Source organism: Anabrus simplex, chromosome 6 (genome assembly GCF_040414725.1).
Source record: "Anabrus simplex isolate iqAnaSimp1 chromosome 6, ASM4041472v1, whole genome shotgun sequence".
Classification (NCBI taxonomy): Eukaryota; Metazoa; Arthropoda; class Insecta; order Orthoptera; family Tettigoniidae; genus Anabrus; species Anabrus simplex.
Genome location: NC_090270.1, coordinates 143,162,882 through 143,291,813, shown reverse-complemented (window position 1 = coordinate 143,291,813; position 128,932 = coordinate 143,162,882). Strand labels below are relative to the sequence as shown.

The window sequence follows — 128,932 nt, the reverse complement described above, 5'->3', positions numbered from 1 at the left end:
CTTAAATCAATAATCCTGGTAAGGGTCCCATACACTGGAACCATACTCTAGGTGGGGTCTTACTACAGACTTATATGCCCTCTCCTTTACATCCTTACTGCAACCCCTAAATACACTCACAACCATGTGTAGAGATCTGTACCCTTTATTAACAATCATATTTCTGGGATTACCCCAATGAAGGTCTTTTCTTTTATTAACACCTAGGTACTTACAATGATCCCCAAAAGGAACTTTCACCCCATCAACGCAGTAATTAAAACTGAGAGGACTTTTTCTATTTGTGAAACTCACAACCCGACCCTTAACCCTGTTTATCATCATACCATTGATCCCAGGTATCACTGGTGAATTGACCAGCGATACACAGGAGATACATTGGGGAGCTTCAAAATTAACCGAAGCACTCTCAGAGCGCGCAGTTACAATTTGTCGTGTGTGGTAAGTTTTGCAGGGATTTTAATTTCTCGATTTTGCGATTCTGATGTATATAACCGCAATGAACCAGAATATTTTGGTAACTATGATTTGTATAACCTATGTCTATGTAATTAGTGAAACTCTTAAATAGTAATACCTGTTTTTATGAAAAGTAAACAGGGGCCGATGACCTTAGATATTAGGCTCCTTTAAACAACAAGCATCATCTTCATCATCATAATAATGAAAAGTAAACAGGCAGACAAGAGGAATATCGACGCTATTGAGCTCTGGTATTGGTGAAGACTCTTACGTATACCGTGGACTGAAAAAGTCACCAATAAGGCAGCTTTAGAGCGCATCAAGCCCCATATTCATTGGTCGGTATGATTATGAAGCTGAGACTAGCATACCTTGGCTACGTTATGGAATCACATGCAGTGTAAAAATCAATCATGCTAGGAATGATCAGCTGTACTACAAGACCAGGTAGCCAGAGGACTCGTTGGTTAGACACTATTAAAACTGACGTCACCCTCAACCTTGCAATAACTAAAGAAGGGAGTGTGTGGAACAGGACAATTTGGAGAACGCTAATTCATAGAATCGCCGATTGTTGGACTCGGCTGAACGGATGACATCAACATCAAACAGCAAAATACGCCATGACATGAATAACAGTAGTCTGCCTAACACGTTATTGTAGCAACTTTTCCTCCGCAAGCAACGTCTTCAAACTCAGAGGAAACTGGATCACCTTAAAGTAATTGCACCTCATATTTAGCAATGTCATTATTTTACCTGTATGTAAACATCAACTAACAATAAATATGAAGACGTTATTTTCCAAAGCAGTGAACCCCCAGACTTCATTCCTGCGGTATCACTGCTTATAACACTATCAAATACCTGTAAAATAAACTACTTATTAAACAAAGAATGGCATGTTTCGTACTTGAAAAAACATCATTAGATTCTATCAAATATCACTTCTTTGTTTTAATGGGTGAAAATTAATTTAAAATATATAAACATTTATGTTTAATTTGTCCGCCTGTGTGGTTTAGTGGTTAGTGTGATTAGCTGCCACACCCGGAGATCCGCGTTCGATTCCCGGCAGTGCCATGACATTTGAAAACTGGTTCGAGGGGTGGAATGGGGTCCACTCAGCCTTGGGAGGTCAACTGAGTAGAGAATTTTTCTGTTCCCTCCTCAGCCATCCTCGAAGTGGTTTTTCGTGGTTTCCCACGCCTCCTCCAGGCAAATGCCGTGTTGGTACCTTACTTGAGGCAACGGCCGCTTCCTTCCCCTTCCTTGCCCATTCCTTCCGATCTTTCCCTCCCCCACAAGGCTCCTGTTCAGCATAGAAGATGAGGCCTCCTGGGCGATGTACTGGTCCTCCTCCACAGTTGTATCCCACCGACCAAATGTCTCTCGCTCCAGGACACTGCCATTGAGGCGATAGAGGTGGCATCCCTCGCTGAATTCGAGGTAAAACCAACCCTGGAGGGTAAATGGATTAAATGAATAAATAAATTCGTTTAAATTGTGTGTATAGGCCTTTAATACGTACTTGGAAGTTAGTACTCCAGTAGTACGTCCTCTCTCCTTGTTAGTCCAACAAAGAGTGCAAATGTGAGTTAAATATATTCCGAACACAACAGATACTCACCAGTCTTGAATAGGCTAACGGTAGGACATATTACAGTGGAACCTCGGATTGCGAATAACTTGGTCTACGAGTGTTTTGCAAGACGAGCAAATATTTTAAATAAATTGTGACTTGATAAGCGAGTGAGGTTTCGCAATACGAGCGTCACGTGTACGTACGTTTTCACTTCCCCTGTGCCTTTGTTTTCCCCTCGCCTGCCACTCTCTTTCCTGGGAAAGTGTGTGTAAACATTTCCCGCGCTGGACTTCAGTTGGCGTGTCTCGCTTGCATAGTCAACACCGTACGAGTGTACATGTTTTGTTTCAGTCATCTGTGATATAACTGTTCTGCAACGATGGGCCCTGTGAACGAAAAGAAGGCTAAAAAGGAATTTGGTCGGAAGAAGGAGATGATTACAGTGGATGAATCTGTTCAATGACAATGCAATGTCACATTTTCGTGAAATCCTTAAAAAGAGGCAAAAGCAACAGTCATTGGACAGGTTCCTCGTTAAAGTTGCACGAAAAGAAAACACTTCCAATGAGCCAACCGATAGCATGATTCCGTTAGTGAAATTCGTGCTACACAGTAACTCTTCTCATGTCATCTCTCGTCTCCCTCACATCAACAATGATTCTATTGTAAGGTAAAGTGCAGTTTAATTGTTTTACGTTATATTTTGTTTTAGAAATGTTATGCGAATAAATGTTTTTGTGTTGTGGACGAATCATACGAGTTTCAATAGTTTCTTATGGGAAAATTTGCTTTGATATACGAGCGATTTGGATTACGAGCATGTTACCGGAACGAATTATGCTCGCAAGCCAAGGTTCCACTGTATAGAATATAGAAAATACAGCGGTTGAAAGAACGGAAGCCGGACTGAGTGGCTCAGACGGTTGACACCAACTTGGCATGTTGGACCCTGGCTCAGTCCGGTGGTATTTGAAGATGCTCAAATACGTCAGCCTCATGTCGGTAGATTTACTGGCACGGAAATTAGCTCCTGGGGGACTAAACTCCGGCACTTCGGCGTCTCCAAAAACCGTAAAAGTGGTTAGTGGGAAAGAATTGGTGCTGACGTTTTGTAAAGATTCAAAAACATATAAGCAGCAAACGTGGACAGTAAAGATGATGCCACTGATTTAGAAGTGTTCTCAGATGCTATGGGTTCTAATTTTGACAAAATTTTGAACTCTTTGCTGGAATAGCAAGGAGAGAGGACGTACTACTGGAAGAATGAGGTTCTAACTTTCAAGTTCTGAAGAGTATAAACAGAATTAAAACAAATATGTCTACATTTCTAAACAATATCATCAATTTAAAAGAAAAATATGTGTTTTAATGGAATATGATGATTGTTATTCAAGAACGAAGCATGTCATCCTTTGTTTAATACTTTGTTTCTTAGAAAATAATGTATTTCAACAAGAATTTGCACTAATTAAAAGAGCAATTACATCTCACTGCAAATTTAATCGTAAATAGGAACTGTCGCCCCATTCCAGCTAAAGCAGGCGTAGCTCGTAAGCGAGCGACCGTTGGGCATACGTTCATAAGGACTTTTTGTGCTGATTGAGGTTTACTAAAGTAATCGGAGGGTGGATATGGGATTATCAATATATCCGCCTTCCGATTATTTCTCACGTGTTTGTGAATATCCTGTACAAGAGAGAGAGAGGGGGGAGGAGTGAATAAGCTGCATATGTAAAGAGATGCCAGATGAAAAATTGTATAACCATATTATTGACATACAGCGTGAAGTATAGTGTGACAACTCGTTCATAATGCCTAGGACTTTTTTAATCATAAAAGCCATTGTGGACGTATAGCTGTTGTTGAGGTTTACGAAACTAAATATGTTGAAATTCCGCAGTTCTTCAAGTCATACATATGGCAAATATTCAGCGTAAAATAAAAATTAATTGAAGATAAGTGGTAATATAGGACATCGTTCTATGAGAGAGACTTAACTGATTTGGTGAATTACTGTATATGAATATTGTTTGGAATAATATCACTTACTAGTGTCCGATTCGTTGGCTGAACGGTCAGCGTACTGGCCTTCGGTTCAGAGGGTCCCGGGTTCGATTCCCGGCCGGGTCGGGGATTTTAACCTTAATTGGTTAATTCCAGTGGCACGGGGCTGGGTGTATGTGTTGTCTTCATCGTCATTTCATCCTCATCACGACGCGCAGGTCGCCTACGGGAGTCAAATAGAAAGACCTGCACCTGGCGAGCCGAACCCGTCCTGGGATATCCCGGCACTAAAAGCCGTACGACTTTTCACTTACTAGTTTCCTGTGTTCATTATTTTCAGTAATACAGTATCATCAATGAATCGATCAACCAATCGATCACCACTGATCAACATTTAGGCGACAGATTCGTTTTGTTTTTTGTTTTGTTTTTCTTTTCAACCGACATACTTTCCATTAATGTGTTCTACCTTTACCGTATTCACGATTAGTTATTGTCTGTTGCATGTTTAATTCATCTTTGTCCATTTTGTGCGTTAGGCCGTTTTTCGTGAGCATATCCTCAATATAGCCCTTACAGATCGACAGGACTCAGCGCAGCACTATTACCTAATTGCTTGTTATTTTGAGGTGAAAGTTAACAAATGTAATTGTTTTACAAAGTTACTGATACAGTGCGTAATCCGGAATTCGCCGGAAATGTACATTTCATATGTATGTATTTATGTATGTATAAGGCGAGTCCCTCAAGTGTTGCCGTCCTTCCTGCATGCCGCATGTCGGTAAACGAGAGCGCGGTCACCGTCAAACTGCTCCCATACGTCCGCAGAAAACCCATCAACTTCAATGAATGGATAATGATCTTGAAAAATAGATAGGAAAACAATAAAACGATACAACTTACCCCATTATAGTAAGTGCTGAAAATGCTCGCTCTTTGCCCGTACGCAAACATTGTAACGTGTAATGATATTCCGGTTCTCTCTGCTATTCGGTCTGATGAATCTTCAAAATTTCAATGCATATTGCATCTTTTAGTTCTTCTTATGTGCGAGGATTATTTCTGTACACACTATCTTTCAAAATACCCCATAAATATAAGTCGTAAGGAGTTAAATCGGGAGAATGAGTTGGTCATATACGTGCAGTATATGATTCTGTCCCCGAAAATATCACGCACTGCATTCGTTGAACGACAAATGGTATGAGCTATAGCCCCGTCTTGCTCGAAATATCTGACAACGAAACCCTTTCATCTCAAACTCTCCGATGTAATTGAGATTTGGTACAACGACTTCGGTAGCAATATTTTGTTCAATCATATCAAAATTAGATGCCCAATCGTATATTTTACTACCGGTTTCTGAGTACCGGAGTTTGCTCTTGTAAGCACTGCATAGACAGGAGTGATGGGAGGGAAGCAGGTAGAGGTGGGGCGTTCGGTCAGTTCATGTGTCACCCTCTAACTTTTTCTCTCTCGCACACACATTACTTCCCTAGTCTCGGCTACCGGCGCTCACTCCTGCCAGTGGATTACTCGACACCCCAAAACAGATGCTAAATATATGATTATGCATCTAATTTTTATATGGCTCAATAAAACATTCCTATTGAAGTCGTTGTACCAGATCCCAATCAGACCGGAGATTTATAGATGAAAGGGTTTCCTTACAGTCCCCTTTTCTGTTCAGCCAGTCAGATCGTTGAGTATTAATTCTTTGTATCGGTCATAATAAATGGTATCTTTAGAATGTTCGTCGTGCAATTCATTTAGAACTACTGGTGCACCAAACGTGGCTATCAAGTGGGGTTTCATTAATTATTCTTGGATTTTCATAAGAATATTACTGGTTGTTTTGCGAATTGACGGTATTCAAATAAAACGACGCCTCATCAGAAAACAGCAGTAATTCAGCATTTAATTAACCACTGTTGACAGACTGAATAAACCAATTGCAATAATAGGTGTTTGTGGCTGTAACTCCTGGGCGTAAAGTTTGTACATCTGTGACTTTTTAAGGCTTAAATATCTAGTGTTCTTGACGCCTGGTGTGCAGAAGAACATTAAATTTCGCTTTGCTGAGCCAGTTTCCTCAAAGATTTTCGGCGTGATCGCTCAAGTTTTTACAAATATCCTAAGAGTTTTCGTCAGCTAAGGCAGTCGGTTGTTTTAATTCGGGATCTTTTGTTTAACACCGAACCTACAACTTTGAATTTATTTGCGAAAATTTTGGTACTTGAGCTCCAGGAAATAGTTTCCGAAATTCTCGTTTCACTCTCCCAACGATTCGTGATTTAAAAATCTACATGGCACGATAATACACTGTTCGATACTTAATACTCAATTAAACGCTCTAAATTGATCAATTACTGCTCTATAAGAAACAATCTCTCTTTACGCTGTACGGAAGCTTAGCGCAGACTAGCTGAGACCATGACATCACTGGAATAGTTATATGGATCCTGCAACTATTGCATTATTCACTCGTCCAGCAAGGTACAGAGAATAATCAGCAACTCGACTGAGGCTCGCACTGTATGTATGTATGTATGTATGTATGTATGTATGTATGTATGTATGTATGTATGTATGTATGTAGAGTCCCCAGACCACAGGCCACTTGGATCCATAACAGATTCACTATGAGATAAATAGATAGATAAATAAACATATTTGATTCTGGTCAAGTTGGATGCAGTTTCAGGGCCTTTAAATGCGGTAACAACTAGTTTTGCAACATGGACAATCCAACACCTCTCAAAATCCACAACAATATTGAAGGAATGTTAAACATGTAACATTATTGTTATTTAAAAGGGAAAGTAAATAAATGAACAGATAATGAGAAATATTTATTATTTCCAACTTTCCTACACCTCCGCACACTTCTTTCTTTTTTTTTTTTACTTACCTTTCTTTTCGTCTTCATCTCTATTCTATTCCTGTGTCTTTATCTTTCTTCTGTCGCACTTGATTTTCTTTTTTATATTATATTTCTCCTCTCGCACTCCTCACCATCTTGAATTAATCTTATGACTCTATTGTGTATTCCGCAACTCACAGACGTGTGAACATCAAACACCTTCCACATCACCTCCTACTCGAGAAACAAAAGCGCCTAGAGAGCCATCTGGTGACGATCAAGAGTATCATTTAACCAATACAGCAACGGTCAAGTAATTTCCGAGCTCCAGCAGTCATTGTTCGAACTGTCGTAGTCGTGGTTGGGCGAGTTTCTTTTCCAAGGACGCGGAGCGTCTTTTTTACGCTCCAAAATCCTAAAAGAAAGTATCAGTCTAAATGAAAAATAAACAAGCAAAAGAAACGTGCAAACACTCACTGTAGGTGCCACCTTTTCCAACAACAGAAGTTTTTTTTTTTTTTTTTTTCATTTTCTTCGTACACAGCCTGGCATATGCTCACATCTGTAAGCAAATATCCTGTGTTCCAGGAAATTTACCGGTAAATGTGAACAACCATGGCATTTCTCTGGTGTACTGGGCTAAAAGTTGCTTCTTGTAGACATAATATTCGAAGACCTGAATAATGAGAGGGGTCTTTCTTCATAATATCCGAGAATTACCTGAACTCATGGTCATTTGTATGAAGGACTAGAAGATCAAACTTGGAGATTTGAACTTCTGATCCTCCCTTTAATTTCTGGAATACCGTTTACTAAAACATGTGGAGTAAAAATAATGACTGAACACTAACAAATCCGATCATGTAATATCGTAATATTTTATTTGAGAACATACACATAAACTTTTCAAAATGAACTGTAATACAATAATTTAGCACTTTATACAAAACCATAGCCGATTTACGAGGTGATATATCATTGATAGTCTCTCGTGTGCATTTTGGAACTTGAGTGTCCAGTAGACAGCAGACTCTCTATGCTAAACGGATTTGTTCTTCTGGCGAGAACCGGCGATAGCCTTCTACTGGTGGTCACGTCTTCATCGGGCCTCGTGACACAGTCTGTCGGGGTCGTGGGCTTGAAGAAATCCTCGTCATCGGAGGTTATATTGATATCGTCTTCACTTTCGTGTTGGGCAGAGGATGATGGTGCTGTAGGAGACGGGGATCGATGTGAAGGGGCAGATGGAGAGGGTGATCGGTGGGATAGTGAGCCAGCAGAGGTCTGAGGTTCGTGTTTAGCCTCCCACTCACGACGTAGGGTTGCCAAGTCGACGACAATACCCTTGGCGGCAAGTTTCCTTTGTTGACGCTCAAGAGATTTCAGCAACTTCTTTTCGCGACGTTGCTGCTCCTTGCGCCTCAACTCCTCCTCCGGGATTGGTTCCCCACTGCACGTCTGGGGATGAGCGTTGTGTGCAGGTCGTCCAGGTCCCTTCTTCGTGTGCTCCTTCTTACGCCACTTTGCTCGTCGATTTTGGAACCACACCTACAATGAAAACAAATACAACCATCACGTTTATGTTGCGTCACGTATATTCCATAAAAGAAGCATTCTTACATATTACTATTTTAAGAAAAGGCACTCATTCTATGGAGTGGGAAACTCTTGTTCAACATTGGCTCCCCACTGCATGTCAGAAGGTAATGCATTCTAAGGGAGTTCGCGGGCTAATCTACAAGAACATGAACGCAATTTATAGCAGTATGTGAAAAGTACTAAACTATTACGCTTTTTAAACACTTGTAGCCCTTACAAAAGAACCAAAGCATTTGGACAGCGCGCATCTTCAAATTGGGGCCATACTTGCCTTGGTTACTGTCCAGGAACAGTAATGAGCAGGCTACTATCACAAAGTAAAATGAGCACTAAAAATGAGTAAGAAGATTGCAGCAATCTATTTTGTTGCTAGCGGTTTAAAGACGCACTACCACATTGAAGGTTTTCGATGACACAAAGATGGAAAAGGACTAGGATTGGGAAGGAAGGTCTTGCAAAATCCTAAATATACTCTGAATGGTACCTCTATTTTTTTCCGTGTGTGATCAGCTATTCTTGCATTAGAGTCTTCTCACACCTCATTACCACGACGTTGAATGAGGGAGGTACGTACTTGATATTTTACATTATCACATTTTGCACCTTTATTGTACTTAATGGTATCCCGTGTAAAGATACCTATGCTGCATTAGCGACAATCTATGATCGAAAATACATAAATACGTCCGTCCATCCATTTTATTCCTTCTGAAGTCTTAATAATAAATTAAATGTAAAAACTGAAAAACGACATGAGTGTGGCTTGTTCCCTTATGAAATAGGTCATTCATTTATTATTTAGGCTACTGAGGATCACTAAATTTAGTACTTGAACCTAGGTAGTCCACAGTATATATATATATAGCACAATAGTTTGGAACTGTGAATGGGAACCGTCGCTTCGTTCGAGTTAACTTTGTCCTTATTTATCGTGTGACTCTTCTTGACCTGAATCGATTTGATCACAATCTCAAATTCTAATTTAATTCCAACCTAAGTATCAAGATCAAAGCTATTCCTCATTTAGTCAGTACCGACCTCGATAGCTGCAGTCGCTTAAGTGCGGCCAATATCCAGTATTCGGCAGATAGTGGGTTCGTACCCCACTGTCAGCAGCCCTGAAGATGGTTTTCCGTGGTTTCCCATTTTCACGCCAGGCAAATGCTGGGGCTGTACCTTAAGTAAGACCACGGACGCTTCATTCTCCCTCCTAGCTCTTTCCTATCCCATCGTCGCCATAAGACCTATCCATGTCGGTACGACGTAAAGCAGCTTACAAAAGAAATATATATATATAGTCAGTGTTGTCCGATAATTCTCTCTTCGACTAAATTTTCATATGTGAAGAATTTTGAATTACATTTTAAACTGATATTTTTGAAAAATGTTCTTACGAAGCGGAACTTTTCAGAATCGTAGTGACATTTCAACTGTTTAATTCGGAACCCATTGAACATAACTCTTGGCAGTATATTGAACGTACACCAAAGTGTTTTACTACAGTTCCGGGTGAATGGTCAGTGTACTGGCTTTCGGCTCAGGGAGCGCCGTGCTCGAATCCCGGCCGGGCCCTGCATTTGAATTTAAAAACTCACACCATGGCACTAAATCCCTGAAGGGCCTTGGCCTACCAAGCGAACGCTGCTCAGCCCGAAGGCCTGCAGATTACAAGGTGTGATTTGGTCAGCACTACGAATACCCTCGGCCGTTATTCTTGGCTTTCTATACCGGGGCCGCTACCTCACCGTCAGATAGCTCCTCAATTGTAATCACGTAGGTTGAGTGGACCTCGAATCAGCCCTCAGATCCAGGTAAAAATCCCTGACCTGGCCGGGAACTGGGTGTTTATATTCCTTTTTAATATACTTCCCCTCATCAACACACTTCACTGCCAGCTAGCACAGAAATACGCCGTGCTGAAAACATCCTTCACATAGGATTGGCGAAAGAAACAGTAACGGGCCGTAAAACTGGGCCAAAACCAGGTCAAGTGCTCCCACAATAAATTAGGAAAAGAGCCAGGAAGAAGGGTGTTTTCCTGCATCCATACAAAATGTTATTTGAAAATTCTAACTGAATAAATTGAAATAGAATAAATGGAAGCAGTGTAACATTTTCAGAATCATTACACAAATAATAGATGGTGTTCTGCATTACTTTACCAAGCACCAACATTGGCTTTTTAGATTATTGCTGTATCTAGTAACTAAATGTATAAACTTTATATAGTTTATTGTTCCGACTTTTGTTTCGCAAGAAATGAATTTCGACTAAACGCCAACCCCTCGATCTTTTTTTTTTTTTTTTTTTTTTTTGCATCAAGAGACTAACCAACATCTCTGAGTCTACGTCATGTTGTATGCTATTATTATGTAGAATTTTATTTTGGAACATTCTATGTGAGCAATTTATTGTGTAATTGTAAGGTTTAAAAGCTTCTGTTCTATTTTAGTCGTAACATTGCAGGCGCTTGAAAGAAAGGCCTGTAGACGAGTGCGGCCAATGTAACACACGACGAGGTTTTTGACACTATGTAATCCTGTACTTAAATGAGCAATATCATTTGTTGAAAATTACCATATTCTACACTACTGATTTTTTACAGGCGAATCGAATAATTCAATTACAATTTCGTTGGTTAATGAGGTGATACAAAACAAAATATCAAAAGGAACCGGAATAAAGCATCAAATGAACAAGAGCCATATACGACAATGTATTTAAAATATCACCAGTGTTGACAAATTAACTAGAAAATTGATGTCTGTATCTTGATTTTGGTATATAATGCTTTGTATTTCACAGAGTCCGCCTCTGAGGTGTAGTGGTTAGTGTGATTAGCAGCCACCCCCGAAGGATCGTGTTCGATTCCCGGCTCTGCCACGAAATGTGAAAAGTGGTACGAAGGCTGGAACGGGGTCCACTCAGGCTCGGGAGGTCAACTGAGTAGAGGTGGGTTCGATTCACACCTCAGCCATCCTCGAAGTGTTTTTCCGTGGTTTCTCACTTCTCCTCCAGGCAAATGCTGGGATGGTACCTAACTTAAGGCCACGGCCGCTTCCTTCCCTCTTCCTTGTCTATCCCTTCCAATCATACCATCCCCCTGCAAGGCCCCTGTTCAGCATAGCAAGTGACGCCGCCTGGGCGAGGTACTGGGCATCCTCCCCAGTTGTATCCCCAACCCAGACTCTGAAGCTCCAGGACACTGCCCTTGAGGCGGTAGAGGTGGGATCCTTCGCTGAGTCCGAGGGAAAAACCGACCCTGGAGGGTAAACAGATAAAGAAAAAAAAGTATTTCACAGGAAATTATTATTATATTCGTTTACGGTCATCTGAGACCATGTTAGGCAACAATCGCACATTACTGGAAGCCTTCATAGCAGCCCAAAATCTTTGCACTTTTTCTCTGGCAGCCTGTCTTCTTTCCTCTGTTCATCCCCTGTTCATTTACTGTTCGTCATGGAAGCCTCTGAAGCTGTCGATCACTGATATATACTTTGTTCGGTTTAGGAAGTCTGCCCGATTTAATCCACACTCCTCAAAATCCTTTCTTACATCCCTGAACCATTTGTCGGGAAATTTAGGTCTGCTGTCAAGTGTTTTAAAAATCTGTCTTATCTATCTTCTCATCCACTCTAAACAGATGTCCATAAAATTTCAGTCATCTTTTATTCATTGACTCAATCAGTTTTTCCAGTTCTTGGTATATTTCTCCCCTTACCCGTAACTTATACTGCCCATCCACGATGTTTGGGCCCATTATCTTGCGGAGGATCCTCCTCTCAAATTTCTCGGCTCCCCTTATTCCCGACATCCCTGTCATTCGGAGGCATTCAGTAGCATACAGATAATCTTTTTTATTACTGCATTGTAGTGTCTCAGTTTAGCTCGCCTTGAGATGGCTTTCCTCTCGTACAGAACACGTGTCCTAAGAAAATCAGCGGCCATCTTCTCTCGCCTTGTGTAGTTTGCTTCTTTCTCGCTAGTTTTCAGCTGTACGATTTCTGCGAGGTACTCGAAGCTGTCACCTCTTTCTACCTTACCATACTCTGTCTTCAAGTGACGAGGGGCTGTTATAATATTGGTCATATATTTGTTTTTTGTTTTTCAAAGGAAATTTGGAGTCCTGCTTAACCTGCTTCCTTCTTTAGTATATTTCTCTGCTCTGAAGCTGCATTAGCGTTTCTAGACAGGATCGCCAGACCACCTGCGAATGCAAGGCAGTTGATCTTGATGCCATTTCTTTATCCTTATATACTTGGTTGATCAGTCCTTTCGTGTCCATTTCCTTTTGCCATTCACGAATTAATTTCTACAAAATACAGTTGAAGAGAACTTGAGATAGCCCACCAACTTGTCTGATCCCTGGTTTGATTTCAAAGTCCTTCGAGTATTCCCCCATGGATTTTACTTTTGAACGGGTGTCCGTTAATATCTGCTTAAAAATTTCAATTTTTTTGGTGTCTGCTCGGAATTCTACCAGTATGCTGAACAACATTTTTCTGTGAACAGGATATATGAATAAATACGAAAGATTTTTCGTTTATATAAATCAATGCGGAAATGAAGGTTGAAATTCTACGGATACCTACTAAGAATGGATGACAAACAACTGACGAAAAATATCTTCAGATAGAGCATAGGATTAAATACCAACTTCAAGTGTGTAGAAGAGGTCCAGAGGGATGCGGAAAAAGTTGGAATTACCGTACACTAGAAATGATCCACAATAGATGAGTGTTCAGAAGAAAAGTCGACAGCCTAAAATTATTTTAAGAGAAACCACTACAAAGGAGACCCACAGAGGATAAAAAAGATCTGAAGCGAAATAATGAAGAGGTTCTGGGAAGAAAAGAGAACAAAGACCAAAAATCCTTAAGTAGTATGCAGTCCATAGTTGGCCAAATTCGGAAACAAAGAAAATAATCTCGAACTCTGTTTTTAGCGCACCATCCCTTTTCAACACACATAACAATACAAATAGGGACAACATGTTGTCTTCAAAATTCTATTCAGTACTTAAGCAGTATAGAGTCAAATGGCGGAAATAGTGTGACTGTTACTGTCAATTACAACGTAAGGACTGGAAATATAACACGAGATTGTTAGAATAAGTACACTTTTAAAAAATACAGAAGTTGGAAGAAATATCAAATGATTACGGACGTCACTGCAAACACAAAATTCCATGACGCAAAAAGGGGTAAGAAACCCTGCTCTAGACTAGTGTAGATAAACTCAGATACCTACCGCGACTCTAGACTCCTTAAGGTCAAGCCTCATCGCCAGCGCCTCCCTCATAAACACGTCCGGGTAGTGACTGGCCAAGAAAGCTCTCTCCAGCTCCTCGAGCTGCCAACTGTTGAAGTTAGTCCGGGAACGTCGCCGCTTGCTGCCGGTAGGATCATCAGGACCGTCTGCTGTCCCACCTCCTGTAAAGAATAATTATGACTTAAAATCACACGCGTCTCCATTGTTAACAAACTTCAATAGAGAAAGTAAGTTATCCTTTTCCTGATCCTATAGGAGAAATATGTGGAAATTAGTCACTCATCGACCCCAGCAATATATAGGATAGAAATGTATGTAGTTATCAATTCTATGTTAATATGTTATACAAATAGGCACATCCCCTAAACAAGTACTGTATTCTGAACTAGTAGACGGTATTCGCCGTATTGGAAGTCAGAGGAGCATGTGTAAGGAAGGCCTCAAAGCCACCATATGGCAGTGTGACATCCATATTTACAACCGGGATACATACGCTTGGACTTACACAACATGGATAAGTAGCATTCATCAAAGAATAACATTATCTGAATAACATAAACGTCATTATTCAACGAAACAGCGCACTAGGAAAAAGCAGAGGAAAATCCTGAATAAGAACGGCCAGTTACCAACTAAATCTATATTACGTGTTAACGACCAACCAGTCAGAAAGAGGCTCTGAAAGATCAATTTAATATCCCGACGACCTGCTCAAGTACCTGCACTGGACAGGCGACATCGTGGCAGGAGACTCCAGTTTGCTAAAGATTATCTGCTCTGGAAACTAAGACACTGTCATCGTGTTCTGTTCTGGGATGAATCTAGTTTCGCGTTATATCGTTCAGATGAACGTCTGCGAGTCTGGAGAAGACGTAGGGAGCGATTTCATCCCATAGCTGTACAATACACCGTTACTGATGGGATGTATCTGTTGCGTATGTTTGTCTTGACACGAAAACCAATCTCCTCATCATTCACTACGGATCCGTAACTCCTTGACGGCACGTTGATCACATCTTAGTGTCATACGTAAATCCTCACGTGAGTCAGCTCAGAGAAAACCCAGTAACTATGCATGATAATACAAGAGCGTATGATACCAACATCCTTCGTAGATACCTGCAAGAGCACCGCGTGTAATGAATGGAGTGGCCATCCAAAAGTCCAGACTTGAACCTGATCGAACAAATTTAGGACTAACTGGAGCAACACATACAAGTGAAAAATTCACCACCCCCAAGTGCTACACGCCCTTGAAGTCGCCCTTTTGTAAGAGTGAAGACGTCAGCCACAACTGAACGTGCGGTGCCCAGTCAGAAGCATGATAAGGCACTTTGAAGCTGTTACCCATGCGATGGGTGGCAATACTCCTTATTAAGATCTTTAATTGCCAAATAGCCACTTTCATGTAGGACCATGGACAACTTTATTTATTTATTTATTTATTTATTTATTTATTTATTTATTTATTTATTTATTTATTTATTTATTTATTTATTTATTTTATGTCATGTCATGTCATGTCATGTATTTATTTAGCTTCTTACAAGAGGCGAAGTTAGAGTGCCTGCGTCGTGATTGAGTGTCCAGAGAACACTTTTTATTTCAATTCTCAACTGTTGCAAAGAAGGTTTAATTTCAATGCATGTATGTTTTTGTTTCTGTACATATACGTATCATCGACATATGAACATATAAAATGCGACCAAATTTCATGTTAGAGCAGAATATACACACATGTTCATATAAATTAGAACCCTTGAAAGACTAGAGATAGGAATCATATTCACAGGGCATGTGCATTAGTATGTTCTGAAGAAATGATTAGCATTTCAACCATGTCGGCCCTCAGGTTCAAGGTCCACATCGATATCTCAGCGCACGCCCATTGACTGGTAAAATGTGCCTGCGGCTCCCGATGTCGCTATAAACCGAAAGAAATGGATCAGTGTGACTTGAGCATACGTGCAGAATGCCTCGCAGACGTATGCGAGAACCGCACCGTCAAATGAGTGAGTTTGAAAGACGGCACATTTTTGGCATGAGAGAACGTGATGCTTCCATCCGGGAAATTGCTGCTCGTGTGGGACGAAGTGTGTTGCCAGTGCAACGGGTGTGTACAGAATGGTTCACAGAAGGCCGTAGAACACGACGAGATGGGTCTGGTCGTACCACCCAGACCACCTCCCGGGAAGATAGACAACTCATTGGAATGGCATTGCAGGACAGATCTGCGTCCTCCTCGGGTCAGCCGCAACTCTGGAACAGTGTAACACATCGTACACTGTCAGGAGTAACAGTCCTTCGCCGTTTATTACGGTCTGGGTTACCGGCGCGTCGTTAACATCTCCACCTATCTTTGACTAAAGTGCACAAGTATGCTAGACTGCAATGGTGTATGGAGCGACGTCACTGGGGACAGCAATGGCAGCAGATCGTGTTTTCGGACGAATCTAGGTTCTGTTTTTTTTTTAAATTATGGCCACATTTTGGTTCGCAGCAGACAGGGGGTGAGGCATCACATTGACTGCATTCGCACAAGACATACAGCGCCAAGTCAAGGCCTTATGTTGTGGGATGCTATTGGGTACAACCACAAATCACAGTTGGTGCGTTTCCAAGGTACTGTGATCATTTTGACCTACGTGAATGACATCCTGAGACCGTGACCATACCCTTTCTGCACGACACCCCAGGCGCCATATTTCAACAGGACAATGCGCGACTACATGTCACAGGATGTCAGACTGTTGCCTTGGCCCGCCCGATCAGCGGACTTGTTGCCAATCGAAAATGCGTGACATATGGTGAAAGACGGGTGCGGCGCTGTGTCCCAATGCCAACCACCGAAGATGAATTGTGGAACCAGCATGGATGGCTATACCGCAGGACGCCCTTCGCGCCTTATACGCGTCGATGCCATCACGCATGGAACAAGTTATCAGTGCCCATGGAGGACCCGGTGCCTACTAGACAACAGGACACATACTGAACTTAGGTGACTGAAATTCTAATCGTTTCTGCAGAACATACTAATGAACATGTCCTGTGAGTATGAACTTCCTATCTCTAGTCTTTAAAGATATTCTGTTTTTTTTTAATGAAAATGCTTGTATTAAAGAAACTATCTCATTGTTAATTTTATGATAAAAATAAAATTAACAATTTTTTTTAGAGTAATGTACATATATATATGTACAAAAATGTAAGAAAAATAATCATGTGGAAATGTATTCATGAAAGTAATCAACTTGAAAGGAATAAGAATTAACCTAGAGAGTTCAGTGAATGTACTATGCAAATAAACAATCATATTAATCTGGTAAGCAATCGGTCGAATATCAAAGCAGAATTTTAATTGTGTAAAAAGTAACTCTACAATATTCAAACATTTAATCAAATAAATAAATAAATAAATAAATAAATAAATAAAATAAGTGGTTATATAAATAAGAAAATAAACGCTGCCATAACCTTGTAATGAACAGAGAGAGCAGAAACAAGGTAATGAGTGCAGTAGTATGCTTAATGACAATTCAAGTTCTAAAATGTTTTACAAATGAGCAAACAAATGTTTTTGACTCATTTAATTACTTCTTGTCCACTTTGTGTTGGGAGGCACGTGCTACTTGTAGAAGTATCTACTTTAATTGTTTCTCATATACCAAGCACCTTTTTGTGCCGTATACTTGTAGTTGCGGAAGTGTGAGCTCTAGCACACTAAGGCTCATCCATCCTGTATCATTAGTAGCAGGGTTACATCAAACCTTACAATTTACTTAGCCAGGTACCGTGGCAGACCTAATGACCGTCACCAACCCTTTGATTGTTTGGATAGACTAACTTCCCATACGGCAAATGCTCGTCCCTCTAATGAGGGTAAAAAAAGCTGCCAACAAATTGATACTTTCGTGTTCACACAGCTGACATTTCTACACCAACAAACGTCATGAAATAACCTTGCAGTAACTTTTTGTGACTTCTGTCAGTTTTAATATATTTCCCACAGAGCAGTGTTGAATCTATACTGAATACGTAATGCTTTTAATCAATTTTCATTGACTTGCTAGACAATTACGTATTGTCGCCCTATTTTTAAAATGTAGGCCTATCAACCTGTCATTGTTTTCTTCAAACAAAGTTTTGAGCTGTCATTCCTATACCATTACATAAGCGTATCCTAACGTTTCTAATTTCCCATATGCATTTTTCATACATTAAAGTTTTCGATCGAGCGACTTGCCTACGCGGTGTGCTTTGCATAGCTGTGAGCTTGCATTCGAGAGATAGTAGGTTCGAATCCCACCGTCGGTAGCCATGAAGATGGTTTATCAAACTAGGCTAATACTGGAGCTGTATTTTAAATTAAGGCCATGGCCACTAGGTACTTTCCCAAAACCTAATCCTTTCCTATACCTGAGTCGCCGAATATCTTATATGTTTCATTGCGACGTTAAACAGCTAACAAAATGTTTGTCTTTGAATTTTGAATGTGTTTATTAAATTGAAGGGCCGTGCCAAAATAGGTAAATGTTCTTCGAAATAACGCATACAGCAAGCCATCAACACACACAATACTGGCAACGATTATTGTCTAATAAATGTTCACGAAAATTTCAATTTGTAACAGTGTTTTATTTCCTTGTGTTCATTAATAACCTGTATTCATAGAAATGAGCCTTTGCTGGCGAGATGTAGTGTTGACAGTCGACTATGTCTTCTAGTATGGGCTAGAATAAATTTGGTACTTTCATTGACCTGTCTCAGTCTCATCCTTGGCTTTGACAACATGAAAGTGACTGAGATATGAGTGATCCTACTAATACCATTCCTTATGCAGCCAGTCCCTGTTTTGGCTGGTATGAAAATATCACTCATAGGGTCGGTTAGTGCGTGCATTTCAGTAAGCTTGGCAGACTGATATGTAACCAACTTCTGGCTCGGTGAGGAAAGCAACGGGAAACTACCTCACTCTTCATTTCCCTAGTACGCCTCTTCAGTGATGCTTAGGCCATCTATGACAGCTGTTGGCGTAGCTGTAGAAAATCAAACCAGCCTTCGGGATGAATGCCCAACATACAACAACATTCATAGGAATAATTTAATGAATTTTGCCATGAAAATGAAAATTTTGCCGACCAAAAGTCATTAAAGTATTCCTCAAAATGAATCAATGGTATCAAAAATGTGATAATTACTACACGAATTAAAAAAAAAGTTTGTTTGCAATCTTGTGTTAGGTAGAAATGATAAGAACATTCTTTATTTTTTCTTTCTTTCTTTCTTTCTTTCTTTCTTTCTTTCTTTCTTTCTTAATCTGTTTATCCTCCAAGGTTGTTTTTTCCCTCGTACTCAGCGAGGGATTCCACCTCTACGGCCTCAAGGGCAGTGTCCTGAAGCGTGAGACTTTGGATCGGGGAATACAACTAGGAAGGAGGACCCAGCCAGCCTCAACTGCTATGCCGAACAGGGGCCTTGTGTTGGAGATGGGAAGATTGGAAAGGATAGACGAGGGAAAGAGTCGTGGACTTAAGTTAGGTACAATCCCAGCATTTGCGTGGAGGAGCAGTGGAAAACCACGGAAATCCACTTCGAGGATGGGTGTGGTGGGAATCGAACCCTCTGCTCAATTTGCCTCCCGAGGCTGAGTGAACCCCGTTCCAGCCCTCGTACCACTTTTCAAATTTCGTGGCAGAGCCGGGAATCGAACCCGGGCCTCCGGAGTGGGCAGCTAATCGTGCTAACCACTTCACCACAGAGCTTGACAATGATGATAACTACCTTGTATTAATGAATTACTGTAACTTGGCAATTAATATAAAGCGATATCTTAGTCAAATCCTAATTATCATCTTGCTATTTTCTCTTTTATTTTAACATCGTTATTTGTTTAAGTCTTTTCAGACCGCTAACGGTCTTAGAAGCAATGGTGAGCCGAGATTTAATCCTTCAGGAGTTCTTTAACATGCAGAAAATAACGACAAACTAAAGTTACATTTTTCTGAGCTGTATTGTCAACAAAATAATTATATTGGTACAAAAAAAGGAAAAAAGTAATAAGTTGTTCTAACGTTATTTTGATCCAGAATGTTCAAAGATTTAACTTACATCAATATTTCTCATTCCTACAGGTTATTTTTTTCAGTGTAATCCTGACAATTCGAGACGGCGAAATACGGAATCGACTGCTTAGATTAAACACGACGGTAAGTACATTCCTATGCATATTGTAAATAATAATTTGACGTGCTTTTAATAATTATATAGACTATATATGTTTAAGTTTAGAATAATAATTACGCAGACTAATACAGCGTGCCGAAGATAATTACAAGAATTATAGGCCTAATAAACAATTAACTTAGTTCAATGTCACCAAGTGAACATCACTTTTCAAAGAATGAAAAGCACGTCGACAATACACCACATGCACATCAGAGAGAAAATAATCTTCAAATCATAATCAATAGTTACAGAGAAAAGTCCACAGTCCATCTACAGTGATACGTTGCTGCTTTCTCGTGACTTTCAAATAAACCTTTGTGCTGTAAACTGAATTACTGGTGTTTTTAACGATATGCACAAAAATCTGGGATTTTGAATCTTTTCCAGTAATCACGCCGGGAAAGTAATTTTGAACTCCAAAATCGGAACCGTGTCAACCATGTCTTTATATTACATGCCTTTTAGTCCAACGAAATTATAATTTCCATAATGCACATATAAAAAACTATATTTTATATAGAGGTACCTCACTTACTATTTGAAAATTTGATAGACACATAATATGTTAAAGTCATTATATTCGGTTAGGTAAGGGGCTTTATATTTTTCAAGTTAATAAAGTGGGCGAAATAATTTGAAGCGTTTACACGTACTGACCTATCTAAAATATCAAGTTATTATTTTAACTCGATCTAGATAAGACCAAAAAATTAAGACTACTAAAGAGGTACGGTAAGGGTTATTCTGCCCGAAGGCAGGTCCGAACCTCCGCAGAGGTGTTCCTGAGCCGGAGTTTACGTGCGGTAGGGTGGCCAGTTCCTTTCCGCTCCTCCATTCCCTTACCACCAACCAACAGCGCGTGGCAACCCATCCAACTCCTGACCACGCCCAATGTTGCTTAACTTCGGAGATCTCACAGGATCCGGTGTTTCAACACGGCTACGGCCGTTGGCAACTACTAAAGAAAACGTTATTAAAATAGTTCTGTTTGAATAAAATTAACCTTAATAAATTATTCTATGATAGAAAATATGGATAAATGCACATCGTGAGTGGGAACATCTTTTACATAGGTTTTCCTTCATTGAGACCCCCTGTGGGTGGGGGCGGTAGAATAACACCCACGGTATCCCCTGCCTGTCGTAAGAGGCGACTAAAAGGGGCCCCAATGGCTCTGAACGTTGGAGCGTGGGTTGGCGACCACGGGGCCCTTAGCTGAGTCCTGGCATTGCTTCCACTTACTTGTGCCAGGCTCCTCACTTTCATCTATCCTGTCCGACCTCCCTTGGTCAACTCTTGTTCTTTTTCGTCCCCGATGCTATTAGGTTTACGAGGGCTAGAGAGTCTTTCATCTTCACGCCCTTCGTGGCCCTTGTCTTCCTTTGGCCGATATCTTCATTTTTCGAAGTATCGGATCCCTTCCATTTTTCCTCTGATTAGTGTTATATAGAGGATGGTTGCCCAGTTGTACTTCCTCTTAAAACAATAATCACCACCACCACCCCCTTCCTTCATTGAGTCCCACATATGTGTCATACTTACTAAGCGGTTTCCACGCTGTATTTGTCAAGCTATGACATACAAAAACACAATCATTCCCTCCTTCATGATGATCTAATTTAAGAATAATTCATTCAACTAATGAGCTTTTTCAACCGAGTATGTGCGTGTGTGTCAATATTATAGTAGCATTTCTTCTTCTGTCGGCATTTGTAATCAATGTAGACGGTCGTTTGTTTTTCCAACAAAACCTGGCGTGTAATTTATTGCCCGAGGACAGATGGTGCATATGTGTTCATCGCAATCAGCTGGTGGTAGTGGGAGGAGGAGGGGGAGGGGGACGGGAGGAGTAAAAACATAACGAGCTACTAAGTATACATCTGGGCAACACTGTGAGAACTTGGTGCGAGACCCGGGATAGCCATAATTCCTGCGAACATTAAATCACGCACCATTATTATAATGGTATTTGGAAGATAAGTTTAAAGCAGTTAGAAGACTTCGAACGTGGCAGCTAAGGCAGCTCAACTCTTGTGTTCATGTCTGAGGAATCCAATACTGGTTGAATGAAAATATATTTGAATTACATATTCTGATAGTTCAGTTCACGTAGATTATACAATTCTGTTCTGTTCAAATGCCCTCTGTTTTTCCTGAAATGTCAACAAGATAAAAGGTTTATTCAAACAAACGGCTCCTGACATAAATTCGTTTTGATCTGTGGCTATTGGATCAATTATCCTTGGTATGATGTGATTCTTGAAGAGTGTAGAGATGATTTTAAAAATATTTGGGACTTACTTGCTACCTTCACCTTTGCAGAGTGTGAATATGGTTGATTCTTTTCATCTCTTGGGTATTTCTTTCCTCTTCATACATTCGTTGAGCAATAGGGTTAATGTCTGGTTCTAAAATGTTTATGCCGTTATTCACTTCTTCTGTTGTGAATGGTATAATAATAATAATAATAATAATAATAATAATAATAATAATAATAATAATAATAATAATAATAATAATAATAATGGCGTATGGGCTCCGGGGAGGCCTGGTGCAGGTCTTTTTCCGGTAGACGGCCTATTAGGCGACCTGCATGTCTGTGAAGATGAGGGCCCTACTTAGGATGATTTCTAATGTTGAATACGCCACACACACCCAGCCCCCGAGCCATTGGAATTAACCAATTAAGGTTAAAATCTGCGTCCTGGGCGGGAATAGAACCCGGGACCCTCTGAACCGAAGACCAGTACGCTGACCATTCAGCCAACGAGTCGGACATGTTGTGAATGGTTGGAACGTACTTAACGGTAGCTCCCTTAGATCAAATCTGTTTGGGACTTTTCTCCGAACAATTCCTTAAAGTGGTGTGCCATTTGTCTGGGTTAAAAAGCGACTCTTCTGGTTGTGTCTTGTTGGTTCACAGCGTCTTCTTCTTCCTTGAATTTTTCCAATTATGTGGGATCGGCACTTTGTATGGATTTAACATAGCTTTACGACCGGATGGCTTTCCTGTCGCCAACTCTATGTGGAGAGATCTACTCACTTTAGCGTGTTTCTGTGCTGAATTTTAGTGTGATGTGTTGCATGTTAATGAAGACTAACACAAACACTCAATTCCCGAGCTATAAGAATTAACCAGACGCGGTTAAAATCCCAGGGAATAGAACCAGGGTCCTTCTGAACCGAAGGCCAAGGAGTCAGAATTGTTAGTCCTTAGTGTCTTGTATGATTTCTCTTCCTCTTCCTGTCAACCTCTCTGTTTCTCTTAAGTCAAAATCTAGTTTCTTCACTCTAATCATCTATTCATGTCTCTTCCTTTTTTCTGCATAAGACTGAAGCATATTGCGGTTATCATTCTTTCTAGCCTCATGTGGATAGTAGAGTGTCTCTTGCCCAATCGCGCAGCATTCGCTGTCGAATCAGCTGTTCTTGTATTGGTAGGCTTCGTTGTTGATGCTAGCAGTAACTACTGCAGAATCTTCACAGCTTCATCCAAGTCACCTTCCTTAATTTGGAGTTACAGTTTTGGAATTGCTTTCTTTTTATAAACTCCATAAGTCGTCACTATTGTCTAGATTATAGTTCAGATACTATCTGTATTTGTGTAAGTATATTTCCCTTCACGGGCTGGAACAAAGTCAAGACAGGGAGATGTTGCCTGACTGAGGTCTTAGAAATTACTTTTTGTTTTATCAGTGTGATCCCCTGTTCGCTAAGACCAAGTCGATTGTGTTTTTCCCATTGGGTGCCATGTAAGTATATTAATTTTTATTGTTCAGCAGTTTCAGGTTTTTGTCAACAAGGAAGACTAACACACACTTTACCTTGATGTAAATTTCGTCGATGCGACTGTTAGAAGTCCCCAGCACGTCTGTATGTGTCTGGTGGGTGTTTCAGTTTCCTCCGGGGCTTCAGGGGTTGTGTATTCTGATACAGCATTTAATACCTACTTGTTTGGTGGAGATGTACACACCGCACAATCCATCCATACTTAATTCCTCGGTGGTGAAAGTCTCTGTGAGCAGTATAATATCATGATGTTCCCACCTTTCTATTTGTTCCATGGTGAGTACTGATTTTAGTCCCTCAACGTTCCACAACATTACCTGGTGTGCTGTGTATTGTATTGCACTGTTGAAGTCTAGATATCAAGTGTTGTCTATACAAGTGAAATTTGAATTTGAAGGGGTGAAAAGTTATTGGTTCCCGGCCAGAAGTCCGGAATGTCCAGAGTGTCTTTTTAGCTGAAAGAAATTGCAAATTTTGGATGCTTTATCCCAGCCTCTGGAAGTCAGTGGAGAAAAAATTCGAAAGTCTTCAATTCCTGTACAGTGGTAGTTCTGTCCATTCTAACCACATAGTGCTAGGCTATCGTTTCGGCTCCAATAAGGTTGCCAGTTTTTTCCTGTTGCTGTGTTGTGCTGCTTTAATCCCATTCCTGGGTAACTTGTAACTAGGTAACTGATTCTGTTGTAAGATATCTTGTTGGTGTTTCAGTGACGCTATGATGTGGTTGAGATTGTTCTTGGCTATCGTAATGTGTTTGATCATGTCCCTGAATGAAGTTTATGGATGTAGGAGTGTGGAGGGCTTCGTATATTATTTCATTCCTGTGTGCTTTCAGCGTTTATACCTAATATTGCACGCTGTAAAATCGTTGATCATTGCATTACAATTCTGCTGTGACTTGTAGCCCACCATGACAAGCGTGCACCAGCCTGTTTAACTAATGTGAGGACAGGAATATATTTGTACCGCTAGACCACTTGATAATGAGCACTTCCTTGTACAGACCACTTCTTGTCTCTGACTAGCCTCAGGCTACAGAGCCTGGAGCCGTCATTCGAGTAACATTCCCAGGTGGGAATGTGAACTTCACAGGCCGTAGCTAACGATCACTTGAGAGTGCCGAAATATAGTTCAGAAAAATGGATGATGATGATGATGATGATGATGATGCCGGACTGATTGATTCGGATGGAGAACGCTAACCTCCTGGTAGGCTCAATTCTCGCTTAGTAATTGTAAGGTACTCAACTACGTCACCCTCGTGCCTATAGATTTATTGGCACGTTAAGAAACTCCAGTGGGATAAAATACCTGCCTACTGCCTCTCCGAAAATTGTTAAAAAAGGAGGAAGAATAGTAAAAGTAAACAACAGAATAAATGACCTCAATTGCCTTTGGATAAATTTAAAAATTCTATTTTAGTCTGCTTGGTAGTAAAGAAACCGCACCTCAATTGGGTGAAATAGAGTGTGATAGCCGAGTTACATCGTCAGTGGTTTCTCACCATGGGAGTTTTGGTTCGAATCCAGGTCAATATATATAGGACTTATGAACTGTGAAGTTATGTTACTGTAGTTCAGATTCCACGTAAAACTCGAGATCAGCGACTATAATCACTATGTTAACAGTCACCAAGCTTGGATTCTTCCACTGGGCGACCTTTTGCTGAGTTTTCATTAATTTTGTCAGTTAAACAACCACTGTGTCTACAGAGATCATTCTTATGCCGATATCGCGCGACTAGAAGTGTTGATTTAAACTTCATTCCGCTCTTTAAAAATCCGACTACCTCTAGTGGGTTTACACCCGTGTACTTTGGATTTGGAAGCCGACACTCTACCACCAATCCACTGAGGGAGGCAAGAAGAATAATAATGAGAGGCAGCACACAAGTGTTCAAAGTTTCGTCTAAGTTCAATCGTCCTTAAAACTGTGCAAGGGACTTCGGTCTTTTTTCTCACAACGCATGTCACGATAACTATCAGATTGCTTTTCACATAACCCATACTGAAAGTCAGGTTGGTGAAAACTATTGTTCTTACACACTTGTGATGAAAACCGTGCACTCAGAATCGTGTCTTCACATGTAGCAAGTTGTGCGGTTTGCATCGATTCCCGGGAGATCATCGTGTCATTTCAGAAGAAGTTTGTATTGTACGGTCTCAGCTGCCAAAATGGAAGTCTTCTATGTTAACGCCACGTGATAACTTCACTATCAGTTCCGTTTTCAGTGAGAAGTAGCGTCACTGTAGTTTACTATCCGTGAAACTGAGATCTCACATAGGCGGCGAGAATTTAACTGAATAAACATCTAGTGTGTTCACCAGAGTTTTTATATGGTGACATGAACAGCATGACGTGATATAGGTGATTCGCGTTGAAAAATCCGACGACATCGGCCGGGATTGAACCAATGATGCTGAATACAAAAATCTAGCATGCTACTCAGTCTACTAATGGCACCAGACAATCCCCTCTATTCTAACAATGAAGATATTAAAAAATTGAAATTAATCTTAAAAGGTTTTTGTAAGACTGAAAACCAGATAGCCTCCCATCACGATATTCTTTCAATATGTTTCAGCACACAAAGACATTACATTTATATGTAAACTACCTTAATGCTTTAAGAAGACAAATTAAATTAAGAATTTTGAATTATTTATTTCGTAAACATTAATCATTTTACTCCATATTTGAATTTCATGTCAGCGATTACTGTAACTGCATTTACTGATTATCCATCGCGTTCTTGAGTAAATCACTATACAAATTATATCGTTATGAAACAACAGCGCAGATTTGTGTTTAATATAATAAAATTAGCCTCGTGTGTTTTAGCATACGTAAGATCCATTTGCATTGATAACATAAAACATATAAAATCAGGGAGTGGACATGGAAGGTAATTGACGCATAAGTTTCTGTCAGATGCGATCCATAACAATTATGATATCAAATGGAGTAAATAATGGTTATGCGAAACACACAGTATAACATACTATAAGTGGAGGTACTTTACACATTATAATTTACGCCAGATGCTCAGCGGATAGATTGGGGCCATAGAACTGACTATTAATGTGGGCCTGACACCGCTTCCTGGAACCTTCTTTGGTGTTCAATAACTCAACAGGATCAAGAAGGGAAGAGACAAATCACCAACCATTTCACAAATAATTTAGACGTCGCATTTCGGCCCACGGTATCCCTTGCCTTTCGTAAGAGGTGACTGAAAGAAATAACCTCAAGGAGCTCTTAACTTGAGCGTCGAACTTCCTTCTTTCTCCCGTTCTGAATTGAGTTAATATAGGCTGGTGGTCCAGTTGTACTTCTTCTTAAAACAATCACCTCCACCACTACTTAGACCAGGGATGGCGAACCTATGCCACGCGTGTCACTAGGTGACACGCGAACACGATTTCGGTGGCACGCCATATGAACATATTAAAGTTTATATATACGTATTGTACTACAGACTATACATATCCCGTGGATCGTATAGTCATAGTGTTTCACGTGTAAGAAATAAATATCGAAAACCTGGCCGTCATTCAGTCAGTGAGTGAAGTTTGATTTGTGTATGGTAGCCAGTAGCGCGTAATTATTCTTTGTGTGTTACGGTTTATTGGACGTCGTTTGTATACGGACCTCACGATCGTGTTTTCGGTAGAGAAAAAAAAAACAGAAAATTAACAAAGGTAAGTGACCGGGTTCTTCAAGAACAGTGGACAAGGGAATTCGGAGTGATAGAAGCAATAAAGCTTTGTGTTGCCTGTGCCTGAAAACCGTCGTGTCCCGCACGTTTAATGTAAAGCGCCATTTCGAGACAAATCATTTAAATGTTCGTTCCATGCCAAATGAAAAAAAAAGATTCGAAATCATTTAAATGTTCGTTCCATGCCAAATGAAAAAAAAGACAATACGTAAAACAAACTAGTTGTTTGTATCATCTTTCAGGGCAAGAAATAATATCAGTGCGTTTGTTTCGATCTGTCTCACTGAGTATTAGAGCATGGGAAACCGATTTCTGACTATGAGTTCTTGAAACAGGCTTTCTTATTGACGTCTGATACATTTATTGAAGACGTTCCTAACAAACAACAAATAATTAACAGGATTAAAGAAATGCTAGCCAGCCGAAATACCGTCAAGGGCAGAATAATAATAATAATAATGAGTGAAGACGTTTCGGAGCACTTGAAAGCTGATTCAGATAACTCCAAAATGTCTTCTGTATGTCTTGATGAAAGCACGGATATGACCTTACAAGAGAGGATTGCTGTTTTTGTCTCATTTCCTTGAGGAAATGTGATGAGGGAGGAATTAGTTAAATTGTTGAGTTTACAAAATACGACTATAGGTAAAGATATAATGAAGGATGTAAAGCAAGAACTTTTATTAAAAATGGAGTTTGACTTACCGAATACTGCCTCAAGTATGGTGGGTATTCATAATGGGTTTATGAAATGACTTAAAGGAAAAGGTAAACACTCTATTTTACAGTTCCGTCGTATGTTACTCCAGGAAGCCTTATGTGCGAAAGAAGGTATGCAGTCATTTGAAAGAATACTCTCGGTGGGAACTAAAATTGTGAACTTCATACTTGCATGTGCTCTAAATAATCGCCAGTTCTTAGAAATGTTACACGAAGTGGAATCTCACTGTAGCGTACTTGTAATGTACAATAATGTTCGCTGGCTGAGTCGTGGGCAAGTGCTTCAGAGGCTTGTCGAACTCTTGGGCGAAATTCGCTTCTTCCTGGTAGACATGTACGAAGAATTCTCTGAACTCACGGACCCTATTTGGCTGTGCGAATGAATGTTTCTCCGTAATTTTACAGCAGTATACAATGTTATAAATAAGGAACTGCAAGGAATGGGACATACTGTAGATAGATTGTCTGAGATCATAAAATCATTCCAGAGAAAACGTGTATTCGTCAGGGATGCTGATACAAGGAATTTTAAGTACTTTCCTTTACTTCAAGTACAAATTGAACTGATGTCAAATTTTTCAAATCAATTAACTTTTGAAGGCACAAAATGTATGTGTAAGAAGTATTTGGACGTCTCACAAAATTCAAAGCAAGTAATTTCCAAGAGATTTTTCCAATTTCGAGATTTGGAGAAAACACTTTGTTACAAAACCTCATATTGCACAAATGAGTGACATTAAGGTCATTTTTACTGACCGTTTAGAAATGGATTTGATTGACTGTGAAGAAAGCAGTGCATGGTTGAATGAATTCGTACAACTTGGTGAATCATGGGTGAACATATACTGTGCTGTTGGTGGTGAATACTCCTCCAGAAGCCAGACAACTTAATTCGTGAACAATGCGACAGCCTCCCACAAAATTTTCGGTGATGAAGAAATTTGCTACAGCATTACTTACTTTGTTTGTGTCATCATACGCCTACAAACAGCTATTTTCTACAATCAATGTTGTGAAGTCAATAGATAGAAGCCGTCTCGGTTCAGACCTAAGTGCTTCTCGTGTGTTATTGAAGAAAAGGAGATATGCGCCTAATATAAATTACATGGGTTCTAAATGTGAAAACGATATTTCAATTAAAGACCATTAGCAATATTAGTATTTTAATTGCTATATCTAATAATATTTGATGACGAAGAATGTTACAATGGGAGCTTATTATATGTATTTTTAAAGGTAATGTTAGGTAATCTCCAAACTTTCATACTTAAAAATGTATTCTTGATGAATTTGCAAAATACAACCATGAAACACGCAATCAAAATGTATTTACAAGGCATATATTGAATAAATAAATCACTAAATGAATAAATAACATATTATAAAACATAATTTGGAATTAAGGAAGTCGCTGGGGGGTGGGGGGGTGAGATAATGTAGCCATTCCTTAAAATAATATAACAAGTGGCACAGTAAACAGTTGAGAATAACAAACCAGGCTTAAATTGGCACACTAGCTGGAAAAGGTTCGCCATCCCTGACTTAGACCAATGATATTTGGAGGTGATTGGATACGCCAGTGTTGTGTCGGTAGATTTAATCCCTGCTGGTCAATATAGCGGCATCTTGACGTCTCTAAAAACTGTAAAAAATAGTTATGGGAGGTAAAACCAATAATAGGTTTAATCATTGCTCTTCGCCCACTGGTGAATATACCGTTTGTATTCCGAGTGCATCAGTGTTGCCAATAATGTGTTCTTGGATACCAAAGAGGCCAGTTCTAGGACCGCAAGCTCTGCTGCTATGCTGGTACATTCAGACTATCAAAGACATTATTCAAAATGTTGTGGACCTTGCCGCCACGTCAGCCCATCTATTCTCCCGGTTGCTGGTGTCAAATTGGCACTTACTCATAACAGACTTCAGATGTCCATTTCTGTCGTTCCTAATGGTGTTGTCTTCCTTTCAATTTGGTATAAAACACTTGCTTTCGAAAGTGTGTGTAAAGCGCGAAGGTTACGTAGCCGACAATATCACTTGGGACTCGAACTTCTGTTTTAATTCGTTCTCAATATCTGCAGGTGGATTTGCCGCATTTTGGTTAATTCTCTCCAGATTAATTCACAGACAGTCATATTTGAATATAAAAGAGCTGAATGCCAGTCTCTTGTGGACAGTGAAACCTGTACACAACAGAGACGTAAGGCACCATATTTATTTTCCGTTGAGAACAGGTAAACATAATATAAGATACAATACACTCATGTACAGTAGTTTTAAATATTATCTAGTCCCTCTGTTGCACTGCGAGCCCCTCATAATATCTAATGTTCTACAATACTAGCTAATATCAGATGGTTACACAAAATGAAGAAATTGAAATCAATTTTCTTTTCATGGTTTTTAATGTTTTCAAGAAAATTAACTCGCAACAGTTAGTGGAATTATTTTTTTAAATACACAAGAATTGGTTTCTGAACATAATTTGTAACACTGCACACGCTATTTTCTACCAGAATCCTTGCTTTCCTCAATGCTTGATAAAAACTTTTAAAAAAATAACCAATTCAATCCTCATTATGAATGAAGAGTTACGTTGTTATCATAGTATAATATTTTCTCTGTAAACAGTAAAATTGTTTCCCATTTCCGCATATGACACTTTCCGCTAAGTACAGACACATCTGTATATATTTAACGGTAATATCCTTAAGACTATACAATAATTCCGTTACTACAAAGTTTCTGTTATGTACAGTTTCTGATGTGTCAGGTTTTACTGAGGCCTGAAAGAAGTAACATTATCAACTTCTTCGTTTACGACAATGAATACATTTAACTCATCTATACTATATTAATATTATAAAGAGGAGAAATGTGTATATTTGTTCGTAACGGATAGACTCAAAAACTACTGTACTGATTTTAAAAATTACTTCACATATAGAAAGCTACATTGCCAGTGAGTAACATGGGCTGTATTTTATTTTGAAAACAACTCGAGGTGGGGGGCACGGGATGGGGGGAGATACGAAAATAATAGGCTAATATAGGCAAAGCTCAATTTATTCCCCTTGACGCCAAGAACATAATTCGGTATGCCCTTCGGGCCCGAAACCCTTTTTTTAAGGCCCTAAAACCAACCGTTACGGAGATATTGGCACCACATTACCCCTGCTCTAGGAATCGGATAAAGTAATGAACTGCCGTAATAATGGCAACGTCAGCTCCAGGATTCTACAGCAGCGAAATTATCTACAATATATCACAAAACCCTAACATGTTACAGACTTAAACTGGTATTTGGAACCCCCTTTAAAAATAAAAGAACACAAATGTTCGTTTTCTGGAAATCCACTTAAGTGTGTGTGGAGGGGGAGGGAGAAAAGAAGTGAGGAAGGAGTTGAATTAGGTACTTATATGAGGTTACAGAAAACGAAGATGTTACAGACATTAAAATTGGTACTTGCAATCTCCTTTAAAAATGAACACACTTTTTTTATGGAAAAACCACTTAAGGGGGTGAAAAGAATTTAAAAAGTGGGTGAATTTTTAAAATGAATATCTTCTTCTTCTACCGCTTTACCCACACCTGTGGCGCACATGTGGAGTTGACCCTGTTTTACGGCCGGATGCCCTTCCTGACGGCAACCGTATATGTAGGGATGTAATTACTATTGCGTGTTCCTGTTGTGGTTGGTAATGTGGTGTGTTGAGTGAATATGAAGAGAAGAATGTTGGGACAAACACAAACAACCTGTCACCGAGCCAGAAGAATTAATCGCACACGATTAAAATCCCCGACCTAGCCCGGAATCAAAGCCGGAACCCTGTGAACCGAAGACCTCAATGCTGACCACTCAGCCAAGGAGTGGGGCAGTTTGTATAATGAGTATATCTACATTATATCTCATAAACGGAACATGTTACAGACGTGAAAAGTGGTATTTTAGTGTCCTTTAAAAATAAAGAAATAAAATCTTCTTGTTTTCGGAAAATCAACTTAAGCTGGAGATCGAAAATAAGTGAAGGGGTTGAATTCTCTTTTATGAGGATGCTTATATCTCAAAACCTAAGATGTTACAGACGTGAAATTTGGCATTTGGAATCTGCTTTAGAAATAAAGAAAACTTTCTTTTCCGACATAAAAGAGGACTGTTTCTCACACATAGAGTTCCATGTCCCGTATTGCAGATTTAGGTCTGCCAGTAGCCTTGTCATCTTAGACCCAAAAGGCAATGCCACAAACGTAGTTTACAAAAAGGTTCTGGGGTAAATGAAATGCAATTTTTCGGTGAATTTTTATACTTTAGGGATTTATAGATAATGTCATAGTGCAGTACCGAGGAACAATTAATTTTTATCAACTTACGAAATCCTCGCGAGTGAAGCCGTGGGTAACAGCTAGTTATTTACAGACTCGGAAGGTTCTTTCCCGGATAATAGACAACAAACTATAGAAACTTAATATAGGCCTACTTTAATCTCTACTGAAACATGCCGTTAGTTTTATTCATAGTTTAAAATGAAAAAGATGTTCAACACCTAACAGTGTTGCAAGAAAATAATTAAAATATAACTTATTGAGCTCCATGCCGTGTTTCAAATCCTCAGTACTTGGGATATGTAACGTCTCTCCCTTCACCTTACTCGATTTCCTTTTCCCAGTTTCCTCTAATGATCCACTTAAGTGGGGGGGGGGGGTGAAAAGAAGTGAGGAAGGAGTTGAATTATTTATATTAGGATACATATATCTCAGAAAACGAAGATGTTACAGACATTAAAATTGGTACTTGGAATCTCCTTTAAAAATGAACACACTATTTTTTTGTGGAAAATCCACTTAAGGGGGTGAAAAGAATTTTAAAAGCGGGTGAATTTTTAAAATGAGTATCTTCTTCTTCTACAGCTTTACCCACACCTGTGGCGCACATGTGGATTTGACCCTGTTTTACGGCTGGATGCCATTCCTGACGGCAACCGTATATGTAGGGATGTACTTACTATTGCGTGTCCTTGTTGTGGTTGGTAATGTGGTGTGTTGAGTGAATATGAAGAAGAGAATGATTTGATCTGATTTTTCTTGTAAATAAAGTAGTGGACATGCTAATATTTACGAAATTTATTTAGTTGTTTCTGTTTCTCTTCTGAATTTTGGCTTTGAATGTTGGAACACCATAGTTCAGTATGGCTCAGTTCTAGTAAGCATTAGTGCGAAATATTTTATAGATTTTAGAAAACTATTCTAGCCTAGAGCACAACGATTAGGGTGGTGCCCTTGCTACCTAATGTTTTACTCCTCATGCCTGCTACTATTTCACTGCATTATGTCGGCCAGGATAGTATTCATAAAGCTCTGCTAAACAGTATGTTTGAAGACCTAAAAGTGCGAATACCCTGAAAAAATCATGAAATAACATGCTTTCGTATTTATGAATTTTAATGTGCTTTTTTCATTTAATAAGGTCGTAGAATCTAATTTGCAATTTAAAAAACACTCAGTAAAACCTAATTATTTTTACAAGCGTACTCTCATTATGGTCTCAATTAGCTGCCTAATAACATAGAAAATGAAAATTGAGCATCCTGCATACGGGAGGCCTGGTAATCAGCTGGAGTAAGTTGTTATTTTAATAAGGACATTGTGAACTTGTAAAATGAAAACACATGGCAAAGTAGAATAATTGCATACATTTTTTCATTCTAAAATTGTAAGAATTGAGAAAATGTTCATACAAATTGCCCGCATTACATTTCACGTCATGGAATCAAACCAGAAAACTTTATGACTTCATTTGACAGCACATCTTTGTAACTCCCTATGGCATACCTATATGAGGTACAGGCATCTAATTATTCAAGTTTTTTTGCTAGGTAGAAACATTGTTGTGAATCGTTATGTAGAAATAAACCAGTCAAGCTCAGAAGGTAGAACTCTGCTATTGTGACCGCAAGTTAACGAGTTCGATCGCGATTAATTCCGGTGATATTTGAAGCTGTTTAAATACACCAGCTTCGTGGCAGCATATTTACCGGCACGTAAAAGAACTTCTGCAGGACAGAATTCAATTCCGTAGATGTAGAAGTACATCTGAAGGTTCTGAGATGAAAGGCTAGAAGAAGAAGCCATCCAGCAGGGATGTGTAGAAGGAGGTCCTTGAAGAAGCCAAGACTATAAAGCTGAAAAACCACAGAAGAAGAAGAAAGCGAAGAAGATTGACACAGATTTCTGGCTTGTACGTTTCACCTAGTATAAATCGAATGGTTTAAGTTAGTGAACGGTAGGATTGATGAAGATGCACGAAGAACAAATAGGCTAAGGGTAACAATAGTGACGTCACGCACGTACCTGCAGCAATAGTTGACATGCAGCAAAGTTTATTACTCCGGAGACGTTCAAGAATATTGTAAAAACAAATGTTTATCTGATGACAACCGTGTTCTGGGATTAAAATATGGGCGAAACATGACCCCTAATACTAAACTCCTTATACAGAGGAAAATGAATAAACACGTCTCAGCGAGCTTGGAGGACTTATATTTGAAAGCAACTTCTAGCTCAGTGAAGAAAGCAGAGGGAAACAACCTCCACCCTCATTTCCTAGTAGTCTGTGCCTCTTCAGTGACTCCTTAGCTGCCTGTGACACCCAATGGTGAAGGTGTTTAGTGTCCAACCAGCCTTCGGATTGAAAACTCAACATTTATTTTTCTTCTTCTTTACCTCTTTACCTTTCAGGGTCGGTTTTTCCCTCGGACTCAGCAAGGGATCCCACCTCTATCGGCTCAAGGGCAGTGTCATGGAGCTTCAGACTTTGGGTCTGGGATACAACTGGGGAGGATGACCGGTACATCGCCCAGGTGGCCTCACCTGCTATGCTGAACAGGGGCCTCACGGGGGGATGGGAAGATTGGAAGGGATAGACAAGGAAGAGGGAAGGAAGCGGCCGTGGCCTTAAGTTAGGTACCATCCCGGCATTTGCCTGGAGGAGAAGTGGGAAACCACGGAAAAACACTTCGAGGATGGCTGAGGTGGGAATCGAACCCACCTCTACTCAGTTGACCTCCCGAGGCTGAGTGGACCCTGTTCCAGCCTTCGTACCACTTTTCACATTTCGAACCCGGGCCTCCGGGGATGGCAACTATTCACACTAACCACTACACCACAGAGGCGTACCTAGTAATTCAATAACTGATTTATTAGACAGAATTCACCAAGTGGCCCGTTAGCGCCGGTAGACGACCATTCAGAGAGGAGAGAGCACGAAGTGTTTTTTGTATGGAAGAGGGAATATCTACGGGACTATCGCTAGTTCAGATAAACTGGAAATAATAAAGGCTACTTACATAATTGTACTTTTTAATAATAATAATAATAATAATAATAATAATAATAATAATAATAATAATAATAATAATAATAATAATACGATGTCCCTACACTAGAGACCGTACGTAGGCCTACTCTGTGCTGGATTTTATTCAAAATAACGAACAACATTCAGCACCATTTTCTCGTTCCCACGTACTGGACTTTCTGTTGATGATCGAACATGAAATATTCCGTCCATACGTAACTTCATTTTGCCCGCATGCGTAGCGTAACGATTAGCACCTTGAGGGTCCGGGTTCGATTCCCCGTACTGCCAGAAATTTAAGAATGGCAGGTATGTAGTTGAATTGGTACGTATACATGCAGCTCACCTCCAATGATGGTGTGCCTGAAAAGAGCTGCGTCTCCTGGGGATGAGGACACGTGTTTACTTTACTTCATCATAATTAAGCTTAAAAACGAGTTTTAAAGATAACCGACGCAAAAGTCTGTGAGCTGCAGCAGATTTTTCTGCGTCTCACCATACAGTAGAATAATTTAATACCAGTGTATTCCTTACAACGCACCAAGAACACCAGCAATATAAATACAAATTGAAGATCTACTAAGTGCTGTACGTACTAATTGTACACAGCGAAAGAGAAACGGAACGAACTGAACGAGTTCAACTCTTTTACTTCAAGTTTTGACCACCAGAAGAACACTTGCGATGAATAGCAATCTCAACTCCTTACGCATTTGAATTCAGCAACAGTTTAGCATGGTCTGCACGGCTCAACTCATTACGCTTTCGATATTGCCTTTGGGTGCCAAAAGAAACTTCGTGATCTTTTCTGTTTTAATGATCGCCTATATTCGCTTTCTTCGGGGCACTGATGGGCCACCTGATATTGTCTTCTAGAATACATGCAATGTTGTTATTCTAAGTGCAACAGTACTACGGCCTCTCCCTAGCGGTAGGCAACACTTCCAACTCTGCTTGAGCCTACTTGAGCTTCATGTTTATTAAAAGATTGATTGTAGGGTGCCACCTAGGGACTTGTATTGTGCACAAGTATTACTACTGTTTAGGGATTGGTACAAAGATGCCTTAAGTCTTTTGTTTTTAAGTTACCACTACTCTCTGTTCCATTCAAACCAACCAATCAGCACCCAGCTCGTCCCTATAAATACTCTTTAATCTTGGACCTGGTAATCAATCTGGATCTTTGTTGTGTGAACGACGAGTGAGATTCTCCTCACAGGAGGCTATGGGCGTGCTGGGGCAGTATGTAAGGTAGGCGGATTGACTTCTCTAACTGGCGAACTCTATTTCCTGTGGCGACGGGAAGATATCGGCGTTCCCCTGCAGTACGTAACAGTTAGGGTTTGCCACAATTACCTTAATTTTAAGTGCAGAAATTCTTATTTCAGTTAAGTTGTAATATTTCGGTTTCAAGGCAGTCTACGGGAGGAGTGTAATTACCCTACTGGGTGTCATGAAATTAGGACGTACGAATGTGTACCTTCATTTCCCTTATTCACTTTGCGTTTTTGTGATTAAGCTTTCTTAATTGTTATAAATTTTTCTCCGAAATGTTTGCCAGTTCCTTCTTAATCACCGCCTAGAATGGCTTATCCTCTGTTTCACCGGGACTTCTGCCCCATTACGTTTCTATGATAAGTCATGCTACGGGATTGCTTGTGGGTTCAGCATCCAAGCATATTTTGTTCTGGTCATTTGCATTTAAACATTTGGGTTTTTTATTCTGGGGCCGTGTAGTATGAGCTTCTGCTCCTGTGTTCTACATCGTACCAAAGTTGATCGACTTATGATGTGTCTAAGATCGAGGTGTCTTGTAGAATGGGAGCTGCTTCCCCTCTGTTAATTACCAAGCTCTAAATCTTCATCTTTGTAATACCCTATTCATTGTCAATGCTGTTGTGGTTGCTTTGAAAATAGAGAGAAAAAGAACAGGAAAGATATTTTTTGGAAAACATTCTAAATTTTGTGTATGTGGTCATTTGTCAAGATATATTGAACCTTCCGCTTCTTCCCCTCTACTTAAACTGAATTCAGTAACACTAAGAATGCCAAAATACTGCTGTGTGGCTCGATTTGATACTTGTTATTCGTTTTACGTCAGACCGACATAGGTAAGTCCATTTTATGGCGACGATGGAGTAGAATAAGTCTATGACAGGGAAGGAAGCGACCATGGCCTTTATTATGATACAGCGCCAGAATTTGCCTGATGTGAAAATGGGAAACTACGGAAAAGCATCGTCAATGCTGCCCACAGTGGAGTTCGAATCTACTATCTGCCGAATGCAAGCTCACAGCTACGTGGTCCAAATTGCGTAGCAACAACTCGCTAGTTCGGTACTTCGTAAAATGTTTCATTTACATGTACAGTCTACTGAAGGAAGCTAAAATGTTATTCCCGATTAGTCATGCAATATATATCATTCGTAAGTTAATGTGAATATTTCTTTCAATTTGATAGTAAAAATGTCAGCAATGTAAAATCTTTACTGCTCTTTGATATTGCTAACAACGAACATGAGTTCTTTTGAAGTATTTATGCATTTTGTTTCTTCATTCATAACATATTCACTATTTTTTGCCCAACAAGAGTCTTGGTACGCCGTATGCGGAAAGTCAAGTGACAGGCGTATCAAAAGGGCCAAGGCATACCAGTCACTGGTCGAGAGTTCGAGTCCGTAGAGGGTAGTGAACTATCAGCTCAGTATTTCTTCTTCTTTTTCTCCTTCTCTTACTACTACTACTACTAATTTTCCTAATTCTGGTGAACTGTGAAACATACGATGACTTGGCCCTGTTTTACGGCCGGATGCCCTTTCTGACGCCAACCCTATGTGGAGAGATGTACTCAGCATTATAGGGCGTATGTTTCTCTGGTGGTTGGTAGTGTGTTGTGTGTGTGTATAAGAAGATGAGAGTGTAACGAGAGACAAAAACACCGAGTCTCCGAGACAGAAAAATTAGCCTAATCGCCGACATGGCCTGGAATCAAACCCAGGTCCCTCTAAACCGAAGGCCTCTACACTGACCATTCAACTAAGTAAAATGATGCAAAATATAATTTCATCCGTAACATCTTCGCTGTCTCTGCACATACGTAGTTGGAGAACTAAAAGGTGGTGGTGTGCATGTTATGTCCTCATCCTGAACGCTGATTAGACCCCCAGAAGATCCATGATCAGGTCCGTAGATAGTGTAACTCGTGAGATGATTAGTAGTTTCCCGTTGCTTTTCTCACCAGTCCGTCTGGTTTCATTACGTACATCGTCAATCTGATAACGTATATTTGTTTCAACCTTTTGTAGAGACAGCCTTCTGACCCCAGGTTGTCAGGTTCGATCCCAGCTTATCCCAGTGGCATTTAAAGATGCTTAAATACGTCAGTCTCATGTCGATATACAGTATGTCTTTCACGTCCAGTAACTCTTGTATGGTCAAATTCTGGCAGCTCTAAGTCTCCAAAAACAGTGAAAATTTTATTATTATTATTATTATTATTATTATTATTATTATTATTATTATTATTATTATTATTATTATTATTTCCGATGAGGCCTGCTAAGGACCACGTGCCAATTTTAATTCAGCTCTTCATACTGTGTTGTTTTCTCTTCCTCTCCTTCCAGTATTCTTTTATCCTTTCACTATACTGTTTCCTTCTGTCCTCGGACCACATCGCACCAGGCTTATTGTTCAATCTTCCTTGGAATCCTTCCATACTTACTACCATTTTTCTAAAAATTTCTCTGTTCATAGTTTCTTCTTCTCTTATATTATTTCTTTCTAAATCTTTCCTTACTTCTTGAATCCAGCTAGTTGTTGCCTTTTTGTCCCATGGTATTATTATTATTATTATTATTATTATTATTATTATTATTATTATTATTATTATTATTATTATTATTATTATTATTTCCGATGAGGCCTGCTAAGGACCACGTACCAATTTCAATTCAGCTCTTCATACTGTGTTGTTTTCTCTTCCTCTCCTTCCAATATTCTTTCATCCTTTCACTATACTGTTTCCTTCTGTCCTCGGAGCACATCGCACCAGGCTTCTTGTTCAATCTTCCTTGGAATCCTTCCATACTTACTACCCTTTTTCTAAAAGTTTCTCTGTTCATTGTTTCTTCTTCTCTTATATTATTTCTTTCTAAATCTTTCCTTACTTCTTGAATCCAACTAGTTGTTGCCTTTTTGTCCCATGGAATTATTATTATTATTATTATTATTATTATTATTATTATTATTATTATTATTATTATTATTATTATTACCGAGCTCGATAGCTGAAGTCGCTTAAGTGCGGCCAGTATCCAGTATTCGGGAGATAATAGGTTCGAACCCCACTGTCGGCAGCCCTGAAAATGGTTTTCCGTGGTTTGCCATTTTCACACCAGGCAAATGCTGGGGCTGTACCTTAATTAAGGCCACGGCCGCTTCCATCCCACTCCTAGCCCTTTCCCGTCCCATCGTCGCCATTAGACCTATCTGTGTCGGTGCGACGTAAAGCAACTAGCAAAAAAAAATATTATTATTATTATTATTATTATTATTATTATTATTATTATTATTATTATTATTATTATTATTATTATTATTATTTCAGAAGTATCCAAGCACACCTCTTAAATTAATTCACTATAGAAGTTACATTCACTTAATTACTGATTTAGTTAACCCTTCTCTACGGTTATACACATTATCGACGCAGTGCTCAAGTATAATGTAGGCAATGCTCCAGAGAAATTATTTTATTAACACGATTTAGAGGCACACTCTTATTAAAATAATTTTTAAATTTTATTTGCAGTTATAGAATATTTTGCTACTCAATAACGTTGTATTGATGTACACAAAAATCGTCAGATTTGAAGAGATATACAATCAAATCGTTATTATTATTAATAATTAATTAATTAATAATAATAATAATAATAATAATAATAATAATAATAATAATAATAATAATATACTCTCAGTTATAATAGCTAGGCATTTATGCTACTTACGTGTCGAATTCGATGTTCCATTTTACTCTGTCAGGCTTTTTCGAATAAACGCCGAATGTGTCATCAGAATCTGACTAACTTTGTTGGGTTTGCGGTAATGTTGGTTTCCGGTGGCCAATATTCCACCACAGAAAGATTTTTGGACCGTCATCTCGCTTTGAAAAATATATCTAATGATACATTCGATATTTACTCGACAAAAAGAATTAAATTTCAACAATAAGTCGCCAAGGAGAATTGTGGTTCTGTCCTCTGGTAGGATAAAACGTAATGTCGAAAATGACACGAAGGCAACCTAAATGGTGTCAACTCAACATATCTGCAGCATGGTTGCTGAGTCATATTATTATTATTATTATTATTATTATTATTATTATTATTATTATTATTATTATTATTATTATTATTTTCCTCGATGTTTTTATGAAAGTGGCACTGTCTCTCTCAAGGAGGGTACAACGATCTGAATCAATTGAATTCTGACGATCGCTAAAATTTCACCTTTGGCGCTCACGTGAGTTCATGAATAGTCGAGAAACTCACGGTTGCTTTTTCCTTCAGTGTGTCTCTCTGAATATTGGCTTGACGATAAACCTTACCCTTACATTTTAAACACAAATTAATCAATATTTAGGCTGTAGTTCTAATCTAGTGGGAAGATACAGTATCTAATTGACTTTATTTAAATATAGGACGACCATAAGATTGTTTGTGCAATAACATGTTTTTGATCATTTATTTTTAACCAGTGCAACCCGTCACTTGTGAGATATGAGTGATGAAATAGTTCCCCAGCAGCTGGGTGCTGAAGCATACGGCCTTTCGGCGTAAAGAAATTCGCTTTAGGTCACTGCATTCCTATCTCTTAACTTCGATAAAAATGAGGTCGAGAGACAGATGGCCCAGCGGCGAACGATCTGTAGGTATCTCTGCAAATTGATAGTGCTTGTGTAGCCTTGACTTGCTATGTTTAGAACGTTTGTAAGGGTTCCATTCAGTGAGCCAATAAATTTAAAAAACACAATATTCTGTAATCATTTATCATTCTTCACGCGTAAATATAAAATTAATTTTGAAATATTTGTGCCATTACGCACTTAGATTGCTCAGAATAAATGTTGCTATTGATTCGCTTTAGGAAACTGGAGTACTTTGGCTTACAGTTCTTAATTCTATTAGGCCTATTATTGCAAAACTTGTGCGATAATGAAACTAAGACCCCCAACCGCTTACTTAGCAGAGTCTGTTAGCACATACATAGTAAAACTGTATTAAATTTTACAGGGTGAACCCTAACTCCGCCGACAAATTTTCGGAGGTTGTTCAGGGATACCTTCTGGGTATACTGGTATGAGGGACCCCATCTCTCCGGTGGCTAGTTACAGAGTAATAATGTAATTATGATTTTATTTTCTGTGTGTTACCCCAGCCAATTTTGTTTCTATGAAAATACCTTCACAACAGTGAAAAACCCTATAATATATAATAACCAAAAAGTAAAAAACAAAACAGAGTAATGCTAGGGGCTTTACGTCGCACCGACACAGATAGATCTTATGGCGACGATGGGATAGGAAAGGCCTAGGAGTTGGAAGGAAGCGGCCGTGGCCTTAATTAAGGTACAGCCCCAGCATTTGCCTGGTGTGAAAATGGGAAACCACGAAAAACCATCTTCAGGGCTGCCGATAGTAGGATTCGAACCTACTATCTCCCGGATGCAAGCTCACAGCCGCGCGCCTCTACGCGCACGGCCAACTCGCCCGGTAATGCAAAGCCAGGAATATGCAATAATGAAGATGTACGTACAACACAAAACACAGAGTAATGCAACAACCCTCAGACGAAACACATACACTTTTATCATAGTGTGTTTGATCTCGTCTGTTAGTGTACTGTACAGTAAAGGGTGTTTTCATGGTAACAACTCTATGTCGTTGGCTTCTGCCACGTTATAGAACTCGTGCGGGACAAAATTCCGACAGCGGCGTAAACCCACTATCAAAAAAAAATTCCGACGCCCTGGCGTCTGCCAAGAACCAGCATTTAGGACAGAAGTAAAAACATTATTATTATTATTATTATTATTATTATTATTATTATTATTATTATTATTATTATTATTATTATTATTATTATTATTATTATTGCAATAGACCTAAAGATACAAAGCTACTATCTGCGGCAGCTTGTAGGTACGGCTCGAGTAACAGAACGAGAAAGCTGATCTTCTGGCAAAAGCAGCGGCTACATCTAATTCTGAAATTACTTATGACAAAACATCACCTAGCTACGCTAAAATCATCATAAAGAAGCGAGTGATCCATCAATGGAACAACATTTGGACTTCCTCCACTAGAGGCCAAGTCACCAGAGAAATATTCTTTCCTGAGGTATTCAACCGCCTGCAAAGTAACGTGTTGGTGCCATGCTTTGAAATAACTCCATTTTTGACTGGTCATGGCAAATTCGGTTATTATATTCATCGATTTGTGATCAATCGTCCTGATGGCTACATGTGTGTCTGTGGATCCTCACTTACTATTTGAATGTGCTGCATTTGAAAGAAGAAGGCATGACTTGAACTCTCAGTTTAAATTATTGCAACATTGAATTATCAAAACCCCTGTATCATCTGTTTAAGAAGCCATGCTGTTACAAATATTTTATTAGCTTCCTCCATTTCATTTTCCGCCGATTGAATGCATGAATTAATTTTCATTATAACCCTAGTACACTATGTAAAATAGGGTTGTAAATTGCTTTGGATATTCAACAATAATAATAATAATAATAATAATAATAATAATAATAATAATAATAATCACTCTTAGCTACATACATCCTTATCAATCTGTCCATTATGCAGTACTTACAGTAAATGTGTAACTAAAGCACAATTGCCCTACCACTTTGAAATTTCACGACGGCATCTCAATTCGCAAGAATCACCGCGGATGGAACAGGTGTTCATTGTCAGGCCGTGAGACTTGAGATGGGCGCATGCGCGGCAGCCATGCTTACTCCTCGCACCGCTTACCCCCCACCCACGTGACTTGTCGTCAGACGACCATACTAACTGGGGCAACAAACCAAACGAAATGCAATTACTCCGTAACGAGCAACGAGAGACCACGGGTCCCTGATACCAATATACTCAGAAGGTATCCCTCAATAACCTCCGAAAATTTGTCGGTAGAGTTCGCCCTGAATATTTTGACAAGGTAAAAGCAAAGCTATTTTCGTTAAATTCCATGAAACCGGGCGAGTTGGCCGTGCGCGTAGAGGCGCGCGGCTGTGAGCTTGCATCCGGGAGATAGTAGGTTCGAATCCCACTATCGGCAGCCCTGAAAATGGTTTTCCGTGGTTTCCCATTTTCACACCAGGCAAATGCTGGGGCTGTACCTTAATTAAGGCCACGGCCGCTTCCTTCCAACTCCTAGGCCTTTCCTATCCCATCGTCGCCATAAGACCTATCTGTGTCGGTGCGACGTAAAGCCCCTAGCAAAACAAAAAACTCCATGAAGTTCCATACAGGATTAGAAAATAAAGGTTCTCACTAACCAAAAATATGGCTTCCGATTGAGATAGCTAAAAATAAAATGCAGGAAACTCAATAGTCAAAAAATTCGTCAAATTTTTGACGATTGAGTTTCCTGAATATTATTATTATTATTATTATTATTATTATTATTATTATTATTATTATTATTATTATTATTAACGAATTTTTTATGATTGAGTTTCCTGAATTTAATTTTTAGCTATCTCAATCGGAAGCCATATTTTTGGTTACGCTAGCCCGAGAGGGCAATATAGCAAGTGGAGATGCAATTCTCCCCCAGTACGTAGCCTAACCCAGTAAATGCAAGTGAGATATTCAGAATGAAAGGTCGCATCCCATTGACTCGAATCCACGTCAAGAACGCCAAAGAACGGCAGCCAAGTTTCATATCGAACTATCGTATTCTGGTTCGCACCCTGGTTAATACAAGTACGATTGCTGAGTGAGTTGGCTGTGCGGTTAGCGTCGCGCAGCTGTGGGCTTGCATCTGGGAGATAGTGGGCTCGAACCCCACTGTCGGCAGCCCTGAATATGGTTTTCCGTTGTTTCCCATTTTCATACAAGGCAAATGATGGGGCTGTACTTTCATTAAGACCACGGCCGCTTCCTTCCCACTCCTAGTCCTTGCCTATTCCATCGTCGCCATAAAACATTTCTCTGTCGGTCGGACGTAAGACAAATTGTAAAAAAAAATCACGAAGGTAAAGTCACCTTCCCGTTATTCAAACTCCGCGTAAAGAACAGAACAGTAGTCTAAGTCACGTGACTTATGCCAATATTAGCAGTCATGCTGAAACTCCAAGCTTGCTTGATTGATTGAACTGCGGATCTTTAGAACAACAACTACCGAGCTCGATAGCTGCAGTCGCTTAAGTGCGGCCAGTATCCAGTAATCGGGAGATAGTGGGTTCGAGCCCCGCTGTCGGCAGCCCTGAAGATGGGTTTTATGTGGTTTCCTATTTTCGCACCAGGCAAATGCCGGGGTTGTACCTTAATTCAGGCCACGGCCGTTTCCTTCCAATTCCTAGACCTTTCCTGTCCCATCGTCGCCATAAGACATATCTGTATCGGTGCGACGTAAAGCAAATAGCAAAAAAAAAAAACTTGATGCTGTTCTTTCGCCGTATGTAGGACAGTCACAACGTATCATTAAATATAATATTTTTGCATCTTACATCTTACGTAGAAAACAAAACAATGTTTTAAAAAAGTGCTAGACATTTACAAATGAGAATGAGAGTGTTCAATTTAGATTCACACTCGTTGGTCTTTATAAATCATGTTGGGCATGTTGTTGTCTGTTAACATTCAAGCAATTTATAACAAATCCATCATTACGTTTATTGTCGTGTCACTATACTTCTAGCCACTCTACGGACGTCACGGTTCATAAACCAAGGTAGGTATTACACTACATCACGCTATTCACACGTTTGATGTTCAACAGTTTGAAGTTTCAGCGTCGTATCGGTTTCATTAATCTACCTCTTTGACAAGAGATCCTGTTCCTCTTTATAGTCTTGCTGTATTGCGAGATTGCAAGAAAAAATTAATCCAGAAAAAAACGACGAATTCAGGAGTGAAACATCATCTATTATACATGGTCTTTAAGAACAGTAAACGTTTCATTTACCGATCCTTTTCCTTGGCTGAGTGGTCAGCGTAGTGGCCTGTGGTTCAAGGGCTCAGGGTTCGACCGCAAGCTGGGCCGGGGATATTAACCGCGACTCGCTAATTACTCTGACACGGAGCTGGGTGTTTTGTGTTCATCTTAATACACGTCACATCCTCATTTACGTACAACACATCACTTTACCAACCACCGCAGATACACACAATAGTGAATACTTCCCTCTGCATAGAATTGGCAAGGAAAACTGGCCTTTTTCCACACGTGACGTCAACCACAAATAATTATTGGGAAAAGGATAGAAAGTAGAAAAAAGGTCATTTTCATTTACCACCTTGTAAAGATTTTAAGAATTGAAAACAATGTTATGTAATCATTTATAATAAGTCACGTAATCATAAAATGCCTCCTTCTTCTTTGTCTTCTTCTTCGTGTACTTCAGTAGCGCAATCGGTTAGTCCCAAAATAGCAGATGTAAACCAGGCTGAGGATGGTAGAGTTTGAGGGTATTCCTCTTTCAGTTGGGGTGATACCCTCTACCGGCCGTACGTAAGAGGCACCTAAACAGGGTAACCCGCAGGTGTTCTCAACCCCCGGGGTGGTGACCACGGGGCTCCTATCTGAGTCAGGCTCCTCGCTTCATCTATCTTAACCGGCACCTGCTGGTCAACACTTCCTGCCTCCCGACCCCGACGGTATTGGTTTTGTGAAGCCTGGAGTAACCTTCATTTCTGCACCCTTCCAGTCACCTTCAGTCTTGTAAACAGTATGAAAGTCAGGCTGTAAATTTCACAAAAACGAAAAGTCCTCCCATATTTAATTACTGTGTTTATGGGCTGAAACCTCACGGCGAATACTGTAAGTAGTTAGGTGTTAACATAAGGAAATATCTTCATTGAAGTAATCACATTAACGATATTGTAAATAAAAGTTACAGATCTTCATATGCAGATCTTCATACAGGGGTTGTAGCAAGGATGTAAAGGAGAGTGTGTGTAAGTCTCTGGTAAGATCCCCTTTAGAATAAGCCTATCAGACGCCTTTCCAGCATTACTTGATACGATAACTGGAAAAGATGCAAAGAAAATCATCACGACATCTTTTGGGTGACTTCTGGAAAAAAAAAAAGTAGTGTTACGAAAAAGTTGTGAACTTAGGGCTGGGAAGGCCTGGAAGTAAGGAGACGAGCTGATGAACTGAGCAGTATGTTACCAACTGTCACTGGAGAGATAGCGTGGAATGACATTAGTAGACGAACATGCTTGAGTGTAATTTTTGAAGGTAGGAAAGATCATAATATGAAATAATATCGGAATACAAGAGGACAAACTTGGAAAAATATTCATTTATAGCAATAGGAATTAAGGAATGGAATAATTTACCGTGGAAAATCTTCAACAATTTTCCAAGTTCTTTTAAATAATTTAAGAAAATCTGCTACGTGGGCGACATCCCTAAATTCAGATCTATGATTGAATTGATTGAAGTACATAACTCTTCCTTTTGATGTGACAGCTCTGCAGGCCAGCATGCACGGAATGTTGGCATAGTTTCTGGCAAACTATAACGGATATATTCGATATTCCGATATCGCTAGGAAATTCAAGACTTCAGCTAAATTTTACAATATAGGACGATGATTCATTCTCTCCTCGTGGAAACCTGATACTCCGAGTGTTCGATTACGCACTGAAGCGAACGAACGCGCCGGTCAGTGTAAATGATTCTGGTCTCGCTTCGTTCTCAAGTATACAGGCTAATAAATACTAGCGACATTATAGCGAATAGCCTCCGTGGCTCAGGCGGCAACGCGCCGACTTCTCACCACTGGGTTCCGTGGTTCAAATCCCGGTCACTCCAAGTGAAATTTGTGCTGGACAAAGCGGAGGCAGGACAGGATTTTCTCTGGGTACTCCGCCTTTCCCTGTAATCTTTCATTGCAGAAAATCTCTCCAATATAATTTCATTTCATCTGTCAGTCATTAATCATTGCCCCAGTAAAGGGCGACAGTCTTCGGCAGCCGCCACAATTTCTATCCTGACCCGGTCGAGTGACTGGAAACAGGCTGTGGAATAGGGAATACAAGTAAGGTTTGTGAATAAGTAAGTGTGAACTCCGAACATTTGCAACGGCGATGTCACCCTTCAAATACCCATTTCTACCCCTCAGATGAGGTACCATTAGAATTCCGTTGGTAAAAAAAAAAAAAAAAAACACCAACAGAATGTTGGCCGGCAGGGTAGATTGCATGCCAGAAGCCCGGATTCACTGCAAGCCTCTACGCAGTGTTCATACGGATTGAGGGCATATAACGCTACTAACATATAACAAGGGTTGGGCAACAACAACAACAACAACGTGATAATAATGGCGTGTGGCATCCGGAGAGGTCTGGTGTAGGTCTTCCGAACTGACGCGTCTGGGAGGATAGGGCCCAACCTAAGATGAAATCTAATGTTGAAGACGGAAAAAATAACCAACCCCTGAGCCGTAGGAATTAACGAATGAAAGTTAAAATCCCCAACCCTCCCGGGAATCAAACTCGGTACCCCTTGGACCAAAGGCCAGCATACTAACCATTCAATCATGAAGCCGAACTTACTGGCGAGACAATTTCCCACTACGGTGGCCACGTGTAAATAAAATTGTATTGAACTATCTAACCTCATCAGATTTGTGCCGGGCGATGTTGTCACCTATCCCCACACATTTCTCTCTTCCCATTAATGTTAAGATAGGCTGGTTCCCTAGTTGTAGCCTACTTCTCTTCTAGACAATAATCACTACCACTACTGTTTGAAGGTTCTGAAGTCCATGTAACATGATTGGCTTCTGCAAGTTAAGAATCTACTACAGTACCCTGGTTTCCCTTAAAATCAATATAAATCAATGAAGGGACATTAAACGAATATCATCCATTTTAATTTACTGCGATTCTAACTAGGAAAATGTGATCGTAGCCTCTATGTTACGTACCATCATGACATCCACCAGGATGGCCAATAGTTTGATTTTAAGCCACTTCTCTGTATACAGTATTGTGGTGGGACGAATAGCTCAGACGATAAAGTCCCATATTGTGCGGATCGATCCCAGTTCAATTCGGCGGTGTTTGAAGGTACTCAAATTACATAAGTCTCCGCTGATAGTAGATTTACTGGCACGCAAAAAAATTCGCTTGGGATATAAGTCCGACACCTCGGGGTCCCTAAAAATTTCAAAGTAGCTACTGGAACGTAAAATTACGAGGAATAAGAAGAGAGAGAAGAGCTATATGTTGTATTACTAGAGGCTGATCCACCCTCAGTAGACTGTTTTAAAATTATTGCAGATCCAGAGATCAAACTAATGCCAAGAAAATGATACCTTGCTAACGTCTAGACCTCAATGGTGATTGCATAAAATGACCACGTTGTATGGCTAAGTATATTACGCATTAATTATTAAACAAAAAGTCACAATTTCCAAGGAGGAAATGATGTTGGTATCTTTGGATACAATGTTTACCTTTAGGTATAGCAAGATAATGTAAAGTATTTACTTATAGTTATTTTCAATGTCCCCTCCCCCTCTTTGGATACTAGTATCAATTTTCTATAAATAATGAAACACTTTTTCAACGGAATAGCATTGATTTAAATCTTTATATGACTGCTAGTTTCATACAAGTATACGAAATTAAAATTACGATATAGCTCATATTATTCTATAGCAATTACTATTGTTTATAATTCTTAGGTAGAGAGCATGATTGGCGCATTGACCTAGCTGCTAGCTTTCCACCCACAATCCCGATGAAAAATTCATGTAGCGTCAGGAAGGGTAGGTAATATCGTATCCGCTGGAGCTAGGATGGCGACCACCAGAAATATATGAAATGAGATTGTGAAAGTATAAGGGAGATGCACTGGTACCGCAGTCAAGGGATTGGACTAACAGTCAGGGTGCCCTGGTTCGAATCCTGGTCATTTCGGTTGAAACTTCTACTAACAAGAGTGCGTGGCTGCAGGAAGGTCATCGGACATGCAACTAAGTCCTGTCATAGAAGTAACATTTAGTCATCAGCGATAAGACGTAAATCTAGAGGCTTTTTAGGGCTCGTGGTTAGGCTTGTTTTATAGATGTAGCTGTTAAAATGCATAATCAGTACTGTAAAGTCCTTTCTAAGAGTGCTATCATTTGTAGCAGGAGTTCAGTAATTGTATATGTATGTTCAGTCCGTCAGCGATGCCGCTGGTGGGATCCGCAACAGCTCTGCCGTCAGCTGTCATAGATGGCCTAGGCATCACTGAAGAGGCGTACTAGGGAAATGAGGAGTGAGTTAGTTTCCCGTTGCTTTCCTCACCGAGCCAGAAGTTGCTATGTCTGCCAAGCCCACTGAAATACATGCACCAATCGACCCTACGAGCAACATTTTCACACTATTCATAGCAGGGACTGGCTGCATAAGGATTGGCATTACTAGCATCTCTCATACCTCAGTCACTTTAATATTGTCAAAGCCAAGGATAAGACAGAGACAGATCTATGAAAGTGACAAAATTGCTCTAGCCTATACCAGAAGACATAGTGCACTGTAAACACTAGGTCCTGCCAGCAAAAGCGGCTCCAGTAATTGACGTGTTATTTATAATCAAGGAAAGGAGTTCGGTAAATTTTTGTTATAGATGGTTTTCGTGCTAATAGTGAAAGTTTTCTTAACACTTCCACATCATCTGGGAGATGTTCTTGAGCAATATAATTATTAAATTAATGTAGTAATGGTCCACCTTTCAGTACTATAATATGCAATATTCTAAATTACATTAATTAGGGACTAGTTTCGGCCGGGACTGTCCATCTTCAGCCCTATATTATAGAATTGAAAGGTGGGCCATTACTGTATTAATTTAATAATTATATTGTAATTACAATTCAATACGGATCAGAACCATGAAGTTTATAACCGAATATGTTCTTGAGGTTGAAAAGAGCAGCTTCCTAGTCGTGTCGTTGAGAGGATTTCACCGTTCGTCTATGAAGGAGAGTCGAATTCTGCATCTTCTATCAGTCGTGTCGAGCTTCCTCATAATAGTTATCTGAAGATACAATTGTTTCTGTGACAGAACGTATCATGCTTTACTGGGAGAACTATGAAGATAACGCAATACGTTTCAGAAGTTCTGTAAAAACACTTAATCGGTTTTAGCGAGAATTTCATACCATTTGGCCGATTTGTTCGCAGCTTGTTGGCAACGCTGCTGCCATCTCCACACAAACTTAGGAAGGTAAAAGAAAGGAAAAGTTTTGATTATTCCACTGCATAAAATTGCCGGCATATGACGCCAATTCGAAAGCCTTGTCTTTGACAGGACGGATTAATTTAGGTTCTTTCGATCAGTAACACAAACTGATCTTTGAATTCGTCTAAAACAACCCACTGTGTAATAGATTATTTATCCGGGAGATAGTAGGTTCGAATCCCACTATCGGCAGCCCTGAAGATGGTTTTCCGTGGTTTCCCATTTTCACACCAGACAAATGCTGGGGCTGTACCTTAATTAAGGCCACGGCCGCTTCCTTCCAACTCCTAGGCCTTTCCTATCCCATCGTCGCCATAAGACCTATCTGTGTCGGTGCGACGTAAAGCCCCTAGTAAAAAAAAAAAGATTATTTATAATCGTCATCACAATCAAACGCGAAATCCCCTCTTGTGGATGAAAGGTTATTGCTGCAGTAACAAATGAAGTAGTGTGAGTGTTTATACCTACTGTACAAACTCCATCACCCAGTGTAAGATTCTGCCCAATAATTCTCGCTCTAATAGAGAAGTGTTATTGTACATTCTGGATTCGTGACTCTCAACGATATTTCACAGCCAGTATCATTAATAAACTCCACTACATTACGTTTAACGATATGTCCCCTTCTCAGAGCGGTCAATAACAGATAGGTCTATAGCATTAATTAAGAACAAGTATATTGGGTAAACATTTAATGCTTATTAACGTGCAAGTACCCTCTAATGAGATTAGCGCCCATTAATGAGGTGGTAAATACAGGCCCCTTTATTTGTTTTTGTTCGTTTGAGGACAACTGCCATGTTTCATTTCTAATCCGTGTATTGTATAATGATCGACCGTTCTGTAGAGATGATACGACAAGAGAACTGATTCGCCATCGCGTGTTTCTGTGGTGGTTGGTAGTCAGATGTGTTGTCTGAATATGAGTGCTGGAACAAACACAAACACCCAGTCCCCGAACCAGAAGAATTAATTAGGCGTAATTAAAGTCCTCGACACGGCCTGGAATCAAACCCGTGACACTCTGAACCGAACGCCTCTACGCTGGCCATTTAAACAATGAATCGTACATAATAATAATAATAATAATAATAATAATAATAATAATAATAATAATAATAATAATAATAATTTTGTCTCAGAGAATTTCTTTCACGTGCCGGTAAACCTACTGACACGAGACACAAATAATCGAACACCTTAAAATACCACGGGAGTGAGCAGCAATTGAATTCGCCATCTTGCACTCAGAAGGCCAGCGCTTCTAACGTCTGAATAACTCAGTCCGGCATCCACGAGAGATTACCAGAAAATGATTTTCCAAGTCGAATTTCCTGTCATTTCACAATGTTTTGCGCTAGACAGCGAACAATGGGTGTGATGGTAAATGGGATGAACCGGGCGAGTTGGCCGTGCGCGTAGAGGCGCGCGGCTGTGAGCTTGCATCCGGGAGATAGTGGGTTCGAATACCACTGTTGGCAGCCCTGAAGATGGTTTTCCGTGGTTTCCTATTTTCACACCAGGCAAATGCTGGGGCTGTACCTTAATTAAGGCTCCCTTCCAACTCCTAGGTATTCCCTATCCCATTGTCGCCATAAGACCTGTCTGTGTCGGTGCGACGTAAAGCCCCTAGAAAAAAAAAATTGGGATGAAAGGTCAAGAGGTAAGTTTCATCAAGAGGAAATGTCAACTCAGCTTTAATTACTGTGTTGATGGAGGTAATAGTATCTCATGGAGAACACTGTAAGTACCTACGTATTAATATAAGGAATGATCTTCACTGGGGCAATCATATTAACGAGGTAGTTAAGAAAGATTACAGACCTCTTCACACGGTTACGAGAGTATTTAGGGGTTGTAGTAAGGATGTAAGGAAGGGGGCGTATAAGTCTCTGGTAAGACCGCAAGTAGAATATGGTTCCAGTGTATGCGACCCCCACCAGAACTACTTAATACATGAACTGGAAGAGATACAAAGGAAAGCAGTACGATTTGTTGTGAGTAATTTCCCGCAAAGGAGTAGGGATACGAAAACGTTGCAAACTTTAGGCTGGTAAGACTTGAGAGCAAGAAGACGCGATGTTCGACTACGTGGTTCGTTTGGATCTATCATTATATATGGTGGGGAGTGATATTAGAAGAAGCTTGAGCGGAGCTTTTAAAAGTAGAAAACGTAGAATTCAAGAGGATAAATTGGGGCAAATATTAATTTATAGGACGAGGAGTAAGGGATTGGAATTTTATTTTACTAGTGGCTTTACGTCGCACCGACACAGACAGGTCTTATGGCGACGACGGGATAGGAAAGGGCTAGGAGTGGGGAGGAAGGGCCGTGACCTTAATTAAGGTACAGCGTCGTACCTGGTGTGAAAATGGCCAACCACGGAAAACCATCTTCAGTGCTGCCGACAGTGGGATTCGAACCCACTATCTCCCGGGTGCAAGCTCACAGCTGCGTGCCCCTAACCGCACGGCCATCTCGCCCGGTTAATTGGAATAAATTAGCAAGGGAAATGATCAATAAGTTCCAAGTTACTTGGAAACGTTTAAGAAAAAGGTAGGTAAACAACTGCTAGGGAATCTGCCACCTGCGTGTCAACCCTAAATGGGAATCATTTGATTTGATTGATTGATTGATTGATTGATTGATTGATTGATTGATTGATTGATTGATTGATTGATTGATTGATTGATTGATTGATTGATTGATTGATTGATTGATTGATTGATTGATTGATTGATTGATTGATTGATTGATTGATTGATTGATTGATTGATTGATTGATTGATTGATTGATTGATTGATTGATTGATTGATTGATTGATTGATTGATTGAATCCAACCTTAGTTGAAGAGCTAATGAAGTTGAATGATGGTGAATGAAACGGGGTAAGGAGGTCGAAGGAACAGGCTGTGGCTTATGAATATGAACTGTCTCGGCATTTGCCTGGAAATGAAAATAGGAAACCACGAAAAATCATTATCAGGACGCCGACGGTGGGATTCGATCCACTGGCCTTCCGAATCCAGAGCTTGGCTCCATAGCCGTAGCGTCTTGACACGCGCCGGAACTCACCTTCAAAGTGAACAATAATGGATCATATAATACACGCATGTTCATAAAAATTAGAACACCTTCAAAGACTAGAGATATGAAGTTCATATTCACAGGTCATTTGCATCAGTATGCTCTGAAGAAATGATTAGCGATTGAACCATGCCCTACCTCAGATTCAACCTCCACATCGATATCTCGTCGCACCACCACCGACTGGTCGCTATAAGCCAAAGGTGATGGATCAGTGTGACCTTAGCAGATGTGCAGGATGCCTCGCAGACGTATGCGAGAACCGCACGGTCAAATGCGGATGTGTTCAGAATGGTTCACAGAAGGTCGTAGAACACTACGAGATGAGTCTGGTCGCACTACCCAGACCATCCCCCGGGATGATCGACACCTCATCCGAATGGCATTGCAGGACAGATCTGCATCCTCTTCGGCTCTGGAGCAACAGTGGAACAGTGTAACACATCGTACACTATCACGAGTGACAGTCCGCCGCCGTTGATTACGGTCTGTGTTAACGGCGTGCCGTCCACTTCGGCGCCTACCTTTGACTAATGTGTATAAACGTGTTAGATTGCAATGGTGTATTGAATGACGTCACTGGGGAGAGGAATGGCAGCAGATAGCGTTTTCGGACGAATCCAGGTTCTGTTTGTTTGAAAATGATGGTCGCATTTTGGTTCGCCGCAGACAGGGGGCAGAGGTATCACATTGACTGCATTCGCACGAGACATACAGTGCCAACTCAAGGCCTTATGGTATGGGGTACTATTGGGAACAACCACAAATCACAGTTGGTGCATGTCTATGGCCCTGTGACCAGCCTGACGTACGAGAATTACATCCTGCGACCCTTAGCCATACCCTTTCTGCAGGACACCCCAGACGCCATATTTCAGCGGGATAATGCACGGCCACATATTTCTGCACCAACATGTGCCTTCTTGCTGTCACAGGATATCAGGCTGTTGCCCTGGCCCGCCCGATCACCGGATTTGTAGCAAATCGGAAATGAGTGGGATATGATGAAACGACGGGTGCGGCGCTGTGACCCAATGCCAACCACCAAAGATGAACTGTGGAACCAGGTGAATGCAGCATAGTTCTCCAGGACGCCATTCGCGCCTTATACGCGTCGATGCCATCTCGCATGGAACAAGTTATCAGTGCCCATGGAGGACCCAATGCCTACTGTGTAACAAGCCACATGCTGAACCTAAGTAACTGAAATGCTAATCGTTTCTGCAGAACATACTAATGAACATGTCCTGAGAGTATGAACTTCCTATTTCTAGTCTTTCAAGGTGTTCAATTATTTATGAACATGAGTGTATTATTTCCGTAACCGCATTTTGGGGCACTATTTGAGCGTTATTCTACCCATTAACACATCCCTAGAACCCCTTATAGAAACTGAAACCAAGAAAGACAATAATAATAATAATAAGAAGAAGAAGGAAATAAGCCTGAAAGTCTCGATGAAACTGCTGTCATATGCAATTATTTTTTAAACACTGCAATAGCATATTTCTTGAGTGTAAATTTATTTTGTCGAATAACGTTGATATTTACATCTTCTTAAATCACAGAATTGCAACCGTTGAATGACGAAGTGTACATTATAATCCGTGTACTAACTAGCCAAGAAATCTCTACGATATTCTACCCCTTCTTTTCAGCCGTGAATACTCAGTTATTTTCAGCAAATCGTTAGTATGTTAGGCTATTTGTTTTAAATTCCAGTAATTACTCTCACTATTTTCGGAAACACCAGGTGCAAGAAATATTGTCCCGTAGGTGTTATTTTAAGTGTTGGCAAATCTATCGACATGAGGCCGACTTATTTTAATACCTTCAAATACCAATGGACTGACCCGGGATCGAACCTACCATCTTAGGCTTAGATAGTCATCTCTCTACCGTCTGAGCCACTCATCTTGACTCAAATGATCACCTTCCGTGTCAGGAAATGTACTGTAGTTTATAAATATGTTTACTTCCCCCAACTTTTATCATCCAGGCTTCGTACACAAACCTACTAAAACATAAAATGATGGATCTGACCATATCTGGAGAGATTGACTTCAGCCGTCATAAGGGATAAAATAAACCCACGAATGTTCTTTCTCACCAGGACAAAAATAACTTATTTTTGTTGTAGACCAAATTAAACGACCGTTTTTCCTTAGATATCAGTTTCGCAGCCTACTGATTCTCCGATTGAGTTGTTATATTAATTATAGATCCAGCATAGTTCGTATTGTTGTTATCGAAGGAGATATCCCCTGATTATACCTTCATGTATATGATTTCATTTACTCTCCATCCAGTAATGACGGAAGGAAATGATCAAAGCTATCACAAAATTAAGATATGTTATAATTATACCTGATTACACACAAGCATATTAAAACGCGTACAAAATCATAGCTTTGTAAGATTAAAATAGAAAAACAACTTTGTTACTAAGTTATAATGACTCTTGCACTCTCATAAATTGATCTATTGTTTCCGATCGTGTGATAATGTAGAATTTTCCTCTGATTGCTGTAATATTCGGCTTTTATAACGTTTCTTGATTACTATAATCATTCCTACGATATTTTAAATCTATGAAATAATGTACAGTGCATGTTATTATGAATGGAAAATCTCGACCCAAGAAGCCAATAATGACAGAGGGAATTCGTTGCACTGACCACGCTTAAACATTGCAATCTGCAGGTTTTCGTGCTGAGCAACGTTCAGTTGGTAGGCCAAGTCCCATCAGGGCTACAACATCATGGGTTTAATTTTGTTCTTTGTTCTATTTCATGAATGGAGAAGAGACGACTTAAAAGATTGTGATCCTAGAAAAGTACTGTGTACCTTGTAGTGGTATTGGTTCGAATCCTACCGTCGGCAGCTCTGAAGAAGGTTTTCCGTGGATTTACACGTTTATATCAGGCAAATATTGGAGCTGTACCGATATTTTGTTTAACATATACTAATGGATAATAAAGAAATGTGTCTGTATGTTGCATGTTCAGCCTGAAGGCTGGTTTGATTCTGCGCAGTTCCGTCAACAGCTGTCATAGATAGCCTAAGCGTCACTGGAGAGTCCTTCTAGGTAAATGAGGAGTGTGGTAGTTTCCCGTTGCTTTCCTCACCGAGCCAGAAGTTGCTATTACATATCAGTCTGCCAAGCCTACTGAAATGTTCACACTAACCCACCCTATGAGCGATATTTTCACACCATTCATAGCAGGGACTGGGTGCATAAGGAATGGTAGGCCTATTAGGCTACTAGCATCGCTCATACCTCGGTCACTTTCATATTGTCAAAGCCAAGGATTAGACTGAGATATCCGTTTCTTCTAGGTAGGTCAATTTATTCTAGCCCACACCAGAAGACATAGTGCACTGTAAACACTACACCTAGCTAGCAAAGAAATGTCCAATTCATATTTTTATTATAAAAATTCACCATTTTACTTATGTGAGTACTTCCTTCCCACAGTTGCCTAATGTTAAATTGGACATGTACGAGATGCAGGCAGGAAATGAATTGGACCCCAAAGGGCTAATCAGGGCCACAGGCGCTTTCTTCCCACTCCTAGCCCTTTCCTGTCCCAACGTCGCCATAAAATATATCTGTGTCGGTGCGACGTAAAGCAAATTGTAAATTTAAAAAATAAAAGTATTGTATTACATGCAGCTCACGACGAAAGAATGTCCATATATTCCTCACCATCATCCTGTCCGATACTAGGCCCAGTAACATGTTACGGTCCCTTGCCATCTTTTTCGAGGACTCGCAATGTATCATCTGCCTCGGGGTAGGTTACATAGTAAATGAAGTGATTTAACATTTCTGGTCCTGTCCACTCAATGGACATGCTAAAGTCAGTTTTTTCTGTGTCTGGGAATGCTGATGCTTTTACATCCCACTAACTAAGTTTACGACGAGGAGCAAATTTTTGTCCCACGGGAGTTCTTTTGTGTGCCAATAAATCTACTGAAACTAGGAACCTTCAAATACCAATAGATTGAGCCGTGTTCGAAACCACCAACTCGAGCTCACCAAGGCCAACGCTCCACCGTCTGAGCTACTCAACCTGGCTGGTTGTTTGTTTAAAGCTGTATGTAGTCTAACATGCGAGCTATTTTCAATTATTTTGATATCTGTTTATTAGTTTTGTGATCTAATAAACTGTAGCCTGCGTTTTGTTTTTCAGAAATTTCATCTCAACTGTGCTAAGTCCTCATTCATACTGTTTCCGCAGGGTCCAAGCCTCGCTACCACACCACGACATAACTTTTAAAACTTCAGTCTTCTCTGCTTTTGTTCTTTTGATGTTTTGAAAACATGATTTATCATCCTCCACTGTAAATTTGTATGTTGATCTGTATATCCGTTTCTTCTGGGTAGGCCATTGTGTATAATAAATACAAACATCAATAGAAAAGTTTCGTGTCACCTCAGACTAGAGAGTTCCCGACTCTTTACACAAGAAACGAAAGACACGTACAGAGGTACCATATCAGCGTTATTTATTGCCGAACAAAACAACAAATGAAAGCCTCTACAACAGTACAATTTGAGTTACTGAAAACAGCACGTACCAGAACCTTTAACACCGAGTAACACGTCCCCTTAGATTGATGCATGCCTCCATTCGTCTTCGCATACTGTCCACTAGTTCACCAAGGTAATGTTAATCCAAAGCGTCTCACTCCTCAATGGTAATTCGATGAAAATCTCGCAGAGTGGTTGATTGGTCGTGACGTCCATAAACAGTCTTCTTTAATTTATCCCAGGCATGTTCGATAGGATTCATGCCTGCTTAACACGGCGGCCACTCCAGTCGAGAAATACCGTGATCACGAAGGAAGTCATAACCAGAGCCGCTCGATGGATGCGCGCATTATCGTCCATTAAGACAAATTCTCCTCCAATACGCTGGCGATACCGTGCCACTGTGGGTCGGAAGATGTCGTCCCTGCATCGTACAGCCGTGACGTTGCCCTGCATAACTAGGACTAGCGCACGGTGTTCCCACACAATGCCATCCAAAAACATCAGGGAACCACCACCTTGCTGCACGTGCTAGACAATGTTTCTGAGACCTGAAACCTGACCAGATTGCCTCCAAACACGTTGCCGATGAAATGAAATGGTGTATGGTTTTTAGTGCCCGGAGTGTCCGAGGACAAGTTCGGCTCACCAGATGCAGGTCTTTTGATTTGACGCCCGTTGGCGACATGCACGTCATGATGAGGATGAAATGATAATGAAGACAACACATACACCCAGCCCCCGTGCCAGCGAAATTAACCAATTACGGCTAAATTCCCGACCCTGCCGGAAATCGAACCCGGGACCACTGTGACCAAAGGCCAGCACGTTAACCATTTAGCCATGGAGTCGGACACGTTGCCGTTGATAATCAGGGATAAGTCTTACGTAACACTTATCTCACTTTAAATTACATTATGCCATTCTGAAGAGACCATTCAGCATAATGCTGAGCCCATCTGTACCACGCTCCATGATGTCTAGGTTTGAGAGCTGGACCTCGCCATGGGCATTAAGAGTGAAGTTCTGTCCCGTGCAAACTGGCAATCTGTTTCTTAAAGTTTGAGTTGAAACGAGGCGACCTGTGGCTGCCAGAAGATCATGATTTAGCATGATGGCATTGCGTTTAGGGTTCATTCGAGCTGAAATTCGAAGTTAAGAGTCATCGACTGTAATCGTAGCCTTTGGATGACCTGTGTGAGGGAAATTATCAACAGTTTCTATCTCGCTATACCGCTTCCATGTTCGCACCGCAACACTTTGATTACCGCCCACACGTCGATCAACCGCCCTTGTTGACCATTCTTCTTGACATAATGTGATTATGCGCAGATGTTCACATGTCAACACTGAACGTCGTGCCATCCTACATGCTCACTACTAGTACTTCCACACTAGTGCTACAACTTCAACTGAAACACTGATTTCCATTTTAACGTGGCGCTCTGCCTGTGGGTTGGGGTATGTGCAGCTGTGAATATGTTTACTAACATCGTAAGGGTCATCTTTCCGGTCTGAATAGAGTAGGCCAAGATAGCAACACAGCTAAATGACACACAGGGATGATGCAAAAGTTTTCTTGATGTCTGTATTTAAAGGAGCCTTGTCCCGAGTAACACTATACAGTATGGGCTATCGAAAGAGACATTCTTCCTCATATGACGTAGCCATAATAGAGTTGAAGGAAAAGAAAGAAATTTTATGCACAGAATTCTACTTTGACGGATGTGTTGATGATAGAATGGATAAAAGCAGACTTCGAGCTCAGATATGTTATGACACGCGTTGCAGTACATAGATTTCACCACCGTCTCTGTGTCACCACGAGTTATCACGATCGGAATCACCATTGTACATATTAACTGTGCTCAAATCATTGCGAACCACCACTTAAGAAGAAACTTCAAGACCATAGGAGTTTCCAAGAAAAACCGAAGCTGAAAACAGGGAAAGCGTGGAGCGAAGAAAGAAAGGACAGGGAAGGCGTGGACCGAAGAAAGAAAAAGCAACACCGGCAACGAATGCGGGAGTACTGGGCAAATGTTAAAGCTCGGGGAAGGAGACAGTTGAAATGACGTTGTCCTTAGATGGCCGAAACGACATGAATTAATAATATTATTTTCTTTACATATCACTAACTACTTTTACGGTTTTTGGAGGCACCGAGCTTCCGGAATTTAGTCCCGCAGGAGTTTTCTTTACGTGCCAATAAATCTACCGACAGGAGGCTAGCGAATTTGAGCACTTTCAAGTACCACCGGAGCTCAGCCAGGATCGAACCTGCCGAGATGGAATCAAAAGGCCAGCGCCTCAACTGTCTGAGACACTCAGCTCGGCTAAATTATTATTATTATTATTGTTACTATTATTGTTCATTCATAAATGGAGGTGTCGATGAGTTGAATGTTTCGAAGGCGGCTTGTACCCAAATAATGTCAGTCTCCACTGTCTCAGTATAGTATTAACAAATAATGCTAAATTATCAATGGTGACAGAGGATATGCATTTACTGACTAATCAATCAACTGGTAATTCCTAACGTATTAAAAGTTACTTACTGACTAGATATGGACTATATAATTATTTTAGTAACAATGAGGTGCACCTTTGCCATCTAGTCAGCGTCCTAATCAGATGATCGAATCCGGAGTTTACTTGTGAGATGGTGGCCTGTCGTCTTCCAACACCACGTCGCTCACTCATTCAAATGCTGACCAAGCCGTATTGAACCCATAATTCTAAGTTCAAGGGTTCAGTATGTTGTTGATATCCCTGTAGAAAATCATGGAATCTGATGATTTCGCATTGTTGTGTTATTGGGCAGTTTAGTATATTTAATAATAATAATAGTAATAATAATAATAATAATAATAATAATAATAAGAAAGTTCTTATGGTGACGATGGGATAGGAAAGGCCTAGGAATGGTAAGGAAGCGGCCGTGGCCTTAATTAAGGTACATCCCCACAATTTACCTGGTGTGAAAATGGAAAACCACGGAAACCATCTTCAGGGCTGCCGACAGTGGGGTTCGAACCCACTATCTCCCGGATGCGAGTTCACAGCTGCGCGCTCCTAACCGCACGACCAACTCGCCCGGTATTATTATTATTATTATTATTTATTTTTTTTTTTAATTTTTTTTTTTTTTTTTTTTTTGCTTTACGTCGCACCGACACAGATATGTCTTATGGCGACGATGGGGTAGGGAAGGCCTAGGAATTGGAAGGAAGCGGCCGTGGCCTTAATTAAGGTATAGCCCCGGCATTTGCCTGGTGTGAAAATGGGAAACCACGGAAAACCATCTTCACGGCTGCCGACAGTGGGGCTCGAACCCACTATCTCCCGATTACTGGATACTGGCCGCACTTAAGCGACTGCAGCTATCGAGCTCGGTCCCGGTATTATTAGGTCTATTATTATTATTATTATTATTATTATTATTATTATTATTATTATTATTATTATTTCTGAAAACGTTCTAAGTTCGGTTAGATGTTAAAAAGCAACGGACATGGAAGTAGCGAGAGTGATTGCTGCTACAAACAGGTGGTGACAGCGGCGGGAGGGTACTTGAAATAAGGAGATAAAGGCTAAAGTGGAAATGAACTCGATGGATGAATATACACTAATAAACCGGATTTCGTGGTGGAGTAACGTGAAGCGAATGGAGGAGGATAACTTGTCTAGGGGAATAATGAACTCGACGACTGGTGGTAAGAGAAGAGTGTGACAGAGTGATGACGGTTAGACTGTTTTTAGTGATAACCTAACAGATGTGGAAATGAGCGAGGCTATAGGGGATTGTGGACGATCGTTGTATTCACAGAGGCTTGTGGACTGAACGCTGGAAGGCATAACAATCCATAATGATTTAGTAGTAGTATTTATCACTTCTGCGAAGAAGGCACACTGTATCCCTGTGGGAGTTGCCCTTAAAGTGGCGGACTATCTCTACTGGAGCAGCACAGTTGATTTGAGAGGCTAATGGGCTGTATACAGCGAGCACTGCAGCGTGATGAGACGTGGAAAATGTCATTTCTTTAACATGCTCTTCTTGGAACCACTATCAGTTCCTGGAATTCTTCAACAATACAGCGCCGCCCTTTGAACGCTCATTAGATGGTATATTTAAAATCGGCTCTGTTCTCGCTTGTTTATTGTTTAATATCAACTTCGAATGCCTTTGCTGGCGAGATGTAGTGTTTACAGTGCACTATGTCTTCTGGTATGGGCTATATCAAATTTGTTACTTTCATTGACCTGTCACAGTCTCATCCTTGGCTTTGACAATATGAAAGTGACTGAGGTATGAGTGATGCTAGTAATACCATTCCTTATGCAGCCAGTCCCTGTTATGAATGGTGTGAAAATATCGCTCATAGGGTCAGTTGGTACATACATTTCAGTGGGCTTGGCAGACTGATATGTAAGAGCAACTGCTGGCTCGGTGAGGAAAGCAACGGGAAACTACCTCACTCCTCGTTTCCCTAGTACGCCTCTTCAGTGACGCCTAGGCTATTTATGACAGCTGTTGGCGAAGCTGCAGAGGATCAAACCAGCCTTCGGGCTGATTACCCAACATACATACATACATCAACTTCGATCCCTACGATCGGGAGTAATAAGCTTCAATCCATAAGAAGAAGGGAACTAGTACTGGGACGTTGTCGTCTGTAGAAAGAAAGTGGCGAATTATAATGATTTTTTGACATCGCACCTCATAGGTACATCCTTAAAATGGCGTAAGGTTGTGTTGGTAAGTGTTGTTTTGAAGGGAAAGACAATAAGGTTATTAATCACCCCTTAGGAAAGAAAGAATGTTGGTAAAAGAAAGAACGAAGAAGGGTAGGAGACTGAACTAGCAGTGGTACAGAATTATCCCCTAGGCGTCCGACTCAGTGGTTGAACGGTCAGCGTACTGGCCTTCGGTTCAGAGGGCCCCGAGTTCGATTCCCGGCCGGGTCGGGGATTTTAACCTCAATTGGTTAATTTCAATGGCACGGGGACTGGGTGTATGTGTAGTCTTCATCATCATTTCATCCTCATCACGACGCGCAGGTCGCCTAAGGGAGTCAAATAGAAAGACCTGCGCCTGGCGAGCCAAACCCGTCCTGGGATATACCGGCACTAAAAACCATACGACATTTCATTTCATCCCTTAGGCCTGTTTCGGAAGAGCTTCCAAGTTTTTGAAATATTCCAGAAGGCACGGAATTAGGTGGAAATCTGCCGAATATTTTTCCATTCTCACTTCATAAATGCAACGACTACCATAGACATAAACCACGGTTGTGCATCAGTTTAATATTTATTGGTAGTCCTAACATAATGTGCATTATTTTAGGAACATATTCCTTGTTGAATTCTAAGTTGATTCAACCGAAGATACTTTATTACAAATTCTAATAACTTACACAATAGAGAAGTCTAAATTTTAAAACTTTAGACGACGATCTCTGTTGGACCCAGCACTTCGGCGTCTTCAAAAACTGTAAAAGTATTTAGTGGGACGAAAAACCAATAACATTCTTATTAATAGTCATGGGAAAAGTTTTCGCAGTCATCCCATCTGCTGTAAAGTGACTTAGTGACTGTCGTTTGTACAGCTCAACTTCAAATCGTGGTCGTCGCTATTGAATGAGCAGGCAAAAGCACTCGAGCAGATCTATTGAAGCAACGTTTGTTAATGAAAACTGTAGGCTTGGTTGTGAACGTGTTGGCTACGTTACGCCCTTCCCTCAGCCGTACACCCACTCAATCGATTTACTCTTTAAATTAAAAGACTAAATATATCTTCGCGTTTCATTCAGCGCCAATGAATCAATCAAGTATTCTATTTTGTAATTGCCTTGACCTGTGACAGAAATAATAGAATATTTAATTAACGGTGAAATGAAACTCTGTATTATTTCGAGAGCTCTGGGTTTCCATCTAATTGTTGTTACATTGGTCATTTACGGTTGCGATGTTGTTAAAATGACAACTTTACCTTGATAATTACAAAAAATGAATATTTAGCATCTTGTGATTTTTCTAGTGACATTCCTAGAATTAAGCCTGTTTGATACAAGGCTAACTTCAGTTTCAAAAGCTGCTCACTACCCTACCCCACACCGTAATACTGAGGGATACCCGTTATGAAGACCAGAGTAATGTCAGCTTCTTGGGTATCCGGCCAGGGTAGTGGCCTTCCGATCAGAGGGCCCTGGGTTCGATTACCAGTAGGGCTGGGGATTTTAGCCACGTCTGATTAATCCCTCTAGCTCGGATACTGTGTTTTTGTGTTCTTCCTAATACACATCTTCATCTAGACACAACACGTCACACTAGCAACCACCACAGTGAACATCATACTCACCGAGCTCGATAGCTGCAGTCGCTTAAATGCGGCCAGTATCCAGTATTCGGGAGATAGTAGCTTCGAACCCCACTGTCGGCACCCCTGAAAATGGTTTTCCGTGGTTTCCCATTTTCACACCATTCACACCATTCCATTCTCACTTCATAAATGCAACGACTACCATAGACATAAACCACGGTTGTGCATCAGTTTAATATTTATTGGTAGTCCTAACATAATGTGCATTATTTTAGGAACATATTCCTTGTTGAATTCTAAGTTGATTCAACCAAAGATACTTTATTACAAATTCTAATAACTTACACAATAGAGAAGTCTAAATTCAGTCTATTTTAGCACTTTCGAAAACCCACAGACTGAGCCGGGATGGAACCCGCCAGCTTGGAGCTCAGAAGGCCAGAACAGTCTCAGCTACAAGGACCGGCACAGAAAGAATAGAACGGACGTTTCCTTCCCAATCCTAGCCCTTCCCTGTCCCATCGTCGCCACAAGACCTATCTGTGTCGGTGCGACGTAAAGCAACTAGCAAAAAACAAAGAATATCATACTTCCCTCTACTTAAGATTGGCGTACGGAAAGACATCCAGCCATAAAAAGCTGGGCTTAAACTGTAGTGCCGACCGACGTTATCAATTTTCCGTTCCATTAACTACTTTTATGGTTTTCAGAGACGCCGAGGTGACATAATTTTGTCCTTCAGAAGTTATTTTACGTGCCAGCAGCCTAAATCTACGAAATGAATTTTAGTCTATTTGAGCACCTTCAAATACCACTGTACTAACTGAGGATCAAACACAACTCGGAAATCCAGCGCTATGCCGTCTGAGCCACTTGACCTGGCAGGTTTCAAATTATAATAGGAATTACGTGTGATTCCTTGGTTGAATAGTTTTCATAGTGGTCTTCCACTCTGGGGGTCTCGATTTCCGACCTGGTCAGAATCCTTGTGTTTACATACACACCTCTTCATTTATACATAGCACACCACAATTCCAACTACCACAGAACTACCTAATAGTAAATACATCTGTCCACAATATCATTAGTACCATTAGTAGTACCGGTACGTTGGACACTTCGCGGAGGGAAAAGAGAAAGGCCTATTTCGCGACAAACATTCAAAGAAGATTTCAGAACGGTTAATATTTCTTCAGATGATTCTGAAATTGTGGACGACCGACACCGCTGTAAAATACTTCATATCAAATGTGCTTTGCATGATGATGATGATGATGATGATGATGATATAGTTTGTATCAAGAAGGGCATCCTCGAATAAAACTGGGACAAAACCACACACATGTAACACCCTTTGCATCCGTGACTCCACCAGATTGAAATAATAATAATAATAATAATAATAATAATAATAATAATAATAATAATAATAATAATAATGCAATTTTCTGTTTGTCCAACTAACTACTTTTACGGTACTCGGAGATGCTAAGATGCCAACATGTTGTCCCACATGAGTTCTTCTATGTACTGGTAAACCTATCGACACAAGACTGTCGTAGGCCTATTTCAGCACTTTCGAAAACCCACAGACTGAGCCGGGATGGAACCCGCCAGCTTGGAGCTCAGAAGGCCAGAACAGTCTCAGCTACAAGGACCGGCACAGAAAGAATAGAAATGTTATTCCACAAAGTTCTTCAACCTGCTGCAAGCTGACGACACAGAGATGTTTTATTTGAGCACCATGAAATGTTACCGATCTCAGCCGGCTACGAAGCCACTAACTTAGTTGTAGGACAACGACAAACCATCTGCTTCACTGAGTCGGCTGGTTCCTTTGCAGTTCAATTTTGCTCTAAAATGAGGAGTCTTTAAGCGCTAATTAAACCCTATTAAAAATTTCGCCCTCAATAATTTACCCTTAGCCATACATTTTAGAACTTTAAATACATGCACGAAGCAGCAAAGGAATTCACAACACATCTACAACTTCAGAATGCAAGCTACTTAATAAAAAAAGTATTTAAGAAATATTGTGTTTTTATTTCTGGTGCTCTTGGGTTCAACGTGTTATAAAATTCTTTAACAAACTTTTATATTAAAGCTATTAAAATCTGAGAGGAGAATCCATATTTAGAATGTATGATAATTCTTTCTCAAAATGTTTTTAGAAATGAGATCTGTAAATGGTGGTAACTCCTTGGAAATAGTCCCATGTTCATCAGTGTCACCCTCTAGATAACTACAGTACAGTATATGCCTCAACTAGTGCAAATGAAATAGAAATGGCGTATGGCTTTTAGTGTCGGGGGTGTCCGAGGACATGTTCGGCTCTCCAGGTGCAGGTCTTTCGAGTTGACTCCCGTAGGCAACTTGCGCGTCGTGATGAGAATGAAATGATGATGAAGACAATACATACACCCAGGCCCGTTCGAGAGAAATTAACCAATGATGGTTAAAATTCCCGGCCCTGCCGGGAATCGAACCCTGTACCCCTGTGACCAAAGGCCAGCACGCTAACCATTTAGTCATGGATCCGGACACTAGTGCAAAACTTTTGAATATAAACCCGACAAGAATCACTGGGCATTGATGTGTGATTGAATGCGGAAAAGCTGTGTCTTTAGACTTGCTGGTTCATTAGATATTTCCTACAATGAAAATGCCTAACGATCCTACATGAACATTAACTCTTAAAGGTACATTAAACGTATAGGATACTACCGTAATTCGGCACGATTGCCAGTTGTATTAATCAGTGCATTTGATATTGGTTTAGACTAGCATAGGAAAAAATTCCGTGCAGATGAAATAATAATAATAATAATAATAATAATAATAATAATAATAATAATAATAATAATAATAATAATAATAATAATAATGTAATTTGTTATTGTTTTATGCCCGCTCACTAATTTTGCCGTTTTCGGATTTGCTGAGGTGTCGGAATTTTGTCACGCCGCGCTCGTTACGTCCCAGTAAATCTACCGACACGAGGCTGACGTATTTTTGCAGCCCCAAATACCGCCTGACTGAGCTAGGATCGAAGGCACCAACTTGGGTTCAGAAGACCAGTATTCTATCGTCTGAGCCACACAAGTCGGTTATATATCGGTTTAAATAGAAGCCAAATTACCGGAATTTTGCTCAGGGAAGATTGCTCTTATTTACACACCTGTAAATGCCAACTGACTGCACAGAATCCTATCGTGCAAACTCGACCACCTAATCAGTTATATTAAGTTACCGGTGCTCTTGAGAATTTAAATGAGGTGTTATCCAAATTTTTGCTTCCAGGGCATGTTTGGAATTGAAAGCGCGTATGAAATTCTGTAAATTTTTATCAGAATATAGGCTATCATCGTAACCTGCCATTTGCCTTGCCTTGGAGGTAATTTTAGGGTGGATATTCAGCTCATTGACACAATTAGGTAGAGAATCTCAGACCTGAAGAGGAGTAATGAAACTTCTGGACAAAAGTCGAACACACCTATCCGATATATAATCGGTAATATACGGCCTACAACTAGACATATCTTGGAGCTGTCAATTACACAAACAGAGACATTGACAGTATTACATCATGTGTAGTGTTATCTGTGCTGTTCGAATTAGATCTCTATCAATAATCCGTTTTAAGAATGGCATTAATTGCAAGTAACCGACCACAAACCTCCAGCTCACTGTCTCTCTGTTGTTAGAATATAGGCCTTTACCTCAAAAAGCAGCCATTCCAGCTATTTTTATATTTTCTTATTTCAACTGAGAACAAATGCGAGGCCATTATTGGAGGACATCATTTAGGTTATTATTAGCAGCAGTTTTGTAAGCTAGAATTTGTTGAAAACGAAAGGTAAGAAATGAGGTGTAGATTTTTTTCAGATGACCGAGCTCGATAGCTGCAGTCGCTTAAGTGCGGCCAGTATCCAGTAATCGGGAGATAGTGGGTTCGAGCCCCACTGTCGGAAGCCCTGAAGATGGTTTTCTGTGGTTTGCCATTTTCACACCAGGCAAATGCCGGGGCTGTACCTTAAATAAGGCCACGACCGCTTCCTTCCGCTTCCTAGGCCTTTCCTATCCCATCGTCGCCAAAGACCTATCTGTGTCGGTGCGACGTAAAACAAATAGCAAAAGAAAAGATTTTCAGATGATGACACACAGTAGTCGAGGCTATAGAAATTGAGATTATTATTATTATTATTATTATTATTATTATTATTATTATTATTATTATTATTATTATTATTATTATTATTATTATTATTATTATTATTATTCGAAAATGTTTCCGTTAGGATCGAGCAGAATTAAGATTTGTTGTTGGCTTTTCTTTTAGCCTGTCATTCTTTCACATGCAACGTATTTAGTGTTAGTATGCTTAGTTCTTTTTTTTTTTTTTTCTTCAGTTACTCCAACCATGGAGGCTATGTCGTCTGGTCTTTCTCTCTTCTTCTTTCTCAAATCCTCGTGTTTGTGTGATTTTCCTGATTATATCTCAGTCCAGTAGATTTGTCTATGCAAATTATTGAAGGTCCTATTCAGTTTCTCATATGCCAATATGACCTAGTAGTCCTGTTTGCTTTTTCTTTTTGCTATTGGCTTTACGTCGCACTGACACAGATAGGTCTTATGGCGACGATGGAATAGAAAAGGGCTAGGAGTTGAAAATAAGCAACCGTGGCCTTAATTAGGATACAGCCCCAACATTTGCCTGATGTGAAAATGGGAAACCACGGAAAACCATATTCAGGGCTGCCGGCAGTGGGATTCGAACCCACTCTCTCCCAGATACAAGCTCACAGCTGCGCACCCCTGACCACACGACCAACTCGCCCAGTAGTCCTCTTTTTCAGGCTACTGTCGGTAGCCCTGAATATGGTTTTCCGCGGTTTTCCATTTTCGTACCAGGCAAAGACCACGGCCACTTCCTTCCCACTCCCAGCACTTTCCTATCCCATCGTCACCATAAGACCTATCTGTGTCAGTGCGACGTAAAGCCATTTGTAAAAAAAAAAACTGTTTTTCAAGAACGTGTAGATGTTGTTTGATAATCTGTTCGAGTCCATTTCTTTTGTAGGTGTCCCAGGAATTGGATCCTACGCATGCGCATTGCATCTGTTTTTGTGAGGATTTGTTTGTAGATTTTTGCATTCTTGATCATAGAATTTTTTCTCACGATTTTGCATTATTTAATTTCTGTCGCCCCTTTAGTATTTTATGTTGGAGGCTGTGTGTCTCTGATGCGTACAATGCTTCTAGTTTAATTACTGTTGCATAGTGTCGGATTTTTCAGTTCCATTAGAGATATTTTTTTAATAATTTGTTATAATTTATTTTTGTTGTCAGTTGGAGCTATTTCCATTTTCTGGAGTCTTGATCCTATGGATTTTTTTTTCATTGCCATTTTCTGTTATCGTTTCACCGAGGTATATAAATTCTTCCACACTGAAGATATTGTTGTTGTTCTTTTGATGTCTCCCATGAATTTTGTTCCTTCGGATGGCGTTTGTAGTCCGATTTTCGACTCTTGACTTTGCAGTATTTTAAGTTGCTTTTGTGTAATTCGCGTCTTATCATCATCAAAAATTAGAGTCTTATCAATCGAATTAGTAGTAGTAGTAGTAGTAGTAGTAGTAGTAGTAGTAGTAATATCATCATCATTCTGTTCTGTCTGACTGTTGTTCTGGTAGTCCGTAATTTGTTCGAGATTTCGCCTTAGATTTTGTCTTCAGTACAGAAATCTTTAACATGGTTCAATAAGCCTTTTAACGATAGTTTTGGCGATGGTGGTGATTATTATTTTAAGATGAGGTATGACTAAATAATTTTCCCCTCTCAGAAGACAATAATGAAATCCCATATTTCGAAGAATAAAGATACCTATGAAAGAAAGGGAAACGCCGTGAAAGGCATGTAGCATATTGGAAGACTCCTTAGGTCTTGCAATAACAGATAATAACAGCGAATAAGATATTCAAATAAGTTAAAGGGCCCTATTTTCAAAAAATAAATAGCCATGTTCGTGTGGTTCCAATTTCATGTAAAAGTGCAGGCCTTGTGACTATAATCGTGGTATCAGCAGTCACATGAAACTACAAACTTCCTCCCTACCTTTCCTATCCGATGTTCTGACATTTCTAAATAGTTTTCCTATAATTTTAGATCATTATTCGAGTATTGTCGAGAGGTAGGTCTACATGCAGGAAAGAACGTATAGCATATTACTGTTTGTTTTCAATTTATGGGCCCCCTAACCAGAATTTATTCATTCGAAAACTGGAAGAGATCCAAAGGAAAGCAGAATGGTGTGTTCTGGATGATTTACGACGAAAGAGTAACTTAGTGTTATGAAAAATTTGGGCTGGGGAGATGTGGGAGACGAAAGAGTAACTTAGTGTTATGAAAAATTTGGGCTGGGGAGATGTGGGAGAAAGGAGATGAGCTGTTCGAGGAGGTCGTGTGTTCCGACCTGTCAGTGGCGAGATGGCGTGGAATGGACATTAGTAGACGAATAAGCTTGAATGAATATTTTAAAAGTAGGAAGATGAAGATAAAGTTGGAATTCAACAGGAAAAATTGGGTAGAGTGTTCGTTTATAGGAAGAGAAATTAGGGACTGGAATAAATTTAACAACTTGTTTGAAATCATTTAAGAAAAGACTCGTGATAGGGAAGCTACCACCCGGGCGACAGCCTCAAATACAGATCTGTGCTGACCGTTTTATTTATTTATTTATTTATTTATTTATTTATTTATTTATTTATTTATTTATTTATTTATTTATTTATTTATTTATTTATTTATTTATATTGAGGATCATGTGGCTTTTCAAACCTATTGCAATGATCATGCATTTGACTTACTACTACAAATAACTGAGCCAGGTATAAGGAAATGTAACTTATTTTAAATTGTGACAGAAAGTTAGAATCTCAGTTAGATAAGGAAACTAAAAACCAATTGCATTGTTTTAATTAGACTTAAAAAAAGGATAAAAGAAGATTTTATTTAAAACATCAGGCCCCTGGTAATGTTCTCTATATTGATCTAAAAATAGGTATGCCATTACCAGTTCCCTTTGGCTCAAACTGCTGAAGTCCTTTGCTTTGAAACAGTTGATTAATTTGTGGTAGGCTACATGAAATGTTAACAGTTGTGCCATCTACTTATAAATAAAGTAAAACTGGGCGTTAAACTGATTTTATTCAGACGTAGCAAACAAGATGCTCTTGGAGAAGACTTGTGGCAATAGCTATCCATGCTCTCAAGCTCGACTGAGCCTGCTCTTAAATCAGTACTGGAGGAAGTTCTGTGACGGATCATTTCCTGCATGGTTGAAGAACGCTTAGAGCCTAGTTGTGACCACGCCCGCGTGTACGAAACACCTGGACAGACCCTAAATATCGAACCTTCTGAAACTGACTCATACTAACAGGAAGAAGTCTTTATTTTTCTCAAAGACAACGATTGGTGCGGAGATTTCAGCAAGACTGGCGTATTTACGTTTTGGAACACAAGCAATTCTGGAGCAATCTAAGATTCTGTGGACTGCAGGAGGTGGACGGAACGTAGAAGAAACTGTATGAATCCGTCATGTCAAAAAAAATTCCTATAGTAGAAGAAGGATCGCGGCTACCAAGTATCATTTCAGTGAAATTTAGGAAAAAGGTCAAGGTTTGAAATTTTGCCAATACATATATAATTTTCGAAACGAAAATCCACATGCCTCTGGTTCGAATTCCTGGAAAAACTGGTTATGATTATGATATGAACAGTCCTATAAAACTACAAACCTATTTGTTTCCTTATTTTTCGTACATAAATCAACTGGTGAATGGTGGTGATTATTGTTTTCAGAGGAAATACATTTCGGCAGCTAGGCCTATATCTAAACCAAATACGAGTATATTTAAACGAAGTTGCATCCAGATATTAACTTTAATGCATGAACATTTTAAATGATTACTTAATAAGACAACTTCGAAGCCATCACAATTAAATAAATTAATTAATTAATAATAATAATAATAATAATAATAATAATAATAATAATGTGGATGATAGGCCTATAACAATAATGACTGAGAATTTTGAAATTGCGACAGAAGAAATGAACGAGCTGAAACAAGCAGCAAAACAAACAGGTTTGCGGATATCATTTGAAAGGACGGAAGTAATGTCAAACATCAAAGACAGACAACATGACCCAACTAAACACCAAATATGGATCATTTAAGATGTGCATAAATTTTCCAATCAAACGGACTAGATACCTAGGCCTTAGTGACCATAACAAACAAAAAATGGCGTTAGCTTTCCAAACCACCCAGAACTAATATAACAAAAGGGGCTTTTCTATAAATACCAAAATTCATAATTACAACATTGTCGTCAAGCCGGTATCTCTCTATGCAACAGATTGTCTTATCCTCTCGCAGATTCTCTACTTGGCCCAAACTACAAAAACGGGATGTACATAAGAAAATCCAGACAAGAAATCTACTCTAACACAGAGAAGATCACGGACACAATGCGCAAATGCAGGGCTCACTTCTACGGTCACCTTCGATGGATGGACGACTCTCGATGGACAAAATGTATGTTTAACAATTTTGACTCCAAACCAAAATCAACAATTTCCTGGTACCTTAACGTCAAGTAAGACCTCGAGGAAATGGGTCAACAATCAGAAGACACGCACTAATGAGACCTTAGTAGAACAAGCATCGTGAATTTTAGGATTTTCCGAGATAAGAAATGGACAAGCGGCCGGTTGAACGCCGTGATCAACACAGCGAGCTAATGAAAACCTATTGGATGAAACGAAAACTGAATATACGCCAGAAAATATAATGAAACTTTCCGTGGTCCCTAGTTAGACGATTAGTGAATAATAATAATAATAATAATAATAATAATAATAATAATAATAATAATAATAATAATAATAATAATAGTCCATCTCCTGGCCGAATGGTCAGCGTGGTGGTCTTCGGTTCAAACAGAAGGCCCGAGTTCGATTCTCGAACAGACCAGGAATTTTAGCCACCTTGGTTAATTCCTGTAGCTCGAGGGATGGATGTTTGTGATCGCCGTAATAAATACCTTCGTTTACATATAACACATCACACACTGCCAACCACCACAGAAATACGCAATAGCGTAGGCCTATACATCCATCTGCATACGACTCACGTCAGGAAGGGCATCCGGTCTTTAAACTCGGCTTAACCCACATTAGTATTGGCCCCATATAATTAGGAAATGCCCAGGAAATATAATAATAATAATAGTAATAATAATAATAATAATAATAATAATACATTTTATTGATATTATATGTTTAATGTTAATTCATTTGCTATAAATTGTACTGGACATCAGGAGCTGATATATTGTCCAATAGGTGTTCTTTAACGTACACTCGTATGCCTCTGACGTCACCCAGGATCGAACTTGCTATATTGGGGATAGAAAGATAAAAGCTAAGTGACTGAACGACTGATATCGGCGAATAGTAAACCATATAATTATGTGATGTGTCGCAGGCACGACCTGACGAATTAATAGCCTAAATTTCTTCGCAAATAAAACGATGCCGTCCTTCGTTAAAACGTTCTACTGTTCAAACTTGTTCAAAGTCAATGAAAGTGAGTGTGTAGTCCACAGTACTATGTATCGCACCTTTCATACGGAATATATTCATTTTTATCACTTCTTGAATGGTTGTTAGCGAACACCAAGTGGAAAGATCGTAAGCAGCTTGGCTCTCAAGAGAATCGTAAGGAAGAGCCTTCACCCGCTCATAGTGTGCAGATTATTGCTCAAAAAATGTTTTCCTCTCTAATGCTTACACAGATTTGTTTGAGTTCTTGCATCAGTCTCACAGTGTCTGCCTAGTCGACGTTGTAAAATACGTGGGTTCGATTCAGCGTTAGGAAGTTGAGAGATTTAGAAATGAGATTGCACTTTCTGGAGTGCCGGGCTGAGTGTCTCAGACGATTGAGGCGCTGGCCTTCTGACTCCAACATTGCAGGTTCGATCCTGGCTCAGTCGGTGGTATTTGAAGGTGATCAAATACGTCAGCCTCATGTCGGTAGGTTTAATGGGACGTAAAAAATCTTCTGCGGGACAAAATTCCGGTACCTCGGCGTCTCCAAATACCGTGAAAAGTAGTAAGTGGGGCGTAAAAACAATAACAGTATTACTTTCTTGGGGGGGGGGGGGAACGAATGCGACTGGACTTGGTACTGCTATCCACGAGGTAGTCCAACGAATAGAAAATACTGATCTAATAGTCGGAAAAAGCAAGAAGATGAGAATGTGTAGGGTCCAATCGTGCAACGAGAAACACTCGCTAAATTAAGGTCTGTTAAAGAAGGAACCATTAGTGAGTTAAAGAGAAGGGAACATGGAAACATTTTAAAAAATGCATTTTTACCTTGTACAGTATAGCCTATAATCGTAACATTTTTTTATAAGAACCATATTTCGAAGTAAACCATAATCTAATATTAATGAAACCAATATGTAAAAGGGAATGGTTGTACAGCGTAGTTCTTTAGGTGCTTAGTTTCTGTCTGCAGGGCTGTGGGGTCAAATCCCAATGCCTTTGCCATTTAATATTGCTTGAACGCTAGAGGCTCCCATCAGTACATTTACTTGTACGGTAAAGAACTCTGCTTCAGGGCGAAATTCAGTATACCAGTGTCTTCTTAGACGAACAGTATGTGAGACATCTTAAAACAATGCGGGATGAAGGTGAATTAGTTCCTTACAGAAATGATCATTTCTATTATAAAACATTCACGTCCATTGTTATCGCAGCGAAAATATTTGCTAACTAATTATTTATAGCGAAGTAGTAGCTATAAGCCTACATGAAAATATGTGTGGATTGTTACATAAATTCTGAATAATTGTTTTATTTCTTACAATTTGCTTTACTTACGTCACACCGACACAGATGGGTCTTATACAGTAGCGACGGTGGGACAAGAAAGGAGTAGGAGTGGTGGAGTGATCAAAATTATATTAAGTCGTACACTATATGTATTAAGTTACCAGTAGTTGCAGGTAAACTTAATCCACCTTTGAAGCTGAACGTGTAAAACTACGATCCGTTACAGGAGTGGTATCGTTCAGAGATAGACCCTACGAGGTTCGAATAACGCGACTTATCTTTTGTAATAGGTATTTTCATATTAAATCCAAGAAAAATTTGTGATCGTATTATACCTTATTTCGAAATGCCGAGACACCTTTATCATATCATTAATTCCACACACTAGTGTAGTACGAAACTAACATAGGTACCAGAAAATTCATATAGACACACATTAGTTCATGTGAGACCGATCACCAAAAAGACCTGTACTCATAAGAATAGAAAACATTAAAAATACATTTCACTATATTTGAGTTTCCTTTTATATTTACAATAATAACATTTTATAATTATATAAATGTTACGTTAACTTAGGTAAACTCATTTCTCGAGTCACTAAGAAAGTGAAACGATAAAAAAACCCAATACTATACTGAAAATAGAACAAAATATGAAGAAGAAGAAGAAGAAGAAGAATCGCATGACCTCAGATGCAGGCATTTCAATTTGACGGCATCCGGGCTGCCTGAGCATCAATTTTGACGTACTACATTGCTCTGCCAGGTGATAAAATTAAATATATGTAATGTCCCAAATTATTCTCCTGTCTCTCTATACTCCTTCTTCTCTGGTGCTCAACAAACCATATATCATGTTCATTATTTTAAATTGATCAAAATAGAATCCTAGAAATAATAATAATAGGCCTAATAATAATAATAATAATAATAATAATAATAATAATAATAATAATAATAATAATAATAATAATAATAATAATAATAATTGTTTTACCACTAACTAAATTTAGATTACGATTTTCGGAGGCGCCGAGGTGCCGGAATTTAGTCCCGCAGGAGTTCTTTTACGTACCAGTAAATCTACCGACACGAGGCTGACGTATTTGAGCACCTTGAAATACCACCGGACTGAACCAGGATCGAACCTGCCAAGTTGGGCTCAAAAGGCCAGCGCCCCAACCGTCTGAGCCACTCAGCCCTGCTAGAATCCTAGAATATTGAAATGTCAAATTCAGTATTCTGTAGTAATTTCATCAATAACATTTTGATTCCTTGCACAAGAAAGAGTCGAACTCAAGACTAGCAAAATGTACATTGAAATACAGTGACCGAGCGAATTGGATGTGCAGTCAGGGGCGCGCAGCTGTAAGCTTCCATTCGGGAGATAGTGGGTTCGAACCCCACTGTCGGGAGCCCTGACAGTTGTTTCCCTTGGTTTCCCATTTTTACACCAGGAAAATGCTGGGGCTGTACCTTAATTAATGCCACGGCTGCTTCCTTCCCACTCCTAGCCCTCTCCTATCCCATCGTCGCCACAAGACCTATCGGTGTCGGTGCGACGTAAAGCAAATTGTTGAAACACAGAGATTAAAGCTGAGTGTCTGTACACAAATGAATGGCTGCAAATAGCTGGAAAGGCAAAATTAAAAGGTCAAAACGTTCGAGAGTAAATTAATGAGTACAAAGATTGTAAATGGGCAATACAGGTTACCCTGTCGTGAAAACGAACAGCTCTTGGAGTGGATATTGAAACCAACTTATTTACGGACATTGTTTACAATTGACAAAACTCTGATATTAGAAATCGTCTGAACGTTTCGGATAAGTTGTAGAAGTACGTCAAGGAGGAGCTCGAGAGGATTGGGCTATGGAAGATATTTCAAACTAAGCAAAGTACAGAAAACTTCAAGGGTTTCTACAAAGAACCAAAACGGAACAGCGGATGGACAAAAGAGAGAAATCTGGCTACCTGAACACGAGTGTAGCGATTCTCGTGTGCAAAAGAAGATTTTGAAAAAAGTGTTAATAATTATATAAAATAGTCTCCACTTTTCCGATACATCATTTTGATATTTCATTGAAAGTATGAAGTAAACAGTAACATGTTGAATTTTACTGCTTAAATAACTTCCTTGAAACATTCCATTGCAGTTATTTGAACTCGAAGATATAGGAGTAATGTTCGCCGCACATTTCTTCAGTTAAATCCATATTGTTCTAAGTCGTATGCGAGCAGGTAAACAACAAGTAAGAAAGGCACAAAAAATGAATTTCAATAGATACGTAACCGTTATTTAAATCTATTTAGAATTCATTTGCCTGAGGCTCATAATTCAAGGAGCAGATCAAGACATTATCTTGCTTACAATAATGTAAGTTATAATTTCATGCCCTCTCTCCTGCGGCATTCCACACACCTCTTTTTTACCATCTGAACAACTTAACAACGTGAATCGAAAATGGAGTCTGAATATTTTGTGTTCTTAGTTGGACCAGCACACCTACATTCGTGTTCAAAACAGGCAAGCGAGTAAGTAAGCTTGTAGCTTTACGTCACTATGCCAATAGCTTCGGGTCCTCTAGTTTTACGTCGTAACTTATTCAAACCACATGGGTGCAATTTTAAAATTTGAAAATATCATGTTTGTAGACCGGGTGTATTCAACACATGTTCTTCTGTACGGTAAGGTATATATTCTGCCCGAAGGCAGGTCCGAACCTCCGCAGAGGTGTGCTTGAGCCGGAGTTTACGTGCGGTAGGGTGGCCTGTTCCTTTCAGCTCCTCCATTCCTTTACCCCACCACCAACAGCGCGTGGCAACCCATCCAAATCTTGACCACGCCCAATGTTGCTTAACTTCGGAGATCTCACGGGATCCAGTGTTTCAACACGGCTACGGCCGTTGGTCTTCTGTACGAATACGACTGAAATTCAATGTCGTTTTACTTGTTCCGTATTCCGTGTAGTCACCTGTAAACATGTGATATTTTTTAATTAATATGAATGACGACTGTTTGTTAACATACGTTAATTATTATTAACTATTTTAACCAAGCAAGTGGCTGCGCGGTTTGGGTCACGTAGCTATCAGCTTGCATTAGGAAGATAGTAGGTTCGAACCCAACTGTCGGCGGCCATGAAGACGTTTTTCTGTATTTTCCCGTTTTCACACCTGGCTGTCCCTTAATTAAGGCCACGGTCGCTTCCTTCCCAGTCATAGTCCATTCCTACCCCATCGTCGCCATAAGACAAATCTGTGTTGGTGCCGCGCAAAGCAAATTTTAGGATAACTTATATTGATAGATACGTGTATTAATTATTTAATTTTAAAGCCTCAGCTATTAGTAACAGCTTCTTTTATGTCAGTAAGGTGTCAGAAATTTTGTCAGTACGAGTTTTCTTATGAGCTTCAACGTTTATCAGCACTACTAACACTTCTTCCCATACTTCTCCCAGTTATTTGTAACCAGTACTACACGTGTATTTGGCCCAATTTTACGGCTGGGTACCTATCCTGGTACCCATCCTACGTGGAGGGATACATTCACTACTTCGTGTGTCTGTGGTGGTTGGCAGTGTGACGGGTTGTGTGCATATGAAGAGGTGCTGGGACCCTTTGAAACAAAAGTCGTAATGTTGACCACTCAGCTAAGAAGCCGGACTTCAAAATGAACATGAGATAGAACTGGGAAGAGAAACAATACATGACACTGAACTTACAAGGCCAATTATCAGACAGAATTATTTATTTATTTATTTATTTATTTATTTATTTATTTATTTTTTATTTATTTATTTATTTATTTATTTATTTATTTATTTATTTATTTATTTATTTATTTATTTATTTATCATAATGTAAGATAGATGTTATGTCACTACACTTACAGACATCAATTTGGTCGGATTATAGGGCGGAAAATTAGTGTCAAACTTTGTAAACCTTGTACCGTGGTATGGTCTTCCGTAACAAAACATATCTTGTCTTACTCTTTAATACGCATTTGTCCAATACACGTGTTGCCAATAATGTATATAGATGTGCTATGGTAAGAAATTGAAAAATAATGTGAGTACATTTTGCAGTGAGTGTCATTTGTTAAACCTGTTCTCAAAGCAAAAACTTTCACCCTTTCATTGACAAAGTGGTCCGGCTCCATGGCTAAATGGTTAGCGTGCTGGCCTTTGGTCACAGGCGCCCCGCTTTCGATTCTCGGCAGGGTCGGGAATTTTAATCATCATTTGTTAATTTCCCTGGCAAGGGGGCTGGGTGTATGTGTTGTCTTCATCCTCATTTCATCGTCATCACGACGCGCAGGTCGCCTACGGGAGTCAAATCAATAGACCTGCATCTGGTGAACTGAACCCGTCCTGGGATCTCCGGACACTAAACGCCATACGCCATTTCATTTCATTTCATTGACAAAGTGCAAATAAATATCTATGTGTCAGTAAATAAATATCTCCATGAGTTGTTAGCTCATGGTTCCAATGACCGATCTGGTGTAAGAACATCAAGAACCTCAACCAATCAACAGATGTGTACCACCACAATTTTATCGTTGTCGTTATCACTTTCATTCCATCATACCTTCGTTCACATAAATAAATTCATCAAAATAACGCATTGAAACATCTTCAACAATACATTTGACCAGGACATAACTCTTATAGTATATGATTAAGTCGTCGTATTGGGAGACTACGGTACAAATACTTTAAGTGCAAAAATAAGACTATATATCCGTGCTAAAAGAGTTGTTCTCTATAGGCCTGTAAGTTATGAATACCTATATATTTAATTACTTCGTGCACTGCTCAAAAATAAAGGAATTTGGTCACGTTTCTATATGTTCATACCTTCATGATACGCATACATACCGAAATGAAAACAATTCTCCCTCTTTGTTACTATTGAGAAATGCAGTCTTTGGACACAAAATACAACACCTCATCAGAATGGCTACATGGTAATTAAATGCCTTGCTAAGGAGTATTGCCAGCCCTCGCATGGATAACAGCTTCCCAACACCTTCTGACAAGGCACCGCAGGATCAGTTGAAGCTGACGTCCCCACTCTTCGAAACGGATGTCTTCAAGGGCTTGTAGTGTTTGGGGTAATTGATTTCTCGCTCGGATGCGTTGCTCTAGCTGATCCCAGACTTGTTCGATCGGGCTGGAGTCAAGACTTCTGGATGGCCACGTGGTGCTCATGCAGGAATCACCGAACGATGTGGGCACATGCGCTCTGGTATTATTATGCACAAATACTGCGTCTTCTCCAAGATGACTCATGTAAGGAGTCACATGTGGCACTAAGATCTCATCATTGTAACCATCAATTAGTTAAGGATCCATAACGAATGATCAGGAAATCTGTTTTCGTGACTTGCCCACATCATAACAAATCCACCTCCATAAACAACGGTAGATCGATGAGATGAAGAATGATATAGCTCCCCGCGTTTTTTATAGACTCGCAGGCAACCATATGAACGGTGTAACGCGAAACGGGATTCATCCGAGAACAGCATAGGACGCCAGTGTCTCGTCAGTGCAGATGATCCTTAGCAAACTGCAGTCGCTTGCCACGATGTCGTATGTCTATTGAAGGTACTCGAGAGGGTCATCGAGATCTTACGTTGACCTCTCGAAGCCTGTTTCTGACTGGTTACTAACTCGTACTCCAGAAGCCTGTTGTACGCGCAGCTGTAGCAACCGTGCTGTAACTTGTCGATTTTGAAGAGCTTGTTGTGCACAAAACGATCCTGCCCTGGTGTTGTTTTCATTTAGTGGCCCGTGCCAGCGTTCCGGGCAACACTTCCAGTCTCCTGTAAATTTTTCCACATATAAAAAAACGTATTTTGAGTAACTCTTAGCATTCTGGCTACGTCCACTTAACCGCACAAAATTTGACTGTCGCAGAAGACGACTTGCTTTCAAAATCAACTTGTTTGAAATAGAATATTCTAAACATATCTGCAGGGATTCCAAGTATCATCTCTTCGGCCACCAGCTCTCCTCATGTTTTGAAAATATATAAAATTAAAGAATTATTTCCCGGCCAATTTGTGTGCGGTTGATTGTACCTCGGCGAGTGGTCCTTGAGGCAGTGTTTGTGCATGAGTGGCTTCATTCGCTCGCTGTCTACCTCGATTTGGACCATCAGCAATGACTTGTAACAACTACATTCCACACAGACCAACCTTCGCAAACCCTTTGAATTGAGGCACTTGTACCTTTCAACCGACGCTGACATCTTCAAAACATCCGGATGACAGTGGAACCTTCTTTAGTTAAGAGGATATGTTATTGCTTTAGTAGTCCAATCCGTATCCCAATATGCATTCGTACAATATCGTTAGGATCATTTAAAACCGTGATTAAATTTCGTTTTTCAACAGTGTATTTATGCTCTTGTATTATTCTTACTTAGGCCTACTTACTGAATGTTATAGTTATTCATTAGTTGGTTAAAGTAAGTACAAATCCAGCTCCAGATTCTCCCTAGATAAATTGTGGAGCTCTCATTTTATTAACATAAATATGTCTTGTAGCTGGGAACCATCTGAACATTTGCGTTATGGAAGTTAGCGTCACAAAATGGGTGACGGCAGTGTAACCATAGCAACCGTGCAGGCTGTGATGTAAAGTAGGCTATGGATGGATGGCCAGACAATGTTACCTAGCAACGTTGCAGGCTCTGTCTTATAGCTGGTGGGCATCTGAAATGAGTAGCCATTGATGGAAAGGGAAAAGTTGTTTATTTTCCTACTGATAATGTGTTCCTTCCTTTTGGTCGTGTTGGTAGGCTTACTCGGGATTTAGCAATTTTCATCCGATTCCTTTTGTGTCTGGAAATGAATAATGTAGCGATGCATACACATAGGCTATACACATAGGCTTCATACATTCATCGCCTACATACTGTATCTTAATTTACGGAGCGAGGTGGCGGCGCTGCTCAGGCCGTGTAGCTGTTATCTTGCATTCGGAAGGTGCTGGGTTCGAACCCTACTGCCCTCATCCCTGAAGATGGTTTTCCGTAGTTTTCGGGTTTTCGCCCCAAGCGAATACTTCAATCAAAACCACGGTCGCTTTCTTCCCTGTCCTCGCCATAAGACCTGTCTGAGGCTTTGCGGCGTAAAGACCAGCAAAACCTTTATTATAGATTGTTACGCCTTTCAGCAGTCTGCAGGTCCCGGTGAATTAACTAAGCCCCTCCACAATCCTCTGTTTACAACTAGTCACGTGGCCTCGTTTAGTTCTACGCCTCTTAAAGGGCCCATCTTTAAATCATTAAAACGAAATCTGATAGGCTACTGATATTTGACAGCCGCTTAAAAATAGGTTTTTTTTACAAAGAGAGGACGCCGTCGTAGATAATCTCAGTTTAAGCTCCTTAAAGCAAAATTCACTACCACCAGCAGCACATGATGGCAAGGTCCATAGACGTCACTAGGTGAGGGTGTTAAATCGTGTTAAATGACGCTATCGTGTGGTGCTGACAGATTAGAAGAGGTTATCTTAAACTGAACTGTAGAGGATAAGCGAAACAGAGGTAAAAACCTTAAGAACTGTGATTTTAGCCTGCTAGTAGCCTATCTGTCGATTTCCAGAGAGGAGATTTGTGTGCGACCTGAGCAGTTGAATTCACATTTCCCACATTATCAAAATCTATGGCTATATAATTTTATAGTGTAGACCTCCGAGTTTACGCCAATTTAAGAAATAATAATAATAATAATAATAATAATAATAATAATAATAATAATAATAATAATAATGTGACCTGCGTATTGAAGAAGAATATTGAATAATAATGATGGCGATAAAAATGAAGATCGTTGCTTGTCGTTGCTTTTAGCGCCTTATTTTGCCATCGGCTCTTCGATCTGAAATCTCCTGAAATTGACATAGAGGTTTATTAATATAGCTACCTATGTATTATACATAGAAGTACTTGACTAAAGCAGGTAAGACGTCTTCACTTCCTCTGGAAGTACGTGGGTTCCATTACCCATCAGGAAGACAAAGTAACTAGAATCGCAACATTCTTTTCTGAAGATTCAGATAGCCCTATAGTTCACTCAGACTACAAGTGCCTTGTTAGGTCTCTCTGTGGGTCAGCGGTAGATTGTCGGCCTTTGAATGGTAAGTCCACGGGCTAAAACTCAGCAGAGGTAGTTGGGTTTTGAAAGGCAGAGTAAATAACACACTTTGTGATTGTCGAAATCCTTGAATACCCTTCGACGATATTATAACTATGTTTAGAAATATTGACACGCCTGCATAGCTGTGAGGGTATTTTCACTGTATTAACACAGGTGTTCAAAGTCTGTATGATGACTTTGAGAGATGTAGCTTCGTTGTAGTCAAGTACAGTACTGTTCACTTCAGATAGTGTAATGGGACTGTATGATGCAAATGTAGTGAGGAGTGATCGCTAAACTATGGACGGTAAGAGAAGCGCACTAACACATTGCTATGCGGATATTCGCTCTATTAGAATTGATCTTTGTAATCAGTATGACTACGTGAGAATTATTCGTACAGGCAATACCACAAGATATTCCTGTTACTGAAAATTATATTTTTCGTTTGTAAGAAAGCTTACTGCTTAATTCTTACGAAGTTTCAGTCTAAGTGCAAAAAATGTAAGTAACATAGCTATTACATAAGTTATTTTAACAGCATTGCAGCAGTGCAGCTAGAAATTTTAAATCATAAGTTTTTCACTACACTTGTAGGCTATATTAACATTATTGTATTTGAGGTTCTTGGTAGAGCAGACATTTATTTATTTATTTATTTATTTATTTATTTATTTATTTATTTATTTATTTATTTATTTATTTATTTATTTATTCAGTTAGTTAGTTAGTTAGTTAGTTAGTTAGTTAGTTAGTTAGTTAGTTAGTTAGTTAGTTAGTTAGTTATTTGTTTGTTTTCAACGGAATGTAAACGAATTCTGCTTCACTACGACCAAAATAAAAACATTCGTCATAGTTGAGGGAAAAATATCTATTTTCTCATGAGAGTAAGGTCAATAGTGACTTTATTGCACTTTTGTATCTGATTATGCTCGCAATATTTTCGGAGTGAAGAAGTGTCAAGTGCTCAATAATTCTTTGACTGCTATCAATAGTTAACAGTGAAAATCATTTCTTTTTACATTTTATTGTTGTTGTTGCTATTTTGCTTTACGTCGCACCGACACAGATAGGTCTTATGGCGACGAACATTTTATTGAACATTACCTAGTGTAGAATTTATTACCAAGGCAAAGTGAGAGTAGTTTTTATAGGCTATAGACACAAATATTTCCTGACCATTCTTTCAAAACCGGATATTTCTAATAATTTATTGTAACTAGCAGAGACCTCTATCATTTGTTACAAAATTCAATGAACTTTCCTATTAAAAAACATTCATAAAAGTAAAATATAATTTGGTGACATGACAATTAACCAAAACAAACGAAATATACGAGTAACTAATGATGAACAAGCCGAATTAACGTAATGGATGTAGTTTATTGCATAAGGAAAGCTATACCTGAGAGCTAATACCCGTAAAACTATCTGTTGCAGTACCTTAGTTCATCCTATAGAAATGACCAGAGTTATAAAAAAAATGGCTTCAAATCTCTTGTTTTTAACAAATACTTGAGATGATATTACAAATAACCTCAAATAAAGGAAATATTAGTCAGTTAGGCATTTGATTAAGACAAATTAATGTAAAATTAACGGGAGTGTATAATCCTATAAAGAATAAGATTTATGTGTAATTTTATGAACTTTACTGTCACTGGCCCTTGTTAATTTTTTAAGATATAAGGATAAGAGACACTGCCGAACCAAAACGGAAGTTGTTACATAGAGTCCTAATATTTTGTGTCCTTAAGATTTTAATAAACTCGACATTCTGGGCCGATATTTGATGAATTACTATCCTTGTAATTAAAATTATTTAAACTCCTGGAGTGAATCTACGTCCACTGCAAAGTTAATAAACCTCTACGTCGAATTCAGGAGATTTCAGGTCGAGGAACCGATGGCCATATAAGGCTCTAAAAGCAACGACAAGCAAAGACATTTTTATTCACTATTGTTCCGTATTCTTCTTCAATACGCAGGTCACATTATTATTATTATTATTATTATTATTATTATTATTATTATTATTATTATTATTATTATTATGAAATGCAGTCTAACCTGCACGTCTCTCAAACCACGACCAGGACTACCTATAATGCAAGCGGTACCAGAACACGCTTCAAACGAAAATTTTACTTTCGACATAGCTTAACAAAAATGTTGTAAAAAGCTCAAAAGTTTTTAATCAGAATTTTAGATCCTTACTGAGCTCTTACAACGAAGAGGATAAAATTGTCTATTAATATCTCTGAAAGTACTGTGCTGTATCATATTCGTTGATAAAAACAGCCAAGGGAGCAATAATTTGACAGCACATACATAGGTGAACGAATCATAGTCTATTACGCTCTTCAATAGATCTGGGAAGACAAGGCGCACTATTTAGATTTAGGCTATGAAAAATTAAGCAGTTAATCTAAATTTGACTGTTCCTAAAGAATTCAACCACAACGTTTTCAAAGTGACCTTACTAATGTCTGAGGCTTTCTATAACGACAATCACCGTTTCTTAGAATACTACTGACGTACACAGAAAATTAAGTAGTCATTCACGTAGAAGTGTGTGGAGCAAATGACCAAACACATTATAATAACAGTAATTTCAGTAGGTTTTCAAGATGTTATGCCGTAGGCCAACTGATTTTATCCCCATCGATATGCTTCGTTAGATTTTCTCTCATTAATTTTACACACTGTTCTGTATCTTTACACCAGGCAGTGGGGTCTAGGATGATACTCCTAAATATTTTCAGATATCATCTCACTTATTGTAACAGGTAAATTTATGTCCAATAGAAGAAACCTTGTATTAATGAACTGTTCAACGTAATAGAATGAAATTTTAACTCTTGAATTTATTTGAGTGAAACTGCGAAATCTAAAGAGCCTGTCTATCTTCCGGCTATTGATGCCCACCAAGATAGCTCAGCAAGTTAATGTAACTTAACAGCTGGCGTAGCAGATATTCATGGACTTGAAAGACCAGGGGGTTCGCAGCCCTCGTCGGTCAGGTTTAAGACAGCTCTTATTCAGCCAATGACAAATACTGAGATTTCATCTATTTCTTTTTTAAATGCTACACCCAATAAATAGAATGAAATTCACTAAGTAGGCCTACCAGAAAGATAGCTTAGGTACCAAAAATGCACATACTCATTAAGTAGGGTACTCTGGGCTGATGATTATATGTTACAGTTCTAAATCCCATAAATAACCCAAAAATAAAACAACGACAGGGATTTCGAAGATGAATTGTCCTTATTACGGCCTGTTTTCTGTCTTCAAACTGTTTAGTGTCAGCGAGAAGTAATATATTCAGAAACGAACTATGTTTCATTGAATATAGTCTACATTATGTTAAAGAACACACTGTTCTGAAACTGTAAAAACAAAGTTTAGCTAAAATGCCTGTTTCGTGAAATCATATTCACCAAGAAACTGTGAATTTCAGTATCCTGGGTTTATTTCCAATTGTGCAACATTAATTTAAGTAATTACTGATGCAGCTTTCTTGCACAATTCAGTTGACGGCAAGTGAAATAGTCATTGCATATCCCACAAATTCAGGTCGCTCTCAGCTACGGATACGAGTGCATAGCGTGAATGAAAATGTGATTGGATTCTTGAAGTTCCATCAGTGAGTTTGTAATTTAAAGACAAATTTAATAACTTCACAAATCCAAACAGGCCTAGGCCCTACATTTTTTCATTCAAGCTGTCCACATTACCTATTTGATGCTGATGATGCAAAGACTATTTCTTCTTCCAATACATTCATTTTCCCAGACCTGTCATCTATGTCAAGGTATAGGGCCTATATAATATTCTTACGCAGAATATTATTTCATAATCGTCTGAAAATAAACTCATTATGATGAATTTTACAGCACCTTAGGCTAATTTACACAATTCCGTATTTATCATTACAGGCTGTAACTAAATTTAATGTTGACAAATTGTGTTCTTCAGATTGCAATCTGCATTGCACAGCGATTGAACCAGCGTCTAATTCAAACTTAGTTTTATTTAATATTTTATTATTATAATACGCATGAAAAGCCTAATCTATTTGAATATCTCCTGAGTGGCATTAGTTTGAATACTGTACAAAACTAAGAGTATCCCAAGTAATCACTTGCTTCATTTATTCGTAAAATATACCTGGCATATTCCTGAGATATAACATTGTTATAAGACATACCTGAATCTCTTCGCTCGGAGGCAGACCTTGGGGCGGCATCTCTAATGGCGTTACTCCTCCGTGCCGTGTCGTCATCTCCCACGCCGGGGGCGAACAGGCCTTCGCCGAAGGGCTGCGGTCGGTGTTGGTGAGGTAGGTACTCGCACGGCGGTTTGTGGAAGCCATTACTACTAGCGTATCTGTGGTACCGGTGTTGGAGCAACAGGGCGTATTGAAAAGCTGTCAGATGAGGAGCCAACGACGGTAGTAGCTGGTGAGGACTCCCTGCAGCAGGTCCCGTCCCAGGGGGCCCTCCTGTAGGGCCCGGCACCCCACACATCTGCGAGAACACACTAAGGTTCGCGGCAGCTGCTGTCACGGGGTGAAAACTTGACGGGAGTGGCGCCGAGTCAAAACGTCTGTCCATAACCAAAGTCATAATAACAATCAACTGTACACACACACCTTTTTTTTTTGTTCCGTTCACTAGCAGATCAATTTTAGACCACCAACATTAAAATTACACTGTCATTTTCTGAGTTTTTGTCCCTTATTTTCAACTCGAACAGTCTAATAAGTTTTTCACAGACATCGTAAAGACTCATTCATTTCACACAGAATAAATAACGGAATCAGAATAACAGTTCAAAATGTATAGAGAGTAGTCCTTATTTTATGTTCTCGAAACTGTAGTGTCAGTCACTCGGTAATGCACACGCGAAGTAGAAAATGGTTTGCGCAATCACTGCCGAATGGTAGATTACTGGGAGAATACACAGCCTCATGCCATGTGTGATATTATGAGCTTGAGGTTTGTAACCAGCCCTCCCAGCACCTTCCTTCCACATGTGTTTTCTGCTCTTCCCCTCTTGCCCCTCCCCGCGAAGGGGTAAGGCATGTTCTCCCCACTATAGCAAGAACACTTACGCGCCGACCAATGGTGCATTAGGAGGGGTGGAGTTCTATATTTCTATTGGTTATTGCTTAGCAACCGTTCATCCGGTCCGTCTCCAGGACTCTGCCCCATTTCATTTGTGAATCCAAAGTAGGAACGCCCATGGATTCTGGGATTTTTTTCTCATAAAAAAGGAAGTATTTTTTTCTTTTATTTGTACATTTCACTCCCTTTGGAAATTATGGTCCCTGTTTAGCAATGATAATGGTCGGCCGCTATAAATTCATAGGCGATATATTATGGGATAATGAACACACACACATACATATACACACTACACGGTGTAAAGAGGGTGGAGCATGGTGAGGAGGGGAGGGGGGGTAGGGGACCAACTCAATGCCAGTCGAGTATCATAATTCAGCCAAAAGGTAAAATTGGTGCAAAAATAAAGCATTCACACTTGACTGTTTTAAAATATATTATATGAACACAAAATATACACAGCATATCGCAGAATTCCTGTACATCGCTTACAGTGTAAAATAAGGATGAAAATGTTGGGGACAGAATTTCATTCCAAGAAATTATACTTGCAGAATGTGGTAGGCCTAATACTGGAACATCCGGAAACTGAGATATACTTTCTGGAATATCAACAATCTGAACATCACTTAGACACTAAATTATCTACTAAAGTTCAAATTTTGGGGCAATTCTAAAATAAAAGAGATATTTTGTAGATGAATTTCCATTAGGTATTTTGAAATGTCGAGTCATGATTTAGAAGCGAACTTCGTAAGTGACCATTCAGATCTTCATATGCTTTATGGGTCATGTCTTGTGGATCAATAGGCTACGTCTGTCAAGGAGTATTTCTTTAAAATATTTAGTGCTGAAATGCTCTATTTGTTTATACAATTGACCCCTGGTGCGGTGAACCGTGGGAAGAGCAGCTTGATAGCTCGGTAACATATTTATTAATTTTACGGCCGTTGCTCAAGTCCATGTAGGATTTTTTAAAAGTAAAACCTCTTCCCTGTGATCCGTATAACATATACGGCCTACACCACTTGAAGTACTTTAGCCGTGATCGTGATATCAACTTGACAGCCGGGCTGAGTGGCTCAGGTGGTTGAGGCGCTGGACTTCTGACTCTAACTTGGCAAGTTCGATCCTGATTCAGTCCGGTGGTTGAAAGTGCTCAAATATGTCAGCCTTGTGTTCGTAGATTTAGTGACAAGTAAAAGAATTCCTGCGGGACTAAATTCTGGCACCTCGGCGTCTCCGAAAACCGTAAAAGTAATTAGTGGATCGTAAAGCCAATATTATTATTAGACTATTATTATTATTATCAATTCTCAGGGTGGATAACCTAGCTGTTAGGCCCATTAAAACAATTATTATTGCAGGGTTGAGTGGCTCAGACGCTTAAGGCGCTGACCTTCTGACCGAAACTTGCAGGTTCGATCCTGGCTCAGTCCGGTGGTATTTGAAGGTGCTCAAATACGCCAGCCTCGTGTCGGTAGATATACTGGCACGTAAAAGAACTCCTGCGGGACTAAATCCCGGCACCTCGGTGTCTCCGAAAAGCGTAAAAGGGATTAGTGTGGATGTTAGAACATTATTATTATTATTATTATTATTATTATTATTATTATCATTTCGTGGGGATATTTCAGCTCAGTGCGGCCTTTGTAAGGGTATGTTGCGTCGGTCATATGGGCCTAGGCCTACGGGACACTCTGTGTCAATGTGTGAAGGATAGTGAATGTGGTGTGTGAGTTGCAGGAATGTTAGGGACAACAGAAACAACTAGTCCCCGAGCTAAGGGAATTAACCGTTTACGATAAGAATCACACGATCCACTCGAGAATCAAACCCAGGGCCCGGAGACCCGATGATCAGTGAACTGACCAGTCATCCTGGATCTGGACATAATTGAAATCGATTGTCAAGTAAAACTACAAACCCGCTTGATTGAACCGTGAGATCGCCGGGACAAAGATTATCATCTGTAAACATTATTCACATAACATAGGATGAAAGTGAGGTTTTATGAATGAAGTGAAAAACAAATACGTGAAACATTTTAGCCCATCTAATGTAGGCCTACAGTAGTCAATATTCTTCATGCCTTCTTCAAATTATTTTTATTTAAATAATTTATTCTGATCATATTATCTCCAGCTTAGACCTCGCCGTTCAGACAGTCGACACACTTCATTAAAGAATTGATATCATTAAAGAATTATGACACTTGATTTGACTCGCCCACATGACGCAGTAAAGCCATCTGGTGAATAGGCCTATCTAAATAACTGTTTTAAAGGACGCGGTCACGGAGGGTAACAGTAGTAGGAGGATACCAAGGTGACAATAGTTAGACTCAGTAAGAGGTATGGAACAAACGAGGCCACAGAGATAGTTGCGAATAAAGGATTGTCGAGGCTTTCAGTCAATTTATAGAGGCTTGCAGACTGAACGCTGAAAGACGTAGGCCTAACAGTCTATAATGAAGATGTATGCATAATAATAATAATAATAATAATAATAATAATAATAATAATAATAATAATAATCTTGCGACAAGGCCATGGCACATAGAGCTAGGCAAACCCGGAATTTCCATAAAACTGATGAAAATTGGCATGATTTATCAAAATCCAAAAGAAAATATCAAAAATCATTAGATCTGAAGACTGAGAATATGATCGAGAAAGACTGAATTCGTACAAGATTTCAAGATAAATAACACACAGAACTTCTACAGAACATTCAGAGAAGAATAATTATCAAATTACTAGCCACCTAGTCTTTGTTTCAAACGTCCAGATGGGGCTCTGAAAACAAATAGTCTAATAATTATAAACTCTTGGCAAATTACTTAAAGAAGATTTTAAACTGTGAATTTCTCAAAGAACAATTTACCTTCGAGAAACACCCACCAATCCCAAACTCAGAACCATCTGCAATATAAGAAGTCAAACAAAAAATAATTCAAGAACTAAAAGACAACAAAGCCTCAGGAAGACAAGGTACAGTTGCCGAAATGCTAACAATTTGCGGTGACGAATTGCCCCAGAGATTTCGAGAAATCTGATAGGACATCTGGCATAGGCCTACTGAGGAAATTCCCGAGGTTTGTAAAGGTGCATTAATGTGCAAGAATGGTACACATCAGACAGAGGTATTTCTCTTCTATCGGCTATCTAGCCTATATAAATTCCTCTATAAAGTCATTTATAAGGAGTCCGGCTAAAGGATTAGCATGCTGGCCTTTGGTCACAGGGGTCCCGGGTCGATTCCCGGCAGGGTCGGGAATTTTAACCATCGTTGGTTAATTTAGCTGGCACGGGGGCTGGATGCATTCGTCGTCTTCATCATCATTTCTTCCTCATCACGACGCGCAGGTCGCCTACGGGAGTCAAATCAAAAGACCTGCATCTAACGAGCCGAACTTGTCCTCAGACAATCCCGGCACAAAAAGCCATACGCCAATTCATTTCAATGGTTTGGAAAGACAAACAGAGCACCTAATTGGAGGATATCGGGCGGGATTCCGAAAAAGAATACCCTGTACAGAACAAAGCCTAAACCTAAAAACCATCCTAAAATTCGTAAAATCAAGTAAACAATAGTCGCCTTTGTGTACTTCCAAAAGGGGTAGGTTATGACTCCATAGATAAACAGACAGACGCTATGCAACACAATAGAATAATTCCAAGTCGACAGAAATATAAGAGAATTGACCAAACTAACTCTAACAAAATATCAAATGTTAAATTTCTAGGAGAAATTTCCGACCGTTCGAAATCAGCACCGGTAGATTATCTCCTCTACTACTGAATCTAGTTTTCTGAAAAAGTAGTTCGTGAATGAAAAAAGGAAAATAGAAGGTTAGATATTGGCAGACTTCTTAAAAACAAGAGTCATTTTGACCCGTTTAGCTTTTGCAGATGACCTAGCAAACCTTCCCAACAACAGGCAAGAAGAAATCCAGTCCAGAAAAAAAAATCATTAGATGGCGGTAAAAATGGACTCAAAATTTGATTTCAAAAGACAACAAATGGAAGGAACTAAACCACGATTCGACAACCAACCATCAATCATTTCTTTGGAAAAATCTCCCAAGTACTTAAATCTACGTAGTATGATAATAACCTGCCTGCTGTCATTTCTTGATGGATACAGTAATTTTGCATCCATCTCTTGGCACAGGCCAGAGTAAAGTGTAGCTTCCACCGAAGTCCCAGTCAACATCCATGGTTGTGACAATATGGAAGTTACTGGGGTATGGGTAGTGCTGAGTAATGACATTCAGAACATGACTAGTGCATCTGAGTGTTATGAAAGGTGCTGCTCATAGGGTCAGTTGTGCTGCAATAGTACTTTCTGACCCAGTGAGGAAAGCAATCGCAAACTACCTCACTCCTCATCTTGCCTAGTACGCCTCATTTTAGTGCTGCCATTGGTTTTTGGGGTTTCCTCATAACCGCATAACCTTTGGTGGTGCTATTTGAGGATCCAACCAGCCTCTGGGCTGATGACCTAACAGACAGAATGATAATAACAAATCTTTGGTTACCTGTACGGAAAGGACAAAAACAGATTAACTAAACAAATATTTTAACACTATGCAAAATAAAAATAAAAAATATCCAGCATTTTCCAAAGAAACCGAAGAACATTTGGAACTACTCAACATTAAAAAACAAATAGCAAATACGTATGATTTGGTTTTAAGTGGTCCACCTATATGATACAAACACATGTGAATTGAATAGGTGGATCAATTGAAACCAAACGTACAGAGTTTCAATACGGATCAAACATGAAATGTATAGCATACGACAAATCGCAAATAGATAAGAATTTAGGAAAGCAATATTTGATGGTAAATTTACAGAGAAAGCCAAGAAGAAATCAGGCAGTAAATGGACGGAAGTAAGAAAACAACAACACCGGAAAAAATAAAGAAATTTTGAGAAGACAAGAAGAAGAAAACCGTTTCATGTGGTCCTAGAATTATCTAATTTACTTATGGAATGAATGAATATTAATTAATAATGTTATTGTTTCTACGTCCCACTAATTAGTCTAACTTTTTACGTTTCTCGGAGACGCCGAATGAATAATAATATGGCATGGCAACAGCTACCGAGTTGCAGACTTTCTGAAGTGGTAAGTTACTGTCTACCAGTTAACTACATTCCGGATGTGCTGCTGTAGAACAACGAAAGAGGAATTTTGTTGGATGTTTCCTATGGCTGAGTGAAATTAATTTTGCCGGGTGACACTGAATGAGCTACTAGACATATTTAACATGCCAAGGACAATGGCATGGCCTTCTCTCTGCTAGGTCATCTGTTCAGATGCTGATTGGATCCTCAGATAGCACCACCAAAGATTATGAAGTTTCGGAGAAACCGCAACAACCGATTGCAGCGCCAAAATGAGACGTACTAGGCAAGATGAGGAGTGGCGTAGTTTGCCATTGCTTTCCTCACCAGGCCAGAAACTGTTATTGCAGCACTGTCGTTCAGTCGCTGAGCAACACCTTCCATAACAACCAGACACATGGGTCGTGCTCTTTAATCCATTACTCAGCACCTCCCATACCACAGCACCATCCATATTTGTCACAGTCATGAATGAGGCTGGGACTTGGGTGGAAGCTACATTTTGATCCGGTCCGTACCAAGAGACAGATGCAAAAAATGCCCATCAATAATCGACTGCATAAGCCGGAACTGAATCTGAGAACTTAGGGTCACGAGTCCGACACACTACCGCTTATCCACCAAGCAACTGCTGCATCACAATTACGTGCATACCTTACCGTATGGGAACGTTTAACTTCGTGGATGACTCGTTAGCAAGCTGGCTTTCGGTTCAACATGTCCTGGGTTCGATTGTCGTCCTTCATTTGTTAATTCCTTGGCTGTACAACTCATTGGCTGAAAGGTCATCGTACTGCCTTTCGGTTCAGAGGGTCCCGGGTTCGATTCCCGGCCGGGTGGGGATTTTAATCGCGTCTGATCAATTCTTCTGGCCCGGGGACTGGGTGTTTGTGTTTGTACCAACACTTTCCTCTTCATATTCAGACAACACACCACACTACCAACCACCACAGGAAACACGCAATAGTAATTACATCCCTCCATATAGGTTTGGCGTCAGGAAGGGCATCCGGCCGTAAAACAGGGCCAGATCCACATCTGCGACACAGTTCGCACCGGCGACCTCACAGATGTGGGAAAAGCGGTAGAAGAAGACCCAGATAGGTCAACATTAGATATCATCCTAGGTAGCACCCCATTCTCACAGACGCTCAGATCGCCCTGGGGAGAAACGATAACATAAAAACAGTGACGTCAAGACATCCTTCCTACTTGAACAGCTATAATGTCTGACCATGATGCGTATGGTGGGAAACTCGACTACTTGCCACTCAGGCCTACTGCAAGTCATTGTACCATCCCTCTTCTTAAAGTTGTAGCAATCCAATCCACGAAGGAAGAGAGCTATTTTCACATGCTCTTCTGATGAAATGCGGATATAATATGGGCTACTTCTAATTTTGAAAGACGGGGCGCAGCTATGTTCGCTATGTTCCTCACGTGGTGAATACCTTCAGTCGTTGTATTTACAATCCTACCCCTTATTAACTTATTGATTAGGTATTGTTTTAATGTGTTGATTTTATTTTATGATTTAGTAGCATCTATGGGTGGGGGCGACAGCATAACACCCATGGTATCCACTGACTGTCGTAAGAGGCGACTGAAAGGGACCCCAGGGCTCTCAACTTGGTAGCGTGGTTTGGGGAGCACGGGGCCTTTAGCTGAGTCCTGGCATTGCTTCCGCTTAGTTTTGACAGGTTCTTTACTTTCATCTAACCTATTTGACCTCCCTTTGTCAACTCTTGTTCTTTTCCGACCCCGACGCTATTAGATTCCGGGGACTAGGGAATCTTTTATTTTCACGCCCTTTGAGGCCCTTGTCTTTCTTTGATCGATATCTTCATTTTTCGAAGTGTCGAATCCCTTCAAGTTTCTCTTTCTGATTAGTGTATTCTGCCTGCTGTCATTTCTTGATGGATGCATCCATCTCTTGGCACAGGCTAGAGCAATGTGTAGCTTCCACCCAAGTCTCAATCTCATACCTGATGGGATATGGGTGGTGCTAATTAATGACATTCAGAGCTCGACCAGTGCATCGGATTGTTATGAAAAGTGTTGCTAATAGGGTGATTTATGCTGAAACAGCACATTCTGGCCCAGTGAGGAAAGCAATGGCAAACAACCCCACTCCTCATCTTGCATAGTACTCCTAATTTTGGTTCTGCCATTGGTTTTTGTGATTTTCCTATAACTGCATAACCTTTGGTAGTGCTATTTCAGGATCCAACCACCCTCTTCCAAATAAGATAAACATACTGATATCTGCGCATTTCTCAACATCGATTCCACTTCTATGGTATTTCTATCGTTAGTGTAGTCGATTTTACCATTAAAACATGAGCCCCACACCTGCCTACATCCCAGACGCTCGAGTGTCACACTGTTTTCTGTGGTGTCACATTAAAGACCTGGTGCATGAAACGGTGCAGTCTCAAAATATCCGAACCTGAAATTGACAGAAAACGGTTTCAAAATATCCGCAAGAAATTATGTAGCCGAGACAAATAAGCCAAGTGAGTCTCAGAATATCCAAGAAGTGTAAGTAGCTGCATAGATGACAGGGGCTTTAAACACAGTTTATAAGTTTACTAGCTGGGTGCCACGACGGTGGCGTGCCAGATGCGACCGTGCCGCATGCGACCCGTGCCACTAGCGACCGTGTAATCTGTAACCGTGTCGGATGCGACCGGCGTTGACAAGCAAATTGTCACTTGATAAATTGTGTCATCACCCAAGATAAGGTAAGCTAAACGGAGTGCAAAGCCATTTCAATGACTCCTATAAGCAGCTACTGCCCTACTTTACATAGCACTTCTGGGGGAAACTCGTTCTACAACACGAAACATGGTGATGCGTTTACGTCTTTTCCCACCGGGCGAGTTGGCCATGCGGTTAGAGGCGCGTGGCCCTGAGTTTGCATCCGGAAGATAGCGGGTTCGAATCCCACTGTCGGCAGCCCTGAAGATGGTTTTCCGTGGTTTCCCATTTTCACACCAGGCAAATGCTGGGGCTGTACTTTAATTAAGACCAGGGCCGCTTCCTTCCCATTCCTATCCCATCGTCGCGACGTAATGCCACTAGCAAAAAAAAAAAATCCTAATTCTCGGAAATTATTTACGACTTAGGCCTACTTATTTATCGTGTCCTATTAGTACCAGGAGTGTCCGAGGACGTGTTCGGCTTGCCTGGTGCAGGTCTTTCTACCTGACTCCCGTGGGCGGCCTGCGTGTCTGGATGTCGGATTATGATAATGAAGTAGGGGGAGATGAAACCCGGTTTCGGCACGTAGCCTACTCCTCTCGATTAATACCAAGGGGTCTGCTCAATGCGTTACGACGCCATCCGACGGCCGAATCACCATCAACAGCATCATATCCCCTCACTCGATTTGAACACTGCGAAAAGGTTTGGATTTGAATTCCGGCTTTTGGCATGCAATCTAGTCATTAGAAACTGTCCACCACCAAATTTCCTAACCTGCTGGCCAACATTCTGATGGTGATTTTTTTTCATCCAGGCTAAGTGGCTCAGACTCAAACTTGGCAGGTTCGATCCTGGCTCAGTCCAGTGTTATTTGAACGTGCTCAAATACGTCAGCTTTGTGTCGGTGGATTTACTGGCTCGTAAAATAAGTCATGCGGGACTAAATTCCGGCACCCCGGCATCTCCTTAAACCAAAAAAGTAGTTACTGGGACGTAAAGCCAGCAACATTATGTGCCCTTGTAAAGGCACCCAATGCGGTGGTCTTCTTTCTTGATATGTGCGCCGGCTGCTCCTGTAAATAATGACATTTAAAAAATACCTACCGCTGCATGTAGACTCTTCTTCCTCAGAGGTTGTACGTCCCAAATATCCCACGGGTTGATGGGCCACACGTCGATCGGGGGGTGAGGAAATGAAAGATGGGGTAAACTAAACGATAAATGACGGTACCCAAAGACTGAATTAAAATTTAAATAAATAAATGATTTACTGAACAAAGTGCAAAGTGTAAAAATATGAAAGTAAATTGTTAAAAAAATAAAATAAATTGAAATGAAATAAAATTTTAAAAAATTTAAAAGATCTGCATTACAATAACTCAATTATCTGCCTTAAACTTCGACTGATGGTCGATCAAATTCAAATATTCTAGATTACGTTGAATCACTGTCTCCATGACGATGACGTGAACAAATTCAAAACACTGGTCAGAAATACATGGTTGTTTCTTTAAATTCTTTCTCTTATTTGTTATACATGGTTAGTGCAGTCCATGATTATTTAGAGTTGGGTGTTTCCCAACTGAATCACATGTGTTAAATATTTGATAAACACCTCTGAGTCAGTGTTGATTTGATGACTTAACCAATTAATTATTAATTGAGTTATTGTAATGTAGATCGTTTAATTTTTTTAAATTTCAATTTCATTTCACTTTGTTTATTTTTTCTCCTGTTTATTTTCAATTTTTGGCACTTTGCACTTTGTTCAATAAATCAGTTTATTTATTTAAATTTTAATTCAGTCTTTGGGTACCGTCATTTATAGTTTAGTTTACCCCATCTTTTCATCTCCTCATTCCCCGATCGATGTGTGGCCTATCAACCCGTGGGATATTTTCGGACGCACCACGACTGAGGAAGAAGAGTCTACATGCAGCGGTGAGTATTTTTAAATGTCATTATTTACAGAAGCAGCCGGCGCACAGAGGAAGAAAGAAGATCACCGCATTCGGTGCCTTTGCAAGGGCACAGTATATTATAATTAGTAATAATAATAATAATAATAATAATAATAATAATAATAATAATAATAATAATAATAATAATAATGTTATTTTCTTTACGTCCCACTAACTAATTTTTCGGTTTTCGGAGACGCCGAGGTGCCGGAATTTTGTCCCGCAGGAGTTCTTTTTCGTGCCAGTAAATCTACCGACACGAGGCTGACGTATTTGAGCACCTTCAAATACCACCGGACTGAGCCAGGATCGAACCTACCAAGCTGGGGCCAGAAGACCAGCGTCTTATTCGTCTGAGCCACTCAGCCCGGCTATTATGTATAATTAGTATGCTATTATATAAATGCAGGGATTTTTATAACAGGACCACCATTGGAAATTCGAAATTTTGAGATTGTTCATCCAGGTATCAAACCGATCTATTAAACAGGTTTACGAAATACGGACATTTTGAGATACGGATATTTTGAGACACACGCATGAATCCCCAGTTACAGATCATTGAGGCTGCCCATCGTATACCAGAAGGGCCGGGAATTTCCCCAAAAATTACGGGAATCAGTATTAGTTCGATGAGTATTGTGCCGCTAAGTAGGAGAGGGACATTTCGAACGTCGGGCCTGGAGTACTGCACATTCGTCTCTTTCCGTTGTCTACAGGTAAAATGTAAACAAGAAGCATAGAGTGAGGCACATTTACGCTCGAGCGCGTGGAAGGTTGACAGCCTATCTTAAATCATTAAGAGCATGTAACGCCGAAATTAAACACCGCAGACCTATAGTTTCTGTGTTCATAACACTTGTATTTGCACCCCCTAACACTCCTTTAATTCACAAAAAAAAGTTTTTCCGCACACTGTACTTTGCTAAGTTACTATTGATTCTCCAATCGAAGATGAAGGAAATAGAGGACCTGAAAGGTGAATCATTTCTTGGCTGAACAACATGCGAACATTATTCAGTAGAAGTTCGGGGGATTTTCAGATCAGTTACAGATATACGATGTGTTGCCACGCTGATTACTAAAATCCGGATACGAAAATAATAATAATAATAATATTAATAATAATAATCCACCTCAGTGGTGTAGTGGTTAGTGTGATTATCTGCCATCTCCGGAGGCCCGGGTTCGATTCTCGGCTTTTCCTCGAAATTTGAAAAGTGATACGAGGGCTGGAACGGGGTCCAATTAGCCTCGGGAGGTCAACTGACTTAGAGGGGGTTCGATTCCCAACTCAGCTAACCTCGAAGTGATTTTCCGTGGTTTCCCACTTCTTCTCCAGGCAAATGCCGGGATGGTACCTAACTTAAGGCCACGGCCGCTTCCTTCTCTCATCATTGCCGATACCTTCCAATGTTCCCATCCTCCAGAAAGTCCCTATTTAGCACAGCAGGTGAAGGGTATGGGCGTGGTAGGATATACTGGTCCTACTTGTCAGTTGTATCGCCAACCAAAAGTCTCACGTTCTAGGACCCTGCCGTTGAGGTGGTAGAGGTGGCATCCCACTCTAAGTACGAGGGAAAATCCAACCCTGGACGGTTAACTGATTAAGTAATAATAATAATAATAATAATAATAATAATAATAATAATAATAATAATAATAATAATAATAATAATAATAATAATAATAATAATAATAATAATATAATGAGACTAATTAATATCTGTAAATCCTTTCACCTAAAATTAATGTCGAACTTCTTTAAGAAACTTCCAAAAAAGACTAAAACATGGGTTTCCCCAAACCCGATGTTAGGTGAGTTTCAGTTAGACCATGTAGCTATTTCTCAAAAAAGTATTAAAGAAATTATTAATGTTAAAGTAATGAGAAGTGGGGAGTTTGACTCCGATCACTACCTCTCTAAAATTAAGCTAAAGCTTCTACGACCGAGCTCGATAGCTGCAGTCGCTTAAGTGTGTACAGTATCCAGTATTCGGGAGATAGTGGGTTCGAACCCCAATGTCGGCAGCCCTGAAGATGGTTTCCCGTGGTTTCCCATTTTCACACCAGGCAAATGCTGGGGCTGTACCTTAATTAAGGCCACGGACGCTTCCTTCCCACTCCTAGCCATTTCCTGTACCATCGTCGCCAAAAGACCCATCTGTCTCGGTGCGACGTAAAACCAATAGAAAAAAAAGGTTCTACGTCGCAGGAATCAAAGAAGGCCGAGAAAATTAATGAAATAAAACACAGATAGACTCAACGTTACACAAGCAACTATAGAAAACGTTCAGGAAGAAATTCAAATAACTCAGCATGGCAAATGGCCAGAATTTTCTAAACAGATTAATAGTGCAGCAAGGAAAGTATTTGGATCAGTTAAAACTAAAAAGAAAGTTTAGTGGAATAACGTAGGGCCTATGTGAGGAAGCACTAATCGAAAAAACGAAAAAGTGGAAAAAAACGGAAATGTTCCGGAAAGAATGAACACTATGAGCGATTTAAACTACAAAGAAAAGAAACAACAAGAATAATAAGGCAGGTTAAAAGATCTTTTGAAAAATCGCAGCTAGTAGAAATTGAGAATAATTTTGTAAGAAATAACTCCCCAAATTTCTATCAGACCTTTAAGAATATCCTGAAAGGTTATCAGTCCCCGAGTATTTGCTTCATAGATGCAAATGGTAAGATTGGCCTTAACAATGCCGAGAATTGTGAGATTCTGGCAAAACATTTCGAACACCTGCTGAACTGCCCTGATCCAAATCATAAATTGATTCACCTCCATCAGTGGAAGAAATTAAGGAAGCATTAAAAAATCTTAAATATAACAAAGATAGTCGGGAAGACTCCATAACAGCTGAACTTTTAAAATGGGCTCAACCAAAAATTATAGAATATCTACAAATAATATTTGAAGAAATTTGGGAAACAGAAAAGATCCCAGAGGATTGGAAAGTGGCTCTAATACACCCATTACACAAGAAGGGTAACAAGCAAGATATCAACAACTACAGAGGTATATCTTTCTTGCCAGTTGCTTACAAGATATTCTCAACAATACTACAAAACCGAGTAAAATCGACACTGGACAGTCAATTGGGTGAATATCAAGGTGGATTTAGAGAGGAAAGATCTTGCTCCGAACAGATTTTCAACCTGAAGTCTATAATTCGACACAGATTAATAAACTCCAAAGACATAGTTGTAACATTTGTTGACTTTAAAAAAACTTTTTGACTCTGTTGATCGGGAAACCCTAGATAAAGTAATCTGTGAATTTGGAGTTAAAACTAAATTGGCAAACCAAATTCGTGAAACCCTTACAGACACTATCTCGAAAGTAAAATTTATGGGTGAAATATCTCGACCTTTCAAAATAAATACAGATGTCAGGCAGGGCGATGGTTTATCTCCACTCCTTTTCAATTGTGTCATGGAAAAAATTGTAAGAATTTGGAATGAAAAACTGAAAGAATCCAAAATATTGCCACTCGTGCTGGGGAAAAAGAACAAAGGTGTTGCAATAAATTGCCTAGCATTTGCAGATGACTTTGCCATACTTTCAGAAAGCCTTACAGATGCAGCAATGCAAGTCAATGTCCTTGAAAAGACAGCCAACATGACAGGCTTGAGAATTTCTGCCGAGAAAATAAAATTTTTGACGAATATGAAATGCGCCCAGAAGTTTTTAGTAACGGTTATTGGTCAAGTAGAAAAGGTAAAGACATTCAAATATTTGGGTGAGACAATTCAAGAAAATGGTTTGGAAAAATCTGCTATAGAGGAGAGGATACAAAAGATGGAAATAGTTTACGGTATAACTAAGAATACTTACAACAAAAAGTGCTTATCAATAAAACTTAAAATAAAGCACTACAACACAGTAGTGAAACCAGAATGCCTGTATGCCAGCGAATGTCTAGCACTGAACTACAAGCTTGATAAATTAGAAATATTAGAAGAATTATAAGGAAAATATTAGCTACTCTAAGGATTGCAGAGTTTTGGAAATTAAGAAGTAACAATGAAATTTACCATAACATAGAAAACATATCAGAAACAATAAGAAAAAGGAGATTGCTATTTCTTGGACACATTTATAGAATGGATGACAATAGACTAACTAAACGAATCTTCAAGTAAATTTGGGAAAAGAAATCAACCACCCCCTGGATTCAAAAAGTCAAGAAAGACCTGGAAAGGAGCAACATACGAGAAGAAGAATTATTGGAAAGAAAGATTTTTAGAAAGAAAGTCTTACAAATGGAAGGGTTCCAAGGGAGGAAGGGAAAAGTAAACAGGCACAAAGTGGACTGAAGACAGGAAAAAGAAGCACAGTGAAACAATGAAAGAATACTGGAAGAAAAGGAAAGAACAACTATGGAGGAAGAATTGAAATTGTAACGTGGTCCTTAGAAGGCCGGAACGCAAGAAGAAGAAACAATAATATAAGTAAGCGAATTGTCTACGCGGTGTAGATCGTGCATCTGTAAGCTTAGGCCTACACTTGAGAAATGGCGGGCTCTAACCCAAGCGACCTTATAGATGGCTTTCCGTAGTTTCCCATGCCAACAAAGATCGGGATTAGGCTATACCTTAATTAAGGCTATTGTTGCTATCTTCCTAGTCCAAGCCCCTTCCCACCTCATCTGTCTTAAGTGCTTCGTCAAACTAACTTTCTAGCAAGAAAATAAGAATAGACTAACACTGTGGAAATAAATAACGATGGCAAAAATTGTCCTTCTCTGTAATTATACATTGCATTTGTCACAAAAGCTACTGCGTAAAGGATCGAATAAAGCTGCTCATATAGCTTAACAATTACAACCATACTTCATGACATTTTTCCAATGTTTTGCTCTCACCCGGCCAACTTCGCTCTATTCCCTTTGGATTAATACATAAACATTAAAATGTAATATTCTCTAGCAGTTACCGTCTGACCAGGATTACCTGCTACAGGATTCAGTAGACTATTCCGCAGGCGACTCAATGCCGAGTGTCAGGAGGCGGTAAATAACCCGACTCTCTACAGGAACCGACGGCTTCGGGCGGAGGAGCTCCTTTAGGTGGGTTCTGATTCCCCATTGGAGGAAATGCCACTGAAATCCAGCATGCAGCGTCTGTTCTCCAGGCTAGGGGCCTCCTCAATGAAAGCTGGCAGTTAAGCATACAATGACTTTGGTCATGGCGAGCAAACCGTAATAATACCCTATATGAAGCGTCAAAGTGGATCTGGATAAGGACAGGACAAAAAGGGGGTCAGTGATCCACAGTTCCCTGGGACAAGGGTGACGGGAAAACAAGAATTCAAGTAGTCAGCCTAACTGTTGAGTGTAGTCGACTTTGACTTGAAAGTACGAGATAGTTTTGATTTCTTAAGACTTCTCATGTGTTTATATTTATAAGCATAAATTGGTCCATTCACAAATTTTACCAGTCTGATAATCGTGTGAATTAAAAAAAGCATTCATCGACTTCAAGACAACCAACTCCTACAGAAACTCTGTGGTACAACATGAGATTCCTCTGCTTGGACCATAAGGATTTCAGCATTGGGACTGGCCTATCCTTGTAGTTGAGTACTGTGCTCCAGTCTGGCTGAACAATGTTCATAATATACTAGGTGAACTATAACAGAAACAAACAGAACCACTGCAAATTTTTGGTCACCCGGACTAAGCCACACAGACCCACCATCTTTGCAATGAGAAAATGCTGTCATTCAGGAGTGGAAAAAATTAAGCAGAAGTCCCTCTCTTCCTGTACACAATGACGTCGCCATCACTGGGAAAAACACGCACCGATCACGACAGCATCCTCTGTTAACAGCAAGGGTACATGCATGCACGGAAATTGTGTCTCGACATAAACAATCAACACTGCCCCATTCCTGTATCGGAAAGGGGGGGGGGGAGTGAATGGGTAGTACTGAAGACACAGTCTGGGTATTGTTACACACGCAGCACTGTGGCCATTTGTCCTGTAGTGGACTGTCTACCTGAATTAATGCGTTCCGCGAGGAGTTGAGGGGACGCCATGCTTTTGTTTATATCGGAACACCATCTCTGTGCATGCGTGTACTTAAGAAAGATGGGTGCAGTATAGGCCTAACAGACCGATGAAAAAGAGTATAGCAGACCAACACTATAGGTGACCAGCTTAAAATGTCCTGAATTTCTATCAGACCACCGAGCTTTGACCTAAACCGTAAAAACGGGTGTGCTCTCAATAGGACCAAAACAAACTGCGGTCGTTGTGCTGACTCCGTATACAAATGTGGAAGAATATCTTCAGCCCGTTGTGGTGCCGATAGGATTGTCAAACAATCCGACACATATTTCAGAATGGCCATTGCGCGCCTTCCCTCGTGATCCGGCTCGATTCCTGGAAGCGGTGTCCAAATCACCATAATATCCATGCTGTCCAGATGTTAGTTTATGATTTGTTTTGTATAATTTCAAACCTGTGATGAACCTACCAATGTATACATGAAAATGAAAATCCAAAGCCTGTTCCAAGTCATTCGACCGGGTCAGGAATGGAATGAATGAAGGCCCCATCTAGCAGCGAGGATGGGAATTGTGCCGGCTGCCGAAGCCTGTCGCACTCCTCCGGGGCAATGATTAATTAATTACAGATGAAATGAAATGATATTGGAGTGTGTTGCTGGAATGAAAGATGCCAGGGAAAACCGGAGTACCACCCGGAGAAAAACCTGTCCCGCCTCCGCTTCATCCAGCACAAATCTCACATGGATTGACCTGGATTTCAACCACGGAACTCAGCGGTGAGAGGTCTGCGCGCTGCCGCCTTAGCCACGGAGGCCACGTATCTGATTGTGAAACCTAGTCTGTAAATATGTGTTTTTTGTTTGTTTGTTTGTTTGTTTGTTTGTTTGTTTGTTTGTTTGTTTGTTTGTTTGTTTGTTTGTTTGTTTGTTTGTTTGTTTGTTTGTTTGTTTGTTTTTTTCTTTGCTATTTGTTTTACGTTGCACCTACACGAATAGGTCTTATGGCAACGATGGGATGGGACAGGCACGGGAATGGGAAAGAAGTGGCCGTAGCCTTAATTAAGGTACAGCCCCAGCATTTGCCTGGTGTGAAAACGGGAAACCACGGTAAACCATTATCAAGGCTGCCGACAGTGGGACTCGAATCCACTATCTCCCGGATGCTAGCTCAAAGCCTAAATACGTGCGATTTTTGAAATTATAAATAATAATCCCCTGTTTTGGAGTCCACGTAAAATTGGAGGTCCCGTGGCTGTGATCACGTTAAAACTACAAGTTACCATCCCATTCGAATCCCGGCCGCCTTGATTACGATTTGTTACGATGTCACTGAGGTATGGCGTTTCCTCCAAGGAGAATAAATCTTAGCTGTTTATCACAGCTCAGTTCTTAGAAACGGAATCCAGAAGATCATTATTTAACTAATGATGGAGAATCATAAACAGGCAGAGGATACAAAATCCTGGGAAATCCAACATAGAACCTGTCAATATTTCTTTATGTAAGTAGCCTACCCCTAATTTTCTTACTAGTAAATATTTAGTAGATCAGTGAGAATGGACATATTGGTATGTACCGTGAAATTACATTTTCTAAGTTTAATTTAGTGTGATGTACAAGAATGTAAAATTCTCATGAGACCCTTCCAGATATTCAAGAAATTGGGAGTGCACTCTCAATCAGCAGCAATGCAATTACGTGTGATTTCGTACTTCAGTTTCCCGAACATTCGTTTTCCTCAGGAGCGCTCTATCTCGATGCAAACAGAGTGCAATACAATTATTTTAACGTGCTGCCAATGCTGTTTGTTTTGCTTGCAATAAGGTGCCAACACCTCCCCTGAGGCCACCCTCACACATTTGTATTCCCGGCTCGACTCTTCTCTATTATGTCTCTCTTTACTCACCCTGCACAGTCGCCTCCAATCCACCCCCAGCTGTCCATCTCGTTACATTCCCGACCTCCTATTTGCAATGGATGATCGAGGAAACGCTGTGAATCAGAATAACCGTAGTATCTTCCGACCGATAGTATGGTTAACAGGTTCAACATTTGTTTTTTGCTCTGGTCAGCACTTTCGATTGCCAGCGCGATGTCCCTTCTTCAAGGGTGTCCACAGTCATACTTGACGTCTGCGCAAGCGAAACTCAGGGCATGTATGCAGGTCTTTTGCAGCATTTATTGGGTGTACTGTGGTTTGGGAAAAGTGTCATGTAGTGCAAAAAAGCAAAGTCACCTCCGTACAGGCCATGAAGGCCCTCGGAGGAGTGGAAGGTAAAGGCTTCCACCATTGTTAACCTCGACACGTGATGGGGTAGAGTGGTTAGCTCTACGCCCGGCCGCCTTTGCCCCCAGGAATTAACCTGGTACTCATTTTTGGTGTAGGCTGAGAGAACCTCAGGGCCATATGCACCTCCGGAAGTGGAAATCTCGTTTCTTAAATTTTACGACTTCCTGGCGGGGATTCCAACCCAAGTCCTTCCGGGCGAACCGAGCACGCCCTTACCGCCTCGGCCAGGCAGCCCCTATCATGTAGTGCACATAGTGAAAATACGATACTGCTTGTTTTAAATCCAACTGAACGTGAACTTAATCTCAGTTTTTGATGTTCTAGACCAATCTCAGTTGTATCCACACCACATGATATGCAAGTATGCTACAGCAGTATTTACCAGATATTTCATACCTGTCATTGATATGTATGGCATCTGTATAAAACATATAGGCTTGTACCTATTCGCTACTATCATACATATACACAAAGCAAGGGGCTACATGGTTGGGTCACGTAGCTGTCAGCTTGCATTCGGGAGTTAGTGAGTTCGGACCCCACTGTCGGCAACTCTGAAGATGGTTTTCGGTGGTGTCTCATTTTCACATCAAGAAAATGCTGGGGTTGTGCCTTAATTAAGGCCACCGCCGTTGCTTCCCACTCCTAGCCCTTTCCTATCCAATCGTCGCCGTAAGAACTATCTGTGTCGATGTGACGTAAAGCAAGTTGAAGAGAAATCTAATATATACTATATACTATTAGACTATAAAGATAGGAAGTTTGTGAGCTCATTTATATATGGGTGATAATCACGGAAACCACTCCGCCGAATCCAGATGGTGGTGGTTGTGGTGGTGGTGGTGAGAGGAAGGGGGTCATAAAAGCTTTCATTCCGTAGATATTTGAAGCACTGGAACAAAGGCACGACGAGGCGGTGCACTGCTAACACCGATAATTAGTGCTTCTTTTTCAAAAAATTTTATCCGCTTACAAACTTATGAATTATAAGTGAAGCGCTAAAACATGCGGTACAGTTCCCGGTTGCGACCTCAAAAGCAACATTGGGCGCGGTCAGTACGCGACTGGGTGACCGGCCAGGTAGATTCTGAACACTCTGTACCTAACAGATATCTTCCATCAAAATTATATGGGTAAAATTTTCATTTCTTAATAAAATCTAGACGAAAATTCCGCGACTGCACAGGTTTATACAATATTTATCTTCAATAGATGACTAGCAAAAAACGCTTTTATTATTTCTATATATTCACGGGTCATCAAAGAGCGAAGTGTATGAACCAATGTTGTACAAACCTTTAAGATTACGAAAACGAACCACAATGTGAGCGAGAAAATGTAAGGATGATGCAAAATATATTCTGTAATCCATTTGTATAAAATAATATTTCTGATCTTCAATGTTTCGTGATGTTTTGCCTGTATGGGAATACTAACGGAGATATTCGCAATTATAATATTTTTCACAAGCTTCGAAATATCTCCAAATACGTATCTAAAAGGTGTACAGTGTGTAGACTAACAACAGTTACAGAACATCCAATTTTCAACTTTTTAGGTGTCATACTGTTTTACTTTACGGGGCATGATCACTGAGATAGTATTCACTAATTTATACTTAAATCTAATGGCGAGAATCGTAACGTAAAAACATTGTTCCCGTCATCATGGTAACGAGCTGACTGGCATTGGTGGTTATTGTTGTCAAGCTAGTTTTCGTAAGGTACAAAACCGTACGAACATTTGCCGCTATAGATCAGGAAGATAATGAAAATGGTCATCAAAATGAGGTGGAAGACGTTGAGATACGATCGCTCAAAGAATGAGGGGAAAAGGAATCATGAAGAGGTGGGGTTATGCCCCGAATGCCTGTATATACTGTACCCATCCCGGGCATATCTGGGCAACAGTTACATAATTCGGCTTCACAAACAAATATATAAATGGAGTTCCTGGATGAGAACCTTCGGAAATCACTTCCCGGGGCTCGAAGTTCCATCCTCCCTACTTTCATTGCGTCTACGGCTAAAGTCACCCCCTGTGGGTGGGGGCGGTAGAATAGCACACACGGTATCCCCTGCCTGTCGTAAGAGGCGACTAAAAGGAGCCTCAGGGGCTCTGAACTTTGGAGCGTGGGTTGGCGACCAAGGGGCCCTCAGCTGAGTCCTGGCATTGCTTCCACTTACTTGTGCCAGGCTCCTCACCTTCATCTATCCTATCCGACCTCCCTTGGTCAACTCTTGTTCTTTTCCGACCCCGACGCTATTAGGTTTGCGAGGGCTAGGGAGTCTTTCATTTTCACGCCCTTCGTGGCCCTTGTCTTCCTTTGGCCGATATCTTCATTTTTCGAAGTGTCGGATCCCTTCCATTTTTCCTTCTGATTAGTGTTATATAGAGGATGGTTGCCTAGTTGTACTTCCTCTTAAAACAATAATCACCACCACCACTACGGCTAAAGCTCAGAAGCATGCGGGTAATGGGATGTTCGTAAAAGAAAACTGGGCACTACGTTAAATATAACGAAAGTATGGTTCTCTATAATGTAAGAGGAATACATTAATATTATTAAAATTAAGAATCTGTGTTAAGAATATTTACTAAACATTTCATTAAACTGATAGAATCACACGATAAATACATGAGATAATGCTATATTATTACACACAAAACACAACCAATAGTAAAGCAATCATTTGTATACAGTATGCCTCAACGTCTTCGTCAGTTCGTACACTTTTGTGGTTATCGCTTGGCATACTTTAAATCACTTTATTAACGCGCAATAATACTATATACACATTTCACGTACGCACATTTATTTATCTCTAAGCAATGATACTCGATGGTATCTGTTATTTGAAAGAACTGACCAGAAGTCAGGATGGCATTCTCTCATTAAATCATATTATTAGTTAGCCGTCGTGGTTGTGGAATTTATGCATCTTATTAATACATTTTTCTCTCACGCACGAGATTGCATCGCCGTATATCAAACACATGATCTATTTTACCACATCAATTACATATTATACTGAACACATACACGTATCCTGGGTATAGCTGACCCTATTATATTCGAAACGAATCAACCAACGCTGGTATCCAACCCATCACCATAAACACTTGGGAATAATGAAATACATAAATACATTACATAGAGAAATATTAAACATATAGCAAACAATACATCTTCAAGATATGGCCTAGCCAAGCCATATAGTATCAGGTTAAATCCATCGTTCTGACGTGGGTCGAACCCACGTTCTCCAGCTTCTGAGGTACAAAATCTGAAACTCCTATCACGAGCTAATTTGATACATAAAAATGGGGAGGAATACGTCCTTCGCAGAATCATAAAATTATCAACGCTACTCATAATGTATCATTAGCATGAGATTGATATTGCATTGGTGAATGAAGGAAAGTTACGAAAGCAAATGTTTGAGAACACTTGGAGACAACTCGGTCCCCCTCAGACCAAACAAATCCTTACATAGTAAATCTGTCTTTCTCTGGTAATGGCCAGTTTCCTGCCCTGCGGCCACAAACACTCTCCTTTCTTTCTTTCTTTCTTTCTTTCTTTCTTTCTTTCTTTCTTTCTTTCCCTTTTTTCATCTTGGCTCGTTTCCAAGTACACACTTATTTAAGGGCCGACAATTCTAATTTCTTATTATTCCGGCCATATATGCAGCCTAATTCAATACATCACAACAGCCATCACTATTCCCATTCTTTGTCATTCCCTGATCTCAAATATTTCACGAGTTTCATATTCCCCATTGTCACGCTACTGCATCTCAAATCCATTTTATTCATTTATGTAGAAGACTCTGTTCCCACAAGTCATTTAACTAATTCTATTTCACTCGCGTATCTATATATCACAAATTACACCTCGGTTTGAACAACTTCAATGATCATATATTTATTATATGGGATTTATAAAATACCTGAATCACCGTGTGAAGCGAACACATAAAATATATTCAAATAATTATGATGATCCTTACCAGTTAGTAACGTTAGGAAGAAAATATAAATTTAGCTGAAGTGCCATTCTCCCTCAAAATATGTGATTCACATGCACTAAAAATTTATGGGATCTATGTACTAATTCATGCAAATAAACCTGCTGAAATATTAGTGATTATCCTTAAATCACAGAAGAAATCCTAATTAAATTAATAAATTATCATTCCCAGTCACACGCGTATAGTGTTGCCACATTTAATATTATTAATTACAACATTTTTTATTTACAAATAAAAGTTGATACTAGCATGCAAATATCGTGGTTTAACATATTCAAAAAATGTACTTAACAAATACTGCATGTGGTTTGCTGCCATCTCGAGGGTACATCTGGGATTTTAGACCTTCAGGACGACAGCTCCACTCTTAAATAGTCCTTGGTTCCTCTTCCGCCTTATATCGTCCATGTTCGAATTGTGGTCTTCTGTTGTCGGAATTTCTAGACGTTCCCTGAAGAGATGAATGCTGGCACTTAGGCACGATTCTCGTTGACTCCAACTCTTGCGTTCGACGATCACTCACGAACATACAGGCAAAAATGGGAAAATTAATTAATAAATACTGTTTATGTGTTTGCAAAGAACCTACTGGTGATTAGATCCACTTATAAATTCAAATGGACTAACCCAAATAGTGGTAAGTTTGTATAAATCACTATTCATTTCCCCTTTAATCACATAGTCTGACTAATTGTTACCACCAGTGTCCATGGAGTATGCAAACGTTCTTCCTATCACGAACACCGTTCTTTTAATTTTACTGAGCGTCACTCACTGTTTAAATGCTTTTAAATCGGCCACCATTAATTACTGAATGTAATCAGCTGTCTCACTACTTCTAAACGACCTGATCCGTTTACCTGTTCTCTGATGATTGCATTATAAGCCGGCACTGAAGACACTATTATGTAAAGGATTAACTGTTGAAATAACACCTCTATTAATCACTACTGTACTTTATCTCGTACCACACGGCTTATTTCGCGATATTTACTCCGCGCTGATATGTTTTTCCTCGACACAGCACTTCATACACTGATATCCATAGTTCATTACTGACACGTAAGTACTGCAGCTGCACAAATTACAATGGGATCCTTTATCTAGGTCCGGGTCTTATTTATAGTGTTTGGGCTGAGTGGTTGGGGAGGTGGTAAACCACACCCCTAATCGAGATTGGGCTCCGGTAAACGGAATCTTTCAGCGACGTCAAAGTAATCAAATTATAGCTCGTGGCCCCTGTTTTATACTGATCCAATTCTAAGTCCATCCGATCAGCAGGCCGTTCGCAATCTCAAAAGCGTCCTTTTATAAATTCACGCGTCATGGTTCATCTCGTAAGTGCTCCCACTTTCTTCCTCACGTTGCCAGATCTTAGCACTAAGCTTCAGTCTGCCCACCACCATATGACATGCATCGTTACCGATCCACTATTAAAGTATATCGTTTACATGCATCAACAATTTGCATTAAATACGTCGGTTCGAATGACACCTGAATTATAAATTTCCATAGATTACCTCAGATAAAGGTGTTCTTCTTTTCGTTCTTCTTAGTTAAATATGGTGAATTGGCACCAATGAATGCGGTGTTGAATCAGTAAGGATTTTTATTTCTTGGGGGTTAACGCACCTTAATTCGCCCCACTCTCTGACAACATACATGTCCATGCGTAGCGTCATCTCTCCTCCTCTCTCGCACCGAGTGAGAGGCGATTTCAAGGTTCCGCGGTAATACGCTATCCTTTTCTCGATACAGCGCAGGAAACTGCTCCCTTGGGGCTTGCGCATCGCAACTCATATTCCGGTTCGGCACGTAAACTGCTAATTATGACATATGTTGCAGAATGTTGCGGAAAACGGCATATATGATTGACCAAGCCTCCTAACATGCCTATGGCATGGTGATGAACGGTTACAATACCCCTGTGGGCGGGGACGGTAGATTAACACTTACAATATTCTCTGCCTGTCGTAAGAGGCGACTAAAAGAGGCTTCAGGAGCGTGGGTTGGTAACTACGGAATCCTCAGCTGAGTTCTAGCATTAATTCCACTTACTTGTGTCAGGATCCTCATTTTCATCTATCCTTTCCGACCTCTCTTGGTCAACTTTTGTTTTTTCGACCCCGACGGTATTAGAGATTCCGTTTTCACGCCCTTCGTGGCCCTTGTCCTTCTTTGGCCATTACATTAATTCTCGAAGTGTCGGACCCCTTCCGTTTTTTCCTCTGATTAGTGTAATATAGAGGATGGTTAACTAATTGTACCTTCTATTAAAAAAATAATCACCACTAACATCACTACATATAGCGAGCTTCGAGGGACTATTTCTTAAGCGCCTAAAACATATCAACAATAACATTACGCGGACTGATTATTGTTGAGGCGTGCCCGTCCCTTCTGCTTCCACTCCTCTCTGCTAGATGGCATTTGTCATCTGTGCTGAAAGTTTGAACAAATACTAACCCACCGACAACGACTATACAGCTGCTAGTTCATACTTTTTATAACTTATACCATCTGGCTACTTGGCAGAATGGTCTGCGTAGTGCTCTTCGTTTCAGAGGGCCCCGTGATCGATTCCCTGCCAGGTAGGAGATCTTAACCTTAAATGATTAATTCCCTTGTCTCGGGGATTGGGGTTTATGCTGTCCCCAACATCCCTGCAACTCACCCACAACACTACCCTCCACCACAATAACAGGCTGTCACCTTTCACTTACCCAGGTGCAGAACGGAATCGCACAGGAACTCTTTGTTTCTGCAGGCCCTAAGATCCCTGAACGAAATTAGCGGGATGGTGGGTATTTTTCACTCGTCAGCTAGTGAAATTCGCAGACATCTTACGGATGCTTCATAGACAGTGTGTTGTTCCTTGTAACTTGTTCTGTGCTTTTGGTAACTGAAAGTTGTACTTCCTTCCTTCCTTCGGTCATTTCAAATGTTACTTTTCTGTTTTCATGGTTTCTTTTCTTCCTTTTGTGTTTTGTAAATATGTATAGATTATATATTCCATGGTCATTATTAGTAGTAGTAAGTGCTGTTAATATTTGAATGTATTATATCATCTGTAATTGGAGAATTACTAACTCTGTTGATGATAAATAAGCAAATCAAAACAAATCAAATCACACAAGGTGCCGACCTCGTGTTAATAAGAAAAGATCAGGAAGGAGTTGTAATATATTGACATTGATCCTTAAAAACTCACTTTTGGGGCTGGGACTACAATTGAAATCAGCGTCATCAGTTTCCAGACACCATTGTAACCATGGCAACCAACGTTCATCTATTGCAGGGCCACTCAAACGCCCAAAATCTCACGCGTACAAACTGAGGCGCAGAGGTCCTGTGCACAGTGCATCGGTCCCACTCGGCTCGGCTCGGCTCGGACCAGCGCGTCGTCTCGGGGCGACTCGGCTAAGCTCGGCTCAACTCGGCTCGGATTTGGAGCGCTACGGAGCAAGTGAGGAAGAGGGAGACAGGCGGAGCGAGCGAGACAGGCGTGGGGAAAGAGAGAGATAGCGCTATCGCTTTCCTTTTTTTTTTGCTAGTTGCTTTACGTCGCACCGACACAGATAGAACTTATGGCGACGATAGGACAGGGAAGGCCTAGGAATGGGAAGGAAGCGGCTGTGGCCTTAATTAAGGTCCAGCCCCAGAATTTGCCTGGTATGAAAATAAGAAACCACCGGGCGAGTTGGCCGTGCGCGTAGAGGCGCGCGGCTGTGAGCTTGCATCCGGGAGATAGTAGGTTCGAATCCCACTATCGGCAGCCCTGAAAATGGTTTTCCGTGGTTTCCCATTTTCACACCAGGCAAATGCTGGGGCTGTACCTTAATTAAGGCCACGGCCGCTTCCTTCCTACTCCTAGGCCTTTCCTATCCCATCGTCGCCATAAGACCTATCTGTGTCGGTGCGACGTAAAGCCCATAGCAAAAAAAATAAGAAACCAAGGAAAACCATCTTCAGGGTTGCCAACAGTGGGGTTCGAACCCACCATCTCTCGGATGCGAGCTCAAAGCTCCGCGCTCCTAAGCGCACGGCCAACTCGCCCGGTCAGCGCTATTCTTCCAAACCGAAGTCGTCTTATGCACCTTGCACCGCGCAATGCACTGGTGCATGCACCTTGAGGGTCCCTGGTCCATTGTATACTAGATCAGTAGCGTCATCTTCTCACGGTGCGCTTTTTTCTCTTAACTAAGAGCTTGAGAAAATCTCGGATCAAGTGAAACCCGCATAACTCCTCCGTCTAGAATTAAAATCCTTGAACTGACCGGAAAAAGGACACCAGGACTTTGGAATAAGTGGAAGGCATGCTACATCTATATCACAGGGCCGGCTAATAATAATAATAATAATAATAATAATAATAATAATAATAATAATAATAATAATAATAATAATAATAATAATAATAATAATTGTACCGGAAGGTACACCTCAACTCCGCACATTCAAAAGAAGCGCCTTAATGAAATCTATCTAGCCAACAAACGTGAAACAGCTACTACATCAAGTTGGGACATTAATCAGAAGATGTCACTACGGCATAATTGAGAAGTTTGTCATTTCTAAGTTTCCTAAACTGATTGGATTTATTTGGTTTGTTTTTGCTATACATCAAGAAGTTTGGACATTTCTCCATATATGTCATTACCAAAAACTGTGGTCATACGCTCTGGTGTAAGGCAAAATAACTTGTTATTGAAAGAAACTTTGTGTTTATGGGTTTTCTCTAGTAAATTAACTTTCATTTATTTTTTGTACATATTTTTCAAAGTTTGCACCACTTCCTTCTCATTTCCGCCAGTTTTGAATCTGGCCAATAGGAATTTTCTGTATTTATTTTTCAGCCTATTACAGACTTCATGTTTGTTCTTTGGGTGTAACTTTTGATTCTGCCAATAAAATCGAGAGGGTGTATGCGGATCAGACCAGAACCCTCTAGAACCGTCCCCTCGTGTATATAAGCTCCGGCTTTTCTTGTTACCTTGCCTCATTGATCGTCGTCTTTCTGAGTGTGTGTGTTAAGACTGGAGGCGGGGCGCCTCATTCTTCGGCAGGCAGAACAACAACCAGGTAATGACCAACAGACTTATTTTTCTGTAGCTACCTGCGCAGACTTACGCGAGGGGAAGGTCCTTATTAATAACTATGTAACCTGTTTTCTAAAATGTAAACCTTCTTGCGGCTAATGTAAAATTTCATAAATTCTTAAAACTGTAAATCGGAGATCGAGAGTGCGTTACCCTCTCGAGTTCCCCTTCAACTTGGTTTGAGGTGACTGCGACCTTGTAACTGTTTTCTTCTTTCCTGTAATACATTAAATTAACTTTCATTCGAGTCACCTCAGTAGCTTGGGATTAGCCTCTGCATCATCGGGCCGAGAACCCAAGTAGGGTTTTAAAAGTTATAGGAGTGCAAGTGTTCGCTTCCATTCATTTTGTGTTCGGGGCAGTAATCTGACCTGTTCTTTTTCCACGAAGGCCCAGTAGTTTGGGTGATAATTACCCCTGTGTAAAGTAATTTCAATTGCAAATTGTGCGTAGAAAGGCCAGAGATTGTTAGATTTTGACGTAATGTTGCCTTGAGTAGGCTGTAAGAAGATTGTTAAAGTTGGAGAGCATGTAAGCTCTTTTCTGTGTTTTCTAAATTCAACTGCATATCGAGGTGCGCCTCTGGAAGGCGGTAAAATTGTAGGAGCACAGTGCTCTTAAATTGGAATATTCTGATTCTTGTCGAAACATTAAGATTTTGCCAAATTTTGTAAACTGGATCCGGTATCTCAGAATTTGTAAACTAGGGGCTTGAGCCCCAAATCTGTAAAATTCTCTAATCTTGGGTTTTCCTATTCTTATTTCAAGATTGCGATTTGTACCTGTTACCTTGTTATTTCACCAAGTGAAATGTTCGAGATTCTAAAAGAAATATGACCTTTATTTAAAATTTTAATTCAAATGTTGATATCGTAGATAGACTCATTCTACCTAGCACCTTCTTTCACCCCTTTCTGCGATCCACTAATTTACGGTAAATAATAATAATAATAATAATAATAATAATAATAATAATAATAATAATAATAATAATAATAATAATAATAATAATAATAATAATAATGTCAGACTCATTGGCTGAATGGTAAGCATTCAGGCCTTCGGTTCAGAGGGTCCCGGGTTCGATTCCCGGCCGATTCGGTTATTTTAATCGTCTCTTGTTTAATTCTTCTGGCCCGGGGACTGGGTGTTTGTCCCAAAACTTTCCTCTTCACATTCAGACAACACACCACACTACCAGCCAATACAGAAACACGCAATAGTGATTACATCCCTTCATATAGGGTTGGCGTCAGGGTGGGCATCCGGCCGTAAAACAGGGCCAAATCCACATGTGCGATACAGTTCGCACCCGCGACCCCACAGGTGTGGGAAAAGCGGTAGAAAATGAAGAACGATTATTATTATTATTATTATTATTATTATTATTATTATTATTATTATTATTATTAATTTTTACGAGGTCTAGAATGTCTCATTTTCTCACAATTCATGAGCTTTACCATTCTTTTGTGAGTACTATCTTTCTTTCTATTCATGGGAGGTATTCATTATCTGTACCCTCTGCGTGTAGTAAAAGGCTACTAAGAGGGGAACAACTAAAGAATCTGTACTCACTCTCTCCTCTTATAAGTGCGAAAACATATCCATGATTCCTATGCTTTTAAGTGTAGTGGAGAATTAATTCTTCAGGCTCAGGGTCTGGGGGTTTGTGTTTGTCCTAATACATGTCTACAATTACAGGGAATACAGTACATCCGATCGTAAACTAGGGTTTAATCCACATGTAGTGCAGGTCCCAAGTAACTGGGAAAAATTCTGGAAGAATAAGAAGAAGAAGGCATTATTATTATTATTATTATTATTATTATTATTATTATTATTATTATTATTATTATTATTATTATTATTATTATTATTATGCAACTGGTTTAACGTCGCACTAACACATCGAAGGTTTTCGGTGATGGAAGGATCGGAAAGGCTAGGATTAGTAAGGTAGCGGCTGTGGCTGTAATTAATGGTAAACCACGGAAAACCATCTTCAGGGCTGCTGGCAGAAGTGTTCGAACCCACTATCTCCCAAATGCTAGCTCACAGCTACACGACCCTGACTGCATGGCCATCTCGATGGATGATGATAATAATAATAATAATAATAATAATAATAATAATAATAATAATAATAATAATAATAATAATAATAATAATAATAATAATAATAATTGTCTGCACGTCAAGCAATTACTTACAAATAGGAGATCTGCCACAAATCCAGTAGACTTTCCAAATGTGTGTTGAATATAGCCTTGAATCTTCCACAGAGAAATCTAGATTATTATCAACCTACAGAAGTATCCCACATTTAACGTCGCCTATCGTTATTTTCTGTAGAGTGGAAATAGACTGGTTGTTGTATAACCGCTGATATATGTCACTGTTGACGAATTGGTACGAACCCTAACAGCTATGTTCTCTATAGAAAAACAATCAATACAAACATGTGTCGAGTGAACACAATTTATCTGAATATGTGGCATGTCAGAGCGTAGTCACAAATAAACCATGATTTGTAATACAATATATTTGTACACTTCTCCGTTAATCAAAGTGGTTGTTAGTCCTCTGGCATGTTCAATTAATATTTAACAGGTAATTCGTTATTTCAACCAAATAGCAAGTAATATTTTAATATACATAAGCCTCCATGTATTGTTTATGTTTTGTGTGCCTCTGGTGTTGGTGAACATCATCCATACCCTCATGAAGTGAGGTTTGCAATTTTCTGATAAGCATATGGTTATGACGATAATTTTTCTCTTATTAAGCTAAATTTGGATAGTACTGTGGATCATAGATCCTCACATAGGTCTACTGGCATTCCAACACTCCAAATGAAAAACCTCGTTAATATTTATTTTCGTTTCCTCAGTTCTCACTAAAACTTAATCAGTTATCTCTTTCCGAATCTTCTCTTTGGCCCGTTGTTTCTATTTTCAAATCGAAGATTGGTTTTGATATTCCCCTATTCTATTAACATTTTCAAATCATCTCAGTGTAAATTATTTATACTGCAAAGTTCAACGCTAACATTTCTCCCGTGTGCCATTGTATTCCTTATTTTTTTATTGACTTGCCTTTCCCATCATGTCTTCCAGGAACATTTTCCTTGGCGGTAGAAAAATACATCCAGTGCATCTCCTGCCTGCCCCAAGAGGCGACTTAAAGTATTAACTCCCAATGGAATCTAATATATTTATTATTTTACAACGTTGCTTTAGGTCACACCGACACAGTCAGGTATTATGGCAACGATAGGATAGGAAAGGGATAGGAGTGGAAAAGAAGCGACAGTGGCTTTAATAAAGGTACAACCGCAGCATTTGCCTGGTGTGAAAATGGAAAACACGCAAACCCATCTTCAGGGCTGGCAGTGGAGTTCGAACGCAATGTCTCCCGAACGCAACCTGATAGGACTCTAAACTGAAGCCACTACAAGGACCATTGCTGAGTTTAATCTCCCTTCCATTTTCATCTTTGATCTTTCCTTTTCAGTCTTCCTTGGTCGGCTCTTGTCCCCATCCATCAGCGCTGGCGGTATTAGCTTAGCAAGTTATAGTTTTGTTTGTTTCTGTTGCTAGTGGTTGAATGTCACACTGCCATATCGAAGATTTTCGGGGCGACGCAAGGATGGGAAAGGGTTAGGATTAGGAATGTAGTGGCCGCAGCCTTAATTAAGGTACAGCCCCAACATTTGCCTGGTATGAAAATGGGACACCACTTTAGCAATTTCTAAGGAGTATTTTAATTTCATGCCCTGGGTGGTCTTTCACTTTCCCTGCTGGTGCACGCATAGAATATATCCAAACTGTCCTCTGTTTAACGAAAGAGGCAAATAAAAGGAGAACTCTTTCGGGGTTCTCGAACCTGGGAAAGTGACCTGGTGACCTTGAGGCCTCTATCTAAGTCTGGCGCTGCTGTGTAGGCTTTTCTATCCGACCTTCGTTGGCCATATCTTGCTTTCTTCTACCCCCTGTAGGGCGCGCAGACGAAGAATACACCCACTGTATTCCCTGCCTGTTGTAAGAAGCGACTAAAAGGGGCGACCAAAGGACGATTGAATTAGAACCATGAAACTACTTGTGATTAGTACCATCACTTGGGGAAAGCCATGGGTCGCCTTTACTTGCGAGTAGTACACTATGTTGGGTACACAATAGGTTTATGATTAGTAGCAGCAGAGAGTGGTTCACTGTGGGTTTCCAGTACCTGTGATTAGTACCATTGAGTGAGAAACACCACGGGTCTGGGCGTTGCCTGTGATTAGTACCACTGTATGAGCGACACTGTTGGTCTGCCTTGCCTGTGATTTGTACCCACTATGTGAGGAACACCACGGGATAGTACGAGTCCCTGTGATTAGTACACTTGTATGAGGTGCGCCATGGCGCATGGCGCCATTATGTGAGAAACACTATAGGTCTGTGTTACCTGCGCGACGTACTATAGCCTACTTGTGAGTAGTAAATGTTTGGAACATCGTGAGTTTACGCTACTTTTGATTTGTACCGCAACTTGAAAAATACCATGGTTCTACTTGACTAGCGATAAGTGCCATTATGAGGGACCGTTGACCTGGATATTGAACCCCTTTACACAGCAAGCATCATCGATTCAGGAATGTGCTATGGAAGCAGTCCCTTGGTCAGTAATATAGTTTCTAGGAAGGTGAGACATTGCGGGTCGGATCCACTGATGGTTTTAAATTCATATTCTTCCATTCATTCTGCATCATCACGTTTTAAATTCTGGTCAGGGATGAATTTTGTACATTTCAATTGTCATTGCATTTCGTCTCATTTCGTACCATTAGGGGCAGATTACCAGATGTTAAGCCCCTTTAAACAAGAAGCATCATCATCATCATCATCAACAACAAGCTTTCTTCTGACCCCAACGGTATTAGGTTTGCAAGGTCTAAGGAATCATTTTGACTCCATACGTGACGATACCTTCATTCTTCGACGTGCTAGACCTCTTTCTCTTCATGTTTATCAGAGTTAACCGATTGGAACTTTAATTAACCCTTTGTTGGTTGAGTCACTTGTCGAGGGGGAGCGCCGTGCTCACTTTAACGGCACAGTTCACAGAAACAAGTTCTGACTGCAACTGAAGGCACGCTTTTCCCATTGCACAACCTTACCATACTCTGGAAACTCTAATAAGCAGCAATACCAAGATTCATAAATTACCCGAATGTAATAATATTATTTTAGTCGAGATACAAATAAAATGTGGGTACCACGCTCACTCCTCGATCAACGGAAGGTTAATTACTCGGATTCTTGTGAAATGGAGAAACTTGATATACTTGTAATAAATCAAGATACAACTTATCTATAAAGCTGTTTTTGCACAAATCACTGAGTAAATTCTCAGAAACCATGATCCGATCCTAAACAGTGAACCAACGTATAGTAAATGTTTACAGTTCTGAATTTACTGGACCGGGCGAGTTGGCCGTGCGCGTAGAGGCGCGGGGCTATGAGCTTGCATCCGGGAGATTGTAGGTTCGAATCCCACTATCGGCAGCCTTGAAGATAGTTTTCCGTGGTTTCCCATTTTCACACCAGGCCACGGCCGCTTCCTTCCAACTCCTAGGCCTTTCCTATCCCATCGTCGCCATAAGACCTATCCGTGTCGGTGCGGCGTAAAGCCCCTAGCAATAAAAAAAGAATTTACTGGAAATGTTGGCTATTTCCACGTCACATGACTTACTTATACTAGGCTATGCCTTCCAGCATGATATTAATTTACGTCATTTTGGTCTCAAGTTATTTCCTATCCACGGCACTGTAAATGAAATAGCGTATGGCTTTTAGTGCCGGGAGTGTCCGAGGACATGTTCGGCTCGCCAGCTGCAGGTCTTTTGATTTGACTCCCATAAGCGACCTGCGCGTCGTGATGAGGTTGAAATGATGATGAAGACAACACATACACCCAGCCCCCGTGCCAGCAAAATTACCCAATGATGATTAAAATTCCCAACCCTGCCGGGAATCGAATCCGGGACCCCTGTGACCGAAGGACAGCATGCTAACAATTTAGCCATGGAGCCGGACCACGTCACCATAATCACTGTTGACACAAAATTCGCTGACGTGGATTCATTATTACAGCCGCTTTGAAACCACTTTGAAATATTCTCACTTGCTGCCATATTTCTTTACAAAGTATCGGAAGTTTTCATTGAACTTTAAAAAGTGTATTCCATTTAGGAATCTTTTAAATTCGTTTATAGTAAATTAGAAGAACCACGTGAGATAGGCCCTATATCTTCCCTCTTATGCGAACTACTGTACATGCGTTTAAAGACAAAAGGAACGGTTCTTTATATCGGTTTTTGGTTCACAGTAGACGTTCAGGTAGGCTATAACGAACGGTTCCATGTGTAAGCGCGAACGAGTTAAGAGGGGTCGTTGCCCAGTTGTACTTTCTCCTTAAAACTATAGTAACTACTACTACTACTACTGTCCGGCCCAGCGGTGTAGGGGACAACGCGTCCGCCTGTCACCCGGTGGCCCCGAGTTCGATTCCCAGTCGGGTCAGGGGTTTTTAATTGTAAATGATTAATATCCCTGGACTGGGTGTTTGTGTTGTCCTTAACATTCCTTTGCTCACATTCAACACTTTACACTTCCGCAATTACAGGTTCATAACATATGGTGCAAGAAGGGGCAAAAGATCTTTCGAGGTCGACGCCTCGAAAAAATAGCATTTAAATTTTTACTGAAACAGGAACACAATCAGTCGCAAAATTAGATGTTGATTGTGATTTTGTCCACTTTGGGGTTGCTTCTTGTGTGTGTTACAATTCGACCTACTAATGCTTTTGAATTTTCTATCAGGGATATCATAATCTTATGTATGACTCTCTTTATTTTCGTATGACAGCTTCCTTTTACTCGGTTTTCTGGTTTTATAGTTCCATGTGTAGAACTTTCAGTAATATTTTGACTTTCACATGACCTTTTTCATATTCTGTTGAAGCAATATCTTCTTCATATTTACTCAGAAGTAGATTTCTACAAGGTGATTTAGATTACCCTCATAGTCATCTGTCATTACCATCAGCCGTTTCACAACCGCTATCAGCAGATTTGACGTGCTGCTTCTCTCCAAATGTCGGTTCTTCCTCCAAAACTTCCAATATATTTCACTCACAATCAAACTAGTAAGGGAATACAATTAATGTTTGAGATAATAGGCCTCCTTATGCATAGCGTCTGATTTTCAGGACAGCTATATTTATAAGCCTTTGTCACGTCAATAATAAGCCATAATTGACATCTTTGTGTGCTGGTAGATTCATAGGAGTGTCAACAATATGTTCTGTCCCAAAGTATACAATTATTGGAAATATTTGTTAATTTATGAATAAAAATCTCGCCTGTTGCTCAAAGCTCTGTACTATCTTGCCGCCATGCTCGCAATAAGTTTGATTCAACAGTGAATGGTAAGAATTAAGACTGGTGTATTCTTGGTTCATGTTAGGTAGAGCCTTTCTGAAGCACAAGGAAGTATCGCAGGCTTAAACCACACATAAATATTACACACTTAACTTTTTATGATGTCCGATTTTTCGGACGCTATGCACTAATGGGTACATGGTCGAAGATGCAACGCTGTCACCCCACGATTGTGTACACCTTCACACACACACAACGTTGTAAATTGAATGAAACGCTGAATGAAGGAAACAATACGCCCAATGGTTTGATTACAATAGATGTTCAATATGCCCCCTTGGGGCCCCCTCCTACTTCGTTGCACAGTTAACAACTGTGTAGTAGTGACTTTTGGATTCTGTTCAAGATGTGTGGTGTGTGGCGAACGACCTGGAAGGCTACATGTATTATTGGTACAAGTTCATCTTTCTTAGTACGGAATTCGTATAGTAGTCAATTTGTGCAGAACAGACTGTACACTGCCGACTGGGGCTGGGGAGCGACTATGAGAAAAGAACGAGAAACTTGTGCTTCGCACCAAGTATTACCTCTGTCTACCACTTCCCACTTCCCACTTCCCATCCCTTTCCTTCCCTACTCTCACACATAGCAACAGGCAGCGGCTGGCTTCCTGACATAACAAATACGGCAAGTTCGTCAATTTGAATCACGCGCCTGGAAGTAACAAGTAACCTCATACATCTTTGTTTCTTTCTTTCTTTCTTTCTTTCTTTCTTTCTTTCTTTCTTTCTTAATACGTTTACCCTCCAGAGTTGCATTTTCTCTCGGACTCTGCGAGGGATTCCACCTCTACCGCCTCAAGGGCAGTGTCCTGGTGCGTGATACTTTGGGTCGAGGGAACACAACTGGGAGGAGGACCAGTACCTCGCCTAAGCGGCCTCAACTGCTATGCTGAAAGGGGCCTTGTGGAGAGATCGGAATACCGGAAGGGATAGATGAAGAAGACGGAAGGAAGTGACCGTAGCCTTAAGTTAGGTACCATCCCAGCATTTGCGTGGAGTACAAGTGAGAAACCACGGAAAACCACTTCGAGGATGGATGAGCTGGGAATCGAATCCCCTTCTACTCAGTTTACCTCCCGAGGCTGAATTGACCCCGTCCCAGCCCTTGTACCAATTTTCAAATTTCGTGGCATAGACGCGTATCAAACCTGGCTCTCCAGGGGTGGCAGCTAATCACACTAACCACTATACCACAGAGGCGGGTTATTATTATTATTATTATTATTATTATTATTATTATTATTATTATTATTATTATTATTATGAAATTATCGAGGAAGGTGGGAGACCTTGCTGTATCTCATTAAGCTCTTTTGAATCGATAATTAAACGTCGTTATCTCCATTAATCTTTGGACCTCCTGGAGTTCTGTTTGCTAGTGCTGAACACTTGCAGATGTTCAGATAAATTCCAGAAATACCTCTAATTCGCCAGGGTGAACCGTAAATTATTTAAGCTGTTTTGTGGGAACCGACGTTGTTATGTTCCCTGCTGATACACACACACATTTCGCACGCCACGGCACTGAAGGTATCGTGTATCAGTAACTGCTCACTGTGTGCTGGGTGTACGGGTGGGATGCAAATCTGTGATTAAACTGTAATGCTCGGCGGTAGGGGAACCAAAATCAATATCCGTGTGGAACAGAGATACTGCGTTAATATCAGCTGCTAGTTGGCACTGACATTGCTCGCATTAGCTCAATTACAGGTGCAAACACACATGAATATAACTACACACGTACACTTACTAACACAAAAAATATACCGTAAGTTGCCTCGTCCCATGCCATGGACTTTTCTAATAAAATATTTCCTGTCTTACTCCTTAGCATAGTCTATGTTTATTCAGTACGCCCTTCGCTAAAACATGCGTAATTTTATTAATGTTACTTGCTTTACTTACCACTAACTACTTTTACGGTCTTCAGAGACGCCGAGGTGCCGGAATTTAGTCCCGCAGGAGTTCTTTTATGTGCCAGTAAATCTACCGACACGAGGCTGTCGTATTTGAGCACCTTCAAATACCACCGGACTGAGCCAGAATCGAACCTGCCAAGTTGGGGTTAGAAGGCCAGCGCTTTAACCGTCTGAGCCACTCAGCCCGGCCGTAGTTTTATTAAGTTAGGAAAGTGGCAGTCAATATTTAGGGCAATTTGTAGCGAATCTTACCATTTTAACTCGTTCTTTCTTAATCCGTTTACTCTCCAGGCTTGGTTCTTTCCTCGGACTCAGCTGAGGATCTCACCTCCACCGCCTCAGGAGCACTGTCCTGGAGAGTGAGATTTTGGGTCGGGGGATACACTTGGGGAGGAGGATATCGCCCAGGCGGTCTCACCTGCTCTGCTGAACAGGGGCCATGTGAGGCGATGGGAAGATTAGAAGGGGTATATAAGGAAGTGGAAAGGAAGCGGCCGAGGACTAAAGTTAGGAATCATCCCGGCATTTGCCTGGAAAAGAAGTGAGAAACCACGGAAAATCGCTTCGAGAATGGCTGAGGTGGGAATCGAAACCCCTCTACTCAGTTGGCCTGCCAAGGCTGAGTGGACCCCTCTCCAGTCCTCGTACCACTTTTTAAATTTCGTTGCAAAGCCGGAAATCGAACCCGAACCTCCGGGGGTTGGCAGCTAATCACACTAACCACTGCATCACTGACGCGGACTTTCTTATTATCACTTGTCTTTAATGTCTTATTTTTGAGAAATGTTTCGAAAATACTATAAAATAAAAACTACCAAATCTAGTCAACTGTTTTAATTAAATCGTGTACTGTGACATAGTCGAGATTAATGAGTTACTTCTTACCAACCGGCTAAATACTCATTATAATAATCAGTTCAAAGTTTGAAATTTCCATTTTTTAAGTCGAATTTAAAAATTGATATATATACTTTTTGAGATTCTTTATAAGATTTATGAAGATTGAAAGTGAATTTTAAAATGTATATTGCATTAGTTAAACATTGCATTCGATTGTTATTGTGTGTTGGATCTATACTACATCATGAAAAATAACACGATTGCTAGTAATACTGTTACGTTGTAATACTATTTCTTCAAAATTTTCAGGCGGTAGAGCTTCTAAATCCTTCACAAACTACCGTTTAATAATGAAAATCAAATTATTATTATTATTATTATTATTATTATTATTATTATTATTATTATTATTATTATTACAGTGGAATCTCGATTTCTCGAATCAACTCGGGAGCTAAATTTTATTTGGAGTTATGGAAATTTCGAGATACAGTATATAGAATACCGTTTTTGAGTATGTTTAGCACATACACTGAGCCACATGTATCTACGGACTTATGCTGAATATAGTATGTTTAACAGTATTTAAAATACACAAACAAACTCTTGCTTTACGGCATCACACTAATTATAACCTTTATTATAGTAACTTATTAGAAGACGGAATACAGCACATATAGTAGTGAAACAAGAAACATTCCTCCGTGAATACCTTCGGAAAAAAATCCGTCAGTCTCTTTCGTTTTTTTTATGTTAACCTTCATTTCTTCCAAATAGTTTTCAACAAAATTTCTTTTAGAAGCTGTTTTACGCCGCACTGACACAGATAGGTCTTATGGCGACGAGAGGACAGGCTATGGCTAGGAGTGGGAAGTTAGCGGCCATGCCCTTGTTAAGGTACAGCCCCAGCACTTGCCTGGTGTGAAAATGGGAAACCACGGAAAACCATGTTCAGGGGTGCCGACGGTGAGGTTCGAACCTACTATCTCCCGAATATTGGACACTGGCCTCACTTAAGCGACTGCAGCTATCGAGCTCGGTAACAACATTTATTGCTGTGAAAACACGTGGACATTTACATTCGACTGACTCTGTATGTACAATCGAAGAATAGCCGCTGCACTTAACGCCTGCTCTACTGACGGTACAGGAGAAGGCAGCTCCAACTATTCTTCTTCTTCTTCTTCTTGCTCGGCAGCATCGTTGACGGTATCCATAGGTTCGGCTACTATAACGTTAGAGTCCGCATTTATGTAAGCCACAAAATCAGCTTCGCAGTTAACAAGCTGCTGATACTCCAACCATTCTTCATGAATAAGAGTGACTTCCCCTAAGTCACCTTTCAAAAATCCTGCTTTACGGAAGCAGTTAAATTGCTTCCTGCTTCAGATCAGCCCACGATTTACTCAGCATCCTTATGGAATGTAGTAGATCAATGTATGTTAATGACTGACTTCTCGTAATCAATTCCTGTTAGATTTCTCTGAACAGCGCACTTCCTATGGAAATGCTTCAACTTTTTAATCACCACTTGGTCCATGAGCTGTAGTTAGGATGTTAAGTTCGCTGACAAGAAAACCACACGCACTACCTTTAACTCCTGAACGAGCATCTTGGGATGCGGAGGGTAATTGTCTACGAAAGGGACGTTGAAACTTCTCTTCAATACCATGCAGCCAAGATTCGTGAATGAAGAAATACCCTATTCGAACATTTTGTGGCGTGTGATGAAAGCTGTTAACTGTAAACAGACCACTAAGCAAATGGCACAGTGGTTGGTAGTTCAAACGAAACAGTACTCCAGCACCATACACGTTACCCCGACTTAGAACCAGCAGGCTACAACCGATGACATGTTTATGCAATAAACAGCAAATTCAATGGCAGTGACAGTACAGAATAAACCTTTCGGTTCTTCAAGACGTTAAGAAAGTCTCATTTCTTCAGGTATGAGATTAAAATCCTCCTCTATCTTTGCCAGGGGTGCACCGTTGCAAACGGAGACTATTCTGAAAGAAGCAGGTACGTACTTACCATTCAAGAACATAGTAGTCATATGAGGTACGGAAATTTGTTTTCCTAACAATATGCTATATTCTAGACCGTAATTAAAGATTATCCATGATCTCAACACGACTTCCAGGGTTGCTTTCGTACGTGACCGGTATTGAATCCATACCCCAGAAACAGCAAGGCTTCGCCGATTTTCCGGTCACGA

General features: G+C 40.1%; 1 protein-coding gene across 1 annotated transcript; it reads right to left on the bottom strand.

Annotated features, from left to right (window-relative positions):
• Nucleotides 1-7,805: 7,805 nt before the first annotated feature.
• On the bottom strand, nt 7,806-88,622 carry LOC136875901 (homeobox protein unc-4 homolog). The gene is made up of 3 exons (XM_068228246.1): nt 88,304-88,622; nt 13,764-13,945; nt 7,806-8,462 (listed from the first exon to the last, which is right to left on the bottom strand). Exons 1-3 carry the CDS (start codon nt 88,620-88,622, stop codon nt 7,890-7,892), a joined length of 1,074 nt encoding a protein of 357 aa, XP_068084347.1. The 3' UTR covers nt 7,806-7,889.
• Between the last annotated feature and the right edge of the window lie 40,310 nt (nt 88,623-128,932).

What these genes read in the sequence shown, in the direction of transcription:
- LOC136875901 (XM_068228246.1), bottom strand. Translation starts at nt 88,622, where the DNA reads ATGTGTGGGGTGCCGGGCCCTACAGGAGGGCCCCCTGGGACGGGACCT. An exon ending in CTCCGAGCGAAGAGATTCAG is followed by an intron (nt 13,946 to 88,303) that starts GTATGTCTTATA and finishes TATTCTTTACAG; the next exon opens with GAGGTGGGACAGCAGACGGT. An exon ending in TTAAGGAGTCTAGAGTCGCG is followed by an intron (nt 8,463 to 13,763) that starts GTAGGTATCTGA and finishes TTTTCATTGTAG; the next exon opens with GTGTGGTTCCAAAATCGACG.